We start from the raw sequence: 101,148 nt of genomic DNA, 5'->3' as shown, positions 1-101,148 counted from the left end.
GCACGGCGCCCACTCCTCTCCATAGCTGTGGCCCCGCTCACGCACGGCCCTGTCCCTCGGCGCTCCGAGCCGCCCTTCGCCCCTCCCCTCCGCTGACAGACCCAGCCCCGCTCGCTCCCGCTCCTTGCCCTTGCCACGCTCGGCAGCCACCGAGGCCGCCGCCCTCTCGGCTCAGCCGGCACCGGGCGGCAGCAGCGCCGCCCAGCTCAGCCCGGGGGCAGGGACAGAGCAGAGGCAAAAGCCGCCTCTGGGCGCTCTGCAGCTCCTGCAGCCCGAGCGTCTCGGCTCCTGGGGCCAGGCACTTGCTTCTTTCCTTCCTGGAGAAAAACGCCGGCTCGTTATTCTCAAAACTTGCTGATCTCTATTCCCAGCCTCTTCTATTCCTGTATGCGACAGAGTAGAGAGAGAGGGCTGGCTTATTTCAAAATGAATTTACATCTAAATTAGCAGCATTTGTCTATAGCTGTAAAAATGAAGAACTTAACAGCTTTTAGTATTTTACACTGTCACACACACATCCCTCCCAGTGGATTTTCTGGCAGTTTTGGGCCCCTCTGGGGGAGGTCACCCAGCATTGGCCCCCCCTCATTCCCCACTCACCTGCTCCTCCACCGCATCGTGGCTCTCCCTGCGACATTGGGGGGCCCCAAATGACATCAGAGCCCCCGAGTCTCCACCCCCTCCCCCAGCCGTTTTTCCTCACCCCAAAGAACGCACAAAACGAGACAAACTGCCCTGGACAGCAGCACGGCACATTAATAAAGCCATTTCCATGCAAACATCCCCCAGAAAGGGGCTCGGCAGGCACAGCCAAGGGGGGCAGCCCCCAGAAGGCTCGGAGCCCCTCCCCAGCTCCGCTGTCCCGGGCTGGCACGGGGGCAGCGCGCCCCACGACGCTGCCGCGGCTCCCGCTCAGGCTCCGCTCCGCTCCTGCGCTCGGGGCAGGGGCAGGAGCTGTCCCATCCCTTCCCTACCGCGCCGCTGCTGCCCCCGCGAGGCCGCGGCTCCGGGATCCCAACCTGCGCTCACGGACACATCGAGCGCTGCGGTGGGAGCACGGGGGGAGAGACCAGGAGAGGCAGAAAGAGGGAGCGGGAGCAGAGGGGACACAGGAGGAAAAGGAAGAGCAGGCTGCAGGATGAAACTGAAAAAAACCCCCCACCTGCGATGGGCAGCACGACAGAGAGGGATTAAAAAAGAACAGGGCCAGGGGACGGGACAGAAGGATCCCGTGAGAAACAACGGCACAGGGAGCACGACGGATCCACCGAGAATAAAAAGGAACAGCAGGGAGGCATGGAGAAGGACAGAGAAAGACGGAGCGGTAAACACACAGGAAAGACAGAGGGATAATACAGAGACAGAGAGGGAAACAAGGACGGAGGGAGGAAACGAGCGCGGCACGGGGGCGTGCGGGGAAGATGGGCAAGGCGCAGCAGAGGGATGGGCAAAGAGAGGGATGGGCAGCAGGACAGGGGCTCCCAAGAGAAGGGTACCGTGAGGGAGAGGGACCGAGCAGCCGATGCAGACAGGGACAGGCAAAAGGACAGCGAGAGGGACAAAGAAATACAGTCAGACTGCAGCACAAAGGGAAAAGGAGAGCAAGAAAGAAGGAAAGAGAAAGATGCGGGCGGCGAGGGAGACACAGAGAGACAGAACAGGGAGAGGGATTGAGCAGAATTTATTAAATAAAGGTCAGTATGGATTTCTTAAAAGAACACCAGGACATCCCTACCACGGAACTCTGCTGCCTGCTTCAACTTCACAGCTGTCGGGGAACATTTCTCCCCCCTCTCCTCTCTGCGGTGTTCATTAAATAAAGATTATTTATTTCTTAAAAGAAAAACAAGAGAGAGTGAAGCAGTGAAAGGGAATGGCATGGGGAGCACACAGGTCAAGAAAGCAACACAAAAGACACACTGGACAGAGAGAAGAAAAGAGGTGGAAAGTTGGACGGAAGAGTGAAAGAAAATCAGGAACAAACGCCAGGACTTTAATTAGAGAGGGTGGCTGACGAACCTGCCAGTAAAGCAGCGGCTCGAACAGAAGCTGCTGCTGTCACGGCTGGGCCCGGCACTCACTAATTAACATCTGTCTCCGGGCAGGGCCATGAAGCCCCTGCTGAAACAGGAGGGGAAAGCCGAGGGGATGATGCGCACCGGGTTCGGCGCCGCTCAGCCCCAATCCCAGCCCATGGCGCCAGTGAACGCACCCCGATCTCCGAACCTTCTCTCAGGGAAATTCCACCTTCGCCCCTTCTCCTCCCCTGCCGGGGTCTCCGTGGGCCCGGAACAAACACGATGAGAGGTTTCTCTGTTGCAGGTTCTTTGGAAATCCTACACTGACTTTGAGAGGGAGCAAGAGGAGGAGAAGACAACCAGGAAACTTTACTGCCAACCAACATCAAAGCCCTCGCACCGGAGAAGAACAAACAGCTCGTTTTTACGCGGCCAAATTCCTTCCAGTTTCAGCATCGTCTGTTTCCCAGCACTGTGAGAACTGCTGGGCACAGCACCACGAGTGAAATGCTCTCGTGTTCAGAAGGCACAATTGCAGAGAACAGACAGCAAAGCCGTCTCGAGGCAATTTGGGCACACAAAACCCCCTTTTTTGCACCCTGAGCTTTCTGTTAAGCCACACCTGAAATTCCGAGTTTCTCCGTACTCTGCCCCAGAGCTTCCCTCTCCCGTCAGCGCCGTAGGCAGGATTGATCCCATACTCACAAACCCCCCTTGCCACGATCGGCGCTCTCTGCCCGCCAAGGACACGGCACCGGGCAGGGACACTTCTCCCACTCCCCGGCAGAGACCTCCTCCTGCCACATCCAGGGAACCGCAGCCGCTCAGAGAACACCAACTTTGTCCTGGGCTGGGAACAGGACAGGGACAAGGAACACTTTGAAGTCATTCCCACCTCGGTGCTGTCCAGACCTGGCAGAAAGCGCTTCCCACACCTCTCCTGGAATTCTCTTCCCCGGCCCTTCCAGCTTCAGAAGGCTTCTGTGGGAGCCTCAAGTTTCGGTGCAGCTCAGAAGCTGCACGCGCCTAAAGCATCCCCACGGGAACACGAAGCTTCCCTCGGGCATTTCGTTTCTTTATCCCAAATATTCTCCCCACTCAGCCACAAGCTAGAAAGAACAAAAGGGAAAAGAAGGAAGACCAATTAATTCCGACATAAGGAGTCTTGACTATCCCGACACACTGCCAGGTGCAAAAACATCCCTGCCCCTCTAACAAATCCCTCTGATACTGGCTCCATTCAGGATCAATTATTTAAACGCCGTATTAAGGAGCGTAAGGACACAACGCTTGGAATTCTCAACAACGGCTCAGCTCTCGGCTACTCCAAGCACTTTCCCACCCGGGGAGCTGAGCTGTCCCAGATTTAAACGCCACGTTTGATCCAAATCCGACAGAAATCTGATCTTGTTTGCCTACTGAGCTTTCCCAAAAGCTGTGCAGTCAAGCCTAGAAATCCTCACTGAAGCTTTGCCATGTCACATCGGGATTTACCCTTGGGAAAACCCCACTCTGAGCACTTGGGTTTCAAAAGGTTGCACCCGATGTTACAGACACAGAATTCCTGTGGGGTTTGGCATTTCCTGCACCTCCAAACACGTGAAAAGAATGAAGTGCAGAGTCCCAAGGCTCCATTATTGCCGTTCTCCTCACATCCCTTTCCTCAGCTCCACGTGGATTTGTGCCTCCTCTGAAGGGCTGGAAAGGAATTTGGGAACCCCCTTCTGTTTCTTCAGTTTTCAGCCTTTTCTCTGAGGCGGCCCAAAAGGCAAACAGGAGAAAAAACCCCAGAAATGCACAAAATCCCAGCCCCTCCCAAGAGGCAGCTCCTCACATCAAACCTTGGGAGAATCCCTGGTGCTTCCAACATTGCTGCAATCCCACCTGGAGCTGAGCTTACAGGGTGCTCTGCCTAATCCACATGCAAGCCTGGATAGCCCAAAGCCTGGCAGGAAAAGAGGAGAAAAAGTGAAGGGGAGAGGGGAAAAAATGGAGTTTTGGGTTTTCCCCGTGTTTGCAACAGGATTGAAGGGCAGGATGGAGAGGTTTCGTGGAAAAGAAGTACCAAAGGCTGCTTCATTGCCAGCAATTAGCGCTGCTCAGGTTGAATCCAAGAGGACAAATGCACCGGGATCAAACAGGAGCGGCCGACAGGATGGGTTATGACACAGATCTGTGAAGCTGGAGCCTTCTTTCTTCTCCAGGGCTCTCCCAGAAATTCTCCATGGCCGGATGTGCTCCCGGCTCTCCCCGCTGGGGAGGATGGACTTGGATAGCCCGGCTGACTGGTGAGCCTAAAACAAGAAAGTGATGCAGTGATCCAAGTGTTTTTCCAAGGAAATGACATATTCTCTGGACCTGGCATAACCCATATCCCATGGCCTTCTCCAGGAAGGGTCCCAGCTGGATATGGTCTCCCAGAAAGGATTCCATAGGGGCTCACCTTTTGCCTGGAGCTCGGCTGAAGTCCTCAGCAATGCCAGGGAATGTGGCCATTGGAGGCTTTGGGCAGATTTGGCTCATTTGCCTTTTTAGGCTTTGCTTCCTTCTCTCAGCCTTCCCACTGGATTGTAGCCTCCGAGGAATACGTAAAATCCCATTGGATTCCTGCTCTTTTGGACATTTTTTGTACCGTTCCTGTACAAAACGAGGCCCCCTGTTCGGATGCTTTTCCCCACCGTTCCCCGGCAGTTTTATCTGCCAGTGCATTCCCTGCGTTGCTTGGGCTCTTCCCAGATCTCTGAGCTCCTTCACAAGGCAGGAGATGGATTTGGCCCAGGAACTAAACCCTCCCCAGGAATTGTCTGATGCCATCTCCGCATTTGACAGCTGATCCTTGTGCTCAAAGGATCCCTCTTTCTTCCCTTCAGCCAATTCCAAGGCTCGCTGCCCCCAGCTGGGAACAGTCCCCAGTCTGATCCCTGCAGTCTTCCCTGCCAGGATCCTGCTCAGGAATCCATGGGCTACAAATGTAAGAATTAATTCTTCCCACCCCTGCCCACTTCTAATTCCAAAGGATTTGGTGTCTGCCTTACCCGGCTGGAGCCTGCTTCCAACTCTGTTCTTGCTGCTTCTGCTGCTTTCCATTGCCCAGGAATTCCACTGATGGAGTGACAGCGTTTTCCACCTCCTCCAGGATTCCCTCTGTTGTGTTTGGGTGCTGGAAGGATATCAAAACCAGGGCCTCACTATCAGGAATTACATCCCTGGATTTATTCCTTTCCAAGTGTCACCTCTTCCCAACAAAGCCCTGGGCATCCAAGGAATAGACAAATTGATGTGCTGACCACTGTTTACTCCTCTGGAATGTCAGAGCTTGGGAAAATGGGCAGCTGGAGCTTTTCCTGGTGCTACCCATGAAGTGTATTTTACCTAAGAGCCCCTTCTCATGCCTTTGCCTGTATCCACCAAAAATCCACCCGTTCATTCCCCAGCTGCTGCCTCCCTCTTTTCCTTTATCCCACAGAATTTTAACAGGTGAATATTCCCCTCTGCAAGAGCACCTTTCATTCCAAACCTAAGAACAAACAAATCATTCCCTTGGACCTTCCTTATTAGAATCCCACTGAGAGCAGTGGATGCCAAATGATCCTCTGCTGGCCTCTGCTGCATTCCTGGAGCAGGGATTCTTTCCCTCTTTCCCCCTCCGTGGTGACTGCCCTGCTCTGCCCCCTTTTCTGGCTTTGTTCCACAGCTTTTGTTTCCACCTCTTGCATCCTTTCCCTCACTCCAGGAGCTCCCAGCAGTTCCACACCCTCTTTTCTCCCATCCTGATCATTTCTCCAAGAACAGAGCTGTGCATTTCAGTTCCCTTCTCTTTTCTCCGACAATTCCCACCAATCCAGACCTAAAGCTGACACAAGGAACACTCAGTGCCCACAAATGCAAATCCAGACCTGGCCATGCCTAAACCAGCAACTCTGAACACACAATCCTGGACCATCTGCATTAATTCAAACCTAACATTTAGGACACGGTTCAGGCTGCAGCACAAAGTCAGTGCAGACAAACGCTCCACAGGAACAGTGGGATTTCCTGTTCTTCCTGCAGTGGCATTTATGGCTGAGCCGTTCAGAACAAGGCCTGAGCACACAGGACTGGAGAATAAACACCCAGCAACAACCCCTGTGCTCGGCAGGGGCCTGGGGCATCCCAGTCCAGGCTATTGGCTTCTTTTCCTTTTCTTCACTGCAATTAACCTTTAACAGGAACTTGTGAATCCATCCAGATAAGGAGACATTTCCTGAAACAGATCCTCCATAGAAACAGGAACAGAGAAGCTCACTGCCACATTCAGAAACCCTTCAGCAAAGCACTTGCAAAAGCAAAGGTGCTGAGGGATTCCCAGGAGCAGCAGGGAACCCAAGCGAAGGGGGGAAACCGGCCCACGGCAAACAGCTGCCACTGCTTCGCACTCCAGTCGCTCTGCAAGCGCAGCTTCCCTGGAATTTCACCCTCAGCATCTCTTCCAAGCTCCACAGGGGAACAAACAGGTACTCCAACATCTCCTTCCTTTGTACTTTGAGCAGCACAGACCCCCCGGGAGGAACTGGAATCCAAAGGCAGATCTAAACATGGGACTCCCACTTGCCACTCTCTCTACCTTTTCTCCAGCTTGGCCCTGGGCTGGGAAACAAAAGACAACAAATGTTTAAAAACCATCCTTGAGGTGTCTTGAGGATGCCCAGGCCTGGGAGAAAGCCCTTCCCACCAGCCTGCCCAACATAATCAGGTGCAGCTGCATATCCCAAACTGCTCCTGAAATTTGTGCCACACTGATTCAATTACTTGGTTTACTTCTATGGAGTCATTAACTCTAGAAAAAAGGTTCATCGAAATCTGAGGGCTCCAACTAATTCAGTGGACATTTTCCTCAGGCAAACAACTAACCCAATGAACTCCTGTGCTGAGAGTTCACCCCCATCTCACGGGCACCGGCCATGTCACAGCCAAAACCTTGCCCGGACCCAGCACAGCGCCCTGGCCCTCCACACACGGGCACCTCTGGGAGCCATGGGCCAGCAATAGCCCAGCGCCTCTCAGGGGCCTGGGCCAAAGAGCTGCAGCAGCCGGAGCGCCCCGGGGAGAGAGAGGAACCCGCGAGTTCTGCACCCACGCAGCGGAGCAGCTGCCCTGGCCCAGCTCTGCCTCCTGTGCCAGCAGCAGGGTAGGTGCAGCTCTCACCCACCAGGGCTGCAAGGGGCAAGCGCCTGCGCCCAGCTGGGCACCGATGTGGCGCGGCCCCAGCGCGCTCCGCCAGTGCCCCCCAGGAACAAAGGGCAGCACCAAACGAGACTCACCCACAGCGCTCCCAAAAACTCTCCAGCACCATTTGCTGCTAGCCTCTCGCTGCCAGGGCCCAACAAGCTCTGGCTCAGGTCCTGTCCCAGGCTCGCCGGTGACCTTGAGAGGAAAAGGTTATGTTCAAATTCAAGCAGGAGCTAAAAACAACAGAGAAGCACAGAACGAGACAAATTATCTTCCACCGCCCTCAGTAGCCTCAATTCAGGAGAGTCGGCAGAAACTCAAGAGTTGCACAGGGCAAAGGTCCAGGTGTACCTTTAGATACATTCAAACATCCTGGAGCCCTGGGCTTTCCTAGTGCCTCGGTACCCAACGTCAGGGGGGGAAACCATCCCAGTTCAGGCTTCCCCAGCCCATGTGCAGGTGTCACCCCCAGCCCTCCCAGGGGCTCCCAGTTCCCAGGGCAGAGCAGAACCAGCACCCAGCCAGCAGCCCCTCGGGCCTGGGAGCTGTGGGGCACTTCCAGAAGTACACCATGCCTTGGAGCAAGCTGGCCAAACAATTCCACACCTAAACCCTTCAGTCCCTGCAAGTCAAGGCAGACTCCCAAATGCCCCAGAATTCGCACCTGCCATGGAAAAGTTAAAAGATCAACGTCTGCCTGAACTGCATTTGCAGGGTCCACTTGCACCCATTTTGCTCTGCCTCACGCTGGCAAATTGCCCGGAACGTGCTGTGTCCAAGAGGCCGGAAACCATGGAAAACTCCTGACACTGGTATCCCGACTCTGCCTCTTGCAGACACCCAGCTCAGGGAAAGCTTTGCAGCAAAGCCCATCCTAAAGGAGCTGTTTTCCCCGAGGAAGCCCAGCAGCGGCAGCGCTGCCCCAGAGCACAAAGCAGCAGCTGTGCCGGGGAAGAGCATCCTTCAGTTCCTCTGCTGCTCCCTTGACCACAGAGCTGTTCCTAGGCCACATTCACCTGCCTGGAGCACCCATGGTCCCGAGTGCCCGGAGCTGGGCTGGCACCGGCACAGGCGGCACGGGCAGGATGGCCCAGGGGCTCAGCACGGCCCCGGCTGCTCCGGGAGTGCCACGGCAAAGATGTGCCTGGTCCCGGCTGGAGCGGGGCAGGAGCGGGGCTGTCGGGGGGAAGGCGGCCCCGGGGGGGTCTGGGCGTGTGCGAGGGGTCAGGAGGGGTCAGGAAGGCTCTGGATGCTGCCGATCCCAAATGTCCGCACTGGAGAGCAGCAGAGCCCGACGGGCAGCGCTTCAAGGTGGGAAGAGGCTGCCGGGCAGGAAACCTGCGGGATGGGATGGGATGGGATGGGATGGGATGGGATGGGATGGGGATGGGATGGGATGGGATGGGGAGCAGCTCAGCTCTGCTTCCTTGGGCCTGGGGGAGGTTTTGGCAATGATCCTGGAGCTGTTCTCGGAATGGGAATTACTTCTGACAAGCAGCCAGCTGCCTCACCAGCACTGCCAGCACTGCCAGCATTCCAGTGCCACCAGCACCACCAGCATCCTTCTGCTGCTGGAGGGACCATGACGCCTCAGGGAAGAAAAATGAGGAATGGTAGAAGCCTGTCATGAGAGGGAAGGCAGTTGGGGAATGGGACATTCTGCAGGAAAGGAGTGTTTCTAACCAGGGGGAAATCAGGAGCCTTCGCAAAATTGTTCATGTGGGGCTTCTGACAAAAGCCACTTCCTCTGTAGCAAAAAGCCGCAAGATAAAAACTCCGGGCAAGTGGAGCTCTGACGTACCCAAAGTCACAATTTACGACTCTCCCGTGACCCCACCCAGCCTGGGGAAGCAACACGAGGACAGGGCACGGAGAGGAGCTGGTGGGACAGCAGTGGGCACCTCCTGGTGATCTGGGCACTTTCTCCTTCGTGTTCCTGGCCTGGGAGGAGCCGCTTTAGGATGTGGATCCCAAAGGAGCAAGGGGAGCCAGGAAGCGCCGCTGATGGGGACAGAGCCCCTGTGCCTGCTGCTGCCCCACACTGAACAGGTCAGTGGAATGTTCTCCTTCCTCCCTGCCCCACCTTCCTCTCCTCCTGCAGCTGCTCTGCGCCTGCCACCCTCTCCCGGTGACCGCAGTGCCCTCCCCAGCTCTTCCCTGCTCCTCCCTGCTCTTCAATTCTGCATCTTGATACCAAAATGGGCCAGAACAAACTTTCTAACACAATGGGAAGTGTGAGGAAGCAGGAATTCTTTACCTGTGCAGGACACACAGGAGGATCTCTCCCTGGTTCTCTGTGTGGGGAGACTTTATGGCAAAGTTTTTATCCATTATAACCACACACAGGCATTCAAACATATTTATTGTCTGATACATAAACATCACTTTCCTAGGACTCATCTCCGCCTGGAAGTCCTTTCATGATCCTGGAGGTTCATCAGGAGGGCTCTCTGGTGCTTCTATTCACTGAGTGCTGCCATATTAAAGGTGACCTCGCCTTGAACTTTTCCTTTGGCCATGCGCTGTTGCTTCTTGTTACAGAACTGCCCCAGAACCACTGCAGGCCTCCTGATCTGTTCCTGCACTGCCCCAGCCACGTTTATCATCCTGTGTGCTCACTTCCACATACTTTTATCTTTTTGGCTGGTTGGTCTTTCAGCAACTGCAGGGGAGCTGAATATTTTTATTTCCTATTTTATTTATCAGTCTCCTGCCAAACAGACCAACCCTCCCACCTCCCTCTCCCACCCCACCATTCCCACCACCCTCCTCCCCTGCACATCTCACTTCTCTCCACCGAATCCTTCCCTCTGCAGGGAGCTGCTGAGGAGCCGCTTGGTCCATCCCTGGATTCTCCAAGCACTGACTGCCCATCCACTCTGACCACAGCCGGGGCCACATCCCAGCGCCTGCCCAGCGTCCATCCATGGAGGTGAGCTCCGTGTTCCCACCTCCCACCTCACCCACCCAAGGAGATGATCCATGTGAGACAGATGTCACCAGCGTGGCCATACACAGTGTGACACTGCTCATCTGCCTCTGTGGGCTGGCTGGGAACGGGGCTGTCCTCCGGCTCATGGTCATGACCGGCAGTGCTCTCTTCATTTTTAGCCTGGCTGTCGCTGACTTCTTCTTCCTCCTCTTCGCGCTCCCCTCCGCCCTGCTCTTCCTGCTGGAGGACGTGTCCTGCTCTCCTATCATGCCCCTGATGTACCTGAGTTTCCTTTTCCAGCTGTCCATGGTCTCCTACTACTGGGGGCTGTTCCGGCTGACAGATGTCAGCGCCGTATCAGACATGGACAGCCTCTGCCTGCTCTGCTGCCGCTGTGACCTTCCCCTGCGCCTGCTGTGGGTGGTGTACAGGGTCCAATTCTGGGCCTTCTTCGCTCTCATCACTGCCATTCCCACGGTGACATTCCTGTGCCCATCACACGAGCAGGAGCACTGCCGGGTGGCTCTCATCTTCACGTTCGCTCTCATCCTGCTCGTCTGTGGTGCACCCATGGTCATTTCCACATCAATCATTTTCATCAAGGCCAAGAGTGGCTCCCAGCAGCAGCAACCCAAGAGGCGTGACATCGTTGTCTTCCTCGTTGCGCTCTTCACTCTCCTCCAGAGCCTCTGGAATATCCTGCAGCAGCTCGGTTACACCGGTGTGTCAAGACAGGTTGTTTTCCTGCTTGCCTGCATCCACAGCACCATCAAACCCATAATCTACTTCTTGGCAGGGATGTACAAGAGGCCCTGCTCTGTGAGATCCCTCAGGAATTCTCTCCGGAGGTTCTTTGAGGATCCAGAAGAAAACACTCCCAGCAGCAATGCTGTGGCCAAGGACTCGGTGATCTGAGCCTGTTGATCCCTTCCCCTGCACTGCTGAAGGACCCCAGGACAGTGACTGAGGGATTCCTTGAGCCAACTGATCCATAAATATCCACGGGATCACCCTCCCTGTGCTGGTGTAATCCCGCAGGAGAAAGGAGCAGGGGCAGTGCCAAGGGTGATGTGGGAGGGAAGCTCCACCAGGAGCACATTGGAGCATGGATTTCCTCCTCCCTCCCGGCTCCACGTGGCTCCAAGCAGTGCAGCCGGGCTCAGTCCTGTTCCCTGGCTCTATTCCCCATGGAATGACCCTCACTGCCTCTGCGCCCCAGGGAATAAACTCCGTTTCCTTTGGCTCAGCAGATGAGTTAGGGATCTCTTTCCCGGACAGGGTGGGACAGGTTAAGCTCTGGGGACACAGCCAGCACGGGGCAGCGGTGATTCCCCAAATCTCTGCGGGGCTGGTGCCTCTGGATGGCAGGAGAGGGCTCGGGATGGCACGGAGCATCCTTCCCCTTCTGGCCGGCAGAGCCGGCCCTGCATTCCCAGTGATGGCAAGAGACACCAGGTAGGGCTGCAGAGCTGGGCAGGGACAGCAACATTCCCTTCCTCTTGGAGTGGGAATTTGTCACATTCCTTCATTCCAGAATGAAATCATTCTGAGTAAAGTGCAGGCTCAGAGGTGAACTCCACTGAACTCTTGTGCCTGTGACCAAAACCCGCTGGAAATATGGAAATTGACGTCACCAGGAGCTTGGACCATTGGATTGCACAGAAATTAGGGGGTTGTGCTGCTGTCCTGCACAACGGGGCCGTCCTCTGGTTCCCCAGCATCCATGTCCAAGGAAGCCCTTCAGCACCTCCATCCTGAACCTGGCCACCCTCAGGAGGAGCTGAACAGCGACTCTGCACAGCAGCTTCAGCCACAATCCAGGCTGTGCTGGTCTTTGCCATTTTGGTACTACCCTGTCATAGGTGAGCAAGCACAGTCTCGGAAGGGATGTCCCTTGCTAAGGGGTGCTTACAGCTTCCTCTGGGACCTGATAGAACCTATCAGCAGCCAGTTTGAATATGGACAATTCTTTAAGCCACTTAAAGTTGTGACCACCGCTGTGATCCACACTTAAGAATAGACAAACTCCCTCTCCAAGCTCTCTCTGGTTTCTGGTGCTGGGACAGGTGGCTATGGGCCCTGTGCAGGGGCCAGCGGGCCTGGCCAGGCCCAGCTCAGGCCAGGCTGGGCCGGGCCACGGCAATCCTGGAGCCGATGGCCCTGTTCCATCCATGGAACCCCCCCCCCCCCCCCCCACTGCTTTGCCATGGGCAGCCAGAGCAGCTTAGCTCTCTGCCCTCTGCACTTCGATAAAAAACATTCAACATTCCAGCTGCAAAGCTGCAAGGCCGAGGTGAGATTAACCCTTTTATTGCTGTGAAGAGCTGAAAACCTGAGGGAAGAGAGAGAGGAGATGCTTAAAGCTGAAATTCTGTTGTGAAGCTATGATATATCAGAGTATCCCGTTGTAATTTCATGAAGATCTGGGGGGTGGAGCGTTCAACTCGTGAGCAAAAGCACCTGCGCTGAGATAGGCAGATGCTGACGCAGCTGTAATTTCATGAGAAGTTTGGACAGGGAGAGGTGGACCAGATAAGGACTTTTGCTCCCAACGGGAAAGGAGAAAACCTCAGTTCCTAGAGATGCTCCCAGAGATAGTCCTAAAGATGAAGATGAGGAAGACCCTTTGCTCCCCGGGAAGGAGAAGGGCCTCTGTTTTTGGTTCTGAACGGCTCAACCTTAAAATTGTACCCCAAAAACCTTCAAGAGTGGACCCTCGAAAGCAGTTGCGGGAAAAGCTGAAAGTTGGGGGAAGGGACTCACATGTGAGCAGAGAGACTCCTCTTCCTAAATGGACTGAACAAGGTTATTATGGAAGTGGCAAACAGACTGAACATCTCAAGGGTTGTCTTCTTACGTTGTCAGTGGGAGAAGGGAGGAAGGTGGGGGGAGGAGGAGAGTGCTGAAGGTGTGGTGTAATTTTTTTTTTCCTCTTTTAGGTCTGTTAAATAAACTTCTTTATATTCTTTCAAGTTTGGTGCCTGCTTTGCATTTCTCCTAATTCTTATCTCACAGCAGATAAACAGTAATGAATATTTTGGGCCAAACCACTACACTAAATTGGTGTTTCTGCCCGGTTTCAAACCCAACCCGCTACACATGTCCACAGAGACAATCCCAGCATCCAAAAGAAAGAAAGAAGCAGCAAAAGGTGATTTCTTCTCTTCCAAAGTTATTTCAAGTGCTCACACCCAAACCAACCTTTGCTCTTGATTCTGGCTGGGTGCATGGTGAGCAGTGGGCACAGGTCATGTCATCCATGCTGATGTGAGTGATGCTTTCTGGGGGAAAGCAGCTGATCTCCAAAGTTCCCTTCCTGCCCCGTGCCTGATCTGCACAGGAGAAAACCTCTTCCAGGAAGGGATTGTGCTCCCTCTAATCCCATCTGCCCAGTCTGTTCCATGGGGATATTGCCAGCCTGGGGCAGCAGAGGCACACGCAGCTCTCAGCACTCTCTGCTCCAAGCACAGCTCTGGGCTCCTTTGCACACTGCCTCTGCCGTGGGGTTTTCTCCAGGAGAAGCCAAGGAATTGCTCATGGAAGGGTGCAGATTAAGTTAGCCCAAAGGGAAGCAAAGAATAAGTACTCCAGGAAGAGCCCTTGGGATCTGCTGGGCTGAGGTGGGAAGGGGACATTCATTCCCTGCAGGGCCAATACACAGCAACCTCCAAGCCAAAGCCCAGACTGGCAGGTGGGGTCTGACAGCAGCACTCTGACAAACCTCCTTGTCATTCTTCCCTGCAGTGACTTTTGCAAGCAAACTCTGAAGCTGACAAGCCCAGAAGCTCCATCCATCCACTCTGGAAGGAAAGGATACTCCCAGGGATGAGGCACATTCCCAGCAAACTCTCCCAGCACAGCCCGGAGGCAGCGCTGGAGCTCGGCTGTGGGGCTGGGAAGGGCTGCCAGGAGCACGCAGCCCCCAGGTGGGGTGGCAGCGGCAGCAGCAAATTCCCACAGGCTGATGGCACAACAGAGAGACAAAGGCCAGCAGTGGCCATGGGAGGTGCAGGGTTAATTCTGCTCCCTGCCCTGCCCCATCCCTGCAGGAAAGCTCCAGGGGGGAGAGAAACTCTCAGGGTGCCCAAAATGCAGCATCTGTCACCCTGATCCTGCTTCAACTCAGCGTGGGGGGCCAAACTCCCCCCACAGGTAAACACTGAGCTGACCTGGTCAGTCTCAAACACAGCCCCAGTTCTCCCCTCCAGCCTGCTCCTGGGGCTGCTGCCACATTCCTGACAAGGAGCCCCTGTGGACAGGGCTCTCTCTGTGTCTCAGGTGCTGGGCACTGCAGGGACCAGGGCAGCCCCCTCTGGGGACAATTGGGGATTCATCCCACACCACAGGCAGGACCAGGGGCCCTCCAGTACAGGCTGGTGGGGCCAGAGCCCATTGGGTTTGGCTGCTCAAACACCAAAGCTTTTGGCAAAGATGGGATGAGTTAAGTGGGTTTTCCTGTCCTGAGAAAGAGAAGAAATTGTTGAAATTAAGCATGGAAATTAAGTCCACTGTGGAAGTCAAAGGCTCCTGGCTTTCCCACTCCTGTTCTGATTGCTCACTAGAGGGTTTTATCCATAACAAATGAGAGGCAGCACCAAATAAAAGAGCTCTTTTTCAACGTTTTTTCCCTACTTTCTTTCATACATAAAAAGGATGTCCATTTTTTTCTTAGTGCATTCTTTGCCTAATTTTAACAGAACCATTTTCCTTCCAGGCCCCACTTGTGGGTTCTTCGCTCCTTTGCCATGGAACTTTGGACAAAGGAAGAGAAGGATCTGCTCCACACGGGTGTCATCCTATGGGGAACACCCCCTGTACCAGCCCCAGCCTGGGCCAAGCACGCTGCCTCACTCTCCCCATTCTGGTTGCTGGCTCCAATCCAGTCTGAGTTTTCCCGTTTTCCATGTCTAAGGACAGGAACTTGTCCTGGTCAGGGTGTAAGGCGTTAAACTGCACATGGATCTGGGTGGCTGGGACTGGGATTCCAGCAGGGAATTCATTGTTTCACAAATAAAAGTTATTCCAGGGAGCTGCTGCTTCACCACACAGTGTCAGCAAAAGAGAGAAAACACCAAAGGTGTATCCAAAAATAAGGATTAAATGATTCCTGCTGCTTTTAGTGGGATCAGGGCTTATGCTGCCCTGGAATGACAAAGAACTTCTCCCTCAGCCCCCCAGAGAGCCCTCGAAAAGCCAAAGTGCAGCAGGGAAGGAAGGAAAGGCACCTGCTGGGGACAGCACAGCTCCAGCTGCTCATGGGGACTGGGAATGAGTCCGGAGCCAAAAGCTGAGCTGGCAAGTAACAGCAGCTGAGGGCTCATCCCAGCTGTACACAAAAACAGGGAGGGTGGGCTGCACTTGGATACATGCAGGCAGGGTTGGGCCCCTTCTGAAAGCTTCAATCCCTGTTTTTCAGAGACTCAATCAGGGATAATGACATTTTCACAAAGCTCTCTTAAGGCACGTGAAAACCCAAGTAAGAAAATGGAATCAAACCCTTTGTTCCACTGGCCTCACGCCCCAAATTCCAACGGGACACACAAGTCCCTCTCCTCGCAAGGCAACGTCTCCTACCTGGATCTGTGCCTTCCCCAGCCTTTGGTGGCCGCTGTCTCCATCCTCACACACCTCCTCATCTTCCTCCTCAGCAGGCCTGGCTTCCTCATCCTGCAGAGCAAGCACAGGGACACTCACCAGCCTGCTCATCCCAAACCTGGGCAGCAGGGATGGACTGCTGGGACCCCCTGGACAGTCACCCCTCTGCTGGGCACCATCCCTGCTCTGCAGCCCATTCCCGTTCCTGGCCTGGCATCTCCTTTGAACGGGATGTTAAACCACAACCACTTGCTCTGCTGGGTTTTGGGACATCAGAGACTCCCCCAAGGCAGTGGGCAAAGCTCCTGTTCCCACACCCTCTGCCTCCCAAAGCCCTGCTAGGGCCAGGCAGAGCAACGTGGTGGAGCGAGCCCCGGGAACGCCCGGCCGAGAGGGGCGGCGCGCGGGCAGCGGCTGGCGGCGGCGGCGGTGGAACGGAGCCGCGCCCAGCCGAGACGCGCGCTGGAGCAGGGCGCGGGGGAGTCCTCGCTCGGGGGCCCGGCCGAGATGTGGGTGCAGCGCCTGGCATCGGCAGCGAAGCTGCGACCAGAGGAGGCGACGCACGGAGAACTGAGCGGCGTGGCCCGGCCCGGCCCGCGCAGCCCCGAACGCGACCCCGGGAAGAGCGCGCAGGCACCAGCAGCCCCGACAATTCCAACACGGGAGCGACCGAAGGAGAGAGCAAAGACGCAGCGAGACAGAAAACAGCAGCCACTCGGAAAAAGGAAAAGATCATAGTAACTAAGACCTTAGGGATAGTAAAATGGTATAATGTTAAGCAAAATTATGGGTTTTATAACAAGGTGTGACAACCAGCAAGACATATTCGTGCATAGAACTGCTATTAAAAAGAATAACCCTGAAAAATGGATCCCAAGCTTGGGAGATGGAGAGGTGGTGGAATTTAATATTGTACTAGGGAGAAAAGGGTTACAAGCATCGCAGGTCACTGGGCCTGATGGTGTTCCTGTAAAAGGCAGTATATATGCAAAAAATCGTAGTCATGTTAGACAGTATCTCCATTGTAAGCCCCCCCTACAGTTTCCCTTTCCTAATCCCACCTTTCCCTTTTACCCTATGTCCTATTACCCCCAGTGTATTCCCAATCCGTTTTTTTCATCCATGGTTTCCCTCACAAAACCATGCTTTTGCCAATTGTTCTCCCCAAAAAATCCCCTTTCCAATGCCGAGTGGGGGATGAAAAGGGGGAGGGAAGAAGTTAAACCCTCTCCTGCCTCAGTTTCCCCACAAAGCATGCTCAGAGTTCTGTCTCCCTTCTGTCAGTCCTAAGATGTTCCACAGAATCTGTTTGGACATTTAAAGACTCAGGAGGGTGGCTTGTTTTGTCTTGAAACGGTTCTTGTTATGTTTATCCAGTTGTTTTCATTCTCCTTTTATTAAAATAACAACGGGTGAGGTGTTGGGGTCCCTCCCCCGCCGTGTAGCCCTGGGAGAGGGGCCCTGAGGGCACAGACACGGGGCTTCCCTGTCCCTGCTCAGCCTCGTTCCATTGGTTGGTTTGTGTTCCCTGCGCGGGCAGAAGGACCCTTGGTCCCGTGACTGGAACAGTTCCTGAGCAGAGCTCCGGCCATGCGGCTGGGGAAATAAACATCTCTGAAACAGCTAGCAAGAATCTGTCTGTCCGTATATATTTCCTTTCCACGGGACTCCTGGTTTGATATATGCGTGTTGCAGGATCCCCACTGCAACAGCCGGGCGGGAAACCCGCGGGATGGGATGGCATGGGATGGGATGGGATGGGATGGGATGGGATGGGATGGGATGGGATGGGATGGGATGGGGTGAGGATGGAGGGCCGGGGTGTGGTTGGGGATGGAGAGCAGGAATGAGAATGGGACGGAGATAGGATGGGGAGCAGCTCAGCTCTGCTTCCTTGGGCCTGGGAAAGGTTTGGGCAATGATCCCAGAGCTATTCCTGGAATGTGAATTACTTCTGACAAGCACCCCACCTGCCTCACCAGCACTGCCGGCACAGCCAGCACTGCCAGCATTCCAGTGCCACCAGCACCACCAGCATCCCTCTGCTGCTGGAGGGACCATGACCCTCAGGGAAGAGAAACGAGGAATGGTAGAAGCCTGTCAGGAGAGGGAAGGCAGTCGGAGAATGGGAAATTCTGCAGGGAAGGAGTGTTTCTAACTAGGAGGAAAGGAGGAGCCGTTTGCAAAATTGTTCATGTGCGGCTTCTGACAAAAGCCACTTCATCTGTAGCAAAAAAATGCCAAGACAAATAACGCCCAGGAAGTGGACGTACCTAAAGTCGCAATTTCTGACTCCCCCCGTGACTCCATGGAGCCTGGGGGAGCAACACGAGGACAGGGCACGGGGAGGAGCTGGTGGGACAGCAGTGGCACCTCCTGGTGATCTGGGCACTTTCTCCTTCGTGTTCCTGGCCTGGGAGGAGCCGCTTTAGGATGTGGGATCCCAAAGGAGCAAGGGGAGCCAGGAAGCGCCGCTGATGGGGACAGAGCCCCTGTGCCTGCTGCTGCCCCACACTGAACAGGTCAGTGGAATGTTCTCCTTCCTCCCTGCCCCACCTTCCTCTCCTCCTGCAGCTGCTCTGTGCCTGCCACCCTCTCCCGCTGACCGCAGTGCCCTCCCCAGATACCCCCTCTTTTCCTGTGCATCCTGTCTGTATCTTAATACCAAAATGAGCCAGAATAAACTTTCTAACAGAATGGGAAGCCTGAAGAAGCAGGAATTCTTTACCTGTGCAGGACACACAGGGGGATCTCTCCTTGTTCTGTGTGTGGGGGGAGACTTTACAGCAGGGGTTTTTATCCATTAGAAACACACAGAGGCATTAAGGCGTGGCTCTCTTGTCTGATACATAAACATCCCTTTCCTAGGACTCATCTCCATGCATCCACCTCCTCCTGGGAGTCCTTTCATGATCCTGGAGGTTCATCAGGAGGGGTCTCTGGTGCTCCTATTCACCGAGTGCTGCCATATTAAAGGGTGACCTCGCCTTGAACTTTTCCTTTGGCCATGCGCTGTTGTTTCTTGTGACAGAACTGCCCCAGAACCACTGCAGGCCTCCAGATCTGTTCCTGCACTGCCTCCAGCCACGTTTATCATCCTGTGTGTACACTTTTACATCCTTTTATCTTTTTGGCTGGTTGGTCTTTCAGCAACTGCAGGGGAGCTGAATATTTTTATTTCCTATTTTATTTTATCAGTCTCCTGCCAAACAGACCAACCCTCCCACCTCCCTCTCCCACCCCACCATTCCCACCACCCTCCTCCCCTGCACATCTCACTTCTCTCCACCGAATCCTTCCCGCTGCACGGAGCTGCTGAGGAGCTGCTTGGTCCATCCCTGGATTCTCCAAGCACTGACTGCCCATCCACTCTGACCACAGCCGGGGCCACATCCCAGCGCCTGCCCAGCGTCCATCCATGGAGGTGAGCTCCGTGTTCCCACCTTCTGCCTCACCCATGGGAGAAGCTGATCTGTGTGAGATAGATGTCACCGACATGGCCATACACGGTTTCACGCTGCTCATCAGCCTCTGTGGGGTGGCCGGGAATGCGGCTGTCTTCTGGTTCCTCGGCTTCCACATCAAGAGGGACACCATGAAACCCATCACTGCCTACATCCTTGACCTGGCCATTATCGACTTCCTCTTCCTCATCTTCATGGTCCCCTCTTCCCTGCTTTTCCTGCTGGAGGATTTGTCCTGCTCTGCCATCATGCCCCCAGCATACATTAGCTTCCTTTTCCTCCTGTTCGTGTTGTTCTACAGCGTAGGGCTGTTCCGGCTGACGGCCATCAGCATCGAGAGGTGCAGGTCCATCCTCTGCCCACGTGGGTACTTCTGCCACCTTCCCCAGGACCTGTCATGGGTGGTGGTGAGTGCCCTGCTCTGGGCCCTGTCCATCGCTGTCATCGCTGCCATTTCCGCAGTGACTTCCCTGTGCCAGTCACAGGAACGCGAGCACTGCCGGGGGGCTCTCATCTCCCTGTACATCCTCAGCTTCCTCGTCTTTGCTCCATCCGTGGTCATTTCCAGTGCAATCCTCTTCATCCATTTCAAGGGTAGCTGCCAGCAGCAGCAACTCCAGAGGCTCGACATCATTGTCTTCCTCATTATGCTCCTCACTCTCCCCATTAGTGTCTGGAATTTCCTGCAGCAGCTCGGCTACACCACTGTGTCCTCCCAGGTCATTCTCCTGTTCGCCTGCATGCACAGCACCATCAACCCCTTCATCTACTTCTCTGTAACAAAGAGCTGGAGGCAGCGCTCCATGAAGTCCCTCAGGAAATCCCTCCAGAAGGTCTTCGAGGAGTCAGAAGAAAACACGGCCTGCAGCAGTGATGACACCATGGACATGGGGGCCCTGAGCCCATTGAACCCTTCAACTGCACCGATGGAGGACCAAGGGGCAGTGGCTGAGGGATTCCTTGAGCCACCAGATCAATAAATATCCACGGGATCACCCTCCCGCACTGTATTCCAGCAGGAGAAGGGAGCAGGGGCAGTGCCAAGGACGATGCGGGAGGGAAGCTCTGCAGGGAGCACACTGGAGCATGGCTTTCCTCCTCCCTTCTGGTTTCTAGAACACTGTTCCCCCAAAGGGATCGTGCCCCTCACGACTGTGATCCCAAAAATCCCCCTGGCATGGTTCCTTCGGACAAGCAGCCAGCTGCCCCACCAGCACTGCCAGCATTCCAGTGCCACCAGGACCACCAGCATCCCTCTGCTGCTGGATGGACCGTCACCCCTCAGGGAAGAGAAATGAGGAAAGGTAGAAGCCTGTCAGGAGAGGGAAGGCAGTCGGAGAATGGGACATTCTGCAGGGAAGGAGTGTTTCTAACCAGGAGGAAAAGAGGAGCCATTTTCAAAACTCTTCATGTGGACCTTTTTGACAAAAGTCAATTCCTTTGTGGTAAAGAAAAAAAAAATTCAAGATAGATAACTTCAAGGAAGTGGAGCTCTGACAAAGCCAAAGTTGTAAAACTGGTTTCAACTGCCCTATGACCCCACGGAGCCTTGGGGAAAAAACACGAGGACAGGGCACGGAGAGGAGCTGGTGGGACAGCAGTGGGCACCTCCTGGTGATCTGGGCACTTTCTCCTTCGTGTTCCTGGCCTGGGAGGAGCCGCTTTAGGATGTGGATCCCAAAGGAGCAAGGGGTGCCAGGAAGCACCGCTGATGGGGACAGAGCCCCTGTGCCTGCTGCTGCCCCACACTGAACAGGTCAGTGGAATGTTCTCCTTCCTCCCTGCCCCACCTTCCTCTCCTCCTGCAGCTGCTCTGTGCCTGCCACCCTCTCCCGCTGACCGCAGTGCCCTCCCCAGATACCCCCTCTTTTCCTCTGAATCCTGTCTGTATCTTAATACCCAAGTGAGCCAGAATAAACTTTCTAACAGAATGGGAAGCGTGAGCAAGCAGGAATTCTTTACCTGTGCAGGACACACAGGGGGATCTCTCCTTGTTCTGTGTGTGTGGGGAGACTTTACAGCAGGGGTTTTATCCATTAGAAACACACAGAGGCATTAAGGCGTGGTTCTTGTCTGATATATAAACATCACTGTCCTAGGACTCATCTCCATGCATCCACCTCCTCCTGGGAGTCCTTTCATGATCCTGGAGGTTCATCAGGAGGGCTCTCTGGTGCTCCTATTCACTGAGTGCTGCCTTATTAAAGGTGACCGCGCCTTGAACTTTTCCTTTGGCCATGCGCTGTTGCTTCTTGCGACAGAACTGCCCCAGAACCACTGCAGGCCTCCTGATCTGTTCCTGCACTGCCCCAGCCACGTTTATCATCCTGTGTGCACACTTTTACATCCTTTTATCTTTTTGGCTGGTTGGTCTTTCAGCAACTGCAGGGGAGCTGAATATTTTTATTTCCTATTTTATTTATCAGTCTCCTGCCAAACAGACCAACCCTCCCACCTCCCTCTCCCACCCCACCATTCCCACCACCCTCCTCCCCTGCACATCTCACTTCTCTCCACCGAATCCTTCCCTCTGCAGGGAGCTGCTGAGGAGCTGCTTGGTCCATCCCTGGATTCTCCAAGCACTGACTGCCCATCCACTCTGACCACAGCCGGGGCCACATCCCAGCGCCTGCCCAGCGTCCATCCATGGCGGTGAGCTCCATGTCCCCACCTTCTGCCTCACCCATGGGAGAAGCTGATCTGTGTGAGATAGGTGTCACCGACATGGCCATACACGGTTTCACGCTGCTCATCAGCCTCTGTGGGGTGGCCGGGAATGCGGCTGTCTTCTGGTTCCTCGGCTTCCACATCAAGAGGGACACCATGAAACCCATCACTGCCTACATCCTTGACCTGGCCATTATCGACTTCCTCTTCCTCATCTTCATGGTCCCCTCTTCCCTGCTTTTCCTGCTGGAGGATTTGTCCTGCTCTGCCATCATGCCCCCAGCATACATTAGCTTCCTTTTCCTCCTGTTCGTGTTGTTCTACAGCGTAGGGCTGTTCCGGCTGACGGCCATCAGCATCGAGAGGTGCAGGTCCATCCTCTGCCCACGTGGGTACTTCTGCCACCTTCCCCAGGACCTGTCATGGGTGGTGGTGAGTGCCCTGCTCTGGGCCCTGTCCATCGCTGTCATCGCTGCCATTTCCGCAGTGACTTCCCTGTGCCAGTCACAGGAACGCGAGCACTGCCGGGGGGCTCTCATCTCCCTGTACATCCTCAGCTTCCTCGTCTTTGCTCCATCCGTGGTCATTTCCAGTGCAATCCTCTTCATCCATTTCAAGGGTAGCTGCCAGCAGCAGCAACTCCAGAGGCTCGACATCATTGTCTTCCTCATTATGCTCCTCACTCTCCCCATTAGCGTCTGGAATTTCCTGCAGCAGCTCGGCTACACCACTGTGTCCTCCCAGGTCATTCTCCTGTTCGCCTGCATGCACAGCACCATCAACCCCTTCATCTACTTCTCTGTAACAAAGAGCTGGAGGCAGCGCTCCATGAAGTCCCTCAGGAAATCCCTCCAGAAGGTCTTCGAGGAGTCAGAAGAAAACACGGCCTGCAGCAGTGATGACACCATGGACATGGGGGCCCTGAGCCCATTGAACCCTTCAACTGCACCGATGGAGGACCAAGGGGCAGTGGCTGAGGGATTCCTTGAGCCACCAGATCAATAAATATCCACGGGATCACCCTCCCGCACTGTATTCCAGCAGGAGAAGGGAGCAGGGGCAGTGCCAAGGACGATGCGGGAGGGAAGCTCTGCAGGGAGCACACTGGAGCATGGCTTTCCTCCTCCCTTCTGGTTTCTAGAACACTGTTCCCCCAAAGGGATTGTGCCCCTCACGACTGTGATCCCAAAAATCCCCCTGGCATGGTTCCTTCAGACAAGCAGCCAGCTGCCCCACCAGCACTGCCAGCATTCCAGTGCCACCAGGACCACCAGCATCCCTCTGCTGCTGGATGGACCGTCACCCCTCAGGGAAGAGAAATGAGGAAAGGTAGAAGCCTGTCAGGAGAGGGAAGGCAGTTGGAGAATGGGACATTCTGCAGGGAAGGAGTGTTTCTAACCAGGAGGAAAAGAGGAGCCATTTTCAAAACTCTTCATGTGGACCTTTTTGACAAAAGTCAATTCCTTTGTGGTAAAGAAAAAAAAATCAAGATAGATAACTTCAAGGAAGTGGAGCTCTGACAAAGCCAAAGTTGTAAAACTGGTTTCAACTGCCCTATGACCCCACGGAGCCTTGGGGAGCAACACGAGGACAGGGCACGGGGAGGAGCTGGTGGGACAGCAGTGGCACCTCCTGGTGATCTGGGCACTTTCTCCTTCGTGTTCCTGGCCTGGGAGGAGCCGCTTTAGGATGTGGATCCCAAAGGAGCAAGGGGAGCCAGGAAGCGCCGCTGATGGGGACAGAGCCCCTGTGCCTGCTGCTGCCCCACACTGAACAGGTCAGTGGAATGTTCTCCTTCCTCCCTGCCCCACCTTCCTCTCCTCCTGCAGCTGCTCTGTGCCTGCCACCCTCTCCCGGTGACCGCAGTGCCCTCCCCAGATACCCCCTCTTTTCCTGTGCATCCTGTCTGTATCTTAATACCGAAATGAGCCAGAATAAACTTTCTAACAGAATGGGAAGCGTGAGCAAGCAGGAATTCTTTACCTGTGCAGGACACACAGGGGGATCTCTCCTTGTTCTGTGTGTGTGGGGAGACTTTACAGCAGGGGTTTTATCCATTAGAAACACACAGAGGCATTAAGGCGTGGCTCTTGTCTGATACATAAACATCACTTTCCTAGGACTCATCTCCATGCATCCACCTCCTCCTGGGAGTCCTTTCATGATCCTGGAGGTTCATCAGGAGGGCTCTCTGGTGCTCCTATTCACTGAGTGCTGCCTTATTAAAGGTGACCTCGCCTTGAACTTTTCCTTTGGCCATGCGCTGTTGCTTCTTGCGACAGAACTGCCCCAGAACCACTGCAGGCCTCCTGATCTGTTCCTGCACTGCCTCCAGCCACGTTTATCATCCTGTGTGCACACTTTTACATCCTTTTATCTTTTTGGCTGGTTGGTCTTTCAGCAACTGCAGGGGAGCTGAATATTTTTATTTCCTATTTTATTTATCAGTCTCCTGCCAAACAGACCAACCCTCCCACCTCCCTCTCCCACTCCACCATTCCCACCACCCTCCTCCCCTGCACATCTCACTTCTCTCCACCGAATCCTTCCCTCTGCAGGGAGCTGCTGAGGAGCCGCTTGGTCCATCCCTGGATTCTCCAAGCACTGACTGCCCATCCACTCTGACCACAGCCGGGGCCACATCCCAGCGCCTGCCCAGTGTCCATCCATGGAGGTGAGCTCCGTGTTCCCACCTTCGGCCTCACCCACCGAAGGAGATGATCCATGTGAGACAGATGTCACCAGCGTGGCCATACACAGTGTGACACTGCTCATCTGCCTCTGTGGGCTGGCTGGGAACGGGGCTGTCCTCCGGCTCATGGTCATGACCGGCAGTGCTCTCTTCATTTTTAGCCTGGCTGTCGCTGACTTCTTCTTCCTCCTCTTCGCGCTCCCCTCCGCCCTGCTCTTCCTGCTGGAGGACGTGTCCTGCTCTCCTATCATGCCCCTGATGTACCTGAGTTTCCTTTTCCAGCTGTCCATGGTCTCCTACTACTGGGGGCTGTTCCGGCTGACAGATGTCAGCGCCGTATCAGACATGGACAGCCTCTGCCTGCTCTGCTGCCGCTGTGACCTTCCCCTGCGCCTGCTGTGGGTGGTGTACAGGGTCCAATTCTGGGCCTTCTTCGCTCTCATCACTGCCATTCCCACGGTGACATTCCTGTGCCCATCACACAAGCAGGAGCACTGCCGGGTGGCTCTCATCTTCATGTTCGCTCTCATCCTGCTCGTCTGTGGTGCACCCATGGTCATTTCCACATCAATCATTTTCATCAAGGCCAAGAGTGGCTCCCAGCAGCAGCAACCCAAGAGGCGTGACATCGTTGTCTTCCTCGTTGCGCTCTTCACTCTCCTCCAGAGCCTCTGGAATATCCTGCAGCAGCTCGGTTACACCGGTGTGTCAAGACAGGTTGTTTTCCTGCTTGCCTGCATCCACAGCACCATCAAACCCATAATCTACTTCTTGGCAGGGATGTACAAGAGGCCCTGCTCTGTGAGATCCCTCAGGAATTCTCTCCGGAGGTTCTTTGAGGATCCAGAAGAAAACACTCCCAGCAGCAATGCTGTGGCCAAGGACTCGGTGATCTGAGCCTGTTGATCCCTTCCCCTGCACTGCTGAAGGACCCCAGGACAGTGACTGAGGGATTCCTTGAGCCAACTGATCCATAAATATCCACGGGATCACCCTCCCTGTGCTGGTGTAATCCCGCAGGAGAAAGGAGCAGGGGCAGTGCCAAGGGCAATGTGGGAGGGAAGCTCCACCAGGAGCACATTGGAGCATGGATTTCCTCCTCCCTCCCGGCTCCACGTGGCTCCAAGCAGTGCAGCCGGGCTCAGTCCTGTTCCCTGGCTCTATTCCCCATGGAATGACCCTCACTGCCTCTGCGCCCCAGGGAATAAACTCCGTTTCCTTTGGCTCAGCAGATGAGTTTCATGGCGTTTTGAGGGATCTCTTTCCCGGACAGGGTGGGACAGGTTAAGCCCTGGGGACACAGCCAGCACGGGGCAGCGGTGATTCCCCAAATCTCTGCGGGGCTGGTGCCTCTGGATGGCAGGAGAGGGCTCGGGATGGCACGGAGCATCCTTCCCCTTCTGGCCGGCAGAGCCGGCCCTGCATTCCCAGTGATGGCAAGAGACACCAGGTAGGGCTGCAGAGCTGGGCAGGGACAGCAACATTCCCTTCCTCTTGGAGTGGGAATTTGTCACATTCCTTCATTCCAGAATGAAATCATTCTGAGTAAAGTGCAGGCTCAGAGGTGAACTCCACTGAACTCTTGTGCCTGTGACCAAAACCCGCTGGAAATGTGGAAATTGACGTCACCAGGAGCTTGGACCATTGGATTGCACAGAAATTAGGGGGTTGTGCTGCTGTCCTGCACAACGGGGCCGTCCTCTGGTTCCCCAGCATCCATGTCCAAGGAAGCCCTTCAGCACCTCCATCCTGAACCTGGCCACCCTCAGGAGGAGCTGAACAGCGACTCTGCACAGCAGCTTCAGCCACAATCCAGGCTGTGCTGGTCTTTGCCATTTTGGTACCACCCCTACATGAAATTGGCATTTATTGCTTTTGTTTCATCCCAACGTGGGAACTCTGACCCCAGAATGTGGTGAATGAATAATATCTGGGCTTTGCTGCAGAGCCTGTCCCTGCTGAACAGTGTCCAAAAGGGCTCCTTTCCTTCTTTTTTCCCACTCTAAAGTCCCTGCCTTGTCTGAGGAGGGCAGGTGCCTGTCTCACAGCAGAGCCCTTCCTAAGGCTGCTGCCTGCCGTGGTTGGGATGATGCTGACAGTGCCAAGAGCTCCTCATCCCTCCTGGGAGAGAGCTGGGCAGCAGCCCCATCTCTTACTCGGGGGGAAGTTGTCCCTCCTTTTCCCATGGCCTCAAATCCAGGGGAAACCAACGTTCCACTGCTTCTGGAAAGGGAAGTGAGAGGGAAAGCCGTGGGGGGTGAGTCAGGCTTTGGAGACACACGTGAGGTGAAACATCCTAAAAAGCATTTATTAACAGAGTTGTTAATAATGAAGAGAGCAGAGCAACTCCCACATCTGGGAGGGTTTTTCTCTCCGTGTCTCCCATTTTCCTGTCCATTGGAAAGGAGAAACTTTCCGAGGTACAACCTCTTGTCCAGGAAAGAACCACTCAGCCAGGGATTATCTCCCAAGGCAAGTGCAGAAGGAGCTGTCTTGGTTTGAAAGACAAGGAGAGAATCTCCCTTGGAATGGAGAATATGACCCCCTTCCCTCCGAATGATTATAACTTTGAAATGAAGGGGCTTTCAGGCAAAGCTATGGGAGAAGGAATCACAGTCCTTCACTGGCATGTGTGTGTGTAACAGGGAAACAAACACCAGCAATGGCAGCCACAGGTAACAAAGGGAAAAGGAGCAGCAAACCCGCTGACCTCACAGTGCCTCCTGGAGCATGGATATTCCCATGGAGAGCTGCCTATTTAACACCAGCTGTGTCAGGAACCAGCAGAGCTTCCAGGGAAGCTCAGCAGGGTCAGGGCAAGGACAGGTCTATGTTCCATAGAATTTGCTGTTTGTAACCCTCATCCCCCAGCCCCCTCAATGTCCCTGGGGGCACCTGACAGAGTTCCCTGGAATTCAGCTGCCTGCACCCCCCGAGCTCGGGCTCCAGGCGATATCTTAAAGCAGGAGAAGGTGCTGGCATTATCCCGCTCCCCATCCCGTTCCCCCGTTCCCCATCCCGTTCTCCCGCTCCTCGCTCACCGCCCGGGCCCGTCCATTCCCGCCCGCCCCAACCGCTCCCGCCGATTCGAACTGACCGCGCGCAGCCCCGCCACGCCTCCCCATTGGCCAGAGCTCGGCCCGCCCCGCCTCCCCATTGGCCAGAGCTCGGCCCGCCGCGCCTCCCCATTGGCCAGATCTCGGCCCGCCACGCCTCCCCATTGGCCAGACCTCGGCCCGCCGCGCCTCCCCATTGGCCAGACCTCGGCCCGCCCCGCCTCCCCATTGGCCAGACCTCGGCCCGCCCCGGCCTCCCCATTAATCTGTGGCCCCGTCAATCACGCGGCAAACCCCGCCCCACCGCCCGCAGGCGCTGTTGCCGTGGCGGCCGCTGGAATGCGGCCCGGGCGCATCCCCAAGGGAAAAGGAGGCACAAAATGAGGAATTGGGAAGTAGGAGGGCAAGGCTGCGCAGCGCCCGCGGCCCCCCGAGAGCGAGGAGCAGCCCCCGCTCCTCTGAGGGCCCATCTCTGCCCCCTGTCCATGTGCAGTGCCCGGGGAAGAGCAGAGTCTGGGATCAAAGAACCGCCCAGTCCCCCACAGCAAGGAAAGCCCGGCACCCCGGTGTTTCAGGGGCACACAAAGGGCTGTGCAGGGCAGGGAAGGACCAGCAGGACCTTTCTCCTCCTCAGCCCCCGCTCCAAGGCGCAGCAGCCCCAGCTGTGAGCGGCCAGGATGAGGAGGGGGCGGCTCCTGCCAGAGGCCGCTCCCAGAGGGTTCCCCGGGCACAGCTGTGCAGGGAGCTGCTGGTCCAGAGGGGCAATGGGGGCATCCCGAGTGTCCCTCCAGGGACAATGGTCGGAGCACGCGGCAGGAGCTGGGGAGCAGCCGGAGGCACCTGGGCACAGAGCACTGCTCCCAGAAAATGCCCAGGGAAAACCCCTCGTGCCAAGGGGCAGCACCTGAGCAGGCAGGGCAGCACGTGGGGTCCCAGGGAAACATTCCACTTTCCCCTTTCATCTTGGCAGCCCTTCCCCAGTGCCCCCAGAAAAAAAGGGGGGTTATGAGGAGAAAAGGGATTTAAACGGAGGGAGAAAGATTCCTTTTCTGTAATTGTCTGTGTTTAAATTGAGGGGGAATCCCCTTCCTCTGCAATTTTAAGGGTATCACTTGAAGGAAACCCTGCCTTTTCCATGCTCTTAGGGGTATCACTTGACAGGGAATCCCCATTTTCCATTGTTCTCCAGTTTTAATAGAAAGGAAAAACCTTGAGGATGCTATTTTATGGGTTGGAATTGAGCATAACTCCCCCATTTTCATCATCCCATGGTTTAAATTGAGGGAAAAGCCCTGCTGTCCCTCCTTTTTAAGGGTTTGAATGGAGGGGGAAATAAACCCTTTTTCCATCACTGGAGAGACCTGAACTCAGGAAAGCCACTCTTTTTTCCAGTATTTTAGGGGACTCAGAGGAGAGAGAACCCATTTATTGCCATGGCATCTATTTAAGTAGAGACAAACGCTCCCTAGTCCCTCATTTTAAGGGGTTCAGTTGAAGGAAGCGCCCCCTTTTTCAGCATTTTAAGAATTTAAATCTGTACTTCAGGACACTTCTAGCTGGGTACTGGCACCCAATCTCTCACAAGGGAGCGAGCCCAGCACACACAAAACCCTCCTGCTGCCAGAGAGCCCATTTTTTTTTTTTAGTTTTATTTATAGTGAATACAGCCCTAATTAGAGGCCCCAACAGGAGTTACACCATGTAAATTATTACTATTCTTCTCCACCCTCCATAGTCCTGTATGGAGTACTACCCAATAGTTACTAATGACCAATTACAGAACTTAACAAGGGATCATGCAACTCATGTGTCTACGCAGCCAAAACAAGAAGCTTTTTTACCCTTTCAGTGGATGCAGCTGTAGTAAAACAGAAAGCATCTACGGAGCCCTTTACTCACCTGGAATTTAAGGCAGAGCAGCCAAACAGCTGCAGCTCCTCTCAGAGCTTCCATCCCTTATGGTAAAATTGCCTCCTCCCTTTTCCCGGGCGTGGTGAGAGCGAGAGGGGCCCGGCCAGGGGTCTATTAACCCCAGCCCTGGGGCCCAGGAGCTCCTTGTGTTTGTGGGCTGGGGTGGGGGAAGAGTTCTTCTGTTCTTTTAATGAAGGTGCTCTTTCAGGTTGTGTTGGCTGTTTTTAAGGAGGTGCTTTTGGCATCTAAAGCAGCAGAGGCTTTGGAGACACCATGAAGAAGATGGCATTGAGTGCAGGGAGTATTTAAGCTCATGGTTTTGGGTTGAGTGTTCAGGGGTGGTAAGGTGCTTCTGTAATTTCCTGTTTGGTTTTTTTGTTGTTGTTGTTGTTGTTAGGAGCATTGCAACTTCTTGATATTGCAGATTGTGTCAAGTATGGTACTTCAAATTTTTCAGCAGCTTCATTGTGCCACAAGAGGAACCTGCCCTGTGTTAGAGATGATGTCTGAGCTGGAGGCTTCTGATAGGTAAGTTGAGGATTGCAACTGTGAGAGGGATCATGAGCAGGGTATCAAGTTAGGAAGTGCTAGGAGAGGTTTTGAAAGTAGTGTGGTGGGAAATGGTGTCTATTCAGGGGCCTTGTCAGGCTTTCCTGCAAGCACAGCAGATGCATTTATGTGTTTTAAGGCACACAGATGCACCCACTGTGCTCACAGAAACACCACATAACTCTTGCTAACCCAGGTGTCCATTATAATGATGGCCACAACCTTTGTCTTGGGATGAAGAGGGATGCTCAAGGACGTGGGTGCACTTAGGACAGATGGTCAGTAGCTGACTTGTTGGGGTTTGGCTACTAAACTCAGGCATTGATTTTGGCTTTCTTTATTGTAGCTGATGAAGAGGCTAACCCAGCCATCACGGGGCCTTCTGCGACAGCTGAGGTGGACTCGTTTTGTGTCCAGTGTGGATTCATGTCACCAGTCATCCAAAAGCTAAGTTGGAGGCTGGGATCCAGAGGTGGGAGGATAGCAGGTTGGAAATTGCCAGGAGGGATTTAAAAATTAGCATAGGGGAAAGGGATGCCCTTTAAGGGGCCTCTTAAGCCAGCTGAAAGGAGTGGCTCTATTTGTGAACAGACCATAGGGTGTGCAGGACAGAGCAGTTCCAGCCTGTGTTGTGTTGTCCAGTGTGTCTTCTGTGTCTTTGTTCTCCCTTGGATCAGATCTCGGAGGCCTTTTCCCCTCAGGGGGCTTATTGCAAGTGTCAGCCATCATCTCCAGGTGCTTAAACATTCACTCTTGTCGGCACGATGCCGATCTCGTTTGTTCTTTTACGGTGGGCTTGGCTGTGTCTTGGCATCCCAAATCAGAAGTACCGAGTCAGGTGTCTTTTGAGGCCTTGTTCCCGGCTGTACTGCCATCCATCCTTTCCAGCCGTGAGCTGTAATGCCCTGGGGCTTGTAAGATTGTCAGGATATGGGAGCATTCTGAATGTGGCACTGTCTCACAGCCATCTTGATCATTGTGACTGACAGCTCTTAGAACAGGTCACTGTTCCAGTCTTTTCTTCTGCTCCTGAGAGCCTCCTGTGTCCACGGTTGCCATACCATTGGTCATCTCTTTTGGCATCGTGTCGATCCTTGCTGTTGTTCTTCTTGCTGAGAGCTTTTTTAATCATCCTTGTGTCACACTGTAGCATCATGTGTTGTTTGTGTTTGGAACTGCTCTGTCCTGTGGAGTAGAGTGGGGGGTAGGTGGAGTGGGGTATGGGCACCAGGGGACCCGTGGGCAGGATGAGTACCAGCAATGGAGATGAGCATTGATTCCAGCACAGAACTGGGTGCTACTGGAGTTGCTGTATTAGTGATGGAACTGTAAGCATTTTTTTGTGTGTTTTACAGGTGGTCTGTAGCATTCAAACTGCTGGTCCAATGTGACAGAGACCCTTGCAGCAAGAGGTCACGGTTGAACGGTTTTGGATGGAAACTCCCCCGGCAATGTGACACTTTTGGACCCTGTGTGGGCACGTGCCTTTCTGTTTTGTTTTGCCCCTTCTCCCCCTGGGAAGGTTGGTCATTGCTTGGCTTTTCAGGGGTGGTATAAACAGTGGCTGTGTTACAGGGTTGTCCTCTGTCTTTCTTTCTAGGAAGTGAAGCCAGATAGCAGCAGTCAAGGTCAAGTGAGCAAGGTGAGCAGTGACTGGTGGACAGAACCAGTTGTTATTGCTTGGGTGCCAAATTCTGGTGCAGCTCTAAGCATCCATTTGTGTGTTCCAGGTGTTCCACTTGTATTTTGCCTACCAGGGCTGAGCCCCCTTGCTGACCAGCTGACAGAGCTGGTTTGGCACCCTCGAGTTGCTCTTGCGAGCCCTCTGGAAGTATTACAGGAATCTGTGATGAAGCTGTTACCTTTTCCATTTGGAGGTGCTCTCTGGGTAGCCTTCAGCAATGGTTGAGGATTTGCAGCAAGTCGGGGAGGTGGGGAGGAGGAGCGAGGTCCCACTCAGGTTTCAGCAGTGCCACGGAACCTTGTCTCCTCTTAACTCAGGTGTGCCCTGCGACGACGGCATCGGCCTCTGAGTGTGGCCGGAGCAGGCGGGCCGAGGACCCGGGCATTCTTAGGAGATGGTGAGTAGTGGAATTGTTGGGATTTGGCTGATGTGCTGTTCAGCTCATGCACTGATGTTTGGTTTTCTTTCCTGTAGCCAACTAAGGGAGAACAGCCCACTGAGGGCAGGACCTTCCCAGATGGCGAGGCGGCCGTCTTTTGCACCCGACGTGGATTCACATCCCCAGACATCCGAGAGATAAGTCGAGGGCTACACCCCACAGAGGGGATGAAAGCAGGGTACTGGGTCGGGACTCATCAGGAGGGGTTTTTGAATAAGCTTTGGAGTCGGGGATGTCTGAGAAAGAGCCCCTTAGGCCACGTAAAGGGGAAGTCTCACTTTTGATCACAACGCTGAGGTGCGCAGGGCAGAGCAGTCCCAGTGCGTGTCGTGTCACTTGTCTATTGTGTGTTCTGTGTCTTTTGGGCATCTTGTGTTGGATGTCTTTTGCCTTACCCCTTTGAGGGGATTATCCAAAATGCCAGGCATCATCCTTAGCATCTCCAATTCCACATTCCTCGGCCCGGTGCCGGTACCGTTGAACCTTTGACCCGCGAGCTCGGACTCCATCGGAATCGCATCTCTCTTTAGAAGCGTTGAGTCAGACGTCTTTTATGGTCTTGTTCTGAGCTGTATCAGCAGCTGTGCATCACAGTGATCCATTAGAGTGGATTAGGACTTGTAAGGATGTGGAGATAGATAGAGGATGCTGATGGTGCAGTTCTCAGGCATCCATCTTTGTGGTTTTGCCAGGTGGCTCCTGGAATGAATCCTTCTGTTGGCATCTTCTTCTGCCCGGGTTCTTCGAGCCTCATTGGCTCATTGTTGGTCTTGCCTAGGTCATCTCCTTCTGCCTTCTCTCGGTCCCTGTGGTCATTCTTCTTGCTGAGAGTTTTCTCTCCTTGTTGCATCCCGTCATTTGTCATCTCCTGCATGACAGGCCTCTGTGTGTGCTTGGCCTGGAGCTGCTCTGCCCTGCTGCATAGTCTGGGGTGTGGGTGTAATGGGACTAAGACTGTACTGTTCATTTCTCGATGGATGGTATTCCTAGGTTGATGCAGGATGGCTGGAGCTGTTAAGTTACCATGCAGCACCTTGACTTGTGTAATAACTTTCTTTCAGAGGCAGACGGATTAAATCCCTGGCAGAGTGCCCCATACCAGGTGAGGGGGTTCCCATGGGAAGGTCAGTCACTGTCTTTGCAGGGGCATTGTAAATGGTGACTGTTACAGCCTTGTTCCATGTCTTTTTTTTTTTTTTTTTTTTTTTTTCCCAGGAAGTAATGCTGGATATTGGCAGTCAAGGTTGATGGAGTGAGGTGAGCAGTGAGCGGTGGACAAAATGAGTTGTTACGGCCTTGGTGTTTCAATTTTTGGTGCAGCTCTAAGCATCCATTGTTGTTTGTGTGTTTTAGGTGGTCCACTTGCAGGATGTCCTGGCCCTGGATGCTGGAGGGTGCAAGCCTAAGGTATAGGTGTGGTGTACTTCAGTCGGAGCAGGGAGGCTGTGGTTTCACAGTCTCTCAGCATGTTTCGTGTGGTTTTGCTTTGCTTCTCTGCAGGTGCTGCTGCCGCCCTGGGCGTGCCAAGGGCCAGAGGCGAGCAGGTGAGTTGGCATTTAGGTGGGGTGGCTGATAGGCCAGCGGTCTATGGCAGCGTGCTGAGCGTGTCCCTTTTCATTGTGCAGGTTTGTCCTGGCCACCTCCAGAGTCAGATCAAGATTTGAGGTGAGCCGGGGCAGTGGTGTGGAGTAGCCCGGGGATGCTCTTGTTGAGGGCAACAGTGATGTTTTCTATTTTGTTGTCTTAGGTACCGTGAGCAGGTGTGGAGCTGAAGTTTGGAGAGAGCAGGTAAGCGATGAGCCTCGGCAGTTTCGAGGGAGGGGGCCTCGTGGAAGGGGTCTCTTTTGGCGTGTGTTGTCAGAGGCTGAATTTTCTCCTTGTTCTCCATCTTTCACAGCTGCCAGAGCGGACCGTGGGGAATGTGTTGACATTTGTGGTGCTGATGCATTTTTTCTGTTCAGGATGGATTTTGCCTGCTTGTCTTCAGAGAGCTAAGTGTTGGGAGCTGTGGTTGGGAGAAGGGAAAAACCTTTGGAGTTCCAGGAGGCAATTGGAAGTTAGCTTAGAGGAGGGGGCTGTTGTGGGAGGGCCCCTTGGAAGCAAAGGGAGAGGGTTTCTCCTCAGCATCACCCGAGCCTTTGCTGGGCAGGGCAGTTCCAACCCATCTCTGTGTTGTCATGAGCTTCGTGTCATCGGCCTTTGAGTCTCGCCATCATCGTGGATCTTTTTGCCCGAGGAGCTCGCCTTCGGGTCTGGCACGATTGCCACGGTCTCCATTTTACCTCCTCGCTGGCGTAGCCGCCCACAGGCATCTTGGCCACTTGCTGGTTGGTCACGTTTTGCAACGTCACTTCAGCCTTTGATGGCAGAGTCCTTCCCTAGGGATCCCTTTGTATCACCTGGCAGTCATTGCCTCGTTCTCTAGGCCTGCCGAGCTTCTCAAGCATCCTCTTAGCAGCTTTGGCACTGGCTTCTTGGAAGGAGTTACGTTTCACTGTCGCGTGCTGCTGCCATAGAGCCTTCTTTCCTTCGGCATCGCCAGCCTCTGGCTCATCTTGCTCTAGGAATCTTGTGCCCATTGCTGGGCAGGTTCAGCTCGTGCCTGTGTTATGTCATTTGTGTCCATGTTCTGTAGTTTGTGTCCATCCTCTCCTGTGTCACAGGGCTTTGTTACGTCTCGGTGCTTTATCGGCCTCGTTCTGGGCCGTAGCGGCAGCGGGGGTCTCTGCTCGCGTCCTTTCCCGGATCGGGCTCATTCCGGCATCTTTACAGTTTTGCTTTTGGAGACCAGAAGAAGTACACAAGATGTTCTCATCCATCTTCCTTCTCACTTTTGGTAGTATCTTCTTTTCCTGGGCCATGGACTTCTCTATGAAGTGTATTAGACCCTCCTCACTGTGGTAGTGCCATAGGTTCCATTGCCTCAAAGCATGTCGAGCTCAAGAATTTATCTTCTGAGAGTTATCTCAAGTCCTCGTGTCATCTTTGCTTCTATTTGGTGTGCTTACACTTGGAGTTGCCCTGCCCTGGCACGTAGAGTCGTGGCTGGGTTGAACAGTTGTAAAACTCTGTGGTTCATCTCTTGTCTGTGGGGTTTTGTGTAGAAAACTTATGGGCCTGGTGGATGGGGATAACTCCGAGCTGTCAGCTCCTTGTAGACTGCCTCATGTTGTCTTGCAGGTCCCCAAGGTCGATTCCGATCCCTGCAGTCACCGATGCTACCGCTTTTCCCACAGTCTGCCCTTCCAGGTCATGGAGCAGCAGTTGGAAGATGTGTTGATGTGTCTTTGTCAGTGGAGTGTTGTGAGTAAGGGCTGCAGTCAGTGTGTGAGCTGAAGAAGGGGTGTCTGTCTGTGTGTGTGTGTGTCTGTCTGTGTGTGCGTGTGTCAGTCTGTGAGAGCGTGTGTGTTGACTGGTTCTAACCTTGTGTGTGTGATTTTTGCCTTTCAAGTTTTTCAACTAATTTTTAACTTTATAATAAGAAAACACCCAGCTGTGAGCTTTTGTTTTCCCCCATCTGGGTTTTGTTTTTCCTTGGTCCCATCCTGTCTGTGAGGCGATGTTCATCGCCAAGGTTTGGGTGCAGCCAAACAAAGAGCCTCCGTAACAGGGTGGAGAGTACACAGTGGAGGTTAGGAATACAGGGAAAAGGTGCACCAGCCCTTACACCACCCCTAACAGCACCATTTTCCCCCTAGCGTCAGCACAGTGCAGTAACCCTGGTGCTGCCTTTTCCTGGTCTTAAAATCAAGAGTCAGACATGGTTAGAAGGAGAAAAGGGATTTTACCTTGGTATTTATTGTAAGGACCCTTAGGTGCACACGTTCAGGTCATATGCATCGAGATGCACCCCCCCTGAGTCTGTCTTTTTTCCCCCCAACATCGGGTATAACATTATAGGTTTTACTAATTAGCAGATCTATCAAAGATTCCCCAATGAGAGGCTCAAGTGAGCCCCCCTCCCCAAGGAACCTTCCCCTGGATGGTTCTATCTTGGTTTACAGAATGTGTTCTGGAGAGGACCTTGGGGTCTGGGGCACACTGGTCCCTGGCTACGAAGCTTCTAAAATGTTGAGTCTCTCAGCTTGACAAACAAGTCTAAGAATGTAGGCAAAAAGCACTAGGAATACAGAAGTTGTAAAAAGGTATAACAGGGGTATAAAAGAAAAGGCAAAAATCTTCATGGCATCATTTCCCCCCTTTTAGAGACTAACAAAACTCTATCTTGTCTAGTCTCTACTCTACTCTGTTCTTTACCCACAGAACCGGTTTACACAACCAGCTGCTCCACAGGAAATTACACGGATAATAACTACAATGACAGCTATTATGAATATTTCTTTTACCCAGGCCCAGTTTGGTAACCATGAGGTAAGGGTCTCAAAAATATGATCAAATTTTAAGGTGTTATTTCTAGAAGCTACTTCATGTAGAATTTGAGTTCCCTCCCAAATTTCATCCAAATCTTTCTTAATTCTTCCACTTTGGTCCACATACGAACAACACGAGGTATTGACAATAGCACATACACCTCCTTGTGCAGCAAGTATGAAATTGAGAGCTATCCTGTTTTGCATAACTGCATGGGACAGTCAACTTGCTCCTGTAAGGCTGAAATTGCAGCTGCAGTGTGCTGCTCAATACATTCAATGACAGCTGAGATGTTTACAATTGCTCTCTCCAGTTCAACTACTCCATAAGCGGGTACAAGGGCTCTGATTATGCTATGAAAAAGTGTGGGACGTTCAATGAGGAGATTAAGAGATCTTTTTCTCCTCTCATTTGGTTTTTCAAGATGGTCAAATATTGCTATATTTGGGACCACAGCCCCGATAGCACAAGCCTGGTCTTTGTTCACGGGCATAACTTTCCAGGCCTTATCACCCCATATCCAATACAACCCCGTCCCAAAGGGCTGAGCCAGTCTCCACCCTGTCACTTTCATCTTTGCTGCAATTCTTGGGTCTGTTATTTCCCTGAAATGGGTCTGATGACAATATGAAGGAAGAACAGCTTTTCCTGTGGCGTTTACAATTGCACAAGGAACCTTATAGTTTGCATGCTCCACCAGGCCCCTCACGGTAATGGGGGGCAGAAGGGTGCCCCATTAATTGGTTCCCACGTTTCCGTGCGGTTCTCTTCCCTTAAAATGCCAATCAATGGCCAGTGACCCTTCCCATCTAGGGGTGGTAACTGAGTACAGCTCCAGCAATCGCTCTTACTAAGAATTTTGGACACGTTTTGGACCACAGTCTTATGCAAATCACAGGGTGAACCCTGAATCATGGTTACCAGTTGGGCAAACAGCAAACATGTAAAAAACAGTTTAAACTGGATCAGTCTCTGTCTTCTTGGTGATTTTGGGAGCAGAAGCTTTCTTCACCCTGGAGTAGTGAATCCAGGGTCTCTTGCCAGCAACCTTGACCGCAGTAGAAGTGGTCAGCAAAACTTGGAAAGGTCCCCCTGCTTGCAAGGGGTTGATGTCCCAGCACTTGATGTAGACCCAGTCTCCAGGCTGGAATGGATGAGTAGCTGTGTCCAATCCTATTGGTTTGGATAACACAACGAATCTCTGGAGCTTCTGCAAAGTGGAACTCAGAGCCATTAAATATTTCTGCAAATCGTTTTTACCTCTCCTATGAACTTCCCCCGGGATCTGTGGAACCTGGTATGGCCTGCCATATAATATTTCATAGGGACTGATGTTGTCCCTTTGCCTTGGCTGTATGCAGACTCTCAGCAAGGCTATGGGCAGGGCTTGAACCCATGTCATGGATGTCTCTTGACAAATCTTGCCCATCTGGGTTTTGAGGGTCCCGTTCATGCGTTCAACTTTGCCACTGGCCTGGGGCCTGTATGGTGTGTGCAGGTCCCAGGTAAGTCCCAAAATCCTGCTAACTTCCCCAACCACTGTTGCTACAAAATGTGGTCCCCTATCTGATGACATTCCCAAAGGAACCCCAAATCTTGGTATTATATGGTTGAGCAAAGCTTTCACTCCTTCTTTTGCTGTGTTGGTGCGACAGGGGAAAGCCTCAGGCCATCCACTGAAGGTGTCAGCCAGTACCAGTATATACCTGCATCCCTCTTTGTGTGGCATCTCAGCAAAATCTATTTGCCAGTAATCTCCCGGGAGCTCTCCTGTCTTTGTCACTCCTAACACAACTCTCTTGCTTGTGTCAGGGTTGTTTTTACCGCAGGTTTCACACTTGTTTGTTACAGATTGTACAATATCAGTCATTCCTCTCCCTATCACTACTTTCCTTAAATGTTTTAAAAGATTTTCTGTTCCCCAGTGGGTACTTTCATGCTCTCATTGGGCTATTTCCCGAAGGATCGGGGTGGAACTACAACTTGTCCTACTGGGGTAACAGCCCACTCACCTTCTTTGATTTCAGCCTTAAGGAACTTAATTAATTTGTGATCCCTCTGATCATATTTTGGGGTAAATGATGACAAATCTATCTCTTTCTGTGGTACCACTGCAAACCCTCAGTGCAGCACAGCTCAGTAAGCCTGGTGCTGGGATAACCCTGGAACCCTCAGAGGAGGACAAGGCCCACACCAAAAAGGTAGGGATGGCAGCTGCAGGCTGGAGAGCGACAGGTAGGGGTTGGGGGCTGGGGCGTGTAGAGCAGGAGTGAGGGGTTCCAGGCAGCAAGAGCAGTGAGGGGTATAAAGTAGAGGGGGTTAAAGGTTAGGGGATAAAGGGACAAAAGTCAGGGCAGGGGTTGGGGAGTCAGGGAGTCAAAGGTCAAGGTGATCAAGGTCAAAGCAGAGAGGTCACATGTAGAAGGTTGGGGAAAAGGTCATAGGGCTCAGGGGTCAAAGGTCATGTGGTCAAGTGTCATGGGTCAAAGGGCAAGGGTCAAAGGGCAAAGGTTGGGGTCAAAGGTCAAGGCTCAAGGTGTGAAGGTGGATGGTCGAGAGTCAGGGATCAAAGGTCAGGGGTCAGGGATCAAAGGTTGGCTAGTCAAGGAATGGGTCAAGGGGTCAAAGGTCAAGGCTCGGGCTCAGGATTAGAGGTTCCAGCATGATTTTCCATGGTGGTTCCCAGTGTGGGGACGCGGGCTGTGGGGTCAATGGCGCCGGGGGCGGGCAGGAGCCCCGTGGGCAGTGGCCGGCAGCGGCGGGGACGCCTCCGTACGGGTCGCGCCCCTCCACTGCCAGCAGAAGCCCCCCTGCGCCGTGCGGTGCCCGGCCGCGCTCCTTGCCCTCCCCGCCGCTGCCTTCCCGCACTCCCACCGCACCCCCTGCTCCCCTCCAGCCCAGGGAAATGCAGGAAAACACAAAATCATCGAGGTGGAACAGTCACCGGAGCTGCCCGAGCCATCCCCCTGCCTGAAGGCGGCAGCTGCCCAGAGCCAGGGGCACCCAGCAGGATGCAGCTCCTCTTTCCCAGGAGCTGGAGGCAGGGTTTCCCAGGCAGGGGGAGCAGGGAGAATTTCAGCTCCCAGCAGCTCTCTGTGAGTGCTGGATGGACTCTGGGCTGAGCCAGGTGGGAGGTGTGGGGGGTGTTCATGTCCCCAGGAGCTGCTCAAATCCACCTTAAACTCCTGGAATGGTCTGTGCTGGCAAGAACCTTACAGACCATCCTGTTCAGCCCCTTGCCATGATCAGGGACACCTTCCTGGGGTGTCTATGCCAGAGTGGTGGAATGGGCAGGACTTTCTCCCTGAGCCCAGTCCTGGGCAAGATTGGGGTTTCCATGGGAAGAAGCCTGTGAGCTGCATTTCTGGAGCTGGGAGGCTCCATGCCTGGGAGTGTTTCCAGTACTGCTCTTTGGCTTTTTCCATAACTGGGCATGATGTTTCTCCCCAGAGCAAGGTGGTTTTCCCTGGATTGTTGGGGTTACACTGTTTACAATCTGGTTTAGACCCAGGAAAGCAAAGCAAGCTGAGTCTCTGAGCATAAACCAGAAAGAACCTGGAAGGTTCAAAATCTCCCCAGAAATGAGATTAAAACCAAACGAGGTCAGATGTTGTTGCCAAAAAATGGATGTATTTTATTTGATAGTAAAAGAGGCAAAGAAAAGGGAAGAGAAAAGAAAGAGAAAAAGAAAAGTGTGCGTGGGGGGTGGGGGAACAGGGAGAGGTGACGGGGGTAGGTGGAAGCCCATCACCCCTCTGAGGGTGCCAACGACGTCTCGTTGCTCCCCTCCATCCGCTGCGCTGCTGGTGAGGGTCCCCCGTGGGCGCCGTGGCCATCCCGCTCCATGCTGCCGCAGCCGAAGGGTGCAGAATTCCGTGGGTTAATGCACACTTTGGGCCAGGCGGGAACGCCCACGTGCCTCTCTTGCAGGGGCCGGCTTGACACTGTCCCTTGCAACACTGAGGGTCTGTTGCATCATCTCTGGTGCTCTGCTGCAGGGTCTGGGGGCCCCTGTGCTGGGCCATGTCACCCCTTCTGCTGTGGATGAGCTTCCTCCCCCCGGTGAGCACCCCGCAGCTGGGCTCTGCACAGTGGAGGATGGGCGGTCACTGCACCTCTGACCAGAGGCTTTTCCAAGGTACCCAGAGCCTCTCCTCCCTCCACCCCTTGGTGCCAGGGTCTGTGTGAGCCTGGCAGCTGATCGCCCTGGGGCTGTGGTCCCCACCTTGGAGGTGTTAAGCCCGTGCTCAGTGAATGTCCCCAGCCCTGAGTTGTTACTTTATCTTATCTTCATCAGCGAGCGGTGTCAGGCCTCAGGGCCCCATTCAAGGTGTTCCAGTCTTCTCTTCAGCTTTTGTAATACAGTTTTAAAAGTCCTTTAAGAAAATGTTTAAGTCATAACATATAATATCTCAGTCTCTGGCATACACACTGGCTGTTTGACAGCTCTGTTGTCTCTTTGTCCTGAATGGAGGAGCGAGGAACGGGGGGTGCTCCCGACTGTCACAGGGATGTGGGAACAGCCCAGTTCCAGTGAGGAATGTGACGCCCAGCTCGTGGCGTGTGCCCTGAGATGGTCTTTGCTGTTGTTTTGTCCTTAGAGCCTGTTGGAGTGTTGGCCTGGATTTGGGAGGAGCCAAGTCGCCTGGAGCAGTGAGGTTTTTCCTGTCAGAAATCCATGCTGGGGATGTTTTCCCTGGCTGTCCCAAGGGGAAGGAACAACTCTGGAGTTTTTGCAGCCACAGGCTGGGGAGGCATCCCCTGAAAACCGGTTCAGGCTCGTTCATCTGACTCTGCCCCCGACCTGTGGCTTCCAGGGAGCCTTCTGGTCTTGTGGATATTCCCAGGAAAGGATATTCCAGCACCTGCTTTTTAAGCCAGGAATTCCAAGCCCAGTAAGTCGGTCACATTCTATGGGAGCTGCCCCAATGGTGGGATGGCAGAGGGCACACCCGACGCTGCTGTTTGGGACATTCCCGACTGGAACGGGAGCCAGCTGGGCATTTTGGAGCGCTGAGGCCACAAGGGCAGCCTTGAGTGGCATTCCCAGGCAATGCTGAGACATCCCATGGCTGTGGCACGTGGCAACACATGCCTGATGTGGAGCAGAGAGAGGAAGGGAGAAATTCTGAGTTGATGGGAGGAATGGAATTGGGCTTTCCAGAATGGAATTGGTATAGGTGCTGGTGGTATCATGGAATCATGGGGTGGCTTGGAAGGGACACAAAGACCCTCTGGGCTCTGTTATCCCATCCCATGGCAAAGAACACATCCAAAACTGCCTCCTCACCCTCATGGGATGGCAATGGGTGTTGGGAGCTCTGGCGGGAGCACCTGGAGACCAGGTAAGAATAGCAATGGGATTGTATTGGCTGCTGCTGGATGTGGTTTTCTCTTTTAAAGATGTTCCTCTGATTGATGTTTTCACAGGAGCTTTCTAGGCCTCATTTGAGGATAATTCCAAGAATTTGGAAGTCGTTGGAAAAGAGTGAGGAAAGAAGGTGAACCTGATCCATTTCTAGTAATTCTGAACTTCTCTTGCAGCACCGTTCCGGGGGAAAGCTGGTGAAAGGATAAAGATGCAGAGGAACAAGTGTTGTAAACCCCCCTGCCTCCCTGACAAAGCAAACCTTTCTGCAATCCCAGTAAATCTCTTGGAGAAGCTGTGGGATCATAAGGTTTCCTAGGAAAGGAAAAGTAAGGACAGAGATGAGGAAAGAGGCTTCCAATTAATGATTTGATGGAGGTAGGAATGATTCTTGTATGTTTGATGCACCCCTTTTTATTCTTGGGATAATTTTAAATTATTTCTTTAAAAAATCATTTAGATTTGGGAAGTCAAATTAGAGAGGAAACGATGCAAAATAAATGCAGGAAGAGATCACAGAATCATCCTGGAATGGCAGAATAGTTTGAGTGGGAAGGGACCTTAAGGATCACCTCATTCCATCCACAGGGTGCTCCAAGCTGTGACCAGCCTGGCCTTGAACACTTCCAGGGATGGGGCAGCCACGATTTCCCTGGGTTTACAGGCACAAGAGGAAATTTCCAGCAGGAACTGAGGGGTTTCCCTTGCTCTGCCTGGCCCTAGCAGGGCTTTGGGAGGCAGAGGCTGTGGGAACAGGAGCTTTGTCCACTGCCTTGGGGGAGTCTCTGATGTCCCAAAACCCAGCAGAGCAAGTGGTTGTGGTTTAACATCCCGTTCAAAGGAGATGCCAGGCCAGGAACAGGAATGGGCTGCAGAGCAGGGATGGTGCCCAGCAGAGGGGTGACTGTCCAGGGGGTCCCAGCAGTCCATCCCTGCTGCCCAGGTTTGGGATGAGCAGGCTGGTGACTGTCCCTGTGCTTGCTCTGCAGGATGAGGAAGCCAGGCCTGCTGAGGAGGAAGATGAGGAAGTGTGTGAGGATGGAGACAGCGGCCACCAAAGGCTGGGGAAGGCACAGATCCAGGTAGGAGACGTTGCCTTGCGAGGAGAGGGACTTGTGTGTCCCGTTGGAATTTGGGGCGTGAGGCCAGTGGAACAAAGGGTTTGATTCCATTTTCTTGCTTGGGTTTTCACGTGCCTTAAGAGAGCTTTGTGAAAATGTCATTATCCCTGATTGAGTCTCTGAAAAACAGGGATTGAAGCTTTCAGAAGGGGCCCAACCCTGCCTGCATGTATCCAAGTGCAGCCCACCCTCCCTGTTTTTGTGTACAGCTGGGATGAGCCCTCAGCTGCTGTTACTTGCCAGCTCACAAGTTGTGTAGCTCAGAGCCTCAGCCATGAAGGGCCAGGCTGTGTTTAAAACAGCCCAAGGTGCCAGAGAGCTGGAGTAATTTCCTAGCAGGTAACTTGACTTGGAAGCTGCATTCTAAAATTTGTCCACATTTATTTTATGTCCCACATGGAGACACCTAAAGAAGCAGAGGTGGGATGTTCCTAAGAAAAGAACATCCAAATTCTTTGGTGGTAGAGGGCTTAAAATTAAAGTCTGAGTGGAGGTGCCTTTAGGACCCTTCCATTCCAGTATCTGAATGGAATTTAAATGAAGTATCCAAATCCTGACAAGCTTGTATGAACTCCAAAGCCTCTGCAAGTGTTTTACAGCCAGGGAAGAAGAGTCTGGAGTCTCTCCCCCAAACCTGGCTGCTGGTTTGTTTGGCCAGGCCTAGGAATAATTGTGTATTCCCTGGGGCTGTCCTTCTGGGGAGAGGTTTACTTATGTGCCCTGGGTTTATTCAGTGCATCTTCAAAGTGATGGAAACTGATTTCATTGAAATGCCAGGGCTGCCAAATGTTTTCCCCAGCCAGAGCTCGGAGCCAGCCCAGTGGGAAGGGGTTTAATGCTCATTTTCCCGCTCCCTCGGGGCAGCAGCCCTGGAGCACTCGCACCCAACCGTGCCCGAGGTGCCGAGTACTGGCAGGAGGCAAAGCCAGGGCCTGGGCAGGAGGAGCTTGCAGTGCTCCTGGAAGCGCAGAGCTGGAGCTGTGGGTTAGAACTGCCAGGAGCTGCTGCCTCACTCCAACCTCGTTTAAAGCTCAGCATCCCTCCTGCTCCCTTGGAATGATTGTTGCTTCTCTTGTTGCTCTTTCCCAATACATTGTGATTATTATTGTAAATTCCCACTCCCTTTCTTCCATAGCCCTTTGCTTCCCAGAGGTGGTGCTTTAGGCAGGCCCCTCCAGCCTGGGAAGCTGGCTCCAGACTCATTCCCAGTCCCCATGAGCAGCTGGAGCTGTGCTGTCCCCAGCAGGTGCCTTTCCTTCCTTCCCTGCTGCACTTTGGCTTTTCGAGGGCTCTCTGGGGGGCTGAGGGAGAAGTTCTTTGTCATTCCAGGGCAGCATAAGCCCTGATCCCACTCAAAGCAGGAGGAATCATTTCATCCTTGTTTTTGGATACACCTTTGGTGTTTTTTCTCTTTTGCTGACACTGTGTGGTAAAGCAGCAGCTCCCTGGAATAATTTTTATTTGTGAAACAATGAATTCCCTGCTGGAATCCCAGTCACAGCCCCCCAGATCAAGGTGCAGTTTAAGGCCTTACACCCTGACCAGGACAAGTTCCTGTCCTTAGACATGGAAACCAGGAGAAAACTCAGACTGGATTGGAGCCAGCATCCAGAATGGGGGAAGTGAGGCAGCGTGCTTAGCACAGGCTGGGGCTGGTACAGGGGGTGTTCCCCATAGGATGACACCCGTGTGGAGCAGATCCTTCTCTTCCTTGTCCAAAGTCCCATGGCAAAGGAGCGAAGAACTCACAAGTGGGGCCTGGAAGGAAAATGGTTCTGTTAAAATTAGGCAAAGAATGCACTAAGAAAAAATGGACATCCTTTTTATGTATGAAAGAAAGTAGGGAAAAAATGTTGAAAAAGAGCTCTTTTATTTGGTGCCACCTCTCATTTGTTATGGATAAAACCCTCTAGTGAGCAATCAGAACAGGAGTGGGAAAGCCAGGAGCCTTTGACTTCCACAGTGGACTTAATTTCCATGCTTAATTTCAACAATTTCTTCTCTGTCTCAGGACAGGAAAACCCACTTAACTCATCCCATCTTTGCCAAAAGCTTTGGTGTTTGAGCAGCCAAACCCAATGGGCTCTGGCCCCACCAGCCTGTACTGGAGGGCCCCTGGTCCTGCCTGTGGTGTGGGATGAATCCCCAATTGTCCCCAGAGGGGGCTGCCCTGGTCCCTGCAGTGCCCAGCACCTGAGACACAGAGAGAGCCCTGTCCACAGGGGCTCCTTGTCAGGAATGTGGCAGCAGCCCCAGGAGCAGGCTGGAGCTGAGAACTGGGGCTGTGTTTGAGACTGACCAGCTCAGCTCAGTGTTTACCTGTGGGGGGAGTTTGGTCCCCCACGCTGAGTTGAAGCAGGATCAGGGTGACAGATGCTGCATTTTGGGCACCCTGAGAGTTTCTCTCCCCCCTGGAGCTTTCCTGCAGGGATGGGGCAGGGCAGGGAGCAGAATTAACCCTGCACCTCCCGTGGCCACTGCTGGCCTTTGTCTCTCTGTTGTGCCATCAGCCTGTGGGAATTTGCTGCTGCCGCTGCCACCCCCCCTGGGGGCTGCGTGCTCCTGGCAGCCCTTCCCAGCCCCACAGCCGAGCTCCAGCGCTGCCTCCAGGCTGTGTTGGGAGAGTTTGCTGGGAATGTGCCTCATCCCTGGGAGTATCCTTTCCTTCCAGAGTGGATGGATGGAGCTTCTGGGCTTGTCAGCTTCAGAGTTTGCTTGCAAAAGTCACTGCAGGGAAGAATGACAAGGAGGTTTGTCAGAGTGGTGCTGTCAGACCCCACCTGCCAGTCTGGGCTTTGGGTTGGAGGTTGTTGTGTATTGGCCCTGCAGGGAATCAATGTCCCCTTCCCACCTCAGCCCAGCAGATCCCAAGGGCTCTTCCTGGAGTACTTATTCTTTGCTTCCCTTTGGGCTAACTTAATCTGCACCCTTCCATGAGCAGTTCCTTGGCTTCTCCTGGAGAAAACCCCACGGCAGAGGCAGTGTGCAAAGGAGCCCAGAGCTGTGCTTGGAGCAGAGAGTGCTGAGAGCTGCGTGTGCCTCTGCTGCCCCAGGCTGGCAATGTCCCCATGGCACAGACTGGGCAAATGGGATTAGAGGGAGCACAATCCCTTCCTGGAAGAGGTTTTCTCCTGTGCAGATCAGGCACGGGGCAGGAAGGAAACTTTGGGAATCAGCTGCTTTCCCCCAGAAAGCATCACTCACACCAGCATGGATGACATGACCTGTGCCTACTGCTCACCATGCACCCGGCCAGAATCAAGAGCAAAGGTTGGTTTGGGTGTGAGCACTTGAAATAACTTTGAAAGAGAAGAAATCACCTTTTGCTGCTTCTTTCTTTCTTGCAGATGCTGGGATTGCCTCTGGGCACATGTGCTGAGCTCTCCCTGCAGGGAACTGTCAGGCCTTAACAGCTGTGAGGTTGTGTTCTTCTCAGTGGGGAACTGGAAAGAATTATTAATTAATTAATTAATTGCAGAAATGTTTTCTGAACCTTTCCCCTTTCCTGGTAGATCTTCTCTTTCTGCCTCTGAATTTACAGCTGTTCCCTGGTGTCATTGGCCCTGCCTGAATTCCTTGCAGCTCCTCACTGGGAAAACCTGGGATAACTTCAAGGGGACAGAGGAGACATTTTCAGCTGAAAACCTGGGGTGACTGAGAGGGGACACAAGAATTGTTTGTGTAGGAAAATGGGAGGGAATGTCGAGGGGAGCGAGGTGGCATTTTTGAGGGAAAAGCTTGAGGTGATGTTTAGGGGAGAGAACATTTTTGGGGCAGAAAAGAGTTAATATTGTACAGGAAGGAAACTTTGGGGGGTGAAACTTGATGTAACCTGTAGGAGACAGAATGAATATTTTGGTGTAAAAATGAGGTACTCAGTAGTAGACAAATAAGGAAAATTTTGGAGGCAAAACTTGACAAAATCTCAAGAGTAGAGAATGAACACTTGGAGGGAAAAATGAGGTGATGAGTACTGAGCATGTGGGGAAAATTTGGGGGCTAAATCTGAGCTAATCTCTAGGGGAGAGCATGAACACACTGAGGTAACATGAGGGAATCAGTTGTGGGCAGATAGGGAAACTTGTGTAAAAATAATATTAAATAAGCTGTAGAAAGAACATTTTGAGGTAAAAATGAGGTAAGCAGTAGTAGACAGATGGAAAACTTTGGGGGTAAATCTTGATAGAAGCTACATGGTAGAAAGGAAATAAATATTGAAGGAAGAATGTGGGAATCAGTAGTGGACAGGTAGGGGAATTTTGGGGGGTCAAACTTGAAATAATCTAAAGGTTGAGAATGAATATTTTGAGGTAAAAATGAGGTAATAAGTTGTGGACAGGTAAGGAAAATTTTGGGGGTTAAACTTGAGGTAATCTCTAGGGAGAGTGTGACCACTGACATAAACTGAGGCAGTCACTGGGGCAAGGCAAGGAAATTTGGGGTGTAAAACTTGGGAAGATCTGTAGGGCAAAGAATGAACATACTGAGGAAGCAATGAGGTGATCAGTAGTCAAGATGAGGTAGAATGTGGGGGGCAAACCCTGAGGTAATTATGTAGGAACCATAAGTGGTTTTGAGAAAAAATCTGACCTAATTTGTAGGGGGCAGAATGAACATTTTGGGGATAAGACAGACATAACCTGTGTGGTTTTGGTTTTAAAATCTAGTCAGTATACAGGGGACAAAATAGACATTTTGGTAATAAAATCCGAGTTCATCTGTAGAAGAAAGAACTCCTATTTTGAGGTAAAAAGGAGGTGATCAGAATTGGGCAGGTAGGGAAAACTGAGGGGGTAAAATGTGAGGTCATCTCTAGGAGAGAGCAGGAGCATCCTGAGGTAAACTGAGGGAATTGCTGTGGACAGGTGGGTAAATCTGGGGGGTAAAACTTGAGGGAATCTCCATAGTAGAAAATGAGTATTTGGAGGTAAAAATGAAGTACTCAGTGGTGGAGAGGTACAGAAAATTTTGGGGGTAGAATCTGAGGTGATCTGTAGCAGAGGGAATGCACTTGATGGGGTAAACTGAGGTAATCACTTATGGACAGGTAGGGAAGTTCGGAGGGGTAAAAATTGAAAGCATCTGTAGGGCAAAGAATGAAAAGATGGAGGTGGAAATGAGGAAAGAGGTAGTGGACAGGTGGGGAAAGTTTTGGGGCCAAATCTTGTGGTAGTCTCCAGAGCAGAGAAAGAATGCTTCCTTGTAAAAAATGAGGAACTCAGAAGGAGACAGATGGGGACATTTTGGGGGTAAAATCTCAGGTCATCTCAAGGTGAGGGAAGGACTATTTGGAGGTCAACTCAGCACTCACTGTGTCCTCCTTCCTTGGCAGCAGCTGGCAGGGAAGGGAGAAGAGGCCTCGGACTGGAGAGGGGCAGGAGAAAGGCACTGTGGGCAAAGGCACCTCCCTGGCATCCCCGGGGCACCTGTGGGGAACACAGTGGACACTTTGGGAGCAAAGGGAGGTGATTGCATTGTCCCTTTGGGGGATGCTGGCATTTAGATCATTCCATCCATTTGCCTGCTGAAATTGCCCAGCCCAGGGGCTTTGGCTGCCAGGGCAGCACAAAGATTGTTCCCTGTGTGGTGCCCAGATTTGGGGTTTGGCTTTGCTAGTTCAGGTGAATTCTACCCCAAGCCCTGAATTCCCTGCTGAATTGCCACTGGAATAGCCTCCCAGTGCCTCCTGGAGCATGGATATTCCCATGCAGAGCTGCCTATTTAACACCAGCTGTGTCAGGAACCAGCAGAGCTTCCAGGGAAGCTCAGCAGGGTCAGGGCAAGGACAGCTTCATGTTCCATAGAATTTGCTGTTTGTAACCCTCATCCCCCAGCCCCCCCCCAATGTCCCTGGGGGCACCTGACAGAGTTCCCTGGAATTCAGCTGCCTGCACCCCCCGAGCTCGGGCTCCAGGTGATGTTTTAAAGCAGGAGAAGGCGCTGGCCAGACGCGCTCCCAGCCCCTGCTGAGGCAGCCCCTGTGCCCACGGGAGGACTTCTCTCCCTGCAGGAGCTGATTTCATTCCAGAGCCTCAGGAGTGGCCTCTGCAAGTTCTTTTCCCTCAGGAAAGGGATGCACATCCCTGCTTTCAGGGCACCAGCAGTGGGAGCCACCTGGGAAAGCTTTCCATCAGTTGTGCAGTTCCAGCTGGCTCCCCAAAAACTCCCAACTCAATCCAAAGCGATTTCTCTGACTCTGACCTTTCATTTGAAGGCATCTCTGAGGGCATTGCTTGGCATTTCATTGCTGTGGGGGAAGCTTGCCTTGGCTTTAATGCTGCTGAGGGATGATGGCCTCAGGCTGGAAGGGAAGGCATTTTGGGTGGCTGGGACATAGCTGGCAGGAGTGTGGGAGGTCAGCACCAGGAATTGCTGTCTGAGCCCCTCTGCAAACAGCCCGTGCCGACATTCCCCGGTGCCAGCTGTTCCTTGGGGTATTTTTGGGGTGTCAGTGGGGTCTGTCAGGGCTGAAGCATCTCCGGGTGCCTGTTCAGAGCAGCCCCTGGCCGAGGGGCCGCGGGCAGCCCTTTATCCATGTCCATCCCAGCACTGCCCGGGCAGCCCAGTGCCCGTTCCCGGGATGTGTGTTTGGCACGCTGTGTGCCACGGGCAGGACACTGCAGGCACAGCTCCTCTCTGCAAATCCAAAGCACAAGAGCTGCTGCTTCCCTTCCTGGGCCTCCCAGCCTTCTCCTTCCCCCTGTTCCCTGCCAGCTGGGACACACAGAAGGAGCACCAAGGAACACTCCTGGCAGTGAGCAGGAGTCACTGAGAGCTCTGTGCAGCTCTGGGCCACAAAAGCTGCCCCAGCCTCAGCAGCCCCTGGGATTTTGGGCTGTGAACACTCACCTGCAGGAAACGCCCCTCTGCAGGCAGGAGCAGCCCTGACACTCTTCAGAAGAACTTTGGCCATGGACCAAGTGAACCCTCAGGCCTTGCCTTGCTCATTTCTCCCTGGAAAGGGCCATGGAACGAGCACCTTGACAGCTGTTGGGTAAATCCTGGAAAGGGCAGGAAATCAGGGTTATGGGATGAGTTTTGTGTTGCCACACAACTAACTGATCACCTGTGTTGTTCCATGATCAGGGGCTGGGGTGTAAAGCAGCATTAGCATAAAAGAAGGAGCTGTATTTGCATAGGAATTACCTTGCTGGCACTTGGCATTCCCATCCCAGGCAGGACATTGCCAGGAGCTGAGATTGGCTTGGTTGGAGCAGTGTACTGAGAATGCCCAGGTGTGGGTTCAATCCCCAGAGGAGCCATTCACATAAGGGCTCGACTTGGTGGTCCTTGTGTATCCCTTCCCACTCAGGATGTCCTGTGCTCTGGAAATAAAGAATAAACAGTTTCCACTGGACTTTGAAACCCAGAGTTTTTGCATTGGAGCGTGCAAGCCCCAGAGAAAGCGGGGGGAGAGGAAGGAGAGCATCAGATCTCACCCGGCAGGTATCGGATGAGCGGCTCAAGCAGCAGCGAGCCCCCGGCGAGGCCCCGGTCCCGCAGCGGGCGCAGTCAGAGCAGGAGCGGCAGCAGCGGCCTCGGCGCCAGCGCCCGGCCCGGAGCGGCTCGTCCCGCTGCAGCCGCGCTCGTTGGGCGGGGCCGCGGCGGGCGGGAGGCCCCCGGGGGAGCGGCCCCGGGGCAGGGGGAGGCGGGCGCTGCTGTGCGCAGGGGGTGCGGCGGCCCCGGCAGCGCCGGGGCTGGGGGAGCTCCGCGTCCCCGCGGGGGCTGCGGGCGGGGCCGGGCCGGGAGCGCCGGCGCTCCGGTTGCGCCAGGGGGCGCCCCACAGGGCGGGCGGCGCTGAGGGAGCGGCGGCCTCGGGGGGTGCCGGGGCCAGCACGGGCGGTCCCCGCGGCCCGCCCGCTTCCAGGCGCGATCCAGCGCCTGCTGCGGGGAAGCGCCGCCCTCCCGGCGGGCCCGGCACCGGCACGGCCCCGGCTCCCCGCGGCCGCAGCGGGAGCGTAGCCGGAGCTCCGGCGGGAGCCCGGCCCCGCGCTGGCCGCAGCCGGAGCGGCAGCGCCGGGCTCGGCCCCAGCGCCAATCCCGGAGCGGCTCTTGCCAGCCGCGGCGATCCCGATCGCTAATGCCATCCCCCGTCCCACCTCAGTTCTCCGGCCCCGGCAGCCGCACCCCCGCCCGCCGAGGGACAAGCGGCTCGGCCCGGGACCCCCCAGCAGACACCGACAAGACCCGGACCCGAATCCCCGGGCCCGGGTCCCGTTCCCACCTCAGCGCCTCGGGCTCGGCGCAGCGCCGGGAGCAGCCCCCGGTGCCGGGCTCCGCACAGCGCCCCGAACGACGGTCCCGCCGCAGCCCGGGATGAGCAGGATGAGCGTTCACCGCACAAAGCGGAGCGGGCGCGGATCCGCCGGCATTTACGGGCGCGGGCGGAGCGGGGCGGGGCCGGCACAGGTGTGAAGGGCGGGGTCCGCACAGGTGCGCGGGGCCCCAGCGCGGCTGCGCGGGGCGGGGCCGAGGGGATTTAAGCCTCGGGAATCGGCCCCGCCGCCATTTGCTCCCTCGGCGCTCGGTGGGAGGGGCTGTGGCCGGGCCGGGCTCTATATCTCTCTATCTCTGTATTTCTTTTCCTTTATATTTACTTCTCTTCTCCTAACCCTCTCCGTTCTTCCCCCCTCTGCCTCCCCTCCCCCACCCCCTACACCCCCCCCCCCTACCCCCCCCCCCCTCTCCCCCCTAGCCCTCCCCTCCCTCCCCCCCCGGCCCGGTCCCCCCCATCCCCCTCCCTGTCCCCCTACACACCCCAGCCCTGCCCTACCCCTCCACCCCTCTCTCCCCTTCTCCACCGTTCCTTCCCCCCCATCCCGGGTCCCCCCCTGCTCCCTCACCCCTGCTCCCCTTCCCCTCCCAATTCCCCCCACCTGCCCTCAATCCTCCCCCTCCGTCCCTCACCTTTCCTTCCCCCTCTACCTCCCCCTGTTCCTCTTCCCTCTTTCCCCCTCTGTACCTTGACCCCCCCCCCCACCTGTGCTCCGTTCTCGTCCTCCCCCCCGTCCTTTCCTGTCCCCCCACCCCACCTCTCCCTGCACACCCCGAACCCCCCACCTGCGCTCCTTCTTTGACCCCCTCTGCTCCCTTATTCCCGTCCTCTGTCCCGTCTTTCCCCGGCAGCCGCGGGGCTCGGGGCGCCGGAGAATAAAGCCCAGAGGGCCGGAGCCCGGCGCCCCCTGCCCTCGCTGGAGCCCCACACGGGCCGGGCCCGCTCGGCGGGTCACCCGTGCAGTACAAAAACAGCGCCGGGGCTCCGGCTTTCCACACACCACACTGGGGATCCCCTCCTCAGGAGGGGGTCCCGGGGAGGGGGGTGGGTTCGGGAAGGGGGGTGTGTTGGGGTAGGGTGGGACCCCTCCTGAGGAGGAGGTCCCGGGGAGGGAGGTGGGTTGGGGTGGGTCCCCTCCTCAGGAGGGGGTCCCGGGGGGGTGGGGTGGGGTGGGCCCCCTCCGGAGGAGGGGGTCCCGGGAGGGGGTCAGGGTGGGCCCCCTCCGGAGGAGGGGGTCCGGGGGAGGGGGTGGGGCGGAGGGGGGACTTTCCCCCCCTCCAGTCCCCGCCCCCTCTCCCGGACCCCCTCCTCCGGACGGGGCTCGCCCCGGCCCCCTCCCCGGGACCCCCTCCTCCGGACCGGGGCCCCGGGGGGAGGGGAAGGGGGGGGGGGCGGGTGGGGTGGGGGGGGCCTGGATGGGAGGGGCTGTCGGTTTGGCCTGTGGTCTCTATGTCTGTTCATGCCGCAGAGTGACGTGACCCCCTCTGCTTCCCCCCCCACCCCACCCGCCCCCCTCCCTCCCCCCGGGGCCCCGGTCCGGAGGAGGGGGTCCCGGGGAGGGGGCCGGGGGGAGCCCCATCCGGAGGAGGGGGTCCGGGAGAGGGGGCGGGGACTGGAGGGGGGGAAAGTCCCCCCTCCGCCCCACCCCCTCCCCCGGACCCCCTCCTCCGGAGGGGGCCCACCCTGACCCCCTCCCGGGACCCCCTCCTCCGGAGGGGGGCCCACCCTACCCCAACCCACCTCCCTCCCTGAAACCCACCACCCCCCCCGGGACCCCCTCCTGAGGAGGGGGCCCACCCTACCCCAACCCACCTCCCTCCCCGAACCCCACCACCCCCCTCGGGAACCCCTCCTGAGGAGGGGATCCCCAGTGTGGTGTGTGGAAAGCCGGAGCCCCGGCGCTGTTTTTGTACTGCACGGGGGACCCGCCGAGCGAGCCCGGCCCGTGTGGGGCTCCAGCGAGGGCAGGGGCGCCGGGCTCCGGCCCTCTGGGCTTTATTCTCCGGCGCCCCGAGCCCCGCGGCTGCGGGGGAAAGAGGGAAAGGGGAGAGTCAGGGAGGGATGAGGGGGGATAGGGAGAGGAGTCGGGGTGGGTTGGGGAGAACGAGAACGAGGGGGGAAAGGATGATGGACAGAGGAGAGGTAGAGGGGGAAGAGAGGGGAGTCGGGTTGGGGAGCGGGGTACGGAGAGGGGAGAAAGGAGGGGTCGGGAAGAAAGGAGGGGTGGGGGGGGTCGGGGATGCGCAGGGGAGCAGGGAGAGAGAGTGGGGGGCGCTGGGGAGAGAGCAGGAGGGGGGCTGGGAGAGAGAGACAGGGAGGGTGTGGGGAGAGAGAAAGAGACTGGGGGGATAGGAAAGAGGTGATAAGCGGGGGAAGAAGGAGGAGGAGAAGGGCAGGAGAAAGAGGGGGGAAGAAAGAGGGGGAGGAAAGAGGGGGAGCGGGGGCCTCACCCGGGCCACGCCGGGGGAGCCCGACCCGGCCGCAGCCTCCCCGAGCTCTGAGGGAGCAAATGGCGGCGGGGGCGATTTCGGGGGCTTAAATCACCTCGGCCCCGCCCCGCGCAGCCGCCCTGGGACCCCGCGCACCTGTGCGGACCCCGCCCCGCGCACCTGAGCCGGGCCCGGCCCCGCCCCTGAAGCCGCCCCCGGCCCCGCTCGGCCCCGCCCGGGACCGCCCCAGAGCCCCGGCCCCGCCCGGCCCCGGGGCCCGCCCTGCCCGGCACGGGGGCGGCTCCATCGCTCGGGGCCCCGCCCCTCTCTCCCGGGCCGGACCCGCCCCGCGCACCGGGGGCCGCACCGGGGCCGCTCCCGGGACCGGGGCTCCGGCTCCTGCCGGCGGCCGCTGCGGGTCCCGGGCGGTGCCGCCTCTCCCCCGGCGGGATCGGGGCTGGGATCGGCACCGGGAGGAGCCGCTCCGGGCGCTGGGGCCGAGCCCGGCGCTGCCGCTCCTGCTCCGGCCGGCTCTCCGCGGGGAGCCGGGGCTCTGCCGGCGCCCGGGCAGCCCCGGGATCCCGAGCCGGGCCCGACGCGCCGGGCCGGGCTCCGCTCCCTGCCCTGAGCCCCTCCCGGAGCCCGCCTTGGGCCCCACGACGCGGCCCCGGGCTCTGCCGCCAGCCCCGGACGCGGCGCTGAGTCGCTGCTCCCGAGCGCTGCGCGGGGCCGGCGAGCCCGGCTTCGGGCTGTGCCTGAGGCAGGACTCGGAGCCCAGAGACACAGACTCGCCCTGGCCCCAAGAGCCCGCTTGGAGCATCAAAACACGGCACTTGGGCTTTAATTCAGGGCCAGCAAAACGCAGCACTTCCGTTTCTCTTTGTGAGCCCGAACACACAGGACTCGCTCTCTTCCCTCAAGCCCTGAGAACAGGATTTAGTCACCGTTTCTGAGTCCCAGCTCTGGCCATACCAGCCTGCTCTCAGGACTCCACAGTGCAGGATTTAGTCTCTGCTTTTAAGCTCTGCACCTGCTTTTGAGCCCCCGAAACGCAGCACTGGGTCTCTTTTTGTGAGCCCAAAACCGCTCCTGTCCCTCGGGTTCGGAGCCCCCAGAAGTGCCCGGGGCCATGGCTGGACCCCAGCTGGGCACCAGCGGCCGCTCCCTCACCCCCCGTGGGATGGGGAAGAGACCAGAGACAAAATTCCAGCTCAGAACAGTTTAAGAATGGAAACCAAGACAAATGCAATCATTTGAGAGTAATGACAACACATAGTGACAGTGAGAGCAACAAGAGCAGTGGTAACAATAATGAACAGGAGACAGAGAAAATCCCCTCCACACCCCCCCCTTTAACATTATAAATCCAAAATTTAATCCAGAGCAACACAAACTCCCACTGTGGGGCATTTCCATATTCCTGTTCCTTTCTCTGTGTTCTGTCCTGGGGATTTGTGGACTGAGGGAGGCACTGGCCGCTCCTCTGGGCAAGGGGAAGGCTCCTGTGCTATTGCCATGAAGAGAGCACCTGGAATTACTGCCCTGGGAGCCCAGTCCGGTCCTTCCAGTGACTGGGGGGCACCCAGAGGGTCTTTACACGAAATGAAAATGACATCCTGGCCCAGTGCATTGACAGCAGGATTGGACACTCCTGGCCAAGGTGACCAGTCCGTGGGAGTCGCACCGGTGACCATCCAGGGGGGATTTTAACTTGGAGACTTGCAGATTTCAGCGTGCAGAAGCTCCAATTCTTTTTGGCACCTCTTGTTTAAATGTCTCCCCACTGGAAGAGGTCAATTAGTCTTTTTAATGACCTGACTGCCAGAGGCAGGGAAAAACAATCAGCGTTCCCTGAACGCCTCCAGCACTTCCATGTCCACCTGCAAGGAGTGGCCGATGGGCAGGAGCCTGCCCAGAACAGGCTCAGAGATGGGGCTTTCAACCCAAACCATTCCATCATTCCATGATCTCTGCCTGTATTGATGTTGCACTGTTCCCTCTCAAATTTAAATTCCCAAATTTAGATGATTTATTCAAGGAATCATTTTAAAATTATTCAGGAATAAAAAGGGAAGCATCAAACATACAAGAATCATTCCTACACCCACCAAACCATTCTTAACTGGAAGCCTATTCCCACATCTCTGTCCTTGTTTTGCTTTCCTGGAAAACCTTGTGATCCCAGAGTCTCTTAGAGCGATGTACTGGCATTACTGGAAGGTTTGCTCTCTCAGAGAGCCTGGGGGGTTTACAGCACTTGTTCCTCTGCATCTTTATCCTTTCATCAGCTTTCCCCTGGAACGGTGCTGTGGGAGAAGCTTGGAATTACTAGAAATGGATCAGGTTCACATTTTTTCCCCACCAGTTTTCAACTGTTTTGAAATGTGCCCAGGAACACTGCTGTGAAAGGATCAATCAGAACATCCTGAAAGAGAAAACCACCTCCAGCAGCAGCCGGAATGATCCCATTTCTGTTCTTACCTGGTCCTGCCAGAGCTCCCAACAGCCATTCCCATTCCGAAACAAGAGCTGTGGAAGACATTCCTGCTGTCCATGAGGGTGAGGAGGCAGTTTTGGATGTTCTTTGCTGTGGAATCAGACAACAAACAGAGTGTAAATGATCTTGGTGGTCCCTTCCAAGCCAAACCACCCCGTGATTCCATGCGTGGATCAGCACCTGTCCCAACTCCATTCCAGAAACCTCCTCCCATTAACCCAGAACTTTCCTTTTTCTGCTCAACATCAGGGATTTGCTGCCGAGTGCCCCGGGCAGGGGACGCCTCAGCCTTCCCTGGGACCGCAGCATTCCTTGGGACCGCAGCATTCCCTGCGCTGCCTCAGCCTTCCCTGCGCTGCCTCAGCCTTCCCTGGGACCGCAGCATTCCCTGCGCTGCCTCAGCACTCCCTGCGCTGCTGTTCCACGCCGATCCCGTGTCCAGCGCCTGTGCGGGCTGCAGTGCCGGGCTCTCCCCACAAGGCGGCAGCACCGGGAGCGAGCAGCCCCGGCCGGTCCCGCTGGCTCGGGGCAGCTGCGCCTTGAACCCGCCCTGAGCCGGCGGGGCCGTGAACACAGCGGGCACAAACCCCACTGCAGATTAACCCAGATTTTACCCCAAAATGTTCATTTTGTCCCCTACAGAATCCGCCCCGGAGCGACGCCTTGGGCCCCGCACGGCCGAGGCAGCTCCGGTGCCCCGTGCCCGCAGCTCCCGCTGTGCCGGGACAGCGATCCCTGTGCCGGGACACCCATCCCTAGGCCAGGACAGCAACCCCTGTGCCAAAGACCCATCCCTGTGCCAAACACCCATCCCTGGGCCGGGGCAGCCATCCCTGGGCCGGGGCAGCCATCCCTGGGCCGGAATACCGATCCCCCGCGGCCCCCACCGTTCGCTCGGGGCTGTCCCCGTTCCCGACTCACCTCCGAGCCCGGAGCAGCCGCCCCGGTGCCCCCGGCCCGGCCACGCTGCTCCCCGGGCTCCCCGCCATTGCCGCTCCCGGCGAGGAAGGGCGGAAGTCACCGGGACCGCACCAATGTGGCGATCGGGTCAGTGGCTATTCGACCTTCTCAAGATGGCGGCACGGAAGGACCCCGCTCCGTCTATTCGGCTGCCTGAATTCTCCCGCCTGCCCCAGGCGCCGCTGACCCCACAGTCGGTGTCCGCATAGCGGGAAACGCCACAGAAAATTGTGCTGAAAGCGCTGGGTCTGCGTCGGCGTCGCGTTCAGGCAGCCGAATAGACGGACCGGAAGGCCTTTGAGCCGCCATCTTGGGAAGGTCAAAAAAGCAGCGTAAGGAGCGCCATCTTTGGTGTGGCAAACATGTGACTTCCGCCCCCGTCGCCATCTTGGGTGCGGGCTGAAGCCACTTCCGGTTGGGCCGCCATTTTTAGTGTGGTACAGGTAAGGCCCCCCCGCCTCACAACGGCGTCTGTCTATTCGGCTGCCTGAATCCGGCCCTGACTCCGACGCCGGCCCCGCGCTTTCCGCGCGATTTTCCGCGGTGCTTCCCGGTGCGAGGACACGGCTGGTGGGGTCAGCGGCGCCGGAGGCGGGCGACTGCTCCGCGACCGGCGGCAGGCATCGGCAGGGACGCCTCTCAAAGGGGCCTAGCGCGTCCGCCATCTTGAGTGTGGCGGAAGTGTCACCCGCCTTCTGCAAGGTCCTGGCAGCTGCTAAAAAAGCGTCACTTATGCCATCCCGAAAGCGCCCAACTGCGCCTTCCTTTCCGAGCCGCCCTCTCGAGAGCGGCACATGGGCATCTCTATTCTGACCGTGCGCGCCCAGTGCTCCCCGCCCCGTGTCGTGCAGGGACCGCGCCTCTGCTGCCCGGCAAAACCGGCCCCGCCCCCCGCGCTGTCATTCCTCGCGGTCGCCGCCCCGCACGGCGCCCACTCCTCTCCATAGCTGTGGCCCCGCTCACGCACGGCCCTGTCCCTCGGCGCTCCGAACCGCCCTTCGCCCCTCCCCTCCGCTGACAGACCCAGCCCCGCTCGCTCCCGCTCCTTGCCCTTGCCACGCTCGGCAGCCACCGAGGCCGCCGCCCTCTCGGCTCAGCCGGCACCGGGCGGCAGCAGCGCCGCCCAGCTCAGCCCGGGGGCAGGGACAGAGCAGAGGGAAAAGCCGCCTCTGGGCGCTCTGCAGCTCCTGCAGCCCGAGCGTCTCGGCTCCTGGGGCCAGGCACTTGCTTCTTTCCTTCCTGGAGAAAAACGCCGGCTCGTTATTCTCAAAACTTGCTGATCTCTATTCCCAGCCTCTTCTATTCCTGTATGCGACAGAGTAGAGAGAGAGGGCTGGCTTATTTCAAAATGAATTTACATCTAAATTAGCAGCATTTGTCTATAGCTGTAAAAATGAAGAACTTAACAGCTTTTAGTATTTTACACTGTCACACACACATCCCTCCCAGTGGATTTTCTGGCAGTTTTGGGCCCCTCTGGGGGAGGTCACCCAGCATTGGCCCCCCCTCATTCCCCACTCACCTGCTCCTCCACCGCATCGTGGCTCTCCCTGCGACATTGGGGGGCCCCAAATGACATCAGAGCCCCCGAGTCTCCACCCCCTCCCCCAGCCGTTTTTCCTCACCCCAAAGAATGAACAAAACGAGACAAACTGCCCTGGACAGCAGCACGGCACATTAATAAAGCCATTTCCATGCAAACATCCCCCAGAAAGGGGCTCGGCAGGCACAGCCAAGGGGGGCAGCCCCCAGAAGGCTCGGAGCCCCTCCCCAGCTCCGCTGTCCCGGGCTGGCACGGGGGCAGCGCGCCCCACGACGCTGCCGCGGCTCCCGCTCAGGCTCCGCTCCGCTCCTGCGCTCGGGGCAGGGGCAGGAGCTGTCCCATCCCTTCCCTACCGCGCCGCTGCTGCCCCCGCGAGGCCGCGGCTCCGGGATCCCAACCTGCGCTCACGGACACATCGAGCGCTGCGGTGGGAGCACGGGGGGAGAGACCAGGAGAGGCAGAAAGAGGGAGCGGGAGCAGAGGGGACACAGGAGGAAAAGGAAGAGCAGGCTGCAGGATGAAACTGAAAAAAACCCCCCACCTGCGATGGGCAGCACGACAGAGAGGGATTAAAAAAGAACAGGGCCAGGGGACGGGACAGAAGGATCCCGTGAGAAACAACGGCACAGGGAGCACGACGGATCCACCGAGAATAAAAAGGAACAGCAGGGAGGCATGGAGAAGGACAGAGAAAGACGGAGCGGTAAACACACAGCAAAGACAGAGGGATAATACAGAGACAGAGAGGGAAACAAGGACGGAGGGAGGAAACGAGCGCGGCACGAGGGCGTGCGGGGAAGACGGGCAAGGCGCAGCAGAGGGACGGGGAAAGAGAGGGATGGGCAGCAGGACAGGGGCTCCCAAGAGAAGGGTACCGTGAGGGAGAGGGACCGAGCAGCCGATGCAGACAGGGACAGGCAAAAGGACAGCGAGAGGGACAAAGAAATACAGTCAGACTGCAGCACAAAGGGAAAAGGAGAGCAAGAAAGAAGGAAAGAGAAAGATGCGGGCGGCGAGGGAGACACAGAGAGACAGAACAGGGAGAGGGATTGAGCAGAATTTATTAAATAAAGGTCAGTATGGATTTCTTAAAAGAACACCAGGACATCCCTACCACGGAACTCTGCTGCCTGCTTCAACTTCACAGCTGTCGGGGAACATTTCTCCCCCCTCTCCTCTCTGCGGTGTTCATTAAATAAAGATTATTTATTTCTTAAAAGAAAAACAAGAGAGAGTGAAGCAGTGAAAGGGAATGGCATGGGGAGCACACAGGTCAAGAAAGCAACACAAAAGACACACTGGACAGAGAGAAGAAAAGAGGTGGAAAGTTGGACGGAAGAGTGAAAGAAAATCAGGAACAAACGCCAGGACTTTAATTAGAGAGGGTGGCTGACGAACCTGCCAGTAAAGCAGCGGCTCGAACAGAAGCTGCTGCTGTCACGGCTGGGCCCGGCACTCACTAATTAACATCTGTCTCCGGGCAGGGCCATGAAGCCCCTGCTGAAACAGGAGGGGAAAGCCGAGGGGATGATGCGCACCGGGTTCGGCGCCGCTCAGCCCCAATCCCAGCCCGTGGCGCCAGTGAACGCACCCCGATCTCCAAACCTTCTCTCAGGGAAATTCCACCTTCGCCCCTTCTCCTCCCCTGCCGGGGTCTCCGTGGGCCCGGAACAAACACGATGAGAGGTTTCTCTGTTGCAGGTTCTTTGGAAATCCTACACTGACTTTGAGAGGGAGCAAGAGGAGGAGAAGACAACCAGGAAACTTTACTGCCAACCAACATCAAAGCCCTCGCACCGGAGAAGAACGAACAGCTCGTTTTTACGCGGCCAAATTCCTTCCAGTTTCAGCATCGTCTGTTTCCCAGCACTGTGAGAACTGCTGGGCACAGCACCACGAGTGAAATGCTCTCGTGTTCAGAAGGCACAATTGCAGAGAACAGACAGCAAAGCCGTCTCGAGGCAATTTGGGCACACAAAACCCCCTTTTTTGCACCCTGAGCTTTCTGTTAAGCCACACCTGAAATTCCGAGTTTCTCCGTACTCTGCCCCAGAGCTTCCCTCTCCCGTCAGCGCCGTAGGCAGGATTGATCCCATACTCACAAACCCCCCTTGCCACGATCGGCGCTCTCTGCCCGCCAAGGACACGGCACCGGGCAGGGACATTTCTCCCACTCCCCGGCAGAGACCTCCTCCTGCCACATCCAGGGAACCGCAGCCGCTCAGGGAACACCAACTTTGTCCTGGGCTGGGAACAGGACAGGGACAAGGAACACTTTGAAGTCATTCCCACCTCGGTGCTGTCCAGACCTGGCAGAAAGCGCTTCCCACACCTCTCCTGGAATTCTCTTCCCCGGCCCTTCCAGCTTCGGAAGGCTTCCGTGGGAGCCTCAGCTTTCGGTGCAGCTCAGAAGCTGCACGCGCCTAAAGCATCCCCACGGGAACACGAAGCTTCCCTCGGGCATTTCGTTTCTTTATCCCAAATATTCTCCCCACTCAGCCACAAGCTAGAAAGAACAAAAGGGAAAAGAAGGAAGACCAATTAATTCTGACATAAGGAGTCTTGACTATCCCGACATGCTGCCACGTGAAAAAACATCCCTGCCCCTCTAACAAATCCCTCTGATACTGGCTCCATTCAGGATCAATTATTTAAACGCTGTATTAAGGAGCGTAAGGACACAACGCTTGGAATTCTCAAAAACGGCTCAGCTTGGCTACTCCAAGCACTTTCCCACCCGGGGAGCTGAGCTGTCCCAGATTTAAACGCCACGTTTGATCCAAATCCGACAGAAATCTGATCTTGTTTGGCTACTGAGCTTTCCCAAAAGATGTGCAGTCAAGCCTGGAAATCCTCACTGAAGCTTTGCCATGTCACATCGGGATTTACCCTTGGGAAAACCCCACTCGGAGCACTTGGGTTTCAAGAGGTTGCACCCGATGTTACAGACACAGAATTCCTGTGGGGTTTGGCATTTCCTGCACCTCCAAACACGTGAAAAGAATGAAGTGCAGAGTCCCAAGGCTCCATTATTGCCATTCTCCTCACATCCCTTTCCTCAGCTCCACGTGGATTTGTGCCTCCTCTGAAGGGCTGGAAAGGAATTTGGGAACCCCCTTCCGTTTCTTCAGTTTTCAGCCTTTTCTCTGAGGCAGCCCAAAAGGCAAACAGGAGAAAAAACCCCAGAAATGCACAAAATCCCAGCCCCTCCCAAGATGCAGCTCCTCACACCAAACCTTGGGAGAATCCCTGGTGCTTCCAACATTGCTGCAATCCCACCTGGAGCTGAGCTTACAGGGTGCTCTGCCTAATCCACATGCAAGCCTGGATAGCCCAAAGCCTGGCAGGAAAAGAGGAGAAAAAGTGAAGGGGAGAGGGGAAAAAATGGAGTTTTGGGTTTTCCCCGTGTTTGCAACAGGATTGAAGGGCAGGATGGAGAGGTTTCGTGGAAAAGAAGTACCAAAGGCTGCTTAATTGCCAGCAATTAGCGCTGCTCAGGTTGAATCCAAGAGGACAAATGCACCGGGATCAAACAGGAGCGGCCGACAGGATGGGTTATGACACGGATCTGTGAAGCTGGAGCCTTCTTTCTTCTCCAGGGCTCTCCCAGAAATTCTCCATGGCCGGACGTGCTCCCGGCTCTCCCCGCTGGGGAGGATGGACTTGGATAGCCCGGCTGACTGGTGAGCCTAAAACAAGAAAGTGATGCAGTGATCCAAGTGTTTTTCCAAGGAAATGACATATTCTCTGGACCTGGGATAACCCATATCCCATGGCCTTCTCCAGGAAGGGTCCCAGCTGGATATGGTCTCCCAGAAAGGATTCCATAGGGGCTCACCTTTTGCCTGGAGCTCGGCTGAAGTCCTCAGCAATGCCAGGGAATGTGGCCATTGGAGGCTTTGGGCAGATTTGGCTCATTTGCCTTTTTAGGCTTTGCTTCCTTCTCTCAGCCTTCCCACTGGATTGTGGCCTCCGAGGAATACGTAAAATCCCATTGGATTCCTGCTCTTTTGGACATTTTTTGTACCGTTCCTGTACAAAACGAGGCCCCCTGTTCGGATGCTTTTCCCCACCGTTCCCCGGCAGTTTTATCTGCCAGTGCATTCCCTGCGTTGCTTGGGCTCTTCCCAGATCTCTGAGCTCCTTCACAAGGCAGGAGATGGATTTGGCCCAGGAACGAAACCCTCCCCAGGAATTGTCTGATGCCATCTCCGCATTTGACAGCTGATCCTTGTGCTCAAAGGATCCCTCTTTCTTCCCTTCAGCCAATTCCAAGGCTCGCTGCCCCCAGCTGGGAACAGTCCCCAGTCTGATCCCTGCAGTCTTCCCTGCCAGGATCCTGCTCAGGAATCCATGGGCTACAAATGTAAGAATTAATTCTTCCCACCCCTGCCCACTTCTAATTCCAAAGGATTTGGTGTCTGCCTTACCCGGCTGGAGCCTGCTTCCAACTCTGTTCTTGCTGCTTCTGCTGCTTTCCATTGCCCAGGAATTCCACTGATGGAGTGACAGCGTTTTCCACCTCCTCCAGGATTCCCTCTGTTGTGTTTGGGTGCTGGAAGGATATCAAAACCAGGGCCTCACTATCAGGAATTACGTCCCTGGATTTATTCCTTTCCAAGTGTCACCTCTTCCCAACAAAGCCCTGGGCATCCAAGGAATAGAGAAATTGATGTGCTGACCACTGTTTACTCCTCTGGAATGTCAGAGCTTGGGAAAATGGGCAGCTGGAGCTTTTCCTGGTGCTACCCATGAAGTGTATTTTACCTAAGAGCCCCTTCTCATGCCTTTGCCTGTATCCACCAAAAATCCACCCGTTCATTCCCCAGCTGCTGCCTCCCTCTTTTCCTTTATCCCACAGAATTTTAACAGGTGAATATTCCCCTCTGCAAGAGCACCTTTCATTCCAAACCTAAGAACAAACAAATCATTCCCTTGGACCTTCCTTATTAGAATCCCACTGAGAGCAGTGGATGCCAAATGATCCTCTGCTGGCCTCTGCTGCATTCCTGGAGCAGGGATTCTTTCCCTCTTTCCCCCTCCGTGGTGACTGCCCTGCTCTGCCCCCTTTTCTGGCTTTGTTCCACAGCTTTTGTTTCCACCTCTTGCATCCTTTCCCTCACTCCAGGAGCTCCCAGCAGTTCCACACCCTCTTTTCTCCCATCCTGATCATTTCTCCAAGAACAGAGCTGTGCATTTCAGTTCCCTTCTCTTTTCTCCGACAATTCCCACCAATCCAGACCTAAAGCTGACACAAGGAACACTCAGTGCCCACAAATGCAAATCCAGACCTGGCCATGCCTAAACCAGCAACTCTGAACACACAATCCTGGACCATCTGCATTAATTCAAACCTAACATTTAGGACACGGTTCAGGCTGCAGCACAAAGTCAGTGCAGACAAACGCTCCACAGGAACAGTGGGATTTCCTGTTCTTCCTGCAGTGGCATTTATGGCTGAGCCGTTCAGAACAAGGCCTGAGCACACAGGACTGGAGAATAAACACCCAGCAACAACCCCTGTGCTTGGCAGGGGCCTGGGGCATCCCAGTCCAGGCTATTGGCTTCTTTTCCTTTTCTTCACTGCAATTAACCTTTAACAGGAACTTGTGAATCCATCCAGATAAGGAGACATTTCCTGAAACAGATCCTCCATATAAACAGGAACAGAGAAGCTCACTGCCACATTCAGAAACCCTTCAGCAAAGCACTTGCAAAAGCAAAGGTGCTGAGGGATTCCCAGGAGCAGCAGGGAACCCAAGCGAAGGGGGGAAACCGGCCCACGGCAAACAGCTGCCACTGCTTCGCACTCCAGTCGCTCTGCAAGCGCAGCTTCCCTGGAATTTCACCCTCAGCATCTCTTCCAAGCTCCACAGGGGAACAAACAGGTACTCCAACATCTCCTTCCTTTGTACTTTGAGCAGCACAGACCCCCCGGGAGGAACTGGAATCCAAAGGCAGATCTAAACATGGGACTCCCACTTGCCACTCTCTCTACCTTTTCTCCAGCTTGGCCCTGGGCTGGGAAACAAAAGACAACAAATGTTTAAAAACCATCCTTGAGGTGTCTTGAGGATGCCCAGGCCTGGGAGAAAGCCCTTCCCACCAGCCTGCCCAACATAATCAGGTGCAGCTGCATATCCCAAACTGCTCCTGAAATTTGTGCCACACTGATTCAATTACTTGGTTTACTTCTATGGAGTCATTAACTCTAGAAAAAAGGTTCATCGAAATCTGAGGGCTCCAACTAATTCAGTGGACATTTTCCTCAGGCAAACAACTAACCCAATGAACTCCTGTGCTGAGAGTTCACCCCCATCTCACGGGCACCGGCCATGTCACAGCCAAAACCTTGCCCGGACCCAGCACAGCGCCCTGGCCCTCCACACACGGGCACCTCTGGGAGCCATGGGCCAGCAATAGCCCAGCGCCTCTCAGGGGCCTGGGCCAAAGAGCTGCAGCAGCCGGAGCGCCCCGGGGAGAGAGAGGAACCCGCGAGTTCTGCACCCACGCAGCGGAGCAGCTGCCCTGGCCCAGCTCTGCCTCCTGTGCCAGCAGCAGGGTAGGTGCAGCTCTCACCCACCAGGGCTGCAAGGGGCAAGCGCCTGCGCCCAGCTGGGCACCGATGTGGCGCGGCCCCAGCGCGCTCCGCCAGTGCCCCCCAGGAACAAAGGGCAGCACCAAACGAGACTCACCCACAGCGCTCCCAAAAACTCTCCAGCACCATTTGCTGCTAGCCTCTCGCTGCCAGGGCCCAACAAGCTCTGGCTCAGGTCCTGTCCCAGGCTCGCCGGTGACCTTGAGAGGAAAAGGTTATGTTCAAATTCAAGCAGGAGCTAAAAACAACAGAGAAGCACAGAACGAGACAAATTATCTTCCACCGCCCTCAGTAGCCTCAATTCAGGAGAGTCGGCAGAAACTCAAGAGTTGCACAGGGCAAAGGTCCAGGTGTACCTTTAGATACATTCAAACATCCTGGAGCCCTGGGCTTTCCTAGTGCCTCGGTACCCAACGTCAGGGGGGGAAATATCCCAGTTCAGGCTTCCCCAGCCCATGTGCAGGTGTCACCCCCAGCCCTCCCAGGGGCTCCCAGTTCCCAGGGCAGAGCAGAACCAGCACCCAGCCAGCAGCCCCTCGGGCCTGGGAGCTGTGGGGCACTTCCAGAAGTACACCATGCCTTGGAGCAAGCTGGCCAAACAATTCCACACCTAAACCCTTCAATCCCTGCAAGTCAAGGCAGACTCCCAAATGCCCCAGAATTCGCACCTGCCATGGAAAAGTTAAAAGATCAACGTCTGCCTGAACTGCATTTGCAGGGTCCACTTGCACCCATTTTGCTCTGCCTCACGCTGGCAAATTGCCCGGAACGTGCTGTGTCCAAGAGGCCGGAAACCATGGAAAACTCCTGACACTGGTATCCCGACTCTGCCTCTTGCAGACACCCAGCTCAGGGAAAGCTTTGCAGCAAAGCCCATCCTAAAGGAGCTGTTTTCCCCGAGGAAGCCCAGCAGCGGCAGCGCTGCCCCAGAGCACAAAGCAGCAGCTGTGCCGGGGAAGAGCATCCTTCAGTTCCTCTGCTGCTCCCTTGACCACAGAGCTGTTCCTAGGCCACATTCACCTGCCTGGAGCACCCATGGTCCCGAGTGCCCGGAGCTGGGCTGGCACCGGCACAGGCGGCACGGGCAGGATGGCCCAGGGGCTCAGCACGGCCCCGGCTGCTCCGGGAGTGCCACGGCAAAGATGTGCCTGGTCCCGGCTGGAGCGGGGCAGGAGCGGGGCTGTCGGGGGGAAGGCGGCCCCGGGGGGGTCTGGGCGTGTGCGAGGGGTCAGGAGGGGTCAGGAAGGCTCTGGATGCTGCCGATCCCAAATGTCCGCGCTGGAGAGCAGCAGAGCCCGACGGGCAGCGCTTCAAGGTGGGAAGAGGCTGCCGGGCAGGAAACCTGCGGGATGGGATGGGATGGGATGGGATGGGATGGGATGGGATGGGATGGGATGGGATGGGATGGGGATGGGATGGGATGGGATGGGGAGCAGCTCAGCTCTGCTTCCTTGGGCCTGGGGGAGGTTTTGGCAATGATCCTGGAGCTGTTCTCGGAATGGGAATTACTTCTGACAAGCAGCCAGCTGCCTCACCAGCACTGCCAGCACTGCCAGCATTCCAGTGCCACCAGCACCACCAGCATCCCTCTGCTGCTGGAGGGACCATGACGCCTCAGGGAAGAAAAATGAGGAATGGTAGAAGCCTGTCATGAGAGGGAAGGCAGTTGGGGAATGGGACATTCTGCAGGAAAGGAGTGTTTCTAACCAGGGGGAAATCAGGAGCCTTTGCAAAATTGTTCATGTGGGGCTTCTGACAAAAGCCACTTCCTCTGTAGCAAAAAGCCGCAAGATAAAAACTCCGGGCAAGTGGAGCTCTGACGTACCCAAAGTCACAATTTACGACTCTCCCGTGACCCCACCCAGCCTGGGGAAGCAACACGAGGACAGGGCACGGAGAGGAGCTGGTGGGACAGCAGTGGGCACCTCCTGGTGATCTGGGCACTTTCTCCTTCGTGTTCCTGGCCTGGGAGGAGCCGCTTTAGGATGTGGATCCCAAAGGAGCAAGGGGAGCCAGGAAGCGCCGCTGATGGGGACAGAGCCCCTGTGCCTGCTGCTGCCCCACACTGAACAGGTCAGTGGAATGTTCTCCTTCCTCCCTGCCCCACCTTCCTCTCCTCCTGCAGCTGCTCTGTTCCTGCCACCCTCTCCCGGTGACCGCAGTGCCCTCCCCAGCTCTTCCCTGCTCCTCCCTGCTCTTCAATTCTGCATCTTGATACCAAAATGGGCCAGAACAAACTTTCTAACACAATGGGAAGTGTGAGGAAGCAGGAATTCTTTACCTGTGCAGGACACACAGGAGGATCTCTCCCTGGTTCTCTGTGTGGGGAGACTTTATGGCAAAGTTTTTATCCATTATAACCACACACAGGCATTCAAACATATTTATTGTCTGATACATAAACATCACTTTCCTAGGACTCATCTCCGCCTGGAAGTCCTTTCATGATCCTGGAGGTTCATCAGGAGGGCTCTCTGGTGCTTCTATTCACTGAGTGCTGCCATATTAAAGGTGACCGCGCCTTGAACTTTTCCTTTGGCCATGCGCTGTTGCTTCTTGTTACAGAACTGCCCCAGAACCACTGCAGGCCTCCTGATCTGTTCCTGCACTGCCCCAGCCACGTTTATCATCCTGTGTGCACACTTCCACATACTTTTATCTTTTTGGCTGGTTGGTCTTTCAGCAACTGCAGGGGAGCTGAATATTTTTATTTCCTATTTTATTTATCAGTCTCCTGCCAAACAGACCAACCCTCCCACCTCCCTCTCCCACCCCACCATTCCCACCACCCTCCTCCCCTGCACATCTCACTTCTCTCCACCGAATCCTTCCCGCTGCAGGGAGCTGCTGAGGAGCCGCTTGGTCCATCCCTGGATTCTCCAAGCACTGACTGCCCATCCACTCTGACCACAGCCAGGGCCACATCCCAGCGCCTGCCCAGCGCCCATCCATGGCGGTGAGCTCTGTGTTCCCACCTTCGGCTTCACCCACTGAAGGGGATGATCCATGTGAGATAGATGTCACCAGTGTGGCCATACACAGTGTGACACTGCTCATCTGCCTCTGTGGGCTGGCTGGGAACGGGGCCGTCCTCCGGCTCCTCACACTGAAAGCCCACAACACCCGCATCTTTGACCTGGCTGCTGTTGACTTCATCTTCCTCCTCTTCGCACTCCCCTCTGCCCTGCTCTTCCTGCTGGAGGACGTGTCCTGCTCTCCTATCCTGCCCCAGGTGTACGTGAGCTTCCTTTTCCAGCTGTCAGTGGTCTCCTACTACTGGGGGCTCTACCGCCTGGCCCGCCTCAGCGTGATTATCAACCTGAGAAAGCTCTTCCAGCTCTGCTGGTGCCACCCTCCCCTGCGCCTGCTGTGGGTAGTTGACAGTGCCCAATTCTGGGCCTTCTTCGCTCTCTTCACTGTCATTCCCACGGTGACAATGATGTGCCCATCACAAGAGCAGGAGCACTGCCGGGTGGCTCTCATCTCCATGTTCGTTGTCATCCTGCTCCTCATTACTGCACCCTTGGTCATCACCCGCACAATTGACATCGTTAAAGCCAAGTGTGGCTCCCAGCAGCAGCAACCCGAGAGGCGCGACATCGTTGTCTTCCTCATTGTGCTCTTCACTCTCTTCCTCAGCCTCTGGAATTTCCTGCAGCAGCTCGGTTACACCGGTGTGTCAAGACAGGTTTTTTTCCTGCTCGCCTGCATCAACAGCAGCATCAAACCCTTCATCTACTTCTCAGTGGGGAGTTCCTGGAGGCCCTGCTCTGAGGGGAGGTGCTGGACGCTCTGTACCGTGAGGTTCCTCAGGGAATCCCTCCGGACAGTCTTTGAGGAGCAAGAAAAAACCACTCCCAGCAGCAATGCTGTGGGCATGGACATGGTGATCTGAGCCTGTTGATCCCTTCCCCTGCACATCTGAAGGATCTTGGGACAGTGGCTGAGGGTTTCCTTGAGCCACCAGATCAATAAATATCCACGGGATCACCCTCCCTGTGCTGGTGTAATCCCGCAGGAGAAAGGAGCAGGGGCAGTGCCAAGGGCAATGTGGGAGGGAAGCTCCACCAGGAGCACATTGGAGCATGGATTTCCTCCTCCCTCACAGGCCTTAGAGCACTGTTCCCCCAAAGGGATTGTGCTCCACACAGCCGTGATCCCTAAAATCCCCCTGCCGTGGTTCCTGCATCCCTCTGCAGTCTGATATCAATAAACAGCTCCTGAAACCTGAGCTGCCTTGGCCCCCTCTGCCAGCGCTCCCCGGCTGCCTCTGGCTCCTGCTGCCAGCCGGGAATGTGGGTGGAGGGCGGGGACACGGCCACGGCTGGTGCTGCCCGGAGCCCCCGTGATGCCGAGTGCCCGGAGCTGGGCTGGCACCGGCACAGGCGGCACGGGCAGGATGGCCCAGGGGCTCAGCACGGCCCCGGCTGCTCCGGGAGTGCCACGGCAAAGATGTGCCTGGTCCCGGCTGGAGCGGGGCAGGAGCGGGGCTGTCGGGGGGAAGGCGGCCCCGGGGGGGTCTGGGCGTGTGCGAGGGGTCAGGAGGGGTCAGGAAGGCTCTGGATGCTGCCGATCCCAAATGTCCGCGCTGGAGAGCAGCAGAGCCCGACGGGCAGCGCTTCAAGGTGGGAAGAGGCTGCCGGGCAGGAAACCTGCGGGATGGGATGGGATGGGATGCGATGGGATGGGATGGGATGGGATGGGATGGGATGGGATGGGATGGGATGGGATGGGGAGCAGCTCAGCTCTGCTTCCTTGGGCCTGGGGGAGGTTTTGGCAATGATCCTGGAGCTGTTCTCGGAATGGGAATTACTTCTGACAAGCAGCCAGCTGCCTCACCAGCACTGCCAGCATTCCAGTGCCACCAGCACCACCAGCATCCCTCTGCTGCTGGAGGGACCATGACGCCTCAGGGAAGAAAAATGAGGAATGGTAGAAGCCTGTCATGAGAGGGAAGGCAGTTGGGGAATGGGACATTCTGCAGGAAAGGAGTGTTTCTAACCAGGGGGAAATCAGGAGCCTTCGCAAAATTGTTCATGTGGGGCTTCTGACAAAAGCCACTTCCTCTGTAGCAAAAAGCCGCAAGATAAAAACTCCGGGCAAGTGGAGCTCTGACGTACCCAAAGTCACAATTTACGACTCTCCCGTGACCCCACCCAGCCTGGGGAAGCAACACGAGGACAGGGCACGGAGAGGAGCTGGTGGGACAGCAGTGGGCACCTCCTGGTGATCTGGGCACTTTCTCCTTCGTGTTCCTGGCCTGGGAGGAGCCGCTTTAGGATGTGGATCCCAAAGGAGCAAGGGGAGCCAGGAAGCGCCGCTGATGGGGACAGAGCCCCTGTGCCTGCTGCTGCCCCACACTGAACAGGTCAGTGGAATGTTCTCCTTCCTCCCTGCCCCACCTTCCTCTCCTCCTGCAGCTGCTCTGTTCCTGCCACCCTCTCCCGGTGACCGCAGTGCCCTCCCCAGCTCTTCCCTGCTCCTCCCTGCTCTTCAATTCTGCATCTTGATACCAAAATGGGCCAGAACAAACTTTCTAACACAATGGGAAGTGTGAGGAAGCAGGAATTCTTTACCTGTGCAGGACACACAGGAGGATCTCTCCCTGGTTCTCTGTGTGGGGAGACTTTATGGCAAAGTTTTTATCCATTATAACCACACACAGGCATTCAAACATATTTATTGTCTGATACATAAACATCACTTTCCTAGGACTCATCTCCGCCTGGAAGTCCTTTCATGATCCTGGAGGTTCATCAGGAGGGCTCTCTGGTGCTCCTATTCACTGAGTGCTGCCTTATTAAAGGTGACCTCGCCTTGAACTTTTCCTTTGGCCATGCGCTGTTGCTTCTTGCGACAGAACTGCCCCAGAACCACTGCAGGCCTCCTGATCTGTTCCTGCACTGCCCCAGCCACGTTTATCATCCTGTGTGCACACTTCCACATACTTTTATCTTTTTGGCTGGTTGGTCTTTCAGCAACTGCAGGGGAGCTGAATATTTTTATTTCCTATTTTATTTATCAGTCTCCTGCCAAACAGACCAACCCTCCCACCTCCCTCTCCCACCCCACCATTCCCACCACCCTCCTCCCCTGCACATCTCACTTCTCTCCACCGAATCCTTCCCGCTGCAGGGAGCTGCTGAGGAGCCGCTTGGTCCATCCCTGGATTCTCCAAGCACTGACTGCCCATCCACTCTGACCACAGCCAGGGCCACATCCCAGCGCCTGCCCAGCGCCCATCCATGGCGGTGAGCTCTGTGTTCCCACCTTCGGCTTCACCCACTGAAGGGGATGATCCATGTGAGATAGATGTCACCAGTGTGGCCATACACATTGTGACACTGCTCATCTGCCTCTGTGGGCTGGCTGGGAACGGGGCCGTCCTCCGGCTCCTCACACTGAAAGCCCACAACACCCGCATCTTTGACCTGGCTGCTGTTGACTTCATCTTCCTCCTCTTCGCACTCCCCTCTGCCCTGCTCTTCCTGCTGGAGGACGTGTCCTGCTCTCCTATCCTGCCCCAGGTGTACGTGAGCTTCCTTTTCCAGCTGTCAGTGGTCTCCTACTACTGGGGGCTCTACCGCCTGGCCCGCCTCAGCGTGATTATCAACCTGAGAAAGCTCTTCCAGCTCTGCTGGTGCCACCCTCCCCTGCGCCTGCTGTGGGTAGTTGACAGTGCCCAATTCTGGGCCTTCTTCGCTCTCTTCACTGTCATTCCCACGGTGACAATGATGTGCCCATCACAAGAGCAGGAGCACTGCCGGGTGGCTCTCATCTCCATGTTCGTTGTCATCCTGCTCCTCATTACTGCACCCTTGGTCATCACCCGCACAATTGACATCGTTAAAGCCAAGTGTGGCTCCCAGCAGCAGCAACCCGAGAGGCGCGACATCGTTGTCTTCCTCATTGTGCTCTTCACTCTCTTCCTCAGCCTCTGGAATTTCCTGCAGCAGCTCGGTTACACCGGTGTGTCAAGACAGGTTTTTTTCCTGCTCGCCTGCATCAACAGCAGCATCAAACCCTTCATCTACTTCTCAGTGGGGAGTTCCTGGAGGCACTGCTCTGTGGGGAGGTGCTGGACGCTCTGTACCGTGAGGTTCCTCAGGGAATCCCTCCGGACAGTCTTTGAGGAGCAAGAAAAAACCACTCCCAGCAGCAATGCTGTGGGCATGGACATGGTGATCTGAGCCTGTTGATCCCTTCCCCTGCACATCTGAAGGATCTTGGGACAGTGGCTGAGGGTTTCCTTGAGCCACCAGATCAATAAATATCCACGGGATCACCCTCCCTGTGCTGGTGTAATCCCGCAGGAGAAAGGAGCAGGGGCAGTGCCAAGGGCAATGTGGGAGGGAAGCTCCACCAGGAGCACATTGGAGCATGGATTTCCTCCTCCCTCACAGGCCTTAGAGCACTGTTCCCCCAAAGGGATTGTGCTCCACACAGCCGTGATCCCTAAAATCCCCCTGCCGTGGTTCCTGCATCCCTCTGCAGTCTGATATCAATAAACAGCTCCTGAAACCTGAGCTGCCTTGGCCCCCTCTGCCAGCGCTCCCCGGCTGCCTCTGGCTCCTGCTGCCAGCCGGGAATGTGGGTGGAGGGAGGGGACACGGCCACGGCTGGTGCTGCCCGGAGCCCCCGTGATGCCGAGTGCCCGGAGCTGGGCTGGCACCGGCACAGGCGGCACGGGCAGGATGGCCCAGGGGCTCAGCACGGCCCCGGCTGCTCCGGGAGTGCCACGGCAAAGATGTGCCTGGTCCCGGCTGGAGCGGGGCAGGAGCGGGGCTGTCGGGGGGAAGGCGGCCCCGGGGGGGTCTGGGCATGTGCGAGGGGTCAGGAGGGGTCAGGAAGGCTCTGGATGCTGCCGATCCCAAATGTCCGCGCTGGAGAGCAGCAGAGCCCGACGGGCAGCGCTTCAAGGTGGGGAGAGGCTGCCGGGTGTTGGGGTCCCTCCCCTGCCGTGTAGCCCTGGGAGAGGGGCCCTGAGGGCACAGACACGGGGTTTCCCTGCCCCTGCTCAGCCTCGTTCCCATTGGTTGGTTTGTGTTCCCTGCGCGGGCAGAAGGACCCTTGGTCCCGTGACTGGAACAGTTCCTGGGCAGAGCTCCGGCCATGCGGCTGGAGAAATAAACATCTCTGAAACATCTATCAAGAATCTGTCTGTCCATATATATTTCCTTTCCACGGGACTCCTGGTTTGATATATGCGTGTTGCAGGATCCCCACTGCAACAAATGGTGGAGAATTGAGAGCAGAACGATCCCCGATCCCTAAGCGACTGATTTGTGTGAGTAAACCCTGGAAACTTTGGATTCCTCTTCTTGGTTTTGCTTTGCTATTCCATATCTAAACTATGGAGGAACCGTGGGAAGACTCTTGGCTCTCAGAGCCGCATATGGACATTTTTCTTAAACTTAAAATGATTCTTGAACAACGATTTGTAAATTTTAGCTTGATTCAAGCTCAAAAAGAACTGAAACACTTCCTGGCATGGTTGTTTAAGAACTTTTTCTATGTTTCTTGGGATTTAATTCTTACCAAGGGCTTTTGGAAAACCGTTTGGACACAGTTAATACTGGAGTCAAAATATATGCCGATGGAAGAATATTTTCGTGAATATTATTTAGTTACCGAGACTGTTGAGCAATGTCAGCTGTGTCCTGGCGAAGGGAAGCGTGGCGCAGGGACCGTGCGGCCCAGGCCACGTGCACCGAGCGCTCTGCGAGCAGCAGCGAGGCAGTTCCCGCGCGCGGGCGGAGCCACGCGAGCCGCAGTGTCGGCGGCGGAGCGAGGCGCGGCGGGAGCGGCGGGACCCGGCGGTGCCCGTCCGGTCCCGCGCAGTGCGTGGTGGAGCGAGCCCTGTGAATGCCCGGCCGAGAGGGGCGGCGCGCGGGTGGTGGCCGGCTGCGGTGGAGCGGAGCCGCGCCGAACCGAAACACGCGCTGGAGCAGGGCGCGGGGGGGTCATCGCTCGGGGGCCCGGCCGAGATGTGGGTACAGCGCCTGGCATCGGCAGCGAAGCTGTGACCAGAGGAGGCGACGCACGGAGAACTGAGCGGCACGGCCCGGCCCGGCCCGCGCAGCCCCGAACGCGACCCCGGGAAGAGCGCGCAGGCACCAGCAGCTCCGACAATTCCAACACGGGAGCGACCGAAGGAGAGAGCAAAGACGCAGCGAGACAGAAAACAGCAGCCACTCGGAAAAAGGAAAAGATCATAGTAACTAAGACCTTAGGGATAGTAAAATGGTATAATGTTAAGCAAAATTATGGTTTTATAACAAGGTGTGACAACCAGCAAGACATATTCGTGCATAGAACTGCTATTAAAAAGAATAACCCTGAAAAATGGATCCCAAGCTTGGGAGATGGAGAGGTGGTGGAATTTAATATTGTACTAGGGAGAAAAGGGTTACAAGCATCGCAGGTCACTGGGCCTGATGGTGTTCCTGTAAAAGGCAGTATATATGCAAAAAATCGTAGTCATGTTAGACAGTATCTCCATTGTAAGCCCCCCCTACAGTTTCCCTTTCCTAATCCCACCTTTCCCTTTTACCCTATGTCCTATTACCCCCAGTGTATTCCCAATCCGTTTTTTCATCCATGGTTTCCCTCACAAAACCATGCTTTTGCCAATTGTTTCCCCAAAAATCCCTTTCCAATGCCGAGTGGGGGATGAAAAGGGGGAGGGAAGAAGTTAAACCCTCTCCTGCCTCAGTTTCCCCACAAAGCATGCTCAGAGTTCTGTCTCCCTTCTGTCAGTCCTAAGATGTTCCACAGAATCTGTTTGGACATTTAAAGACTCAGGAGGGTGGCTTGTTTTGTCTTGAAACGGTTCTTGTTATGTTTATCCAGTTGTTTTCATTCTCCTTTTATTAAAATAAAACGGGTGAGGTGTTGGGGTCCCTCCCCTGCCGTGTAGCCCTGGGAGAGGGGCCCTGAGGGCACAGACACGGGGTTTCCTGCCCCTGCTCAGCCTCGTTCCCATTGGTTGGTTTGTGTTCCCTGCGCGGGCAGAAGGACCCTTGGTCCCGTGACTGGAACAGTTCCTGAGCAGAGCTCCGGCCATGCGGCTGGGGAAATAAACATCTCTGAAACAGCTAGCAAGAATCTGTCTGTCCATATATATTTCCTTTCCACGGGACTCCTGGTTTGATATATGCGTGTTGCAGGATCCCCACTGCAACAGCCGGGCGGGAAACCCGCGGGATGGGATGGCATGGGATGGGATGGGATGGGATGGGGATGGGATGGGATGGGATGGGATGGGATGGGGTGAGGATGGAGGGCCGGGGTGTGGTTGGGGATGGAGAGCAGGAATGAGAATGGGACGGAGATAGGATGGGGAGCAGCTCAGCTCTGCTTCCTTGGGCCTGGGAAAGGTTTGGGCAATGATCCCAGAGCTATTCCTGGAATGTGAATTACTTCTGACAAGCACTCACCTGCCTCACCAGCACTGCCGGCACAGCCAGCACTGCCAGCATTCCAGTGCCACCAGCACCACCAGCATCCCTCTGCTGCTGGAGGGACCATGACCCCTCAGGGAAGAGAAACGAGGAATGGTAGAAGCCTGTCAGGAGAGGGAAGGCAGTCGGAGAATGGGAAATTCTGCAGGGAAGGAGTGTTTCTAACTAGGAGGAAAGGAGGAGCCGTTTGCAAAATTGTTCATGTGCGGCTTCTGACAAAAGCCACTTCATCTGTAGCAAAAAAATGCCAAGACAAATAACGCCCAGGAAGTGGACGTACCTAAAGTCGCAATTTCTGACTCCCCCGTGACTCCATGGAGCCTGGGGGAGCAACACGAGGACAGGGCACGGGGAGGAGCTGGTGGGACAGCAGTGGGCACCTCCTGGTGATCTGGGCACTTTCTCCTTCGTGTTCCTGGCCTGGGAGGAGCCGCTTTAGGATGTGGATCCCAAAGGAGCAAGGGGAGCCAGGAAGCGCCGCTGATGGGGACAGAGCCCCTGTGCCTGCTGCTGCCCCACACTGAACAGGTCAGTGGAATGTTCTCCTTCCTCCCTGCCCCACCTTCCTCTCCTCCTGCAGCTGCTCTGCGCCTGCCACCCTCTCCCGCTGACCGCAGTGCCCTCCCCAGATACCCCCTCTTTTCCTGTGCATCCTGTCTGTATCTTAATACCCAAAATGAGCCAGAATAAACTTTCTAACAGAATGGGAAGCCTGAAGAAGCAGGAATTCTTTACCTGTGCAGGACACACAGGAGGATCTCTCCTTGTTCTGTGTGTGGGGGGAGACTTTACAGCAGGGGTTTTTATCCATTAGAAACACACAGAGGCATTAAGGCGTGGTTCTTGTCTGATACATAAACATCCCTTTCCTAGGACTCATCTCCATGCATCCACCTCCTCCTGGGAGTCCTTTCATGATCCTGGAGGTTCATCAGGAGGGGTCTCTGGTGCTCCTATTCACCGAGTGCTGCCATATTAAAGGTGACCTCGCCTTGAACTTTTCCTTTGGCCATGCGCTGTTGTTTCTTGTGACAGAACTGCCCCAGAACCACTGCAGGCCTCCAGATCTGTTCCTGCACTGCCTCCAGCCACGTTTATCATCCTGTGTGTACACTTTTACATCCTTTTATCTTTTTGGCTGGTTGGTCTTTCAGCAACTGCAGGGGAGCTGAATATTTTTATTTCCTATTTTATTTATCAGTCTCCTGCCAAACAGACCAACCCTCCCACCTCCCTCTCCCACCCCACCATTCCCACCACCCTCCTCCCCTGCACATCTCACTTCTCTCCACCGAATCCTTCCCGCTGCAGGGAGCTGCTGAGGAGCTGCTTGGTCCATCCCTGGATTCTCCAAGCACTGACTGCCCATCCACTCTGACCACAGCCGGGGCCACATCCCAGCGCCTGCCCAGCGTCCATCCATGGAGGTGAGCTCCGTGTTCCCACCTTCGGCCTCACCCACTGATGGAGCCGATCTGTGTGAGATAGGTGTCACCGACATGGCCATACACGGTTTCACGCTGCTCATCAGCCTCTGTGGGGTGGCCGGGAATGCGGCTGTCTTCTGGTTCCTCGGCTTCCACATCAAGAGGGACACCATGAAACCCATCACTGCCTACATCCTTGACCTGGCCATTATCGACTTCCTCTTCCTCATCTTCATGGTCCCCTCTTCCCTGCTTTTCCTGCTGGAGGATTTGTCCTGCTCTGCCATCATGCCCCCAGCATACATTAGCTTCCTTTTCCTCCTGTTCGTGTTGTTCTACAGCGTAGGGCTGTTCCGGCTGACGGCCATCAGCATCGAGAGGTGCAGGTCCATCCTCTGCCCACGTGGGTACTTCTGCCACCTTCCCCAGGACCTGTCATGGGTGGTGGTGAGTGCCCTGCTCTGGGCCCTGTCCATCGCTGTCATCGCTGCCATTTCCGCAGTGACTTCCCTGTGCCAGTCACAGGAACGCGAGCACTGCCGGGGGGCTCTCATCTCCCTGTACATCCTCAGCTTCCTCGTCTTTGCTCCATCCGTGGTCATTTCCAGTGCAATCCTCTTCATCCATTTCAAGGGTAGCTGCCAGCAGCAGCAACTCCAGAGGCTCGACATCATTGTCTTCCTCATTATGCTCCTCACTCTCCCCATTAGCGTCTGGAATTTCCTGCAGCAGCTCGGCTACACCACTGTGTCCTCCCAGGTCATTCTCCTGTTCGCCTGCATGCACAGCACCATCAACCCCTTCATCTACTTCTCTGTAACAAAGAGCTGGAGGCAGCGCTCCATGAAGTCCCTCAGGAAATCCCTCCAGAAGGTCTTCGAGGAGTCAGAAGAAAACACGGCCTGCAGCAGTGATGACACCATGGACATGGGGGCCCTGAGCCCATTGAACCCTTCAACTGCACCGATGGAGGACCAAGGGGCAGTGGCTGAGGGATTCCTTGAGCCACCAGATCAATAAATATCCACGGGATCACCCTCCCGCACTGTATTCCAGCAGGAGAAGGGAGCAGGGGCAGTGCCAAGGACGATGCGGGAGGGAAGCTCTGCAGGGAGCACACTGGAGCATGGCTTTCCTCCTCCCTTCTGGTTTCTAGAACACTGTTCCCCCAAAGGGATCGTGCCCCTCATGACTGTGATCCCAAAAATCCCCCTGGCATGGTTCCTTCGGACAAGCAGCCAGCTGCCCCACCAGCACTACCAGCATTCCAGTGCCACCAGGACCACCAGAATCCCTCTGCTGCTGGATGGACCGTCACCCCTCAGGGAAGAGAAATGAGGAAAGGTAGAAGCCTGTCAGGAGAGGGAAGGCAGTTGGAGAATGGGACATTCTGCAGGGAAGGAGTGTTTCTAATCAGGAGGAAAAGAGGAGCCATTTTCAAAACTCTTCATGTGGACCTTTTTGACAAAAGTCAATTCCTTTGTGGTAAAGAAAAAAAAAAATTCAAGATAGATAACTTCAAGGAAGTGGAGCTCTGACAAAGCCAAAGTTGTAAAACTGGTTTCAACTGCCCTATGACCCCATGGAGCCTTGGGGAAAAAACACGAGGACAGGGCACGGGGAGGAGCTGGTGGGACAGCATGGGCACCTCCTGGTGATCTGGGCACTTTCTCCTTCGTGTTCCTGGCCTGGGAGGAGCCGCTTTAGGATGTGGATCCCAAAGGAGCAAGGGGAGCCAGGAAGCGCCGCTGATGGGGACAGAGCCCCTGTGCCTGCTGCTGCCCCACACTGAACAGGTCAGTGGAATGTTCTCCTTCCTCCCTGCCCCACCTTCCTCTCCTCCTGCAGCTGCTCTGTGCCTGCCACCCTCTCCCGCTGACCGCAGTGCCCTCCCCAGATACCCCCTCTTTTCCTCTGAATCCTGTCTGTATCTTAATACCCAAGTGAGCCAGAATAAACTTTCTAACACAATGGGAAGCCTGAAGAAGCAGGAATTCTTTACCTGTGCAGGACACACAGGGGGATCTCTCCTTGTTCTGTGTGTGTGGGGAGACTTTACAGCAGGGGTTTTATCCATTAGAAACACACAGAGGCATTAAGGCGTGGTTCTTGTCTGATATATAAACATCACTGTCCTAGGACTCATTTCCATGTATCCACCTCCTCCTGGGAGTCCTTTCATGATCCTGGAGGTTCATCAGGAGGGCTCTCTGGTGCTCCTATTCACCGAGTGCTGCCATATTAAAGGTGACCTCGCCTTGAACTTTTCCTTTGGCCATGCGCTGTTGCTTCTTGTTACAGAACTGCCCCAGAACCACTGCAGGCCTCCTGATCTGTTCCTGCACTGCCCCAGCCACGTTTATCATCCTGTGTGCACACTTTTACATCCTTTTATCTTTTTGGCTGGTTGGTCTTTCAGCAACTGCAGGGGAGCTGAATATTTTTATTTCCTATTTTATTTATCAGTCTCCTGCCAAACAGACCAACCCTCCCACCTCCCTCTCCCACCCCACCATTCCCACCACCCTCCTCCCCTGCACATCTCACTTCTCTCCACCGAATCCTTCCCTCTGCAGGGAGCTGCTGAGGAGCTGCTTGGTCCATCCCTGGATTCTCCAAGCACTGACTGCCCATCCACTCTGACCATAGCCGGGGCCACATCCCAGCGCCTGCCCAGCGTCCATCCATGGCGGTGAGCTCCATGTCCCTACCTTCTGCCTCACCCATGGGAGAAGCTGATCTGTGTGAGATAGATGTCACCGACATGGCCATACACGGTTTCACGCTGCTCATCAGCCTCTGTGGGGTGGCCGGGAATGCGGCTGTCTTCTGGTTCCTCGGCTTCCACATCAAGAGGGACACCATGAAACCCATCACTGCCTACATCCTTGACCTGGCCATTATCGACTTCCTCTTCCTCATCTTCATGGTCCCCTCTTCCCTGCTTTTCCTGCTGGAGGATTTGTCCTGCTCTGCCATCATGCCCCCAGCATACATTAGCTTCCTTTTCCTCCTGTTCGTGTTGTTCTACAGCGTAGGGCTGTTCCGGCTGACGGCCATCAGCATCGAGAGGTGCAGGTCCATCCTCTGCCCACGTGGGTACTTCTGCCACCTTCCCCAGGACCTGTCATGGGTGGTGGTGAGTGCCCTGCTCTGGGCCCTGTCCATCGCTGTCATCGCTGCCATTTCCGCAGTGACTTCCCTGTGCCAGTCACAGGAACGCGAGCACTGCCGGGGGGCTCTCATCTCCCTGTACATCCTCAGCTTCCTCGTCTTTGCTCCATCCGTGGTCATTTCCAGTGCAATCCTCTTCATCCATTTCAAGGGTAGCTGCCAGCAGCAGCAACTCCAGAGGCTCGACATCATTGTCTTCCTCATTATGCTCCTCACTCTCCCCATTAGTGTCTGGAATTTCCTGCAGCAGCTCGGCTACACCACTGTGTCCTCCCAGGTCATTCTCCTGTTCGCCTGCATGCACAGCACCATCAACCCCTTCATCTACTTCTCTGTAACAAAGAGCTGGAGGCAGCGCTCCATGAAGTCCCTCAGGAAATCCCTCCAGAAGGTCTTCGAGGAGTCAGAAGAAAACACGGCCTGCAGCAGTGATGACACCATGGACATGGGGGCCCTGAGCCCATTGAACCCTTCAACTGCACCGATGGAGGACCAAGGGGCAGTGGCTGAGGGATTCCTTGAGCCACCAGATCAATAAATATCCACGGGATCACCCTCCTGCACTGTATTCCAGCAGGAGAAGGGAGCAGAGGCAGTGCCAAGGACGATGCGGGAGGGAAGCTCTGCAGGGAGCACACTGGAGCATGGCTTTCCTCCTCCCTTCTGGTTTCTAGAACACTGTTCCCCCAAAGGGATCGTGCCCCTCATGACTGTGATCCCAAAAATCCCCCTGGCATGGTTCCTTCGGACAAGCAGCCAGCTGCCCCACCAGCACTGCCAGCATTCCAGTGCCACCAGGACCACCAGAATCCCTCTGCTGCTGGATGGACCGTCACCCCTCAGGGAAGAGAAATGAGGAAAGGTAGAAGCCTGTCAGGAGAGGGAAGGCAGTCGGAGAATGGGACATTCTGCAGGGAAGGAGTGTTTCTAATCAGGAGGAAAAGAGGAGCCATTTTCAAAACTCTTCATGTGGACCTTTTTGACAAAAGTCAATTCCTTTGTGGTAAAGAAAAAAAAAATTCAAGATAGATAACTTCAAGGAAGTGGAGCTCTGACAAAGCCAAAGTTGTAAAACTGGTTTCAACTGCCCTATGACCCCACGGAGCCTTGGGGAAAAAACACGAGGACAGGGCACGGAGAGGAGCTGGTGGGACAGCAGTGGGCACCTCCTGGTGATCTGGGCACTTTCTCCTTCGTGTTCCTGGCCTGGGAGGAGCCGCTTTAGGATGTGGATCCCAAAGGAGCAAGGGGTGCCAGGAAGCGCCGCTGATGGGGACAGAGCCCCTGTGCCTGCTGCTGCCCCACACTGAACAGGTCAGTGGAATGTTCTCCTTCCTCCCTGCCCCACCTTCCTCTCCTCCTGCAGCTGCTCTGTGCCTGCCACCCTCTCCCGCTGACCGCAGTGCCCTCCCCAGATACCCCCTCTTTTCCTCTGAATCCTGTCTGTATCTTAATACCCAAGTGAGCCAGAATAAACTTTCTAACACAATGGGAAGCGTGAGCAAGCAGGAATTCTTTACCTGTGCAGGACACACAGGGGGATCTCTCCTTGTTCTGTGTGTGTGGGGAGACTTTACAGCAGGGGTTTTATCCATTAGAAACACACAGAGGCATTAAGGCGTGGTTCTTGTCTGATATATAAACATCACTGTCCTAGGACTCATTTCCATGTATCCACCTCCTCCTGGGAGTCCTTTCATGATCCTGGAGGTTCATCAGGAGGGCTCTCTGGTGCTCCTATTCACTGAGTGCTGCCATATTAAAGGTGACCTCGCCTTGAACTTTTCCTTTGGCCATGCGCTGTTGCTTCTTGTTACAGAACTGCCCCAGAACCACTGCAGGCCTCCTGATCTCTTCCTGCACTGCCCCAGCCACGTTTATCATCCTGTGTGCTCACTTCCACATACTTTTATCTTTTTGGCTGGTTGGTCTTTCAGCAACTGCAGGGGAGCTGAATATTTTTATTTCCTATTTTATTTATCAGTCTCCTGCCAAACAGACCAACCCTCCCACCTCCCTCTCCCACCCCACCATTCCCACCGCCCTCCTCCCCTGCACATCTCACTTCTCTCCACCAAACCCTTCCCTCTGCAGGGAGCTGCTGAGGAGCCGCTTGGTCCATCCCTGGATTCTCCAAGCACTGACTGCCCATCCACTCTGACCACAGCCGGGGCCACATCCCAGCGCCTGCCCAGCGTCCATCCATGGAGGTGAGCTCCGTGTCCCCACCTTCGGCCTCACCCACCGAAGGAGATGATCCATGTGAGACAGATGTCACCAGTGTGGCCATACACAGTGTGACACTGCCCATCTGCCTCTGTGGGCTGGCTGAGAACGGGGCTGTCCTCCGGCTCATGGTCATGACCGGCAGTGCTCTCTTCATTTTTAGCCTGGCTGTCGCTGACTTCTTCTTCCTCCTCTTCGCGCTCCCCTCCGCCCTGCTCTTCCTGCTGGAGGACGTGTCCTGCTCTCCTATCATGCCCCTGATGTACCTGAGTTTCCTTTTCCAGCTGTCCATGGTCTCCTACTACTGGGGGCTGTTCCGGCTGACAGATGTCAGCGCCGTATCAGACATGGACAGCCTCTGCCTGCTCTGCTGCCGCTGTGACCTTCCCCTGCGCCTGCTGTGGGTGGTGTACAGGGTCCAATTCTGGGCCTTCTTCGCTCTCATCACTGCCATTCCCACGGTGACATTCCTGTGCCCATCACACGAGCAGGAGCACTGCCGGGTGGCTCTCATCTTCATGTTCGCTCTCATCCTGCTCGTCTGTGGTGCACCCATGGTCATTTCCACATCAATCATTTTCATCAAGGCCAAGAGTGGCTCCCAGCAGCAGCAACCCAAGAGGCGTGACACCGTTGTCTTCCTCGTTGCACTCTTCACTCTCCTCCAGAGCCTCTGGAATATCCTGCAGCAGCTCGGTTACACCGGTGTGTCAAGACAGGTTGTTTTCCTGCTTGCCTGCATCCACAGCACCATCAAACCCATAATCTACTTCTTGGCAGGGATGTACAAGAGGCCCTGCTCTGTGAGATCCCTCAGGAATTCTCTCCGGAGGTTCTTTGAGGATCCAGAAGAAAACACTCCCAGCAGCAATGCTGTGGCCAAGGACTCGGTGATCTGAGCCTGTTGATCCCTTCCCCTGCACTGCTGAAGGACCCCAGGACAGTGACTGAGGGATTCCTTGAGCCAACTGATCCATAAATATCCACGGGATCACCCTCCCTGTGCTGGTGTAATCCCGCAGGAGAAAGGAGCAGGGGCAGTGCCAAGGGCAATGTGGGAGGGAAGCTCCACCAGGAGCACATTGGAGCATGGATTTCCTCCTCCCTCCCGGCTCCACGTGGCTCCAAGCAGTGCAGCCGGGCTCAGTCCTGTTCCCTGGCTCTATTCCCCATGGAATGACCCTCACTGCCTCTGCGCCCCAGGGAATAAACTCCGTTTCCTTTGGCTCAGCAGATGAGTTTCATGGCGTTTTGAGGGATCTCTTTCCCGGACAGGGTGGGACAGGTTAAGCCCTGGGGACACAGCCAGCACGGGGCAGCGGTGATTCCCCAAATCTCTGCGGGGCTGGTGCCTCTGGATGGCAGGAGAGGGCTCGGGATGGCACGGAGCATCCTTCCCCTTCTGGCCGCCAGAGCCGGCCCTGCATTCCCAGTGATGGCAAGAGACACCAGGTAGGGCTGCAGAGCTGGGCAGGGACAGCAACATTCCCTTCCTCTTGGAGTGGCAATTTGTCACATTCCTTCATTCCAGAATTAAATCATTCTGAGTAAAGTGCAGGCTCAGAAGTGAACTCCACTGAACTCTTGTGCCTGTGACCAAAACCCGCTGGAAATATGGAAATTGACGTCACCAGGAGCTTGGACCATTGGATTGCACAGAAATTAGGGGGTTGTGCTGCTGTCCTGCACAACGGGGCCGTCCTCTGGTTCCCCAGCATCCATGTCCAAGGAAGCCCTTCAGCACCTCCATCCTGAACCTGGCCACCCTCAGGAGGAGCTGAACAGTGACTCTGCACAGCAGCTTCAGCCACAATCCAGGCTGTGCTGGTCTTTGCCATTTTGGTACTACCCTGTCATAGGTGAGCAAGCACAGTCTCGGAAGGGATGTCCTTGCTAAGGGGTGCTTACAGCTTCCTCTGGGACCTGATAGAACCTATCAGCAGCCAGTTTGAATATGGACAATTCTTTAAGCCACTTAAAGTTGTGACCACCGCTGTGATCCACACTTAAGAATAGACAAACTCCCTCTCCAAGCTCTCTCTGGTTTCTGGTGCTGGGACAGGTGGCTACGGGCCCTGTGCAGGGGCCAGCGGGCCTGGCCAGGCCCAGCTCAGGCCAGGCTGGGCCGGGCCACGGCCATCCTGGAGCCGATGGCCCTGTTCCATCCATGGAACCCCCCCCCAACCCCCCCACTGCTTTGCCATGGGCAGCCAGAGCAGCTTAGCTCTCTGCCCTCTGCACTTCGATAAAAAACATTCAACATTCCAGCTGCAAAGCTGCAAGGCCGAGGTGAGATTAACCCTTTTATTGCTGTGAAGAGCTGAAAACCTGAGGGAAGAGAGAGAGGAGATGCTTAAAGCTGAAATTCTGTTGTGAAGCTATGATATATCAGAGTATCCCGTTGTAATTTCATGAAGATCTGGGGGGTGGAGCGTTCAACTCATGAGCAAAAGCACCTGCGCTGAGATAGGCAGATGCTGACGCAGCTGTAATTTCATGAGAAGTTTGGACAGGGAGAGGTGGACCAGATAAGGACTTTTGCTCCCAACGGGAAAGGAGAAAACCTCAGTTCCTAGAGATGCTCCCAGAGATAGTCCTAAAGATGAAGATGAGGAAGACCCTTTGCTCCCCGGGAAGGAGAAGGGCCTCTGTTTTTGGTTCTGAACGGCTCAACCTTAAAATTGTACCCCAAAAACCTTCAAGAGTGGACCCTCGAAAGCAGTTGCGGGAAAAGCTGAAAGTTGGGGGAAGGGACTCACATGTGAGCAGAGAGACTCCTCTTCCTAAATGGACTGAACAAGGTTATTATGGAAGTGGCAAACAGACTGAACATCTCAAGGGTTGTCTTCTTACGTTGTCAGTGGGAGAAGGGAGGAAGGTGGGGGGAGGAGGAGAGTTCTGAAGGTGTGGTGTAATTTTTTTTTTCCTCTTTTAGGTCTGTTAAATAAACTTCTTTATATTCTTTCAAGTTTGGTGCCTGCTTTGCATTTCTCCTAATTCTTATCTCACAGCAGATAAACAGTAATGAATATTTTGGGCCAAACCACTACACTAAATTGGTGTTTCTGCCCGGTTTCAAACCCAACCCGCTACACATGTCCACAGAGACAATCCCAGCATCCAAAAGAAAGAAAGAAGCAGCAAAAGGTGATTTCTTCTCTTCCAAAGTTATTTCAAGTGCTCACACCCAAACCAACCTTTGCTCTTGATTCTGGCTGGGTGCATGGTGAGCAGTGGGCACAGGTCATGTCATCCATGCTGATGTGAGTGATGCCTTCTGGGGGAAAGCAGCTGATCTCCAAAGTTCCCTTCCTGCCCCGTGCCTGATCTGCACAGGAGAAAACCTCTTCCAGGAAGGGATTGTGCTCCCTCTAATCCCATCTGCCCAGTCTGTTCCATGGGGATATTGCCAGCCTGGGGCAGCAGAGGCACACGCAGCTCTCAGCACTCTCTGCTCCAAGCACAGCTCTGGGCTCCTTTGCACACTGCCTCTGCCGTGGGGTTTTCTCCAGGAGAAGCCAAGGAATTGCTCATGGAAGGGTGCAGATTAAGTTAGCCCAAAGGGAAGCAAAGAATAAGTATTCCAGGAAGAGCCCTTGGGATCTGCTGGGCTGAGGTGGGAAGGGGACATTGATTCCCTGCAGGGCCAATACACAACAACCTCCAAGCCAAAGCCCAGACTGGCAGGTGGGGTCTGACAGCACCACTCTGACAAACCTCCTTGTCGTTCTTCCCTGCAGTGACTTTTGCAAGCAAACTCTGAAGCTGACAAGCCCAGAAGCTCCATCCATCCACTCTGGAAGGAAAGGATACTCCCAGGGATGAGGCACATTCCCAGCAAACTCTCCCACCATAGCCTGGAGGCAGCGCTGGAGCTCGGCTGTGGGGCTGGGAAGGGCTGCCAGGAGCACGCAGCCCCCAGGGGGGGTGGCAGCGGCAGCAGCAAATTCCCACAGGCTGATGGCACAACAGAGAGACAAAGGCCAGCAGTGGCCACGGGAGGTGCAGGGTTAATTCTGCTCCCTGCCCTGCCCCATCCCTGCAGGAAAGCTCCAGGGGGGAGAGAAACTCTCAGGGTGCCCAAAATGCAGCATCTGTCACCCTGATCCCGCTTCAACTCAGCGTGGGGGGCCAAACTCCCCCACAGGTAAACACTGAGCTGAGCTGGTCAGTCTCAAACACAGCCCCAGTTCTCCCCTCCAGCCTGCTCCTGGGGCTGCTGCCACATTCCTGACAAGGAGCCCCTGTGGACAGGGCTCTCTCTGTGTCTCAGGTGCTGGGCACTGCAGGGACCAGGGCAGCCCCCTCTGGGGACAATTGGGGATTCATCCCACACCACAGGCAGGACCAGGGGCCCTCCAGTACAGGCTGGTGGGGCCAGAGCCCATTGGGTTTGGCTGCTCAAACACCAAAGCTTTTGGCAAAGATGGGACGAGTTAAGTGGGTTTTCCTGTCCTGAGAGAGAGAAGAAATTGTTGAAATTAAGCATGGAAATTAAGTCCACTGTGGAAGTCAAAGGCTCCTGGCTTTCCCACTCCTGTTCTGATTGCTCACTAGAGGGTTTTATCCATAACAAATGAGAGGCAGCACCAAATAAAAGAGCTCTTTTTCAACGTTTTTTCCCTACTTTCTTTCATACATAAAAAGGATGTCCATTTTTTCTTAGTGCATTCTTTGCCTAATTTTAACAGAACCATTTTCCTTCCAGGCCCCACTTGTGGGTTCTTTGCTCCTTTGCCATGGAACTTTGGACAAAGGAAGAGAAGGATCTGTTCCACATGGGTGTCATCCTATGGGGAACACCCCCTGTACCAGCCCCAGCCTGGGCCAAGCACGCTGCCTCACTCTCCCCATTCTGGTTGCTGGCTCCAATCCAGTCTGAGTTTTCTCCTGGTTTCCATGTCTAAGGACAGGAACTTGTCCTGGTCAGGATGTAAGGCCTTAAACTGCACCTTGATCTGGGGGGCTGTGACTGGGATTCCAGCAGGGAATTCATTGTTTCACAAATAAAAGTTATTCCAGGGAGCTGCTGCTTCACCACACAGTGTCAGCAAAAGAGAAAAAACACCAAAGGTGTATCCAAAAATAAGGATTAAATGATTCCTGCTGCTTTTAGTGGGATCAGGGCTTATGCTGCCCTGGAATGACAAAGAACTTCTCCCTCAGCCCCCCAGAGAGCCCTCGAAAAGCCAAAGTGCAGCAGGGAAGGAAGGAAAGGCACCTGCTGGGGACAGCACAGCTCCAGCTGCTCATGGGGACTGGGAATGAGTCCGGAGCCAAAAGCTGAGCTGGCAAGTAACAGCAGCTGAGGGCTCATCCCAGCTGTACACAAAAACAGGGAGGGTGGGCTGCACTTGGATACATGCAGGCAGGGTTGGGCCCCTTCTGAAAGCTTCAATCCCTGTTTTTCAGAGACTCAATCAGGGATAATGACATTTTCACAAAGCTCTCTTAAGGCACGTGAAAACCCAAGTAAGAAAATGGAATCAAACCCTTTGTTCCACTGGCCTCACGCCCCAAATTCCAACGGGACACACAAGTCCCTCTCCTCGCAAGGCAACGTCTCCTACCTGGATCTGTGCCTTCCCCAGCCTTTGGTGGCCGCTGTCTCCATCCTCACACACCTCCTCATCTTCCTCCTCAGCAGGCCTGGCTTCCTCATCCTGCAGAGCAAGCACAGGGACACTCACCAGCCTGCTCATCCCAACCCTGGGCAGCAGGGATGGACTGCTGGGACCGCCTGGACAGTCACCCCTCTGCTGGGCACCATCCCTGCTCTGCAGCCCATTCCCGTTCCTGGCCTGGCATCTCCTTTGAACGGGATGTTAAACCACAACCACTTGCTCTGCTGGGTTTTGGGACATCAGAGACTCCCCCAAGGCAGTGGGCAAAGCTCCTGTTCCCACAGCCTCTGCCTCCCAAAGCCCTGCTAGGGCCAGGCAGAGCAAGGGAAACCCCTCAGTTCCTGCTGGAAATTCCCTCTTGTGCCCGTAAACCCAGGGAAATCGTGGCTGCCCCATCCCTGGAAGTGTTCAAGGCCAGGCTGGCCGCAGCTTGGAGCACCCTGTGGATGGAATGAGGTGATCCTTAAGGTCCCCTCCCACTCAAACTATTCTGCCATTCCAGGATGATTCTGTGATCTCTCCCTGCATTTATTTTGCATCGTTTCCTCTCTAATTTGAATTCCCAAATTTAAATTATTTTTTAAAGAAATCATTTTAAATTATCCCAGGAATAAAAAGGGGTGCATCAAACATACAAGAATCATTCCTACCTCCATCAAATCATTAATTGGAAGCCTCTTTCCTCATCTCTGTCCTTACTTTTCCTTTCCTGCGAAACCTTATGATCCCACAGATTTTCCAAGAGATTTACTGGGATTGCAGAAAGGTTTGCTCTGTCAGGGAGGCAGGGGGGTTTACAACACTTGTTCCTCTGCATCTTTATCCTTTCACCAGCTTTCCCCACAAACAGTGTCGCAAGAGAAGTTCAGAATTACTAGAAATGGATCAGGTTCACCTTCTTTCCTCACTCTTTTCCAACTACTTCCAAATTCTTGGAATTATCCTCAAATGAGGCCTAGAAAGCTCCTGTGAAAACATCAATCAGAGGAACATCTTGAAAAGAGAAAACCACATCCAGCAGCAGCCAAAACAATCCCATTGCTATTCTTACCTGGTCTCCAGGTGCTCCTGCCAGAGCTCCCAACACCCACTGCCATCCCATGAGGGTGAGGAGGCAGTTTTGGACGTGTTCTTTGCCATGGGATGGGATAACAGAGCCCAGAGGGTCTTTGTGTCCCTTCCAAGCCACCCCATGATTCCATGATACCACCAGCACCTATACCAATTCCATTCTGGAAAGCCCAATTCCGTTCCTCCCATCAGCTCAGAATTTCTCCCTTCCTCTCTCTGCTCCACATCAGGCATGTGTTGCCACGTGCCACAGCCATGGGATGTCTCAGCATTGCCTGGGAATGCCACTCAAGGCTGTCCTGGTGGCCTCAGCGCTCCAAAATGCCCAGCTGGCTCCCGTTCCAGTCAGGAATGTCCCAAACAGCAGCGTCGGGTGTGCCCTCTGCCATCCCACCATTGGGGCAGCTCCCATAGAATGTGACCGACTTACTGGGCTTGGAATTCCTGGCTTAAAAAGCAGGTGCTGGAATATCCCCAGCATGGATTTCTGACAGGAAAAACCTCACTGCTCCAGGCGACTTGGCTCCTCCCAAATCCAGGCCAACACTCCAACAGGCTCTAAGGACAAAACAACAGCAAAGACCATCTCAGGGCACACGCCACGAGCTGGGCATCATATTCCTCACTGGAACTGGGCTGTTCCCACATCCCTGTGACAGTCGGGAGCACCCCCCGTTCCTCGCTCCTCCATTCAGGACAAAGAGACAACAGAGCTGTCAAACAGCCAGTGTATATGCCAGAGACTGAAATATTATATTTCATCTCTTAAACATTTTCTTAAAGGACTTTTAAAACTGTATTATAAAAGCTGAAGAGAAGACTGGAACACCCTGAATGGGGCCCTGAGGCCTGACACCGCTCGCTGATGAAGATAAGATAAAGTAACAACTCAGGGCTGGGGACATTCACTGAGCACGGGCTTAACACCTCCAAGGTGGGGACCACAGCCCCAGGGCGATCAGCTGCCAGGCTCACACAGACCCTGGCACCAAGGGGTGGAGGGAGGAGAGGCTCTGGGTACCTTGGAAAAGCCTCTGGTCAGAGGTGCAGTGACCGCCCATCCTCCACTGTGCAGAGCCCAGCTGCGGGGTGCTCACCGGGGGGAGGAAGCTCATCCACAGCAGAAGGGGTGACATGGCCCAGCACAGGGGCCCCCAGACCCTGCAGCAGAGCACCAGAGATGATGCAACAGACCCTCAGTGTTGCAAGGGACAGTGTCAAGCCGGCCCCTGCAAGAGAGGCACGTGGGCGTTCCCGCCTGGCCCAAAGTGTGCATTAACCCACGGAATTCTGCACCCTTCGGCTGCGGCAGCATGGAGCGGGATGGCCACGGCGCCCACGGGGGACCCTCACCAGCAGCGGAGCGGATGGAGGGGAGCAACGAGACGTCGTTGGCACCCTCAGAGGGGTGATGGGCTTCCATCTACCCCCGTCACCTCTCCCTGTTCCCCCACCCCCCACGCACACTTTTCTTTTTCTCTTTCTTTTCTCTTCCCTTTTCTTTGCCTCTTTTACTATCAAATAAAATACATCCATTTTTTGGCAACAACATCTGACCTCGTTTGGTTCTAATCTCATTTCTGGGGATATTTTGAACCTTCCAGGTTCCCTCCGGTTTTATGCTCAGAGACTCAGCTTGCTTTGCTTTCCTGGCTCTAAACCAGATTGTAAACAGTGTAACCCCAACAATCCAGGGAAAACCACCTTGCTCTGGGGAGAAACATCATGCCCAGTTATGGAAAAAGCCAAAGAGCAGTACTGGAAACACTCCCAGGCATGGAGCCTCCCAGCTCCAGAAATGCAGCTCACAGGCTTCTTCCCATGGAAACCCCAATCTCGCCCGGGACTGGGCTCAGGGAGAAAGTCCTGCCCATTCCACCACTCTGGCACAGACACCCCAGGAAGGTGTCCCTGACCATGGCAAGGGGCTGAACAGGATGGTCTGTAAGGTTCTTGCCAGCACAGACCATTCCAGGAGTTTAAGGTGGATTTGAGCAGCTCCTGGGGACATGAACACCCCCCGCACCTCCCACCTGGCTCAGCCCAGAGTCCATCCAGCACTCACAGAGAGCTGCTGGGAGCTGAAATTCTCCCTGCTCCCCCTGCCTGGGAAACCCTGCCTCCAGCTCCTGGGAAAGAGGAGCTGCATCCTGCTGGGTGCCCCTGGCTCTGGGCAGCTGCCGCCTTCAGGCAGGGGGATGGCTCGGGCAGCTCCGGTGACTGTTCCACCTCGATGATTTTGTGTTTTCCTGCATTTCCCTGGGCTGGAGGGGAGCAGGGAGTGCGGTGGGAGTGCGGGAAGGCAGCGGCGGGGAGGGCAAGGAGCGCGGCCGGGCACCGCACGGCGCAGGGGGGCTTCTGCTGGCAGTGGAGGGGCGCGACCCGTACGGAGGCGTCCCCGCCGCTGCCGGCCACTGCCCACGGGGCTCCTGCCCGCCCCCGGCGCCACTGACCCCACACCCCGTGTCCCCACATTGGAAAATCATGCTGTAACCTCTAATCCTGACCCTGAGCCTTGACCTTTGACCCCTTGACCCATTCCCTGACTAGCCAACCTTTGATCCCTGACCCCTGACCTTTGATCCCTGACTCTCGACCATCCACATTTACACCTTGAGCCTTGACCTTTGACCCCCAACCTTTGGCCTTTGACCCATGACAGCTGACCACATGACCTTTGACCCCTGAGCCCTATGACCTTTTCCCCAACCTTCTACATGTGACCTCTCTGCTTTGACCTTGATCACCTTGACCTTTGACTCCCTGACTCCCCAACCCCTGCCCTGACTTTTGTCCCTTTATCCCCTAACCTTTAACCCCCTCTACTTTATACCCCTCACTGCTATTGCTGCCTGGAACCCCTCACTCCTGCTCTACACGCCCCAGCCCCCAACCCGTACCTGTCACTCTCCAGCCTGCAGCTGTCATCCCTACCTTTTTGGTGTGGGCCTTGTCCTCCTCTGAGGGTTCCAGGGTTATCCCAGCACCAGGCTTACTGAGCTGTGCTGCACTGAGGGTTTGCAGTGGTACCACAGAAAGAGATAGATTTGTCATCATTTACCCCAAAATACGATCAGAGGGATCACAAATTAATTAAGTTCCTTAAGGCTGAAATCAAAGAAGGTGGGTGGGCTGTTACCCCAGTAGGACAAGTCGTATTTCCACCCCAATCCTTCGGGAAATAGCCCAACGAGAGCATGAAAGTACCCACTGGGGAACAGAAAATCTTTTAAAACATTTAAGGAAAGTAGTGATAGGGAGAGGAATGACTGATATTGTACAATCTGTAACAAACAAGTGTGAAACCTGCGGTAAAAACAACCCTGACACAAGCAAGAGAGTTGTGTTAGGAGTGACAAAGACAGGAGAGCTCCCGGGAGATTACTGGCAAATAGATTTTGCTGAGATGCCACACAAAGAGGGATGCAGGTATATACTGGTACTGGTTGACACCTTCAGTGGATGGCCTGAGGCTTTCCCGTCGCACCAACACCGCAAAAGAAGGAGCGAAAGCTTTGCTCGACCATATAATACCAAGATTTGGGGTTCCTTTGGGAATGTCATCAGATAGGGGACCACATTTTGTAGCAACAGTGGTTGGGGAAGTTAGCAGGATTTTGGGACTTACCTGGGACCTGCACACACCATACAGGCCCCAGGCCAGTGGCAAAGTTGAACGCATGAACGGGACCCTCAAAACCCAGATGGGCAAGATTTGTCAAGAGACATCCATGACATGGGTTCAAGCCCTGCCCATAGCCTTGCTGAGAGTCTGCATACAGCCAAGGCAAAGGGACAACATCAGTCCCTATGAAATATTATATGGCAGGCCATACCAGGTTCCACAGATCCCGGGGGAAGTTCATAGGAGAGGTAAAAATGATTTGCAGAAATATTTAATGGCTCTGAGTTCCACTTTGCAGAAGCTCCAGAGATTCGTTGTGTTATCCAAACCAATAGGATTGGACACAGCTGCTCATCCATTCCAGCCTGGATACTGGGTCTACATCAAGTGCTGGGACATCAACCCCTTGCAAGCAGGGGGACCTTTCCAAGTTTTGCTGACCACTTCTACTGCGGTCAAGGTTGCTGGCAAGGGATCCTGGATTCACTGCTCCAGGGTGAAGAAAGCTTCTGCTCCCAAAATCACCAAGAAGACAGAGACTGATCCAGTTTAAACTGTTTTTTACATGTTTGCTGTTTGCCCAACTGGTAACCATGGTTCAAGGTTCACCCCATGATTTGCATAAGACTGTGGTCCAAAACGTGTCCAAAATTCTTAGTAAGAGCGATTGCTGGAGCTGTACTCAGTTACCACCCCTAGATGGGAAGGGTCACTGGCCATTGATTGGCATTTTAAGGGAAGAGAACCGCACGGAAACGTGGGAACCAATTAATAGCACCCTTCTGCCCCCCATTACCGTGAGGGGCCTGGTGGAGCATGCAAACTATAAGGTTCCTTGTGCAATTGTAAACGCCACAGGAAAAGCTGTTCTTCCTTCATATTGTCATCAGACCCATTTCAGGAAATAACAGACCCAAGAATTGCAGCAAAGATGAAAGTGACAGGGTGGAGACTGGCTCAGCCCTTTGGGACGGGGTTGTATTGGATATGGGGTGATAAGGCCTGGAAAGTTATGCCCGTGAACAAAGACCAGGCTTGTGCTATCGGGGCTGTGGTCCCAAATATAGCAATATTTGACCATCTTGAAAAACCAAATGAGAGGAGAAAAAGATCTCTTAATCCCCTCATTGAACGTCCCACACTTTTTCATAGCATAATCAGAGCCCTTGTACCCGCTTATGGAGTAGTTGAACTGGAGAGAGCAATTGTAAACATCTCAGCTGTCATTGAATGTATTGAGCAGCACACTGCAGCTGCAATTTCAGCCTTACAGGAGCAAGTTGACTGTCCCATGCAGTTATGCAAAACAGGATAGCTCTCAATGTCATACTTGCTGCACAAGGAGGTGTATGTGCTATTGTCAATACCTCGTGTTGTTCGTATGTGGACCAAAGTGGAAGAATTAAGAAAGATTTGGATGAAAGTTGGAAGGGAACTCAAATTCTACATGAAGTGGCTTCTAGAAATAACACCTTAAAATTTGATCATATTTTTGAGACCCTTACCTCATGGTTACCAAACTGGGCCTGGGTAAAAGAAATATTCATAATAGCTGTCATTGTAGTTATTATCTGTGTAATTTCCTGTGGAGCAGCTGGTTGTGTAAACCGGTTCTGTGGGTAAAGAACAGAGTAGAGTAGAGACTAGACAAGATAAAATTTTGTTAGTCTCTAAAAGGGGGGAAATGATGCCATGAAGATTTTTGCCTTTTCTTTTATACCCCTGTTATACCTTTTTACAACTTCTGTATTCCTAGTGCTTTTTGCCTACATTCTTGGACTTGTTTGTCAAGCTGAGAGACTCAACATTTTAGAAGCTTCGTAGCCAGGGATCAGTGTGCCCCAGACCCCAAGGACCTCTCCAGAACATATTCTGTAAACCAAGATAGAACCATCCAGGGGAAGGTTCCTTGGGGAGGGGGGCTCACTTGAGCCTCTCATTGGGGAATCTTTGATAGATCTGCTAATTAGTAACACCTATAATGTTATACCCAATGTTGGGGGGAAAAAAAGACAGACTCAGGGGGGGTGCATCTCGATGCATATGACCTGAACGTGTGCACCTAAGGATCCTTACAATAAATACCAAGGTAAAATCCCTTTTCCCCTTCTAACCATGTCTGACTCTTGATTTTAAGACCAGGAAAAGGCAGCACCAGGGTTACTGCACTGTGCTGACGCTAGGGGGAAAATGGTGCTGTTAGGGGTGGTGTAAGGGCTGGTGCACCTTTTCCCTGTATTCCTAACCTCCACTGTGTACTCTCCACCCTGTGAGGGAGGCTCTTTGTTTGGCTGCACCCAAACCTCAGTGATGAACATCGCCTCACAGACAGGATGGGACCAAGGAAAAACAAAACCCAGATGGGGGAAAACAAAAGCTCACAGCTGGGTGTTTTCTTATTATAAAGTTAAAAATTAGTTGAAAAACCTGAAAGGCAAAAATCACACACACAAGGTTAGAACCAGTCAACACACACGCTCTCACAGACTGACACACGCACACACAGACAGACACACACACACACAGACAGACACACACACACACAGACAGACACACGCTCTCACAGACAGACACCCCTTCTTCAGCTTACACACTGACTGCAGCCCTTACTCACAACACTCCACTGACAAAGACACATCAACACATCTTCCAACTGCTGCTCCATGACCTGGAAGGGCAGATTCTGGGAAAAGCGGTAGCATCGGTGACTGCAGGGATGGGAATCGGCCTTGGGGACCTGCAAGACAACATGAGGCAGTCTACAAGTAGCTGACAGCTCGGAGTTATCCCCCTACACCAGGCCCATAAGTTTTCTACACAAAACCCCACAGACAAGACATGAACCACAAGGTTTTACAACTGTTCAACCCAGCCATGACTCTACGTGCCAGGGCAGGGCAGCTCCAAGTGTAAGCACACCAAATAGAAGCAAAGATGACACGAGGACTTGAGATAACTCTCAGAAGATAAATTCTTGAGCTCGACATGCTTTGAGGCAATGGAACCTATGGCACTACCACAGTGAGGAGGGTCTAATACGCTTCATAGAGAAGTCCATGGCCCAGGAAAAGAAGATACTACCAAAAGTGAGAAGGAAGATGGATGAGAACATCTTGTGTACTTCTTCTGGTCTCCAAAAGCAAAACTGTAAAGATGCCGGAATGAGCCCGATCCGGGAAAGGACGCGAGCAGAGACCCCCGCTGCCGCTACGGCCCAGAACGAGGCCGATAAAGCACCGAGACGTAACAAAGCCCTGTGACACAGGAGAGGATGGACACAAACTACAGAACATGGACACAAATGACAGAACACAGGCACGAGCTGAACCTGCCCAGCAATGGGCACAAGATTCCTAGAGCAAGATGAGCCAGAGGCTGGCGATGCCGAAGGAAAGAAGGCTCTATGGCAGCAGCACGCGACAGTGAAACGTAACTCCTTCCAAGAAGCCAGTGCCAAAGCTGCTAAGAGGATGCTTGAGAAGCTCGGCAGGCCTAGAGAAGGAGGCAATGACTGCCAGGTGATACAAAGGGATCCCTAGGGAAGGACTCTGCCACCAAAGGCTGAAGCGACGATGCAAAACGTGACCAACCAGCAAGTGGCCAAGATGCCTGTGGGCGGCTACGCCAGCGAGGAGGTAAAATGGAGACCGTGGCAATCGTGCCAGACCCGAAGGCGAGCTCCTCGGGCAAAAAGATCCACGATGATGGCGAGACTCAAAGGCCGATGACACGAAGCCCACGACAACACAGAGATGGGTCGGAACTGCCCTGCCCAGCAAAGGCTCGGGTGATGCTGAGGAGAAACCCTCTCCCTTTGCTTCCAAGGGGCCCTCCCACAACAGCCCCCTCCTCTAAGCTAACTTCCAATTGCCTCCTGGAACTCCAAAGGTTTTTCCCTTCTCCCAACCACAGCTCCCAACACTTAGCTCTCTGAAGACAAGCAGACAAAATCCATCCTGAACAGAAAAAATGCATCAGCACCACAAATGTCAACACATTCCCCACGGTCCGCTCTGGCAGCTGTGAAAGATGGAGAACAAGGAGAAAATTCAGCCTCTGACAACACACGCCAAAAGAGACCCCTTCCGCAAGGCCCCCTCCCTCGAAACTGCCGAGGCTCATCGCTTACCTGCTCTCTCCAAGCTTCAGCTCCACACCTGCTCACGGTACCTAAGACAACAAAATAGAAAACGTCACTGTTGCCCTCAACAAGAGCATCCCCGGGGTACTCCACACCACTGCCCCGGCTCACCTCAAATCTTGATCTGACTCTGGAGGTGGCCAGGACAAACCTGCACAATGAAAAGGGACACGCTCAGCACGCTGCCATAGACCGCTGGCCTATCAGCCATCCCACCTAAATGCCAACGCACCTGCTCACCTCTGGCCCTTGGCACGCCCAGGGCGGCAGCAGCACCTGCAGAGAAGCAAAGCAAAAACACAGGAAACATGCTGAGAGACCGTGAAACCACAGCCTCCCTGCTCCGACTGAAGTACACCACACCTATACCTTAGGCTTGCACCCTCCAGCATCCAGGGCCAGGACATCCTGCAAGTGGACCACCTAAAACACACAAACAACAATGGATGCTTAGAGCTGCACCAAAAATTGAAACACCGAGGCCGTAACAACTCATTTTGTCCACCGGTCACTGCTCACCTCACTCCATCAACCTTGACTGCCAATATCCAGCATTACTTCCTAAAAAAAAAAAAAAAAAAAAAAAAAAAAAAAAAAAGACACGGAACAATGCTGTAACATAGTCACCATTTACAATACCCCTGCAAAGACAAACAGCGACTGACCTTCCCATGGGAACCCCCTCACCTGGTATGGGGCACTCTGCCAGGGATTTAATCCATCTGCCTCTGAAAGAAAGTTATTACACAAGTCAAGGTGCTGCATGGTAACTTAACAGCTCCAGCCATCCTGCATCAACCTAGGAATACCATCCATCGAGAAATGAACAGTACAGTCTTAGTCCCATTACACTCACACCCCAGACTATGCAGCAGGGCAGAGCAGCTCCAGGCCAAGCACACACAGAGGCCTGTCATGCAGGAGATGACAAATGACGGGATGCAACAAGGAGAGAAAACTCTCAGCAAGAAGAATGACCACAGGGACCAAGAGAAGGCACAATGAGATGACCTAGGCAGGACCAACAATGAGCCAATGAGGCTCGAAGAACCCTGGCAGAAGAAGATGCCAACAGAAGGACTCATTCCAGGAGCACCCTTGAAAAACCACAAAGATGGATGCCTGAGAACTGCACCATCAGCATCCTCTATCTATCTCCACATCCTTACAAGTCCTAATCCACTATAATGGATCACTGTGGTGCACAGCTGCTGATACAGCTCAGAACAAGACCATAAAAGACGTCCGACTCAACGCTTCTAAAGAGAGATGCGATTCCGATGGGCGTCCGAGCTCGCGAGTCAAAGGTTCGACGGTATCGGCACTGGGCCGAGGAATGTGGAATTGGAGATGCTAAGGATGATGCCTGGCATTTTGGATAATCCCCTCAAAGGGGTAAGACAAAAGACATCCAACACAAGATGCCCAAAAGACACAGAACACACGATAGACAAGTGACACGACACGCACTGGGACTGCTCTGCCCTGTGCACCTCAGCGTTGTGATCAAAAGTGAGACTTCCCCTTTACGTGGCCTAAGGGGCTCTTTCTCAGACATCCCCGACTCCAAAGCTTATTCAAAAACCCCTCCTGATGAGTCCCGACCCAGCACCCTGCTTTCATCCCCTCTGTGGGGTGTAGCCCTCGACTTATCTCTCGGATGTCTGGGGATGTGAATCCACGTCGGGTGCAAAAGACGGCCTCCTCGCCACCTGGGAAGCTCCTGCCCTCAGTGGGCTGTTCTCCCTTAGCTGGCTACAGGAAAGAAAACCAAACATCAGTGCATGAGCTGAACAGCACATCAGCCAAATCCCAACAATTCCACTACTCACCATCTCCTAAGAATGCCCGGGTCCTCGGCCCGCCTGCTCCGGCCACACTCAGAGGCCGATGCCGTCGTCGCAGGGCACACCTGAGTTAAGAGGAGACAAGGTTCCGTGGCACTGCTGAAACCTGAGTGGGACCTCGCTCCTCCTCCCCACCTCCCCGACTTGCTGCAAATCCTCAACCATTGCTGAAGGCTACCCAGAGAGCACCTCCAAATGGAAAAGGTAACAGCTTCATCACAGATTCCTGTAATACTTCCAGAGGGCTCGCAAGAGCAACTCGAGGGTGCCAAACCAGCTCTGTCAGCTGGTCAGCAAGGGGGCTCAGCCCTGGTAGGCAAAATACAAGTGGAACACCTGGAACACACAAATGGATGCTTAGAGCTGCACCAGAATTTGGCACCCAAGCAATAACAACTGGTTCTGTCCACCAGTCACTGCTCACCTCGCTCACTTGACCTTGACTGCTGCTATCTGGCTTCACTTCCTAGAAAGAAAGACAGAGGACAACCCTGTAACACAGCCACTGTTTATACCACCCCTGAAAAGCCAAGCAATGACCAACCTTCCCAGGGGGAGAAGGGGCAAAACAAAACAGAAAGGCACGTGCCCACACAGGGTTCGAAAGCGTCACATTGCCGGGGGAGTTTCCATCTGAAACCATTCCACCATGACCTCTTGCTGCAAGGGTCTCTGTCACATTGGACCAGCAGTTTGAATGCTACAGACCACCTGTAAAACACACAAAAAAATGCTTACAGTTCCATCACTAATACAGCAACTCCAGTAGCACCCAGTTCTGTGCTGGAATCAATGCTCATCTCCATTGCTGGTACTCATCCTGCCCACGGGTCCCCTGGTGCCCATACCCCACTCCACCTACCCCCCACTCTACTCCACAGGACAGAGCAGTTCCAAACACAAACAACACATGATGCTACAGTGTGACACAAGGATGATTAAAAAAGCTCTCAGCAAGAAGAACAACAGCAAGGATCGACATGATGCCAAAAGAGATGACCAATGGTATGGCAACCATGGACAGAGGAGGCTCTCAGGAGCAGAAGAAAAGACTGGAACAGTGACCTGTTCTAAGAGCTGTCAGTCACAATGATCAAGATGGCTGTGAGACAGTGCCACATTCAGAATGCTCCCATATCCTGACAATCTTACAAGCCCCAGGGCATTACAGCTCACAGCTGGAAAGGATGGATGGCAGTACAGCCGGGAACAAGGCCTCAAAAGACACCTGACTCGGTACTTCTGATTTGGGATGCCAAGACACAGCCAAGCCCACCGTAAAAGAACAAACGAGATCGGCATCGTGCCGACAAGAGTGAATGTTTAAGCACCTGGAGATGATGGCTGACACTTGCAGTAAGCCCCCTGAGGGGAAAAGGCCTCCGAGATCTGATCCAAGGGAGAACAAAGACACAGAAGACACGCTGGACAACACAACACAGACTGGAACTGCTCTGTCCTGCACACCCTATGGTCTGTTCACAAGTAGAGCCACTCCTTTCAGCTGGCTTAAGAGGCCCCTTAGAGGGCATCCCTTTCCCCTATGCTAATTTTTAAATCCCTCCTGGCAATTTCCAGCCTGCTATCCTCCCACCTCTGGATCCCAGCCCCCAACTTAGCTTTTGGATGACTGGTGACATGAATCCACACTGGACACAAAACGAGTCCACCTCAGCTGTCTCGGAAGACCCCGTGATGGCTGGGTTAGCCTCTTCATCAGCTACAATAAAGAAAGCCAAAATCAATGCCTGAGTTTAGGAGCCAAACCCCAACAAGTCAGCTACTGACCATCTGTCCTAAGTGCACCCACGTCCTTGAGCATCCCTCTTCATCCCAAGACAAAGGTTGTGGCCATCATTATAATGGACACCTGGGTTAGCAAGAGTTATGTGCTGTTCCTGTGAGCACAGTGGGTGCATCTGTGTGCCTTAAAACACGTAAATGCATCTGCTGTGCTTGCAGGAAAGCCTGACAAGGCCCCTGAATAGACACCATTTCCCACCACACTACTTTCAAAACCTCTCCTAGCACTTCCTAACTTGATGCTCTGCTCATGCTCCCTCTCACAGTTGCAATCCTCAACTTACCTATCAGAAGCCTCCAGCTCAGACATCATCTCTAACACAGGGCAGGTTCCTCTTGTGGCACAATGAAGCTGCTGAAAAATTTGAAG

At 54.6% G+C, this 101,148-nt stretch overlaps 10 protein-coding genes and 5 long non-coding RNA genes across 23 annotated transcripts; 11 read left to right on the top strand and 4 right to left on the bottom strand.

The window, feature by feature from the left end:
- Positions 1-418: 418 nt before the first annotated feature.
- LOC125327421 lies at positions 419-2,779 on the bottom strand. 2 transcript variants are annotated; one of them, XR_007204235.1, is made up of 2 exons: positions 2,213-2,779; positions 419-2,121 (listed from the first exon to the last, which is right to left on the bottom strand). It is a non-coding gene; the product is annotated as an uncharacterized LOC125327421 (long non-coding RNA). The 2 variants fall into 2 exon arrangements; XR_007204236.1 differs by having other exon boundaries at positions 419-2,118.
- Positions 2,780-4,283: 1,504 nt separating this feature from the next.
- On the bottom strand, positions 4,284-99,618 carry LOC125327704. Its single transcript, XM_048307490.1, has 13 exons — positions 99,589-99,618; positions 99,400-99,441; positions 97,498-97,551; positions 97,361-97,404; positions 97,117-97,279; positions 96,969-97,007; positions 95,602-95,724; positions 88,238-88,330; positions 65,475-65,615; positions 7,319-7,421; positions 6,218-6,644; positions 5,054-5,178; positions 4,284-4,312 (listed from the first exon to the last, which is right to left on the bottom strand). Exons 1-11 carry the CDS (start codon positions 99,616-99,618, stop codon positions 6,475-6,477), a joined length of 1,002 nt encoding a protein of 333 aa, XP_048163447.1. The 3' UTR covers positions 4,284-4,312; positions 5,054-5,178; positions 6,218-6,474.
- On the top strand, positions 8,816-11,407 carry LOC125327353 (mas-related G-protein coupled receptor member H-like). 2 transcript variants are annotated; one of them, XM_048306795.1, is made up of 3 exons: positions 8,816-9,275; positions 10,043-10,158; positions 10,459-11,407. In XM_048306795.1, exons 2-3 carry the CDS (start codon positions 10,153-10,155, stop codon positions 11,071-11,073), a joined length of 621 nt encoding a protein of 206 aa, XP_048162752.1. In that variant the 5' UTR covers positions 8,816-9,275; positions 10,043-10,152; the 3' UTR covers positions 11,074-11,407. The 2 variants fall into 2 exon arrangements, with proteins under 2 accessions (XP_048162752.1, XP_048162751.1); XM_048306794.1 differs by having other exon boundaries at positions 10,043-11,407.
- Positions 19,040-25,807, top strand: LOC125327356 (mas-related G-protein coupled receptor member H-like). Its single transcript, XM_048306797.1, has 2 exons — positions 19,040-19,177; positions 24,559-25,807. The coding sequence occupies exons 1-2, from the start codon at positions 19,172-19,174 to the stop codon at positions 25,471-25,473; spliced, it is 921 nt and encodes a 306-aa protein (XP_048162754.1). The 5' UTR covers positions 19,040-19,171; the 3' UTR covers positions 25,474-25,807.
- LOC125327335 (mas-related G-protein coupled receptor member H-like) lies at positions 20,196-24,552 on the top strand. The gene is made up of 3 exons (XM_048306774.1): positions 20,196-20,973; positions 21,754-23,661; positions 24,443-24,552. The coding sequence occupies exon 2, from the start codon at positions 21,864-21,866 to the stop codon at positions 22,887-22,889; it is 1,026 nt and encodes a 341-aa protein (XP_048162731.1). The 5' UTR covers positions 20,196-20,973; positions 21,754-21,863; the 3' UTR covers positions 22,890-23,661; positions 24,443-24,552.
- Positions 30,590-33,749, top strand: LOC125327425. The gene is made up of 9 exons (XR_007204240.1): positions 30,590-31,614; positions 31,693-31,734; positions 31,823-31,969; positions 32,094-32,173; positions 32,251-32,323; positions 33,279-33,339; positions 33,431-33,472; positions 33,569-33,622; positions 33,716-33,749. It is a non-coding gene; the product is annotated as an uncharacterized LOC125327425 (long non-coding RNA).
- Positions 37,827-47,298, top strand: LOC125327380. Of its 6 annotated transcripts, none has more exons than XM_048306829.1 (5): positions 37,827-38,787; positions 41,188-41,481; positions 42,017-42,087; positions 42,944-43,036; positions 46,617-47,298. In XM_048306829.1, exons 1-5 carry the CDS (start codon positions 38,665-38,667, stop codon positions 46,681-46,683), a joined length of 648 nt encoding a protein of 215 aa, XP_048162786.1. In that variant the 5' UTR covers positions 37,827-38,664; the 3' UTR covers positions 46,684-47,298. The 6 variants fall into 6 exon arrangements, 2 of the variants coding, with proteins under 2 accessions (XP_048162786.1, XP_048162785.1); XM_048306828.1 differs by having other exon boundaries at positions 37,839-38,787; positions 46,423-47,298; XR_007204191.1 differs by lacking the exons at positions 41,188-41,481; positions 42,017-42,087 and adding an exon at positions 42,131-42,332 and having other exon boundaries at positions 38,667-38,821; positions 46,423-47,298.
- Positions 44,929-51,545, bottom strand: LOC125327408. The gene is made up of 5 exons (XR_007204199.1): positions 51,300-51,545; positions 50,222-50,400; positions 49,925-50,076; positions 46,396-46,518; positions 44,929-45,802 (listed from the first exon to the last, which is right to left on the bottom strand). It is a non-coding gene; the product is annotated as an uncharacterized LOC125327408 (long non-coding RNA).
- LOC125327423 lies at positions 58,577-60,945 on the bottom strand. The gene is made up of 2 exons (XR_007204238.1): positions 60,385-60,945; positions 58,577-60,276 (listed from the first exon to the last, which is right to left on the bottom strand). It is a non-coding gene; the product is annotated as an uncharacterized LOC125327423 (long non-coding RNA).
- On the top strand, positions 66,847-69,608 carry LOC125327350 (mas-related G-protein coupled receptor member H-like). The gene is made up of 2 exons (XM_048306791.1): positions 66,847-67,450; positions 68,218-69,608. Exon 2 carries the CDS (start codon positions 68,328-68,330, stop codon positions 69,270-69,272), a length of 945 nt encoding a protein of 314 aa, XP_048162748.1. The 5' UTR covers positions 66,847-67,450; positions 68,218-68,327; the 3' UTR covers positions 69,273-69,608.
- Positions 71,536-72,903, top strand: LOC125327351 (mas-related G-protein coupled receptor member X1-like). Its single transcript, XM_048306792.1, has one exon. The coding sequence runs from the start codon at positions 71,623-71,625 to the stop codon at positions 72,565-72,567; it is 945 nt and encodes a 314-aa protein (XP_048162749.1). The 5' UTR covers positions 71,536-71,622; the 3' UTR covers positions 72,568-72,903.
- On the top strand, positions 75,763-78,794 carry LOC125327336 (mas-related G-protein coupled receptor member H-like). 2 transcript variants are annotated; one of them, XR_007204185.1, is made up of 3 exons: positions 75,815-76,368; positions 77,152-77,267; positions 77,997-78,010. XR_007204185.1 is itself a non-coding variant. In XM_048306775.1 (2 exons), the coding sequence occupies exon 2, from the start codon at positions 77,262-77,264 to the stop codon at positions 78,285-78,287; it is 1,026 nt and encodes a 341-aa protein (XP_048162732.1). In that variant the 5' UTR covers positions 75,763-76,368; positions 77,152-77,261; the 3' UTR covers positions 78,288-78,794. The 2 variants fall into 2 exon arrangements, 1 of the variants encoding a protein (XP_048162732.1); XM_048306775.1 differs by having other exon boundaries at positions 75,763-76,368; positions 77,152-78,794.
- Positions 79,986-81,025, top strand: LOC125327340 (mas-related G-protein coupled receptor member H-like). The gene has a single exon (XM_048306778.1). The coding sequence runs from the start codon at positions 79,993-79,995 to the stop codon at positions 80,977-80,979; it is 987 nt and encodes a 328-aa protein (XP_048162735.1). The 5' UTR covers positions 79,986-79,992; the 3' UTR covers positions 80,980-81,025.
- On the top strand, positions 81,550-83,900 carry LOC125327355 (mas-related G-protein coupled receptor member H-like). The gene is made up of 2 exons (XM_048306796.1): positions 81,550-81,755; positions 82,536-83,900. Exon 2 carries the CDS (start codon positions 82,646-82,648, stop codon positions 83,564-83,566), a length of 921 nt encoding a protein of 306 aa, XP_048162753.1. The 5' UTR covers positions 81,550-81,755; positions 82,536-82,645; the 3' UTR covers positions 83,567-83,900.
- LOC125327418 lies at positions 85,777-87,284 on the top strand. Its single transcript, XR_007204231.1, has 2 exons — positions 85,777-85,814; positions 86,408-87,284. It is a non-coding gene; the product is annotated as an uncharacterized LOC125327418 (long non-coding RNA).
- Positions 99,619-101,148: the final 1,530 nt, after the last annotated feature.

This window comes from Corvus hawaiiensis, chromosome 6 (assembly GCF_020740725.1).
Source record: "Corvus hawaiiensis isolate bCorHaw1 chromosome 6, bCorHaw1.pri.cur, whole genome shotgun sequence".
Lineage (NCBI taxonomy): Eukaryota > Metazoa > Chordata > Aves > Passeriformes > Corvidae > Corvus > Corvus hawaiiensis.
The sequence above is the reverse complement of the archived record's forward strand: the minus strand, read 5'-3'. Positions and strand labels throughout refer to the sequence as shown.

What these genes read in the sequence shown, in the direction of transcription:
- LOC125327350 (XM_048306791.1), top strand. Translation starts at nt 68,328, where the DNA reads ATGGCGGTGAGCTCTGTGTTCCCACCTTCGGCTTCACCCACTGAAGGG.
- LOC125327335 (XM_048306774.1), top strand. Translation starts at nt 21,864, where the DNA reads ATGGCGGTGAGCTCCATGTCCCCACCTTCTGCCTCACCCATGGGAGAA.
- LOC125327351 (XM_048306792.1), top strand. Translation starts at nt 71,623, where the DNA reads ATGGCGGTGAGCTCTGTGTTCCCACCTTCGGCTTCACCCACTGAAGGG.
- LOC125327355 (XM_048306796.1), top strand. Translation starts at nt 82,646, where the DNA reads ATGGAGGTGAGCTCCGTGTCCCCACCTTCGGCCTCACCCACCGAAGGA.
- LOC125327340 (XM_048306778.1), top strand. Translation starts at nt 79,993, where the DNA reads ATGGGAGAAGCTGATCTGTGTGAGATAGATGTCACCGACATGGCCATA.
- LOC125327380 (XM_048306828.1), top strand. Translation starts at nt 38,665, where the DNA reads ATGATGACAAATCTATCTCTTTCTGTGGTACCACTGCAAACCCTCAGT. An exon ending in GAAAAGAGTGAGGAAAGAAG is followed by an intron (nt 42,088 to 42,943) that starts GTGAACCTGATC and finishes CTTGCTCTGCAG; the next exon opens with GATGAGGAAGCCAGGCCTGC. An exon ending in TGGGGAAGGCACAGATCCAG is followed by an intron (nt 43,037 to 46,422) that starts GTAGGAGACGTT and finishes TCTTTCTTGCAG; the next exon opens with ATGCTGGGATTGCCTCTGGG.
- LOC125327336 (XM_048306775.1), top strand. Translation starts at nt 77,262, where the DNA reads ATGGAGGTGAGCTCCGTGTTCCCACCTTCGGCCTCACCCACTGATGGA.
- LOC125327353 (XM_048306794.1), top strand. Translation starts at nt 10,153, where the DNA reads ATGGAGGTGAGCTCCGTGTTCCCACCTCCCACCTCACCCACCCAAGGA.
- LOC125327704 (XM_048307490.1), bottom strand. Translation starts at nt 99,618, where the DNA reads ATGGTTTCAGATGGAAACTCCCCCGGCAAT. An exon ending in CAAGGGCCAGAGGTGAGCAG is followed by an intron (nt 97,280 to 97,360) that starts GTGCGTTGGCAT and finishes TTCATTGTGCAG; the next exon opens with GTTTGTCCTGGCCACCTCCA. An exon ending in AGTTTTTGGGAGCGCTGTGG is followed by an intron (nt 6,645 to 7,318) that starts GTGAGTCTCGTT and finishes TTTGTTTCCCAG; the next exon opens with CCCAGGGCCAAGCTGGAGAA.